Raw genomic sequence first — 121,896 nt, forward strand, 5'->3', positions numbered from 1 at the left:
CTTGAGCGTGGCTCTGGGTATGCAGTACCCTTCTGATGGAAAGGCTATGGCTTTTTAAATGCCCATAAACACCCTATTAGCTTTTTGTCTTCCTGCCTTCCTTTTTCCCTCCTTTGCCCTGCCTTTCTTCTCCCCTCCCCTCTCCTTCCCTCCCCCTCTCTCTCTTTTGCAAAGAACACATCTGCCCAACATTCAAGCTCCTCAGAGAGAGGTACATTTTATTAAGGTATGTCCTCCAAAGAAAGTGACTTCCCCCATAACTTCTGCAATGACTAAGTTCTCCTGGTTCCACCACCTATCCATAGCGATACCCGGGAGCACTTTTACTTTGGAATTCTTTGAAGGCAACCTACTGATCGGAGAGGAACATCTATGCCCTTAAATCAGGGATTTTGCATGATATATAATTTCTTACATACTTCAGCATTTTTTTAAAGATGTGTTATTATACTTATAAGGGTCTAATAAAAGTTTGGCTCATAGCAGATGCTCTATTAATTGACCCAGTCATTTTCTCTCTAAAGAAATATTGAAAACCTTTAACCTATTTGCCCAAAAGACTCAGATGTCTTACATAATCAGTTGGATTTTTTCTTCATTGGAAATCCAGGTCCTGGCTATTCTTGTATTTTTGTACAGTTTGAAGACAAGGTTGGCAGTTTCTGGCATTCTCTGGCCTTTTAGTGATGGAGAGCCCCAGATCAGCAGTTGCTCAATGTCCATATTTTAAATAAACAGCATTCCCATCTGGTGTCAGTGTCTCAGGTTCTCATTACTGATTACCCAGAGGGAACGATCTTCCTGTGCGCTGACCCCAAAGCTTTATGTTGTTCTGGGATATGTTTTTGAAATCACTCCTGGATTCTACCTCTGGATTCTGTGTTTCTTATTAAGTTTTTAAATTTAACATTGTATAGAAATTTCCAAACATATAAGAAATGTAGAAGAGTTTAATATAACCTATGCCCATTAACCAGCTTCAACAATTATCAATATTTGGCCAATCGAGTTATATAACTATATATAAATTATATGTATTACATATAAAAAATTCTCCAATGGTTGTTTTCTGTAGTATTTTAAAGTAAATCTCAGATATTATGTAATTTCTCCCATAAAAAGTACAGCATGGGTATATGACTCATTAGTGCTTTAAAAAACATACCTAGCATGCCATCGGTGTATCTAATAAGCAATCATCTCGTAATATAATCTAATAGCTAGTCATTAGGAAGATGTTTCCAATTTCTTCAGAGTTATCCTTTTCTCTCCCTTACTTCCTTCCTTCTTTCCTTCCTTCTTTCCTTCCTTCCTTCCTTCTTTCCTTCCATATTTGATTTATTTAAATGAGGACCCAAACAAGATCCACATGTGACCCATAACTGTTATGGCTCTCACCTCTCTTTAACTTTGTAACCATTCCTTCCTTCATTTTATATTTGCTGTTACCTAAAAACAACAATAGTAACAAAACAGGGTCATTTGCAGAGTGACTCTCATGACTAATTTGGCTAATTGCTTCCTTTCAGTGTCATTTGATAAATTCTTTACCCCTTATGTCCTGGAACCTGCTGGTATGTGGAGAGGCTTGCTTAGATCAGGGACAAGAATACTTCATGGGGTGCTGGATAATGCCCCCGGTATCAGCTTTGCTCATTTTTAGTGAGATAAGATTGCTCCGTGGGTTCAGATATTCTCAGCTTGATTTATCCACTAATGAAGTTCTCATCAATCTTCACCTGTGCACTTTGATGGCTGTTAGTAAATGCTGCCTAGATCCATTATTTTATTAGAAGTTGCGAATGGTGATTTTCTAATTCTATCCTGCCTTCTTCATGTAGGAACTGGAGTCTTCTACAAAATAGGAAATTTGCCTAATTGAATATTTGGTTACCCTGAAACACAGATTTAATAGGAAAGCCAGGGGCCCCTGGGTGGCTCAGCCGGTTAAGGGTCTGCCTTCAGCGCTGGTCAGGATCCCAGAGTCCTGGGATCAAGCCCTGAATGGGGAATCCCTTTCAGCAGGGAGTCTGCTTCTCCCTCTGTCCCTCCCCACCGCTTGTGTGTGCTCTCTCTCTCTCAGATAAATAATAAATAAATACAATCTTAAAAAAATAAGAAAGCCAGGATACTTTATGAAGTTGTAGAATAATAATTTAGTGCCTTAGCAAAGTTGACCAAGGAAAATTATGACTTCATGGGTTTTACTTTATGTGATTCAATCTATTTAGTACCTATTTTTTGATGCTTAAATTGTCCCTTCTTTGGCCAGTAGGAGGCTATTCAAGCCGGTTTCTATCTATTGAGACCTGACCCTAGTTGTCTGGGATAGCTTCCATGTTTTCTAAGACACACACACACACACACACACACACACACACACATACACACACACACACACACACATTCCAGGCTCCTCTGGTGTATTTCCTGTTCTCGAACCTGGGCTTTCTTGTGGAGTGCTGGTTCCTTTCAGTAGCAAGTAACATCCAGACACCACACTCCAAATATTGAGGTACTCCTTGCTCCTAGGTCTCATTGCTTCTAGGCCCTTTCAGTGGAAGAATGTAAAAGAAGTATTTTTTTTTTAAGAAAAAGCTACAAATTCTGTCTGGTATTTCCAATTCAAATTGAATGTTAGAGTGATTTTTAAAACTTCTTCGACTTTACGCTCCTGAATCCTGAATTTTTCTCATACATTAAATAACTTGATTACTGATACACAGAATTACTTTTTTGCTTTATGATAATGTACCTATATTAAGGTTCACCAAATATAATTATTGAGTGTCTACACTGAAGACTCAGAAACGCATGGCACAGCCTCGGACCCTCAGGGGCCTCAGCACGTTGGTCATATCCATTTAGTACTATCAGCAACATTAAGAACCTGTCATTAGTGGGATGTCTGGGTGGCTCAGTGGGTTGAGCATCTGACTCTTGATTTCAGGTCATGATCTCAGGGTCATGAGATGGAGCCCCGGGTCAGACTGCACTGAGTGTGGAGCTTGCTTAAGATTCTCTCTCTCTCTCTCCCTCTGCCCTGCCCCCTGCTCACATGCACATGCATGCTCTCTCTCTAAAAAAAAAAAAAACCCTGTCATTAACATGGGACATCCTTATAAGAAGGGGAAATTTTGACAAAGAGACATGTGCAGAGGGAAGATGATATGAAGACACAGGGGGAAAGACATCTACAAGCTAAGGAATTCCTGAGGCTCCCAGAAGAGAGGCCCGGAACAAATTCTCCCTCAACACTCAGAAGGAACCAACTCTGCTGCCCTACTCAGACTTCTACAGCTGTGAGAAAATAAATTACTGCTTTTTAGCCCCCAATTTGTAGCACTGTGTCACGGCCACCCCCGGAAACTAATACATATCTCAGGAAACTAATACATATCTCGTTACTACCACTAACACAACATGGCCCCAAGTCAACTCATTATCTCCACTCTAAAAAGGACTCCTCTTCCTGCATTCTCTGACTTAAGCTCATCAGACACTCTCTATGCAGTCTCTCAGGTTAGACACCCAAACTCAACTCCTCTCTCCTTCAGCACCCACCTAACCAAATGCCGTGACCTTTCAACTTTACCTCCTAAACATGATGCATGTCTCTCTTCTTCTCTCCTTGTCACTATTGCTTGTAGGGTACCCTTCGAGCTCCCTCACATGGCAAACACGACCTTCATGTGCTGGTCACACCCACCTCCCATCTTCTGTGCTTTCCTAGCTGACCATGCGGGCAGGTCATTCCTTTCGGAATCCATCCTGTTTCTTGTCTCAGTGTTTTTGTATGTGCTGAGTTCCAGTGTGAGAAATCTTCCCGTAGGACAACCCATTTAGCTCAGGAATTCCTTGTGGAAGGAGATCCCTCCCTGGGCTCTTCCACTTGGAATCGGAACCGCTGGGGTGGTCTCCCCCAGTGGCCTGTATGTCCCCTGCTATTGTGCCTGGGGCAGTGGCCCGGCAGCCATTGTGTGTGTCCTACACGTTAGACTGAAGAATGTGACTGGGTCTAGTTTGCTCTCATGCCCCAAGGGCCTAGATTCTAGATGAGAGCAAGACCTCAGTCATTGTCTTCTCTGTCTCCTTGCCCTGGTTTTTCACTCAGAACCGTGCCCATCACATCACCTCAACATAAAATGACCTCAGGCTCTGCCGCCTATGTGGTAAGGATCACCACGGGAAGCAACCAAGGAAACAGCCCTGGCCCCCTGCACATGCTCTGACCCACTGATACCTACACATCACCATTTTACAAAAACACTGCTCCATTTCCCGTTTGGAGCTTTATATATGATTCAACCACTGAGGTACTAGTTGGATCCCAGAAGGAAAATATGGCAGACTCACAGTGGGTAATTTGAAGACAGTGTTGAAAGAGACAACTTACACAGGACTGGGAATGTGGCGCAGGCCAAAAAAGGCCTGAAAGGGGAAGAGAGAAGCCACCAGAATGTGTGGAGGGACCAGCAGCTGTGAACTGTAGGGGAGGAATCAGCCACCTGCAGATCCCACAGGGAGGGACTTCAGAGATAGATACTCTCTGTCCTCACTCTTAGGCCTCCGTTGAAAATCCAGCAGAAGCCAGTGGACAAGGCATTGTGGATGCAAACCGTGCAGGTCAGCCTCCTGGGGCCTAAACAGGATGAAGAGTGGAACACACAAGGGGAGGGGCATGTGGCCAATGTCCAGTCCAACAAATACAAATGAATATTCACTTTGACAGATAGGAAAAATCATCGTCCTACTGTGGTTACCACCCTCAATGAAGAGCTTCCAAACATTGTTTCCTGTTTTGAGATCCAGAAACTGTGAGTCTGGCCTATCGGCTCTGCTCCAGCAGTTCCTCCGAATCCACTGATAATTCTATGAAGACGACAACTTTGTTCTCAGCTATCACTTTATTGGAATTTTCATTCTTCTTACATTTTCCTCAAAAAGAAAGCTTAGTAACATAAAGAACTGATCTCAGATTCGAAAAGAACCAGGCAAATGAAATTCTTTCTGTTGGTATTTTCATCACCAAAGGCTTCTCATTTGTGAAGGAAGGTGCCCGGGGACTCTCCATCATATCAAGGTGGAATAACTAAGGGAAAAAAAAGTGACAGAGAATTAAAAATTTAAGTAGTGCTTCTCTGGTTAAATCCACAGATGAAATCACTATCCTTTACCTTCATAAATGAGTGAGTTTCCTCTCCTTTGCCCAGTCCTGGACAACTGCTTCTCCAAATATAAGGTAGAAGATCAGTCCTAGTAGGTTAATGGCAAACAACAACAAGAAGACATTTCTCCACCCAAATTCAGGATCCTGAGGACACAAAACCTCAAGTAAATATTACCCCTTTCATCCTTGTCTCTATAAGGCCATTTTATAGTTTGCTAGTGGGTTTCCATTGCAGAAATTCATTCCCCGCGAGCAGCTTGGTAGTTGGATAGAAATAATACGTTCAAAGTGCATTTGGAATAGTCTTAATAAATGGGATTTAGGGACCTTTACAATTAACTTACAGAACTGCACTTGTCACTGTTTACCAAAGTGCCATACGTTGTCTCTTTTGTGCAAATCATGACAACATCAAACACGCTGAGTGTTTTCTTCTTGCGTTGCCATGGCATGGTGGCAACATTGCAGGCTTTGGAGCTAGACACGTCTAAAAAGGAAGAATTCTGATTCTATATGCTCTTAGTGGAAAGACCTATTCTATCAGATTTTCAGCTTAATCATCAGGAAGTGATCCTCATAAATGGTGTGAGAATCAATAATTAAATGAGATTCCCGCATACAACACACCCATAATCATGCCTGCATGTGTCACACACTGCGGCACATCTGTTTTAATTATCCCTCCGCGTGGGGATGGTTGTGCAAATGAAAACTCCAGAGGGTTGCAGAAGACATGGCAAGTTGCACATAGGCATGGAATCCTCACCTCACGACATCCGTATGGCTGTGATTTCAGTTTTGAAGACTGAAAGAAATTGTTCTGCATTTTTCTTTGCCAGGTTGATCTTCATGACAAAGCTGACCCACAATTTAATTGTATTTTCTAAAAGGCGAATACCATCTTTATGCTAGTACCTTTAGATTTGGCAGAGCATTGTAAGAGTCTGTGACAAGAAAGTAAGAGTCTGTGGCAAGAAAACCCTACCTGATTGAGGAGAAACCCATTGACAGTGGGTGCGAGGATTGCTGCGACGTATGCGAATCCCCTTGTGGCTCCCATGAGAAAACTGGAATGTCTGTGGGTGACAGGGATGTTCCAGGCTAGATCCAGAGAGGCTTCACAGTGTCCTTCAGCCTTGCTCTTCTAGTTACATCAAAAAGGACTTGCACTGTATATGTTTAATGAGAGGCACTGAGACAAATCAAAAATACCCCTCCCCCCACGTGCCTGAAAAAATGGCCACAGGATCAACTGCGGTCCTTGCCTGCGATTTACTACTTCCCAAAGTCTGGGGCTCCCAGAAAGCTTCGTGCTAACTCTTTTTCAGAACACGTGAGTATAAGAGCGGAGATTACCGTCCTACCTTGGAGCAATATCTAAGGCATTGATATAGATCCCTGACTGACATATGGCGCAGAGTCCACACGAGAGCGTTAGGAGGGTCATTGTCGTGACGTAGCTGGGGGTGAGGTAGGGCAGAACCACAAGGAGTGCTGAAGATGGGAAATTTCCTAGGGAATGTGGGATACATTAAACAATGAGATACATCTTTGGCTGTTGTATGCTTTGTGAATCATCCAACCCTCAAGCCCTGCTCTTACCTAGAAATGTGGCAGTTTTCCTCACAGTAATAAGCCTAAAATTCTTGGTCAGGAGGAAATCTGCCATTTGACCTCCCAGGATACCAAAGACCCAGGCGATGATAAAGGGAAGGGCAGACAGGAACCCATTCTGAGGGGAAGAAAAATTGAGTAAACCATCATAATAGGGGCAGTGAGCCCACACCTTTTGTTGATAAACCATTGATCATCATACTGACAATCCTGAGATCTCACAGTCTGAAGAAAGTCAGTAGCCTCTTCTAACATGTCCTCAGAAAAGCTACTGGCATTAGTGTTAAATACTAGATTATTTCGTGGTGGGTGGTAAAGGATAAACTTTTCTGGAAGGAATGACTTGTGAAGACAAAGTGATTGGTGGGTCGTGCATACTGGAGAGAGGCAAGGAAGGAAATGCACTCACATCTCTCATGTTAACGTTGAACACAGAGCTGATGTAAGTTGGTGTGTACACGATCTGTGTGACTGTTAGCCACTGATGGCCAAAGCCGCAGACACACATGGACCAAATCGGCAGTGACCTGAGCATGGCTGTGATGGGAAGAGGCTGCTTACAAGGGCTGACCTGAACACAAATGTACTGATTAGAACAGTGAGATCTGAGACGTGCTCACGCATGCACCTTAGGCACCCCGAGGAATCCAGAGGCTGACACAAGATCTCTGGAGATAGTTGGAGTCCTTACCTGTATCTGGTGGGCCAAGGAGGATATGATATAGTCTTTTTCTGTGACGTTTATCCATGGGTGAGAGACAGGGTCATCATAAACCAGAACAAACCAGAGAAGGCAGTAGACACAGCCGATGCCTCCTGCCAGGGGGGATAAAATTGGGAACTGAGCGTGGTTCTGCTTTCTGTGTGAATTTTTTTCCTGTCAGGACATTTGCCAGTATAGGTCCTGCGAAAAGCCCTTGCTCATAATATCCCCCTTTCCATTTCTCAAAAAAATTCACATGAATAGCACAGCTTTCTAGAACCCTCTTTTTTTTTTTTTTTTACATCTCTTGATTATTTATGCGAATGGAAATCACAGACCCTAGGGATGGCAGAAAACTTGGTAATTCAACCTCTTTAATATTACCAAAGGAAAACTATTTAACACTTTTGACACCAAATGTGTGGGTTTTTCACACTAAGAAATTCTCCAATTCTCGATACACACCAGCTTGGCTCCATTTTGACGCTAACTACTGGTAGCACAGACCCCACAGGGTGAGGGCTCAGTCTCATAAGAATGTCCCCCTTCAGATACCAGTCACAAGCAGTGGGGCCCCACATCACCCACACTTCTGACTTGACTACACAGCTGGGGGTTCCTACAAGCCCCCTCCCGGTTTTGATAATTAATTGGAACAAAGTCAGGTCAAAAAGTCAGCGAAACGTTTACTTATGCTTACCAGTTTGTTATAAAGGATATTATACAGGATAGAGATGAGCAGGCAGATTAAGAGATACACACAGAGCAAGGTCCGGATGGTTCTGAGCACAGGAGGGTCTGTCCCTGTGGAGCCGGGATGAGTCACCCTCCCAGCACATGGATGTGTTCACCAATCTGAAAGGTCTCAGAACCCCATAGTTTAGGGACCTTTATGGAGGCTACAAAACGTAGGCATAATCGAGTATTAACTCATCGTGCAGCCTCCTTCCCTCCTGGAGGCTGGAGCGTGGGGCTGGAGGTTCCAAGCTTCGAATCAGTGTTTGTTCTTTCTGGTGACCAGTCCCTGTCTTAAAGCTATCCAGGGGACCACCGAGAGTTGCCTCATTAGAACAGAAGACGCTTGTATCGTTCAGAAAATTGCAAGGGTTTTAGGAGCTCTGTGCCCGAGACTGGGGGCAGAGACCACACACATTTCTTGTGGCGTCCCATGAACCATTGTAAGAGGTGTACAGAGGTATCTCCTTGTTCTTACTTGCATTTCCCTAATGATGAAGGATGTCGAGCACTTTGCCCTGTGTTTATTTTCCCTCTCTCTCTCTTCCTTGGTGGGAAGTGTCTTGGTCCACTTTTAAATCATTTTTTTTGTTTGTTTTCTTATTGAGTTTTGAAAATTATTTACACATTCTAAATAAAAGTCCTTATTATATGTGTGTTTTCCAAGTATTTTCATAACGTCTAATAAAGGCAAGTTTTTCACTTTAATGACAGCCAGTCTATCAGTTTGTAATTTTATGGATCAAGCTTTTGGTGTCCTGTCTAAGAAATCTTTGCCTAGCTAAAGAAGAAGGATTTTCTCATGTTTTCTTCTAGAAGGATCCTGACTTTCGATTTTAAAATTAGGTTCAGGATTTAGTTTGAGTTCCTTTTTTTTTTTAAGATTTATTTATTTGAGAGAGCAAGTGAGCATAAACGGGGGGACGAGCAGAGGGAGAGGGAGGGAGAGAATCCCAAACAGACTCCCTGCTGAGCACAGACCCTGACGCTGGTGATCTGACAACCCTCAGATCTTGACCCAAGCCAAAACCAAGAGGTGGACACCTATTTGGGCCCCCCAGGTGCCCCTGAGTTCCTCTTTGTATAGGGTACAAGATAATGGACCAAAGGCCGTTGTTGCTGGTTTTGGTTTTTTGTTTTGTTTTGCTTTTTGGTTTGGTTTGGTTTTGCACAGGAATATCCAATTTTTGAGCACCATCTGTTAAAAAGCCTATCCTTTTTCCATTGAATTCCCATTGCATCTTTGTCGAAAATCAGTTTACCTTTTGTGTGTGAGTCTGTTTAGAACTGTATTCTGCTCCACTGATCTATTTTCTATCTATATACTAATACTACAGGGTCTTGATGACATAATCTCATGTCTTGACATCAGGCGGTGTCAGTGCTCCAACTTTGCAAGTCATTTGCAAAATAGCTTGGCTATTCTAGAATCTTTATTTTCATGAGAATTAGGTGTGAGTGCATAGGTCTTTCACATCTTTTTTCCCATTTATCCTTATGTTACATATTTGTTGATGCTACTGAAGATGGTACTGCTCTCTTTAATTTAAATGTCTGATTCTTTCAACTTTGGTATGTCTAAAAATGTCCTTATTTTGCCTCTGAATTTTTTTTCCTGCCTCCAGAGTTCTATGTTGACAGATTCTTTCTTCCTTGCAGGACTTGAAAGATGTTTTGCTGCCTTCCTCCTTGCTTCAGGCAGGAAGGCTGGACCCCTTCCTTGACTCTGTTCCTCTGTATGTAACCCGGTTTTTAGCTCTGGCTGCTTTTAAGATTCTATATCACTGGCTTTGAGCCATCTGATTACCGTGTAACTTGGTGTCATTTTCTTCACGTTTCTTGTGCTTGAGGCCCATGGACCTTCTTGGGTCTGTGAGTTTGTAGTTTTCATTGACTTAGGCAACGCTTCACCCGTGATTTCCTCAAAGACTTCTTCTGTTCTCCCTTACCTTACTCCTCTTCTCTGAGCTCACTGCTCTGTCCTCATGGTCTCGTTCACTCTTACTCTTCTTCTCAGGGCAGTCCGCTCTGGATGAGTTATACTGCTATTTTTCGGTACCCTAATCTGTCCTTAATTCCATCCATATATTATAGTTTTCATGTCTGGAAGTCAGATTTGGGTCTTTTTTAAAAAAGATTTTTCCATGTCTCCAACTAACTTCTGAACAAATAGACTTAGGTTATAGCACAATTGGAATAGCTGTCTGTTTTAATGCCCTTGTCTGCTAATTCTTAATATTTGTGTCCGTTCTGGGTTGGTTTTCATTGATTTTTTTTTTTTTAAATTCTTCTTTTGGATTGTGTTTCCCTGCTTTTTTTTTTTTTCTCCCCATGCCTGGTAATGTATGATTGGAACCAGACCTTGTGAATTATACCTAGTTGGGTGCTGAATATTTTTGTCTTCCTATGCATTATTTTTGAGCTTTTGTCCGGGATATGGTTAAATTACATAAAGACAGTTTGATCTTTTAGGTCTTATGTCATCATTTATCAGAGGGACGCACTGTAGCACTTCCTCCCGAGCGAATGATTTCTCACTACCGAGGAAAGTCGATGGTGAGTATTCTGCCCCATGGCCCCTGAACTCTTAAATGTTTTCAGTCTGTCTTGTGGCAAGAGGCACCATCTCTTATTCTCTGTAAGTATTGGATATTGTCCTTGAATCTTTCCCAGTGATTTTTTCCTCCTCTGGGCTCAGATGATGTCTTCACACATGAGACAGTGTCTGATGAGTGTCCTGATGAGTGCTCCGCTGTGGATCAAGGGGGGGACCCTGCAGATAACCGGGTTTCCTGTTCCCTCTTTTCTGCCTCACACTCTCCTCTCTCCGAGCTCTTAGCTTTGTCTCCTTGACTCTGTTTCTGCGGAGCTCCCTTTCCCTGCGTGCTGCCTTAAACCCCACCCCTCACATTGATCCTCACTGTCTGCACCCCGTTCGTGTTCAATGTTTTCTCTCCTTAGGAAGCTTGCACCTCACCCGGGTCCCCGCACGGAGGCACTTAATCTGAGACACAACCCACAGCAGAGGCTGCGCGTCTTTCCTTCCTGTCTCACGAACCACCGCTCTGCAAGCCTGTCACCTGAGGCCTGCAACGGAAGCAGAGCACCCCCAACCACGTCGTGCTAATAATGTTTTATGGCGGGTTAGTAACATCACCGCCTGATACTTGGAAGAAACCCTGGGGATGGGGAGACTGTAGCTTACCCAAGATATAGAAGGCAAAAGGCCACCCAAGGGTTTGGCAGATGATGCCACCCAGGAGGATGATGAAGAAGGTTCCCAGCATCATTCCTGCAAAGAGACAGAGAGTAAGCTGCAGGGCTCTGGACCGCCACTGGAGAGACACCGACAGAACGACGGATGACATGGTAGCAGCATCACCAACCATAACGAGACAGGCATATTAGAATACATGAACTTCTGATGTATCACTCCACGTATTCTCCTGAGGATCCATTTCTCTGGCAGTTCCCTAATAACATTGCAGACGACAGCCATGCTTCTGCCTTTCATCCTATTTTGATTTTTAACTACACAAGTCATGTGACATATGCTTATTGTAAGAGTAAAGGACCAGTAAATGAACCAAAGTTCCCCTCATGTGTCCCCCCAACCCATTCCCACCCTGGTCTCTAATGTTAACCAGTTCCCATTATGTGGTCTAGAGTCGAATGCCTTTCCTCTCTGCAAACGTATATAATATATATTGACACACACATTCACCTCTTTGTAAAGGCATTTGTGGCCCATGCAGGCAGAAAGCTACATTTGTCTGGGAAAGTACCAAAAACACTATTTTAATTTCCCTGGCCTCACAGAGTATTCTCATACATGGTAGGGCACACTTCCTTTTTACAACTTTTTCAAAACAAGGCTGTTATTTCTGAACATAAGCATAATTTATTTCGGTACAATAGAATAACAGGAGTGGCCTTGCTTGATCACTTTGTGAATTTTTCATTTTGACAGATGCTGTCAAAGTATCTTGCAAAAAGGCTGTACCGAACTAAATGGCCAAAAATACTGTTTTTTTTTTTTTCCTCACCTCCTTGAGAACACTGGACATCTTCAACGTTTCTAAAAAGTCTTCCAAATAGGAATGAAAAGAGTTATCTCATTATTTTCTATTTAAGGTGAAGTTGAATATCTTTTCCTATGTTTATAATTGTTATTTCTTCTGTGGACAGGGAAAGGCAGCATTTGAAAGGAGGCTGCCTGACTTCAGGGCACAATAGATGAAGAGGGGAATCAGTACCTTGTCCACCACAAAGCCCACCAAATCCTCACATTCCCCCCTGAGGCCTCTGCCTTTCCTCCAGTTACAGCAGGGGACAGGTTCCTGCATCCCTCCAAGACCAGGTCCCTCCAGTCGCCTGGACCCGTCTCCTCCAGTCTGGCCAGGCCCAGGCTACTGTGCGGATGCACCCCCATGCCTGTACCCTCACTTAATTCCTCAGCTCTCGGTTCTCACCCATCCACATACACAAACTTATCTTCCTTCATACAGCCTGGGCTCAAAACCAAACAAAACTTTCCACCTCTTCAGAACTCCCTCCGTGTATTTAGACAGCTTTCTGTCCCTTTTGTGTCTCTGCTCCCGGCCCTTGCACTGTTGTCAAGGCCTTTCGGGACCCCTGGCTTGCTGAATCCACAATCGTTTTATCCGGGCCAGCAGCAGGTGGCTCTGTTGACTGGTCACTTCAGTCTGAATGTTGTCCAAGGGCCCCTGGAAGGCCTCCCAGTCCCTGCTGCCTGTCCTCCTCTGTCTGAGGCCCAGAGATTGGAGGGCCATGGGGCTATTTCCTTGGGCTTCTCTGGGTGATCACATTCAATCGAAGACTTTGAATACCATCTGCATCCCAAGAGATTTTGGTATGTCTCGTTCTCTGTCATATTTCTGCTGCATTCCATGCATTCCAGACTGTAATTTGATCTCCACCCATAGTTCATAGCTAACACTTGATTTATATATACTGTAAATTAATGCCCAAATCTATCACCTGTCTATGCAATTTGTACCATGTATGTATGTGTATGTGTATACCTCAAGTGTGTGTTTTTCTTTTCTGACCTTTATTAAAGTGGTATCACCCTGGCTGTTCTCTTTAGGACATTGCAAGGTGTATCTTAAATGTGTTAATTTACCCCATTTTGCATCTTACATCTCACTCTGTGCTTTAGAGTAGTGTAACTGGACAAACGTAGCACCTCATTTGGCCCCTGAACCTATCTGTACCACAACCATTGGGATAGCTTGCCAGGTAGTGTCCTTGGAGCTAACATTGCATCAGGGTGATTTTCCACCATGATACACACGCTTTGTTCATTCAACGCTTATATTTCTAACACTTAGCCATGTTGCTGTATGCAATTACAGGGGTTTTATTTTTTCATATTCACGGCAGTATGATGTTGCATCATCTTCAGACTGCGTGTGTGCATATGTGTATGTGTGTGTGTTTCTATCACCTCAAATATGAGCTGCCAGTTCTGTTTTATCTGCTTAGTCTTCTTCCCTAAAGTGACTACAGAGTTTCCTGCCTATAGATTTGTCTTTGTGGTTCCCTGCAGAGGAAGATGGAGTATGTTTTGTCCTAGAGGCTGGCAGGACCTGGACCCTTCCACTTTTGGGTGTTTTTCTGGAAGTTTTCCTTCAGTCTCACGGGTTGAGTCATCCTGTTCACCAGTGCAGTCTGCTGAGAATCCCCAGAATCACCAGAAATGGCCATTTCTATAAGAACTAGTGAGGCAAGGGAGTAGGCTCAGCCCACTCCACCTGCAGATGGGTTCCTCCAATGGCTTCTTGTTGGCCACACAGAGCGCCATTGGTTTTGTGTTCTCTGAACTAGAAAAGCTTTCTAGAGGTCAGTAAAGACTACCTGTTTGGGGACCCTAAGGTATTTCCCTAACACCAAGAACAAGGAAGCCTCTGGATCTTGCTCCTAGCCAGTCAGTTGCCCTATTCCAGTAGCTCTTATGCCTATATGACAGAAAATGAGAGAGAAGGGAGCTGCCACTTCTATAAGGTCACTGTCTTCCTTCCAAGATTTTAAACTTTTCCTCCATGCTTTCCGTCTCCTGATTCTTGTATTGTATTCTGGGATAATCTCTCAACTTATTTGTCCAATTTGCTAATTTGTTGGTCATCTCCCTTCATTTAGGTATTCAGACCATTCATTGCAGTTAAAAATATTAGCAATTATATTATTTTATTAACAATTATTTGATAGCAATCTATTTTCAAAGTTACTTTTTCCCATTTTTTAAAAAGATTTTATTTATTTATTTGAGAGAGAGAGAGAATGAGAGAGAGAGAGCACGAGAGGGAAGAGGGTCAGAGGGAGAAGCAGACTCCCTGCTGAGCAGGGAGCCCGATGCGGAACTCGATCCCGGGACTCCAGGATCATGACCTGAGCCGAAGGCAGTCGCTCAACCAACTGAGCCACCCAGGCGCCCTATTTTTTCACATTTTTAATCGAAGCATAGTTGACATATGTTAGTTTCAGGTGTACAGTATAGTGATTTGGCAACGATACACATGGCAAAATACCACAGTAAGTGTAGTAACCATCTATCACCATACAATCATATTATTGACTCTATTCCTTATGCTGCGCTTCTCATTCCCATGATTATTTATTTTATAACTGAAAGTTTGTATCTCTTAATCCCCTTCACCTATTTGACCGGCCCTCCTACCTCCACCTCCACCTCCAGCAACCACTAGTTTGTTCTCTATATTTATGAGTCTGTCTCTCTTTCCTGTTGTTATTTGTTTGGTTGGTTGGTTGCTTGGTTTTTTAGATTCCACATATAAGGGAAATCACATGGTAATTGTCTTTCTCTGTCTGACTTGCATCACTTAGCATAATAAAGCTCTAGGTCCATCCATGTTGCTGCAAATGGCAAGATTTCATTCTTTTTTTATGACCAAGTAATATTCCATGATGTCTATACCACATCTTCTTCAGCCATCCACCTATCGATGGACACTTGGACTGCTTCCATATCTTTTGCTATTGTAAAGATTGCTACAGCAAAGATATGAATGCAAGTATCTTTTGTATGAGTGGTTTTCATTTTCCTCAGGTAAATACCCAGAAGGGAAATGACTGGATTGTATTTTTAGTTTTAGTTTTAGTTTTTTGAGGAATCTCCATACTGTTTTCCACGGTTGCTGCACCAATTTACATTCCCACTAATAGGGCACAACGATTCTCCTTTCTCCACAACCTCACCACCACTTATTACTTCTTGCCTTTTTTTTTTTTAAAGATTTTATTTATTTATTTGACAGAGACACAGTGAGAGAGGAAACACATGTGGGGGAGTGGGAGAGGGAGAAGCAGGCTTCCCGCCGAGCAGGGAGCCCGACAAGGGGCTCTATCCCAGGACCCTGAGATCATGTCCAGAGCCAAAGGCACGTGCTTAATTACTGAGCCACCCAGGCGCCCCATACTTCTTGCCTTTTTGATACTAGCCATTCTGACAGGTTTTTTTTTTTTCTTTTTAAATAAATGTTATTATAAATATTCCCTGGGATCTCTTGCACGTTGTTAATAATGTAAAATTTTCTTTTAATTTCTTCCTCATTTGGGTTCATCTTTACAGTTTTTGAGTTTCGTCTCTCTCTTTTGTGCTCTTCGTTTCTTTCAAATGTTTGAGGATTTGAGGGTGGGGGTTCGATCCTTATTTATACTTAGAAGCTCCATTAGTCAGCTGTGATAACTGATGTGAATTTCCTTTGTCCAAATTGGCGGACTATTCCCCTAACAGTGAATAAAAGCTCTGGTGACAGAAAATAATCCTCCACGGTTGTAAAGGGTTCTATGGGGTGTATGAGGTCAGTCAATGTGTGTGTGTGTGTGTGTGTGTGTGTGTGTGTGTGTGGCTTGTTTTCTGGACTGAAGAGTCGCCGGCTCTCTTGGTATCCAAAAGTTAGCTGGAGAGTTACCCTTCTTTTCTTACCCCGCACCTCCTTCATCAATTTCATGTTTGTTAGCCTTATTCTTTCTGTTTTTCATTCTTCCCCTATATAATGTAGACTTCTTTCTTCAGAATATTCATTCCAGATGCACTGTCTAAGCAAATCATGATCAGAAAGCAGTTCTCAGAACAACTAAGAGAAATCCTAAAGAAGATTAAGTTGGATGCATACCTTACACATAGAATTCTAAAATAGACTCCAATATATCAGAAATTTAACTATAAAAAATGAAATCATGCAAATTCAAGAAAAAACACAGGTGGATGCCTTTATAACATTTCCATCTATGATTCAAAATCTAGGAGCCATAGAAGAAAAGAATGATCAATTTAACTACACAGAAATATATTTTTTTCAGAAAAGGAAAATCATTATAAGCAAAGTCATGTTACAAATGACAACTTGGGGGAAAACAACCGAAAGTCATGTCACAAAGGATCCATCACCCTCATTGATAAATACTTGGTCAACATTGAGGAGAAGACAAAGTAACATTCAATAGAAAAATTATCAAATAACCCAGTGTGAGAATGTTATGTTGTAATGTACTCATTTCAGCTATGTGTTTTTACCTGATAAGCCAATGGAGCAGAGTCGACTTCGTTCATGTGGAGGACCCCATCTCTCCCAAAGCGCATACTGACCCCCAAATGTTGATCCCTGAAATCAAAATAGTTAGAGCTCTTGACGTGTGGTACCATATAGAAATTCCTATCCAGCCCCTATTTGCAAAATATCTGGATACCTGTATTAGGCTCTGGACTATTCGAGTTGCAATGAGGCAAACTAGTCCGAGCTCAGCCGCCAGGGGGGTGAGGATGCTGAGGAGTGAGGATGCAAACAACGAAACACCAACCACTCTCTTCGTGCCTACTCTTCCAGCCAGGTACCCACTGAGGGCCAGTGTCAGCATCATGCCATAGTTGGCAGAACTAAAGATGATGCCCTGAATTTGAGGGCTCCAGTCGTACACGGGGGCCTTAAGGAAACCGAGAATGCTGTGGTTAGCCATTTGCAAGAAGGTGCTAACATAACTGAAAACACCTCTTTCGATCTTTCACTTGCTTTCAAATCACTATTTTCCCCAATAAAACTTTTTAACATAGAGGCTCTAAAAAAATACACATCCAAACAAACAAACCACAAAAACAAGAGCACAGCTTAAATCTTGCATCGCTTACCCCTGCGGGAAGACTGTCTGGGGCATTATTCAGGCCACCAAATGAGTCACCAGGCAGCCCCTCGGCAGAGCCATTAAACTGGAGCTGATGGTCCGTGCTGTTGACCATGGCTACCATAGTGATGTTCATGACAACACACTGTGCCATCGCTATGAGGTTGCAGATATGTATGATAAAGGCTATCCCATAGCGAGTGGAACAGAAGCTTGGACCTGGAAATATTATAACATGACATCAGTGCTTTTCCTTATGAAGCCATCGTTTGTTTCTCACAGGCTGTAATACAGAAAGGTACCTCAGGCCACCACCCGATGGTTTCAGGGGCACTGTACTAGCTTTGGGAAAGGACGATACTAAAGGAGGAAATCACTGAGTTGAACCAAAGCTGTTTTAATTTATTTTTATTTAAAACTTTTTTTTTTTAATTTGAGAGAGAAAGTGAGAGAGAGAGAGAGCACAAGCTAGGGGATGGGCAGAGAAGCAGATTCCCCGCTGAGCAGGGAGCCTGCTGTGCGACCCGATCCCAGGACCCTGGGATCATGACCTGAGCCGAAGGCAGACGCTTAACTGACTGAGCCACCCAGGGGTCCCCAAAGGTGTTTTTATACCACAACTATATAGACACTGACTTGCTCTGAGCCATCTGTCCATCCTATAATTCCGTCTCTCCCATTCCTGGGTTACTGTATTCTATAGTTGATGAAATTACTCAGAAGTAAATACATATATAGAAAATATACATTTTATATACATATAAATAAAAATATGTATATGTACATATTTACGTTCTGTAATTTAAATAAATTATATGATATATATGTACTATATTATAAATTACATATATAAAACATATTTTTTTAAATTCTGAAAGAGTTGTTCCTTAGTGTAGATGATTATTCTTCTCACATGTCTTCAGGCATTGAGGACAAGCTTTCATTTGAAGTTTAAAATTAAGGGGTGCCTGGGTGGCTCAGTTGGTTAAGTGTCCCATTCTTGATTTCGGCTCAGGTCATGATCTTGGGGTTGTGGGGTCAGAATCAATGCTCAGTGGGGAATCTGCTTGAGATTCTCTCTCTCTCCCTCTGCCCCCCGATTCTCCTGCACACCCCCCTCTCTTTTTTTCTCAAATAAATAAATAAATCTTTAAAAAAAAAAGATTCTCTCTCTCCCCTGCCCCTCCCACCCCACTCATAAGCTCTCACTCTCTCTCTAAATAAAATAAAATAAAGTTTGAAATTAAGCCCCTGGAAATATTTTCTCAGGGAAATTGACAACCACAAACTATGAAAAAATATAGCAAAAAAAAAAAAAGAGTGGAAAAAGAAATGAGCACAGCATTCAAATCTGGTTTTGTATTTCTAGGAAAGATGGCTACTGCCAGGAAGAAGCTATTGCAATAATGCAGAAGACAAGAGGAACGTTGGATGGGGGTGGTAGCAGTACAAGAGCGAAAATGTAATCAGATCCCAGATATCCCCAGGGGAAGTCACACTAAATCAAGGTTTCAGTTTTATAGACCAGTGAGGGAAAAGCACTGGAGAGGTTCTTATTCTAAGAACTAGAAGACTGGCTCACTGAGGAAGGGAGTTCTATGGCAAGAGCAGTTTTGAAGGGAGTAGGGATGATCAAGAACTTATTATTGGACCAACAGAGATCCCTTTTAGGTACCCAAGGGAAGGTGTTGAGAACGTTGTTGGATACACAGCTCTAGAGTTTAGAAGAGATGTAGAGGTTGAGGTATAAGACTGGGCATTAGTAACCTACACATGGTACTTGAAGCCATGATATTTGGGAAAAGAGAACACAGAGAGAAGAGAAACAATGACTGACTCTGGGGCTCTCTACTGTTTAAAGAGGCCAAATAAGTGGGTACAACCAGCGAAGGAAACTGAAAAGGAATGGTCAGTGGGTTTGGAAGAAAACCAGGAGGGTGTGGTATCCTGGAAGCCAAGGGATAAAGGGCTTCAGGGAGGAGGGAGTCAGCAGGTGCGTCAAATGGTCCTGGTAGCTCATCTAACATAGTGACTGAGGATTAATTCACTTAATCCTCACACCAATCCTTTGAGGAAGCCACTACTACTATCCCCATTTATAGATGTGCCTATGCTTGACATAGGTACAGACAGACCAGCTAACAGTGTACGTCAGGTGTCTATGCTCTTCACCATTGTACCACAAGCATATGATGGCTTTTATTTTGTCCTAGATGACTCCATGGGAACGCCTTTGCTGTAAACCAAGTGCACCCATCTGTGGGGTTTGTATGGCTATATGGTGTGGAATAGGAGGTCGAGACCCTGTGTCTTCAGGAAGTCCTCAAAACTTCAAGGAAGGAGATGCCTTGAGATAACAAAAGAGCCTTCCTCACAAAGCCATGTTTTCCCTTTAAGTGGACACAAGACTTTGTAGTGAATGGGGGGAGGGGCAGAATTTGGAAGAATGAAAAGCTCAAATATAATATTTTTATAAAGGTTTTCCTTCCTGATTCCGGGCCAAGTAGTGACTTCTATGTCAATCAAATCAACTAATAATTTATGAGTTCTTGTGGTCTCTGATTTCTCCAAGTTGTCTTGGGGTCCTAGAGACCAAAGGCTACTGAAAAGTAGCTACTGAAAAGAGGCTAATGGCCCACGAATGAGTCGGTTGAACATCTGCCCTATTAGATCGCTGAAAGATTAACTAGAAGATATATTTAAAAGGTTTAGCCTGATGCTTGCTGGCTATTAAGTATACCTTGTTAGTACATGTGTGCTTAAAGATGATTTCTGTCCCGTGTCCATTCTGAATGGATAGTTCCAGCCATGTCCACCTAATAGGTTGGTGCTAATGTCATGCTGCCTGTGAATTATTTTCAAGGATTACCCTTAGCTACATGACAATGTATGAGTTTGTGTGTGTGTGTGAGAGAGTGTGTGCAAATTAATAAATGTCTTGGAGTTATGGTATTTAACCACTGGAAGAGAGTACTGATACCATGAAATCATGAACTTTTGAAACTGGAAGGTTATGTCAAAGAATTCAACATTACTCTAATCAGTGTCAAGGAGACTTGTTTTTTAACTTGATGTGACAAACAGATCCTAAGGTGACTCCAGTGGTACTCACCTCATGGTATTCACAAATTTGTGTAATCCCCTCCACTTGAATGGGGTCAAGACTTAGGAGTTGCTTCTAGCCAGCAAAAGTGAGGGGATGCACTTTCATGATTATATTACATTATATAAGACTCCATCTTAGCAAACTGAAGCTAGATCCTTTTCTCATGGGGTTGATAAAGTAAGCAGAAAGTTGGAGAAGCCCACATGGTAAGAAACTACCACCCCTAGGACAAGAGAGTGGCCTCTAGCCAAAATCCTGCCCAAACCGGGGCCTTCAGCTGTATAGCTATAAGGAGATGAATTCTCCTAACAACCTGAATGAGCTTAGAAGTGGGATCTTCCCCAGTCTAGCCTCCAGTAGAGAAGGCAACCTGGCCAACTGCTTGATTGCAGCTCTGTGAGATGTGGAGAAGAACCAACTAAATCAATGCATGTCTTAAACTCTGACCCACAGAATCTATAACACAGTAAATGTGTGCCATTTTAGGCCCATTAAGTTTGCAGTAGTATGTTTGCAGGAATAGAGAATGAATACAGTTGGCAAAAAATAATAAAGATGAGTTATATGTATTAATAGACTACACGAGAGGTTTTTTTGGAAGGGAGGGCAAGCATTGAAAGATATTTGCATTTGCAGCAATGAAATTTGTCACGAGAGTAAAATAAGACATCAATAAGCAAAAAAAATCTAAGGAACAATAGAAAAACATGCAAAGAAATCATACAGTGAGTAAAGGACACTGTGGCAATTGATGGAGGAAAGCTAAATTATATAATAAGTGAATGTGAGATAACTGGTTAAATATATGGAAAAATAAAGTTGGAACAACATCCCATATTGTAAATCAAAATGAAGTCTAGATATAATACAGTAGCTGTGCATTTTGTCAAATTAAAGATGCCACTGATTTTAATACGTGTCATTTTTTGTTCTGCTAAAAATCAATTGATCAACGAATCAAAAAATCAAACTTAACAGATTTAAAACTGAATGCCTGAGCTCCCCTCCCCAGCTTGTTCTACCCAGATTGTTTCTCAACTCAGTGGATGGAAATCCCAACCTTCCAGATACTTTGCAATTATCCTTGATTTCTTTGTTTCACACCTTAGATCCAATCTATCTGGAACATACTGTTGTCTTTACACTGAAAATATGTATAGAATTAAACCCCTTCTCACCAAGGCCATTGCTATCTTTTGGTTTAGAGCTGCTTCCAGGGGGTTCTAGCTACCAACATCCCTTGCTTGGATTTTTGCAATAACCTTTAACTTGACTTCCTGCTTCCAATCTATTTTCAATACAGCAATTGGAGTGTTCTAGTCATGCCATAAATTAGATCACCTCCTCTTCCACTCAAAATCTCCTATGTGGCTGCACTTTTATTCAGATGAAAAATTAAGGTCTCTGTAGTAGCCAATGGAAATGAAATAATTATGCCCTTTGCCTCAAAATTTTAATTTCTTAGGAATAAACACTGAAGAAATAAATATCTTAACTGTAAACAAGTGTTATGTTAAAGAATGTTTATATATATAATACATGTATTTCAAATATGTATAATATAAAATAGCTAAGTAGCAAATACATATATTTTATATATGTATAAAACATATATGTAAAATGGCTAAGTAGCAAAACAAAAATCCATAACTTAAATATCCAACCACAAGAAGATTTTTCAGGTAAATAATGCTTTATCTATTGGACATATTGGAATAATAATAATACACATCCTTTAAGAAGAATGATTGAGTATTATAAAGCAATATGGAAAAGTATGTGTGGTCAAATTAAAATTTTCTGACTTTACCTAATTAACCAAAACAATTATATTTACAATATATTACATGCAATGACAAGCAGAATACACAATACTAGGTGTATACAAATTTGGTGGCAATGATCAAAAGAATTTAAATGCATATGGACCAAGATCAGAAGATAATCATCAAAAATATAAGACTTGTTTTTTATTTTATTTATATATTTATTTTATGTATTTATTTTTTTGGTGGGCAGCAAAGCAAGGTTTATTGAGCAATAGCAAAGTGATAGTACACAGCTCCCGAGGAGGGAGGAGACCCGAGAGGGTCGCCCAAAAGACTTGTTCTTTAGTACAGTGGTATTTATTTCCTTCGTATATTTGAAAAATATGCATCAATATTACCTGATTTTAAAAGAGAATTAAACAACTTACAAGGTATGGATTCATTTTTTTTGTATTATGACACTGCACATAAAGAACCCACCATAAAATCCTAAAACCAAGTAGTCACGCTTGAGTTTACCTTGCTTGGGAACGAGCTTCTCATCCACTTGCGGATCTTGGGAGCACTTTCTCTTCCCAGCTGTGGTACTCGACTCTGCCATTGTGTTCTTTCCCCCTGATGTTTTTCACCTATTAGGGCAATATGCAACCCACAGGTGTCAGCCAAGAGAAAGAGACTCCTTTGAAACATATACACAGTGGGCAACAAGCCAACCAAAGCCAGGCCTCTCCATCAGGGTTGGGTATAGGGAGGGTCGTTATTCCCTCTTGGCTCACTATAGCAAGTGCACCGCGCTTAGGGTGTGGAGCTATTACTAGAATCTAGAGCCGCTCACTGGGAGCCCGTGTAAGAGCGCTGGCTTCGGAGCTAGGCATTGCCAAGTTCAAATCCAGGCTCATGACTTATCTGATGTGCCAAATGCCACCAGGAGCAAAATTGTGAGTTTCGGTTTCTTGTCCATTATTAATAATGATAACCAGCACCACAACTACAGCAGCACCTGCATCAAGGATGACAAGCATTCAACAGACTGCCCATGACTGGCACTCAGCAAGTGGTCCTCACATGGTTTATTGTCATCGTTGTTGGAGCCCCCACCCACGTGGGTCACCTGTGGGTCAGAAGAGCTGTGCTCTTCTGGAATCCTCTACCGCACCCGAGAACCCGGCTTCTAGTGCCGCTGATGATTCCCATACTGCTTCCCCATTTGACCCACTGAGAGCGTTGCTCTTCGTATGTCACTCATACTCGGGGACCATATTTGCATGATATGACGATACCATGTTAATCCCATATTATTTCTGGCCACAGATGATGAAGTATCTACAAAGTTCTGGAAATAACTAACATGGAGATCTTGACACTAGTAGTTTGGGGTCCTTACAATTTGGACCCATGACTGCCTCAAATGAACAACGTTTCTGTCGTAAACAGGATCTATTTGGTTTGAAGTTATAAATGTCTTCTTATTTAATTAACAGGTAGTTGGGATTGTGAAGTTGGCTTTAACTGACCCACAGCATGAAAAATTGAAACCATATATAAAATATGGTTTCAATTTTTTCCCACAGAAGGGAAAAATGGAGATAAAACTGGATGATCAAAATGTCCTTCCTTAGCAATTGGGTCTGAGATCAAAAATAATGCCCACATGTTTGAATATACCCCATTTTAGCCACCACGAATGGAGGCTTAAGACTCTGAGTCCTCTCAGCTTTTAAGATGGATCATGTTCTTAGTTTCCCCTTCCTTAGGCTATTTGACGAGGGCCATGTGACATCTGACAGTTGTCTCAACAAGAAATTCAGTAATTTCTGGATGAGGGTGGTCAGTTTTTTTTTTTTTTTTTTTTTTTTTTTGTAGAAGCACTTACACGGAGGTCTTAAAAAGAAAAATAAGACAACCAAATAGACATCTTCAGGAATGTTAATTTATATAGGGAAAAATTATATAAATAGATGAAGGCATGGCAGAACCTGAATTGAGATAGGAAAACAAGAGAACCCAAGAGACGAGTACAGTGTAAGGCAGTGGGGTACTACAGTCAGCTCACCTGGGCCCAGAAAAGCAGACAGTTACATTTTTAGGAATTTTGCAAACTGGTTGTTGAAAACAGCCATTACTGGCAATTAAATTACATAAATTCAAAATTAAATACATTATACTTTTAAAAGATGAGACATGTTTACAGCTCACGACTTTGTAATTATTTCGCTGCATCTTCCTATCAGGTACACTCTTGAGAACATTCATGACTCCTGCATCTATATGGTGGGAATACGATATAAAGGCATGTTGCTGCATATTTCTTCCTAACTCTGAATTCAGTGATGTCATGTTGGTAGCTTGAAATTGGCCACAATTGGAGATTACACACACACACACACACACACACACACACACACACACACACACACACAAAGGCAAATGCTACAGATTTGGGCTTGGTTTGTTGATTTCCTGGACTTAAGAAATTTATTAAATAATATTATGTTAGAGCTAGACCCATTATTGAGGAGGTGAATGATATTTTTGCTTAACTAATTATTAATCAAAAATTTACTTGTAGTCTGATTTTGTGGCACTATGGTTGGTGATAGAATTATAAAAATTCAGAGTGAATTCTGCAAGAAATAGAAAATCACACTGAAGTTAGAGATGTAACTGGAATACAGGGTAAGTATTTTAACTTGAAACATGTTATTTTAAAAATGCTATAGAGATATTAGTATCAGGAGGATTATGTTAATCCTCCAGTGATATTATGAGTTTTATTAACATGAAGTTAAATTGGACAATTTATGCATTTTGTAGATAGTAATGTAGACTCAATCCTTGCAACTATATAAAAAGCTAAACAATGGAGAAAAGGGAACCCTCCTACACTGTTGGTGGGAATGCAAGCTGGTGCAGCCACTCTGGGAAACAGTGTGGAGGTTCCGCAAGATGTTAAAAATAGAGCTACCCTGCAACCCAGCAATTGCACTACTGGGTATTTACCCCAAAGATACAAATGCAATAATCCTAAGGAGCACCTGCACCCCATTGTTCATAGCAGCAATATTTCACAAAAAAGCAAAAACATAGAGCAATTCCGGAGTGATCTAGAGATTGAGGTTATTTTATTCTCTGCTTTTATGCCTGGACCACCTAGCAGCTGGCCTCTTATGATGGAGAGCAATTTCCTGTCAACAGGGCTTGATGCTAAATTCCACTGGATGAAAATGTTATGGGATGTCCTATTCCTGGTTTACCACAGCTTTGCCTATTCTTGAGCGTGTGCCTCTGGGACCTTTCTATCATGGCAGGACTGGGTTCTTCAACTCTCCCGCTCTGAGTCTATTCATCCAGGATGACAGCCCCGGTGAACCCTCTCTATTCCATGGAGGGTATTTGTCCATTTTCAAGTTACTTTCAAGACATGCACCCATGAAATAGAATCTCAGAATTTATTAACAGTGTGCTCAGAATATCAGCTTTCACAGAAGCAGGAACTTAAATAATAACTCGGGTAAAGTAATCTCAAGTACTTTCAGCCTTCTACTATCTCTATTCTAGGCAACTAGGACATGCCTTGTCCTGGAAACCTGAATGCCCAGTCCTAGCAGATGTGACCATATCTATGATCATTCTCCCAGGAGACTTTACAGGCATTTGCTTACACAGCTAAGCAGGTGGTTGGGCACAGGCAGTGAATAGGAATCCATATAAGGGAAAGTTCTGCAAGCATCTGGCTGCCAAGGAAGCATGTAAACAAGCAATTTTCCAGTAAAGCTTGGTGACCTCAAAAAGGTTTTGTGGCGGGATCCCCAGCAGCGGGGGTGCAATGGTATAACACAGTCACACCCTGGCTAGCCTTCAAGGCCTAGGGCTGTACAAAAGAAACAACTTACAGTTGTCACACATATATCAATGTGTCATCTATGTTTTGTATGTTATATATGTTTTGTGTGTATATATATATGTACGTGTATATATACATATATGTGTATATATGAAAATTTTAAAAAGATTTTATTTATTTATATGAGAGAGAGAGAACTCATATGCACAAGAGTGGGGGGAGGGACAGAGGGAGAGAGACAAGCAGACTCGCCGCTGAGCAGGGAGCCCGATGTGGGACTAGATCCCAGGACCCTGGGATCATGACCTGAGCCGAAGGCAGACGCCTGACCGACTGAGCCACCTAGGCACCCCTATATGCAATATTTTTAACAGCAACCTTGATTTTCTACTACTGCCCAGAAAACTGCTGGTTCCCCGGGTCAGAGACTGTATATGGCACCCTGAGATGTTTCTGCTTCGAAGCAGTGTTCATAGGGAATCACACTGAAGGTCAGCTTCCTGCAGACCATTAGGTTTAAAGGCTGTGGGTGTCCTGCTCACAGCATTCTACTTACACCATCTGTGAGGTCACAAGTATCATCAAAAAGCCGCAGCTCCTACATTCCTGCCTTGTGGCCTCTCCCTGGTTAACTCTCTCAACTGCCCTCAGCCCACCCACCATCCTCTGCTGACCCTAGTGACCCTATTGCCCCATCTCTACATTTCCCCTTCCATCCCCAGCCATCCTGGTTTGGTTAGCTTTCCCTCATATCCTTGCTTCATGACTCAGTGTTCCTCTAGATGCTGTCTTGGACCAGAGCCACCCGCAGCCCTGTCTGTGTCAAAGTCCTGGACCCTACTTGATGTAGGAGGGAAATCAAGGGGGCGAACTTGATTTCAAAAGGCTGGAGTCCTTCAGGCCCCAGGAATTGCCTGTTGCCACCGTGAGCCTGTCCAGGAGAAAAGCCTACTATTGACTTCTTGGCGGCAGCGAATCTTTGTGTAAGGGATGGAGATGTGGTTGCCCATTTTTTCTTTTCTGAAGTATTTCTTTGCAACCACCCTACAACTCTTCCTGTGTGTCCGGCTGGCTGTTGTATAGCGAGTTATCCAGCCGCTGTTGATGACTACTGTACATCAACCCTAGGTGGAGATGTTGACCCTCTTTGTCCAGGTCAGCCAGTTGGTAAATAAAAGAGCTGATACTCGTTGACGAGCCCCAGAATTTAATCGCCTAAATTCAGCTTTCAAACACCTCACGAGAGTGCCTGTTTCTTGGAAATGTCTTGCACAGTTGACATTTTACGCATGTTTATGGGTGATCAGACACACAACTTCAGCTCCCTGCTCATACCTCTCTTCCCCCGGCCTGGTTAAGAAAATAGGGGTGTTCACGTTTTCACTCACCTTTTTAAAAAATCAGTATGAGAAAACCTGGGACTTGGGGAGTATATCAAAATTGTCCGTTGTTACACAGAAAGGACCCTTAGAGTTTGCATATCAACACCGGGATAAGTGACTTACCGACTTAGTGTCTGAGGGAGGACTTCTACTGAGCACCTGCTCCTTCTTCACGCTCTGGCCCTTCACCTGCTGGCAGGCCGCGGAGGATTCTTTGCTACCCTGGGGCTGGGATTGCTAATCATTAACGAGATTCATCAAACTAGAAATTGAAGGAAAAGTGCTTCTTGTCAAGCAGCCTCTGAGGAAGTTTCCAGAAATGTGTGCCTTGAGAACCTGGAGTCTAAGCCCCTCTGCAGCTCTGCCTCCTTCTCAGCTGATGTGAGCGTCTCGAGGCTCCTCAAAACCTGAGGCATGTCCTCTAGTTCAGACATCCGCACGCGGTTCTTGCTTTGTTTCGTGGTATCTTTTTATCTGTTTCTGAAAAGGTGAAAGAAAGAGAGTATAATTAAATGTTAAATGCAAAAGTCGAATACCTTTTTTCTTCTTTGTGTTTTTCTCCCCTTGATAAATTTTTTCTTTGAAATACATGAGATATAGTATTACAGATAAACTTGGACCTCACTTTTGCGTTCTCTGGTCCTGTTTTGTGCGCATACGCACGCATGCGCGCTTTTGCACGCGCGCGCGCGCACACACACACACACACACCCGTAACAAAAACATTTCACGTAGATTAGTGAGGTTTCTCCATATTCTTTGATTTTTACTATCTATAGGTGTGTTCCTAAGCTATATAAAATAATGCTTTCTCTTATTTCTACATTTGTATACCTGCTGTCATGCAGTATGGACTTTTCTGTCACTCACTTTGGACAATAAACAGCATGAATTTGGGACACACACATGGGCACCGTGGAGGCCAATCCCTTTCAATTTCTTTTGCTTGACTTGTTTTCATCTCTACCCTCATGTGGTTGAAAACGTCCTCGCTGCTCTCCAAGCTTTTTCGGAGTTCTGCTTATCCTCATCTCAGGGACGAGGCAACGCTTTCAGATTCCCAGCTTTATGTAGCTAGTTCCTTTCCAGCTCCCTGCATGCTCAGCGCCTGCACACCTTTCTCTATGAGAATATTCGAGTCAGTCTCCCGCCCTGGAAAATTAAACCTGGTTCTGCGCTCCTGGGAACCCTCCTTGCTTCAAGTCCTGCTCATCACCTTGACTTAAGTTCCTTCTTAGTTTATGGCCCCCGAGGAGATCTCCTTGGGATTTTGAGTTTGACTCTTTATACCTACTTGAACTGTATTGTGGGGGAGTAAACCACCACCCAGCACCCTGGTGGAGGAGTGGGAGCCTGGCAGAGTCCATCCCTGAGCTCAAGAATTCAGAAGGAGGAGCCCGGGTCTCAGGAATTCAGAGCTACTGTCTTCCAGGCATTCATTCTATGTCATTCTCACGCTTTTCTCAGGTAAGTTTTATTATAGTCTTTATAAGATAAGAAGAGAAAAGAAAAATGGATTTGTCCACTTGCGCTTTGGGAATTTAAGCACCGACAATCTCAGTTCATTATGCAGGGGGAAGGGATGACAATTTCGCCTTCTTGTGTAAAAGATTTTTCCCTGAGTCATTTTTGAGGGACTCTGGACCCTGAGATAAATGAGTAACAACTTCCGAATTCAAGTATCCCGTGAAATATTACTAACCCCGAATCAGTAGCCAAGTCAGAAAATGTGGCTTTGGTTTTGTGATTTAATTTTTAACTTCATTTTAAAATGCCCCTGGGTTGTTTGTTCTTCCATTCTATGAACTGGACTCAGTAGAAATATATTCATGTTGTCGTTGTGTGGGAAAAATCCACTAATGTCTATAATTAATTTTTAAAAACTTGAATATAGGTTGAAATAGTTCCTTGACTGAGATTGTAATGTCCACCTTTTTTAAATGTGTGTTTTCCTTTTGAAAAATGTTAGTTTTTAAATTACTTTGTTTTCGTCATGTGAATTATTGGAGAAGATAAAGGGCAGGTTTCTCCTTTGATCAGGTTCAAATTATCCTGAGTTGTTTTCCTAAGACTGTAAACAACAGTCATTAATAATTAGTCACATGACAATGCAGCATGGTGTTGGCTCTTATTCTAGGTAATATTTCAGAGGACTCCAGTGTACCATCCTATCATGAGCATAGAAAGCCTGTTGTTTCTAGTCTAGGAGGCCGGGAGGGGCCCCAGCAGAGGAAATACCCCTTCTGTGCACACTCAGTGACTCAGGTGATGGAGAAGCTGCTGTCAAGCTCACACACCGGATGAGCTTGAATCCTGGAACAAAAGACTTTACTAAATAGTAATGGTTATTCTTTGGAGCTTGGCTGCTTTTTCAAACATACTTTTTTTTTTAAGGTTTTATTCAGTTATTTGAGAGAGAGAGCACGCGTGAGCAAGGGGGCAGGGGTGGAGGGAAAGAAAGAAGCGGACTCCCCCCTGAGCAGGGAAACTGACATGGGACTCGATCCCAGGACCCTGAGATCGTGACCTGAGCTGAAGGCAGATGCTTAACCATCTGAGCCACCCAGGCGCCCCTCAAGCATACTTTAAACCATGAACCCACATGCTGTATTGTTACGTCTACTTAGAACCTTACGTCTTCATCATCGTTCCAGCAAATCCTTTTCTGTCCCAAACTCCTGTTTTGCCTCACTGTCCCTATAGCAGATGGGGTCATCAAGCTCACAGTGGGACCTCATTTCTATGAGTTTGTCTTCTTTTTTTTTTTGCCTTTTTAAGAGAATTTTATTTGAGTGGTTCTTACAAAGGTTGTTGCAATATGAAAGTCATTTGTTTGATAGAAATATCAAGCTGTCTTGTCAAACACACTGAAGTAACCCAAAAATATATTTCAGAGCTCACAGAGCTTAAAAAGAGCAAAGATTATATGCAACCAGACAAAACCTATTTCTGCATTTCCTATTTCTTGCTCAGACTGCTTTGCTTACCAGACTGTCACTAAACATCTTGAGGAAATGCAAGGATCATTTTGTTTGGAATCTTAGACACACCAGAACACATAATATTTACAAAGAAACTTTTACAGATACATTAATTGAAAAGATACTATCCAGAAATGTAATCTTGAAAACTCCTTTTCTTGCCAATTGATCACGATGCAAGATGAGATGTTAATCAAACAGCCCTTTAGCTGTCTTGAATTTCCATACACTAAATGTGTACTCCAGAATCTGCTAAACCATTAGCCAAGTATCAACATTAGTGAAACGTGAAATGTAACTGCTGTGTAAAAAGTTAGGCTTCTGAAACATTAAAAACATAATTACATCCCTGTCTGCCTTTTTACATTAAGCACATTTGTTCCCCCCAGAGCTATTCCTATAGATCCTTAATGTAAATTTCTACATGTACATTTAAAAGGCAGAACAAGAGAACAGCTTTGTATACAGTGGGATTTGCTAGTTAGGGATAATGAGCACACTGCATTCCTGTTAACAGTTTTAGTTTTTCAAGGTAACAGGAATTGTATACAAATGACAGTAGACCCTTGCCTCTTTATTTTTATCTAAATAAAAGATAACTCAAGATGAATTCTCAAGAAAGAAAAAAAGCTATGTACATAAGAGACTATATCTTCCTTCATCGTCTACTTGGAACCAGTAGTTGTGTTGCTGTCATAGAATCAGGGAAGAGGTTGTGGTAAGTTGGAAGAGGTACATATGCTGCTGTTATCATTTTACCAGCAAAACACCTGCCATGCAATGCATTGACAGCAGCAATGGCTGCAGCAATTGATGGGCACTTCACATACACATTGCCCTGAGCTGAATTTTTGTCAACATAAATATGAATAATTCCTCCATGTTTATTACATTCTTCAATCACATCATCCTTAATCTCTGTATCCCATCCAACTTCTTCTTCTGTTTGAGGGTTAAACATGTTAGAAAGTTGGAAACACTGTGTTGCAAGAGGCTGAACAGAGGCAGCTGCAGCTAAAGCCGAAGCTTCAGTCTGTTGAGAAAGTCTTGTTTGCAGATCTATGACAAAAGAGAATTCTGCCACAGCACCAAATGCCAAAGAGCCACTCATTTGTAGAGCCTGCTGTGCTGCTGGTGGAATCTGCAAACCTGTACCTTCTGCAAGTCTTGCCATTAACTGGAGACGACCAGTTGTTCCCAAGTCAATTCCAGTCCTTTCCAGTTCATCACTGTCCAAAAATGAGCTAGCACTGGAAGCATCAGTACATTCAGTAACATGACCAACTTTCATTGGTCTTCCTGCTAACTCAAATCCATTAAGTTGTTCCAAAGCCTTCTTGGCACATTCTGAGTCAGAAAACGTAATAAATCCATATCCCGTAGATCGGCCTGTTTCACTATCCATCATGAGTTGGATACTTTCAATCCTTCCAAAAGGCTCAAAGATTCCCCGAAGCGTATCTTCAGTTATGTTAAAGTGTAATGAGCCCACATAAAGCCTCATGGGTCCAGCACTTCCCTTTTGTAGATTGTTTGCCATTGCTGCAGCTCTGTTTTTTTCTGCCTGTGAAGCTTGTACTATGATTGGCACTCCTAAAACACGTTGGCCAGTTAATCCTATTGCTAGAGGCACTGAGCTAACATCAACAAATTCCACATATGCAATTCCTTTGGAACGTCTTGAATTTCTATCAGAAATCATTCTCACATCTCGAACCTTTCCTACTGTAGAAAAAAACTCTTCCAAATCCCTTGGCCGAATTCTTGCTGCCAGCTGCATGCAGAAAACTGTCCTTGCATCTCTTTCCTCAGGAGTTAGATTATCAATAGGTTCCCTCACGGGGCTCTTGTCTTTTCTGAATGGATTTTTGCTTCGAGAGCGTCGTCTGCTTAATTTGATGCTATGAGGCAACCCAATCTTTCCTCGGATGGCACTGTTAAATTTTGGTCCGGAGTAAGGACTTCTGTAGCAGCCTCTGAATCTGCGATCTCGACTTCTTGAGCGGCTCCGTCTCCTTTCTTTGCTCCTACTTCGCTTCCTTTCACGGCTTTTGCTCTTTTTCCTTTCTCTATCTCTACTTCGTTTCCGTTCCTTACTTTTGCTTCTTTTTCGTTCATGACTACGACTCCTGCTCTTGCTTTTTTTCCTCCTTCTGGAATCTTGAAACCCACACTCCAATCACAAGGAGATGTAGAGCTTTCCAAGGAGGCAGAAACTTTGTTAAGACATTCAGAAGCACGATCCTCTTCATAAAAGCCCAGACAAAAATTTAAGCAAGCAGTATTCTTCTCTATAACAAAATGCAACTTGAAAGAACATTAACTAAAGAAGGGTTATCAAAATCCACACTAATAGTCAAATCCTGTTACAACTTAAAAGGGACTTTCCAAAGTCTTTAGTGGCAGTGGAATTTTGTACTGAACATCATTGAAGTAAATGGTCCACTGGGCTGGGCCTTTGGACTTTTTGGTTATATGGCCTCTGCCGTAAAGGTGTTTTGCTATAACTGGATTTGACCTCTTCCATATAAGAAGATCTAAAATTTAAATGCAAAGTACTTTTTTGCTACGGTCTTCATGGCCGTTAGCACTGCTCAACTTGTTCTCATCCTTATGATTGACAGTTCACACTGGAATCAAAGGCGAACTCGTGCGAGTAGAGGTGAGATATCGTTAGGCAAGTCTTCTTGTAAGGAGCCTCAAGCATTGCTTCAATATCAGTATCGTCTGCCATTCTCTCTAAACGTCTGTGCGGGCTTTCGGGCCCCTGGGGTGCTTGTATTCGGAAAGAGGGGGGCTGCTGCTGCTGCCGCCGTTGCTACTGTTAAGCCGCTAGGCCCAGGCCGAGGTTCCGCCCAGCCCGAATTTCGGGCTCCGAGGGCGGATAGGCCTGAGCGAATCTAAAAGAAACAATGGGATTAGAGGAGCCCGCGCGGAAGTTCAGGACGGCGGCTTCTGCAGCTCGGGATCCACCCCTGCGGCAGCTTCAGCAAGCTCTCTGAAAATCTATGAGTTTGTCTCCTATCAGCTGAGCAGCATGATGTCTCTGTCAGCTATACAACGCATTCAATTACGTGTTGGATTGCTACCCTGCACATACTCCTTGCCTTTGCCTTAGACATGGCTTGCTGCCAGTCTACTTTCCAGCTTCAGTGGCTCCTATTTTAGCAAACTCCAGTACCGGGAGTACGGGGCTAAAAGTGCAAAATCAAAACCCTTTGAGGATAGCATCCATAGAAAAAAAAATACAAGTGTGACAAATATAATTTTCAGGAGAAGATATGGAAGAAAATTAGGAATGCTAATGAGATGACGTGTTATGTGCTTCCAGATCGGATAGTAAACAAAAGAAAGTGGCTATTTGTTTTGTATCGTAGCTATCAAGTAAGACAGTGTCACACTGAGTTTTTTCCAGGCACCTTTACTGGTTGCCTGGGACTTGGAACAAATGTATTTTACCTGTTGATGCTCACTTATCTGGAGATCATTGAAAGAAGCAGGAGTAAATCATACAACTAAACAAAACCACGCAGCTTACTTTGCATATAATAGAAAACCAATAAATGAAAGTCAGTTGCCATCATTGTTATTATTATTATTCACACCTCTGAGCTGTCATGTAATGATATTCATAACTGAAGCTATTAAAAATCTAACTTATCCAAAATAATCAAATATAATTAAATTAAAAAAGTTAGAGGTAGTAATCCATGTCAAGGAAACAGCTTGACAAGATTACTATGTGCAATTCAACAAAATGAAAAGGAAAAGCGTTCCTGGGAAACTGAGAATAAAACTAAATTCAAATTAAATTCAAATCAAAGAGTATCTATAAAACCTGCAACAAACATTCCACTCAAAGGTGAACCCCCTGTTAAAATTCGGTACATAAAAGAGGTGCTGGCTACTCATCTCTTCCCCATGTTGGAAGGCGCAACCAATACAATAACACAAGAAAGAAACGTGAAATGATTGGAAAAGAAGTAAAACTATAATTGTTGATAGGTGATATGATTGTCTACGTGGCAAAACTAAAATTCTATTCATAAATTATTATAATTCATAAGTGTTCAGCAAGTTTGACAGCTATAAAAGGGACATTTAAAGTTAGATTGGAATTTTTAGTTACCAGCTTGAAACAAAAAAATGATCTTATAAAAAGAGCTATAATTCATAACAACAATAAAAGTACATAGTAGCAACACAAGGAAATAAGGCCTAGGAATAAATCTAACAAAAATATGGCACATCTTTATGTAGAAAATTGCAAAACTTTTTTGCAAGGTATTAAATTAGAAATAAATACTAAATATAGAGACATAACATTTTCATGGACAGTAACATTCAGAATTGTAAAAATCTCAGGTTTCCCCAGATAACCCATAGGTTTAACACAATTCCAATTAGTATTCCAACATGATTTTCCATAGAACTTGCTAGCTGAATGTATTTTCAAATAAAGGTAATGGTTGTCTCTTCCTTTCCAATTCTTATTCTACTCCACCCTCACCCCCTTTTCAGTGACTCCTTTGGATGGGGTCACTTATTTAACACTAAATATGTACTGGGCACCATTTTGAACGCTTTACATACAATAGCATTTTTACTGCTCACTCACAGCAAACCCCTATGGAAGGTACTGTTACTATGCCCATTTTACAGAGAGGTTAAGTAACTTGCTGGTAAAATATAGAATTGTGAATCCAATCACCCAAGGAGTCTTGGAATATTTGTCATTTCTAAGAAAACTTTGTTTTTCATGCATCTGATTCTTGTTGTAAGAATGTTTATCACATTCTGGAGGGATGGGTGAAATAGTGATGGGGATTAAAGAGTACATTTCTCATGATGAGCAATGATAATGTATAGAATTGCTGAACATTGTTGAATATCATACACCTGAAACTAATAAAACTGTATGTCAACTATTAAAAATTAATAAAAAAAGAATGTTATTCACCAAATATTTCTGTTGTTATTCATTTATCTAATTTAAATATTTATACTAATACTCGCGTATTTGGGGAGGACACTAGTTTTTCCATTAACTTTGCTGCTCTATCTTTAAGGATGTTGAATTGTACTTGCTTAATAATTTTTGTTGATGGTGTTGAGTTACCAGATCGAAGAATATATTTCCACAACCTAAGTGTGAATTACTACTTACGTGTGGGTTGACGGGGTTCCTCATTCCTGGAGGCCGCCTTGGGAGAGGAAGGTAAAGATTGGATGTGCCCCTGGGCCTGGTGTGTGACATATGGGTGTTTCGAATCTTATCTGAAACATTTTTGTGTCTCAGTGACCATGTCAGTCATTTAAAGTATAGCCAGGTTTCAAATCTTGGAGAAAAATGCAAAGGGTAATTTCCCTCTATCTTCTTTTTCTTTTGTTCCTTTGCCCTCTGCTACCTTTATGAAGATGAGGAGTTTGCCTCAGGCTTGACTTGGCTTCTTTCAGGTTCCAAAATTTATATTAAAGCTTTCGATGTGGTTCAATCCCTTTTGATCTTTCCCTCTCCCGCTCAGATACTCACTTCTTTTCTCAGTGCTGAATCAGGATGAGGAGCAAGATCATTGAACACCTCTTGTTGCTACAAAAGAGGATTAGGGGCCAAACTCATTTACTGGCCATTGCAGCCAAGGTTAAGTTTTGATTGTATTCAATTAGTTGTGGCCCCTAGTCATCAGACACTTGTGATTCGAAGTGACAGGAATCCAACCGAAATGGTTTTAGAAGAAAAGAAGAAGAGAAGGTGAAGATTGAGCTAGGCCACAGACAGTAGGGAGGTTGCAGCAGGAACAAACACAGTTCTGAACACCACGGACTGTTCAAATCCGTCCCAAATCTCTCCAAACCAAACACAATGAAACAAAACACATTAAACTCATTTTTACTGTCTTCTTACATTTCCACTTCATTTTCTTAATCTTCTCCGAGAGGCAACAGAAATGTCTGTTCTGGAGCCTCACTCTTCATATCCATAAAAAGAAAGAAAAAGCAGCTGTGGTCAAGCTCCAGGTCTGGGAAATCCCAAGAAAGAGTTGGATTTGCTCAGCACAGGAGACTGCCCCCATTTGACCCAAAATGTCGAGTACTCTGATTGGCTCTTCCCATCATCCCAAGATTGTTCAATGTCACCACTCTCTGGTAAAATCAATTTAATGCCTCATGAACAGCATGTTTGGCTGGTTTTTTTAAAAATAACAAAATAGGATAAAATAGAATGGAATGAGCCAGAGTGCATCCTACTTAGTAGGAGTAAAGATTGTTTTGTGAAATTTTGATTCTGAAACACGTACCTATATCTCCAGAATGAACCTGTATATTAGTACTGCATCACAGTGTAAAAATGTATATTACATACCGTAGGTCGAAAGGGTTGAAAATTTCTTTCTATGACACACATTTTATAAGTCTTAATTTTTATTATAGTGCCTCTGCTTTATTAAATCTCCCAGATTTAATGTTTTTGTATGGCATTTCAAAAAAGGACAGCCTGGAGTAGATCTTGAAAGTTCTCATCACAAGAAAAAAAATTTGGGGGGTGACTTTCTATGAAGACAGATGGTAACTAGACTTACTGTGATGATTACTTCACAATGTATATAAATATTGAACCATTATGTTGTACACCTTAAACCAATATAATGTTATATGTCAAGTACACTTTAATAAAAAAAATCCATGAAGTCATTAAAATTCAATTTATTTATATAAAAATAATAAAAGTTTTAAAACAACAACAAAAAAAGGCCAGCCTAAAAAGTTATTGTTTAACAAGGGCATCTGTGTGGCTCGGTCAGTTAAGCATTGGACTCATGACTTCAGCTCGGGTCATGATCTCAGGGTCGTGAGATCGAGCCCCGCATCAGGCTCTGCACTGGGCATGGAGCCTGCTTAAGATTCTCTCTCTCCCTCTGCCCTCCCTGCTCGTGCTCTCTCTCTAATAAATAAATAAGATAAAATAAAATAAAAATAATTGCTTAACCACATACATACATCATTTTACTGCACTTCACAGATACTGCATTTTTTACAACAAGAAGGTTTGTGGCGACCCTGCATGGAACGAGTCTATCACTGCCATTTTTCCAACAGCATTTGCTCACTTGGTGTCTGTCACATTTTAATAATTTTTGCAATATTTCAAAATTTCTCGTTATACATATCCATTATGGTGATCTGTGATCAGCGATTACTGCTCACTGAAAGCGCAGATGATGCTTAGCATTATTTACCAATAGAGTATTTTTTAAATTAAGGTATGTACATTGTATTTTTAGACATAATGTTGTACACCTCATAGACTACAGTATAGTGTAAATACAAATTTTTTGTGCACTGGGAAAACAAAAAATTAATTTGACTCCCTTTATTGCGATATTCACTTTATTATGGTGGTCTCAAACTGAAGCCGCAATACCTCCAAAGTGTGCCTGTAATTGTTTTTCATTACTCTAAGGATTAATGGCAAGATATACCCATTTCTCCCCCTGGACTCCAGATTTGCTCTCCTCCAGATCGGGATGTTGAAGCAGGTACATTAGCATCTTGTCCAAGGCCATGTGCATCATCAGTTCCTTTTGCAATGGGTCTTTGAGTGGATCACTGGTGCACCTCCCACCTGGCATATCACCACAGGTGAGTGCCATCACCTCCAGGCCATTCAAAAGGCCATACACTTCCTATGGCCTGGAGAGCTGGCCAAGCAGGCTGTCTGAGGGCACCAACACGAGCTGCAAATGAGTTCCTTTTACCAGAACTTGAATATCATAAACCAAAGACACTTTTAAGAGCCTTCTTAGTTTTTACTTCTTCTTTTTTTTTAATTTTTTTATTGTTATGTTAATCACCATATATTACATCATTAGTTTTTGATGTAGTGTTCCATGATTCATTGTTTGTGCATAACACCCAGTGCTCCACGCAGAACGTGCCCTCTTTAATACCCATCACGAGGCTAACCCATCCCCCTACCCTCCTCCCCTGAGCCTTCTTAGTTTTTAAAATTAAAGTTCTAGTTAATGCTTTTTTTGCTAATAATTCATTGGTTTTGATTTACCCAGTCAGCTAGTAAATGAACACAATTTTTTTCTTAGCTTTAACACCTTTCCTTATGAGTAAATAGGCTTTTTGCAGTTTTTTGTTTCCAAGGTTGTATAGTAAGTACTATGCGCATGGGCTCTGATGTACCACTGACGAAATGATGGTCTCTGTCCTTTCCTTTCTGGCTAGAGGCTTTAAATATCATTTTGTGCCATGTTTACAGCTTTTCTTCAATGTTTAAATACCATTGTCGTAATGTTTTCAATCTTTTATCTCGGTTTAAGCTGTTTCCTAATATGCTAGTCCAACTATACATTTTTCAAAATTTTCCAATTTACTGAGGTTTTCACTCGGTCCTGGAGACATTGGGGCCTTGGCCCAGGTCTCATGTTTTCCAAGGTCATTCTCCTCCAGGTCAAAGAGTTCTTGCTCAATCTAAGGGGGGCCCAGTCTCTGCCAACAGTTGATTGTGGGAGGTGGATGGATATGTGATCCAAACGAGGCCCGCGGCATTCCTCATGCACTTCCATTAAGGGGGTCAGTCTCTCTCAATCATTTTTCAAAGCGCTCTTGGTAGCGGCCACACTCAGCTACTAGTGTGTAACTTTCTGGTTGCCTTTTGCTTCCTGGATGGTTCATGCCAAGTATTAATACTATCCAATCAGAGTGAATTTCAAGTAGCTCATTTACATGTAGTCATTCTTTGCTTTCATCCAAACAGAGGTCGGGTTGCACCAATACCTCGTTTGAATACAACAACTGTAAATAGATCCCACTTGGTATCAAATGTCATCATTCTCTTTACTCAAAGTAGTAGGAGGCTGGATTTATGATGCCTGGGTCTTTATTTAAGGATTTCAGTATCTCTATAAATGACTCCAAGAGAGATTTTTTTTGTTATCTCTAAAAAGGACTCTAAGAAAACTTTCACCAAAACTCAGAAGATTTGCAGGAGAGATGTTCTAAAGACAAATAATTGTCCATCTAGTTTCATAACATCTTGAAACAGATGTAGTCCAACATGGGCATTTCATCTAATGCCATTGTGTATTGCAAACTATTTTGTCAGAGGTATCTTCAAGCACACAGTAAGGGATGCTTCCCACCTGGCTCATTATAACAGGTGTTGGACCAATTGTCTGTGTGCCTGCTTCTGCCTGTGGAATTGACTAAGCAAGCTCTATCTGAGGACATCAAGACCATTACCAAGTACCCCAGCACTGCACAAATGAGCTGCTGTTAAGAGGACTTGAACAACTTAAAACAAAGTTTCTTTTCAACATTTTCAGTTCATAGCTATCAATATGTTTGTATTTCAACATTTTCAGAGCCATCGACATTTTCAGTTCATAGCTATCAATATGTTCGTATTTCTTTTTTTAAGATTTTATTTATTTGTTTGAGAAAGAGAGAGAGATAGTGAGCAAGAGTACTGAGCGGGGAAGAGAGGGAGAAGCAAGCTCCCCGTGAGCAGGGAGCCCGATGTGGGGCTCAATCCCAGGACCCTGGGACCATGACCTGAGCCGAAGGCAGATGCTTAAGTGACTGAGCCACCCAGGTGCCCTGTGTTTGTATTTCTAATACAAATATCTTTGATGTTACCTCTTTGTGGACTGTCCAGGGTCCTGTGAAGTTGACAGATTTAGTAAAACTTTTATCCTTTCTACTTTTTTTCAAAAAGACTTTTACTTATTCATTAGTTTATTTTTAAGGTAATCTCTACACCCAGCATGAGGCTCAAACTCACAACCCCTGAGATCGGGTCAGATGTTCTACCGACTGAGATAGCCTATCTTTTCTACTTTAAAATGTCTATTATCCTACCTGGTGTAAAATTAACTTATCTAGGTGTAAATTATAATAAGGGATTTTTCCATCATATCTTCTCACCACTTTTCTATGTAGGGATATTATTAATATTTGTATTGTCATAATGTATTTGACTGCTTTGCTGAATTCTGTCATTTCTGTCTGTCAGGTTTTCCTCTAGAATTTTCCAAGTAGCAGGGTTTCAAGCAGTCAGGTGGTCTCTAAGCAGAATCACAGTGGTCCTGCCAGGCACGCACACCACATTTTCATATATTTGGTCAGGAGGAAGACAATAAGCTCGAGTGGATTTAAACAGCTCGTTGCTGATACAGATACCAGAAGCAAGATCAACATGGTGTCACCTTCCTGGTTTCCTAGTGTCACAGGCTGACAGGGACCTGGAAGGGCCAGATGACAAAGGACACAAGTGTGGTGGGTTGGTCTGTCATTGAAGAGCCAACTGAACTGTGGCTGAGCAGTTGTATAGCCTGCATCTATACCCAAAATGTAGAGAGAGAAAGTCCTATGCTTCCCTGGGAGCCGAGAGGCAGGTGACAAGAAACTGCCTCACAGAAGCCTCCCCCAATATAGGTAACTTCCATGTAGACAGTGGAGGCAGGGGGTGATGAGAAATGGCCTGAAGCAGTTCCTCATGAATGCCTCTTGGCATGTTCCAGGGAGTACTACTGGGCACTCAGCCGAGACCGGTCAGAGTGCAGCTGAGCCCTGCCTGAGTCCCACCTGTGTGGCCCACATGAGAATGTACTGAGTCACCAGGGTGCCAACAGAAGAGTCACTCTTCTACACCAACTATGGGATTATTTTGCCTTATTGTTTTCAGTAGTTAAACTTCTTCTCAAAATACATTGTCCAGAAGACATACAAATGACTAACAGACACATGAAAAAATGTTCCACATCACTCATCATCAGGTAAATACAAACCAAAACCACAATGAGATACCACCTCACACCAGTCAGAATGGCTAAAATTAACAGGTCAGGAGACAACAAATGTTGGCAAGGATGTGGAGAAAGGGGATCCCTCTTAAACTGTTGGTGGGAATGCAAGCTGGTGCAGCCACTCTGGAAAACAGTATGGAGGTCCCTCAAGATGCTAAAAATAGAACTACCCTATGACCCAGCAATTGCACTACTAGGTATTTACCCCAAAGATACAGACATAGTGAAAAGAAGAGGCACATGTACCCCAATGTTCATAGCAGCAATATCCACAATAGCCAAACTGTAGAAGGAGCCGAGATGTCCTTCAACAGATGAATGGATAAAGAAGATGTGGTCCATATATACAACGGAATATTACTCAGCCATCAGAAAGGGTGAATACCTACCGTTTGCAACAACATGGATGGAACTGGAGGGGATTATGCTAAATGAAATAGGTCAATTGGAGAAAGACAATTATCATATGGTTTCACTCATACGTGGAACATAAGGAATAGCACAGAGGACCACAGGGGAGGGAGGGAAAACCGAATGGGAAGAAATCAGAGAGGGAGACGGACCATGAGAGACTCTGGACTCCAGAACCAACCTAGGGTTACAGAAGGGAGGGGGGTGGTGGAAATGGGGTAACCGGGTGATGGGTATTAAGGAGGGCGTGTGTGGTGATGAGCACTGGGTGTTACACGCAACTAATGAACTGTTGAACACTACATCAAAAACTAATGATGTACTATATGCTGGCTAATCGAGCATGATAATAAATAAATAAATAAATAATTAAAAAATGCATTGTCTAATAGCCAGATACAATGATTAAAAAAATAGTAATAATAGTGGATTTGAGTTTCTCAAGTATAATACACAGACTTTTTGACATATGTTACTAACAGACTTTAATTAAAATTAAATATAAAATATTAGCAACTACCCACTTAGCAACTACTAAATGACATGTGATTCTTTTCTTCTTTAATCAGTATCATGAAATACATTTATGATTTTAACCATCAGCAGCAAGAGGAGACAAACCGATGGAATAATACCATGAAGTTGCTTTTGAAAAAGGCAAAAACACTTTGTTCTGAAAAGAGGCAAAACTCTTCTCAATCTAGAATTCTATACACAGCTAAACTATAATTTAAGGATGCAGGTGAGATAAAGACCTTTTCAAAGGCTGCAATTTTGATGACTCAAGGAAGGATGTTTAGCTTAATGTATAGTAAGAGAAAACAGCAAGACTATTTTCACCATTCAGATTTCAGAAATCTAAAAGTCTGATAACACACTGTTGGTAAGGATGTAGGGAAATAAGGAGGGCCTTCGAAGTAGTAGTCATGATCAATTTTAGAAAAATAGTAGGAAAATATGGAAGCCTTGAAGAGCAAATCACCCATTTCATGTCCTCGGCTGGCTTCATAGCCACAGAGGCGAATATTGGAGAGCTATGCCCATAAAAATGAAATTAGGAATGCTCTGTTGTGTCTCCAAGCTCCTTAACAAGGCTAGCCCTGTGGGTCTTTAACCGTAAACTTGTCTTTTAATTTTTTTTATGTTATTTCGACAAAGAGCAAAAACCCATCCTTTCACTGGATTTTAAGCTTCCTCTCTACCTCTCCCTAATTCTCCGAGTAACCTCCCATGACAGAGCGAGATTAAGAACAAAGTCAATCTCATCATAAGGAGGAGGAGGGTCAGGATTGCAGGCCAAGATCACTTCACTGGCTCTTGTGCTGGGGCTGATTTTCATGGTGTCAGGTGAAAGGTTGGAGCTCCTATGTCAGGCATATGTGGATGCACCATGCAGAAAGCCATGTTGGACCAGCTTCAGGACAAGAAGCAGCTGGGGTGGAAGAGCAGATGGGACAGAAAGGACAATGGGTGAATGAGCACAGCCCCACAGACCACATGCCTGGAAGGCAGGATTTGTACCCCACTGGTTCCCCTTTCCTCTCACAGCTCTTTGCCTCTATCCCGCCCTCTCCGTCACTCTCCTTTCCCTCTCCTCTCTCCCTCCTCCTCTCTCTTCCTCCCCCCAACAACCCCAGGCTCCCATTTCTACTGTTTTCTTACAAATCACTTTCCTTCTCTTAGTCTCCAAGTGGGAAAAACCCTTTGCCTGGCAGTCTGGAACCTTACCCTTGCATCTTCACCATAAGACAAGAAAAGGTGTTCCGTCCAGGCTCCAGATCAGAGGGTCTCATGAAGAACTCTTACTGGCCCAGCTCCAGCTGCATCCCCAACTCTTGGACCTAATACCAGGGCTGTGGCTCTGGTAGAGCTCTCCCATTAGCTGAGCCTGTCTGATATGTGCCTGTGATCACCTGTAGGGTTCTGGTTAGCTGTCACCATAGATCCAGAGTAGAGTGAAGAATGATTCTTGACACACCAGTGAAATCAATTTGCATGGCTATGAAGAACCTTCTTGAAAGATGAAATATAATAGGATAGACCAAGGCTTTATTCAATAGAATTGAAAATCGCAGAATATATCTCATGTAATAAAGGTAACTGTTTTATAAATATTTTTGTTTTGGGGTGCCTGGGTGGGGCAGTTGGTTAAGCTTCCAACTCTTGATTTCGGCTCAGGTCATGATCTCAGAGCGGTGAGATAGAGCCCCGCGTGGGGCTCATTTTGGAGTCTGCTTAAGATTCTCTCTCTCTCCTTCTGCCCTTTCTCCCCACACTCTCTCTCTCTGAAAAATAAATAAATAAATCCTTAAAAAAGAAATATTTTTTTCAGTTACATTTGTGTTTATGAGTATAATTTGATGGAAATAAAATACCATATATCTTACTGTGTGATATTGTCAGAAAAGTTTTAAAAAGTCCTCTGCTGCACATAATTTTTATATTTCATTTAGGTTAATAGTTTCCCATGTTTAATGCACTTATAACATATTCTTCACAGTAAATGGTGCCATTTTTTATTTACTCTTTCAAAAACGTTATGTTATCAAATGATTGCTCGGTCACATAACTTCTTTGCTTTTATTGCGTGCATTGGTGTAATGCGTATATTTACCAGTTTCTCCATCTGTTTTTAAATTTTAAACTTTGTTTTCATTTTGTTCCTTACCAAATTCATTTGTGTCTATATGCCCATTTCTACATTCTGTCTCTTTATTCTACCATCTACCTCAATTTATTTTGTGATTAAAGAAAGGGAAAAAATAATACACTTTTCTCATCAATGGCTCACACCTGTTCTCTGAGAAATTTAGCTTCAAGACCTTTAGTTTGACACGACTGCAATAGAGATAGCCTAAATCACAAAAATGTTTCAAAATTGGTCTTTTGTTTATTTGTCTTCTTGGAATATGTCTAAACAAGCATGTTTCTCTCCTGTACTGCAGTTTTTATGAAATTCTGGGTGTACTTAAGAGGCTGCATTGAAAGAATATTTAATTGATTCTTAGTCACACATTGTATCACTTTTATTATTTCTGAAATCCATAGGCAACTTAAAATTGGTAATGTTTTAGAACTTCCTTTGACTGTTAGTAGACCCGAAATAGTCACATTATCTATATTTTTTCCAGCTTTGAGATATAATTGACATGCAACATTGTGCAAGTTTAAGGTGCACAACATGATGATTGGAGATATATATATATATATATATAGTGAAATTATTACCACAATAAGATTAGCTAACATATTCATCACCTCACATAATTACCATTTTGTGTGTGTGTGGTAAGAACATTTAAGATCTACTCTCTTAGAGACTTCAAGTATGTACAACAGTATTGTGTGTTTGTTTGGGTTTTTTTTAAGATTTTATTTATTCATTTGTCAGAGAGAGCGAGCCCGAGCAGGGGGAGCAGCAAAGGGAGAGGGAGAAGCAGACTCCCCGCTGAGCAGGGAGCCCAATGTGGGGCTCAGGATCTGAGCCGAGGGCAGACGCTTGACCGACTGAGCCACACAGGCATCCCAAGTATTGTTCACTATAGTCACCATGCTGTGCATTATATCTCCAGAACTTATTCATCTCATAATTGAGAGTTTTTAACCCTTTGACCAATGTCTTCTTTCTCCCACACCCCCGGCCTCTGGCAACCACCAATCCACTCTCTTTCTATGAATTTGTTTTTTTAAGATTCCACATATAAGTGAGATTATACAGTTCTTGTCTTTTTGGATAAATCTCAGTTGTACATGATCAATATCCTATAATTGTCACCTCTACGTGGCTTGCAAATATGTGTAATTTTCCAGATATAAATTATACTTCAACAAAAATTATTTTATTTTATTTTTTTTTAAGATTTTATTTATTTATTCATGAGAGAGAAGCAGAGGGAGAAGCAGGCTCTCAAGGAGCAGGGAGCCCGATGCGGGACTCGATCCCAGGACTCTGGGGTCATGACCTGAGCCGAAGGCAGACGCTTAAACATCTGAGCCACCCAGGCGTCCAAAAATTATTTTAAATGAGATAATTGCTACTAACTCTCCTCTAAGGACTTGTCAGCTCTAAAATTCAGAATTCTTCAGTACTGAATATTACATATTTTGAAACAAAAACTCCATTGTAAATATAATTTATTATTTGAACATGTAACACATTCATACGGTTTGAAATTCAAACCTACAAAAGCAGATAATAGAAAGCAAGCAAACAAAATGAAAGCAAACAAATTTTGCTTAGTCATGTTCTCCAGTCCTTCGTTTCCTTCTTGAAAAAACCAGAGTAATGTCTTCTTGTAATTTTCAGAGACAATTAAAAGTATTTTTTTTCTTTTTAACAGAAAGGATGGCAAGCTATCTCTTTTTCAGTAAATTAATATATATGTATTTTTTTTCTTTTTATTGCTATTTCAAATAAATTTGGGAAACAGAAAAAACTGCCCAAGATTCATCATCCTAACATACCGAAAATTGTTAATTATATGTATTTTCCTTGTTGGCTTTTTTACCCCACTTGTTTTTTTATTTGGCTGGAAATCACAATGCAGAAAAAATTTAAGGCAAGTACAAAACTTAGAGAGCACCAGGGATTCTTGAACTCTTCATAGTTGGTCACCATTCAAAATGTCGTTATCCCACAACCATTTGGTGTCAGGCTATTTGTTAAGAACTGAGAAGAACAATATGGCTGCCACCCTCCAGGAGATTACCTTCAGACAGAACAAATGAAGGTGGAGAACTTTGAAATAAGCTGTAACAAGACTATCTAGGGTAACTGATTTGCCTGGCATCCTGGGCTGGGGCTGGCGGCGGTGGGGGATGTTGCTAAGAGTTTTCCAGGTGGGAAAGCACATGCAATGGGAAATAAATAGGAGAAACTGGCTGGCTTGGGAATCAGGGAGTATATACTGTGACTAGTGGAGAGTCCTGGGGTTTGATGCCTACAAAGAACTAAGGTTTTTGGGGGCTTCTGGACCCGTGAGATGATGGCCAGCGAGGAAGATAGAAGTCTAGGGAAAGGAGGCTAGTCGGAAGCCAAGAAGACATGGGGAGAGGGAAGGAGAGCTGCAGTATCTCAGGGTGTAGGTGGCAATGCTGAAATCAGAGTATCAAGAGGCCAGTGGCAGATGCTATGAAACCCTTCCATGGGGCAATGGGGCGATGACCCTGGAATTGCTGAGTCAGCAGCACTGACATATTCAGTGCCAAATTATATAATGGAAAACAAATCAAATATTGCTGGAGAAAAGCCCAGACCCAAAGAAGAGAGTTTTTGATAGTAACGCAGACAAGAGAACCCTCTCACCTTACTAGGGTGCCAAGGTCCCTTCTGTGCCCCAGGAACTCTGGAGAGCTGGCTATGGTGGATCCAGGCATAGAGACTATTCATCTCCCAGTGCAGTCAGACAACTGCCCACTGAGAGCAGTCCCTTCCAAATGTGACTGCTGTTTAGTTAGGGCTCTCGATAAGCTGATCAACTGGGGACTTAATTGATTTTAGGACAGAAATGGAGCAATCTGCAAGGTAAGTGGGGGTTAGCCTCAGGCCGCCTCCCAGATACTCCTCTCGTGCATACCTGGAGAGTGTGCCTGCTCTGGTTACTTGGTGCCCCATTGTGTTTTGGAAGCTTTTAACTAATCAGTCTGATTAGCCTTTATTTGAAGTCAAATGCCAAATAATAACCTTCTGTCTTGTAAGTGGAACCATTTTAACTAAAGCATGGTTTAGCCTTGAATCAAATCTTCTCCTAGTTGTTTGCTATTCTTCTATAAGTTCCCTTAAAACACTGGGCACACATTAAGAAGGCTCTCACCACCCTGCATGAAAAGCTATTAACTTCAATAATGGTGTCAAATTATGTGTTTCTCAAAATCACGGCTAGCTTCCATTTCTGAAAAGCACCATTTCGCATCTTCCAAGATTTCCTGATCGTTAAGATCCAACCAAACTGCCTGTATTCTAAATCTTACTACATGATATCTTTTCTGTCTCTGTTGCCTCATTATATATGAGGGTAAATAATGCTCCCTCGCCACTGGGTGGGTTGTGAGAATTAACTGGCCTATAATAAGCATGCCATAAATGTTGGCTATATTATATTATCATTTTTATTATTCATCTTCTCTTCATACATGCTGGTTCTTTTGCCTGGAACATACTCACTATTTTTCTTTATAGAGTAATGCTTTCTAACTTTCAGAGCTCAGCTCAAGCAATGTCACTTTCTTGATGAGGTCTTTGATGACCATGTGGTGTTCCCCCAATCTTTTCTGTCCCTCTACACTGCATTCCCAGTGCTCATCCTAATTGTAATACGGGATTGATGATGGCATTTACCATTTAACATCTGCCCAAGTGCTCTTCCTCCAAAGCCCATTCCCCTGTTTCTCTTCCCCTCTCTAGGACTTTACCCAAATGTCTCCTTTTCAGTGAGTCCTCCTTCCCTGCTTAAGTTTTCTTCTTAATGTCTATTACCCCCACGCAATATGTAGTTTACTTACTGACTGCCTTTCTCCCTTTCTTTGGACGGGGACTGTATCTGTTTTTCACTACCCTAGCCTGAGTAGGCTTAAAGCAGGCATGGGATGTATATATCTTTGGAATGCGGGTATGAGTCCCCATTTAGGATGTCGACTTCTGTGGCGAGGACAACACTGGTTATCACTTGTCACTGGGCCTCCGGCACCTCACTCAGAGACACACAGAAATTGCTCAAAGCACACATAAATGAAGAACAAAAAAGATAATCCCATCCAGAGGCCAGGCTACAAGACAACCCATCTTTTTCTGAGAGGACATGGAGAGCATCAACCTGAAGATGAAAGGCTAGTCTTGAGAAGGAACTATTAAATTACTGTTGAAAATATTCATAAAGATTGATAATAATTGACTTTGAAGAAACATCTGAATAGTGATGATATCTGTATCAGAGGAAGAGTTTCTCAATTTCATTGTTTCTTACTTACAAATAATTTTCTAGGTCACTAATCTGAACCTCTTTGACACATTTTAGTTCTTCCCTATATCTGTGTTGTGAAGCCAAAGACCCATTTACATCCAGCCTTGGAGTGGCAACATCTACATGTACCACACAATGAGATGGCTTAACAGTCATTCCTCAGGATTGCTTCCAAGAACCCCAACAAAATTTATAGCTCCAAATGCCAAATTGGCTTTTTCAAGCTCCTGGGTGATAACAGGGTTGTAAGTAAGGATATTGTACACCAGTTTCAATGATGTTCAGCCTCTCTGCTTCACTGGAGACTTCTATGTCTATGGCACCCAATTTCTCTGCTGGGTTCCCAGGAGCTGGGGGGTAGAAGTGGAGTTGGGTCCTTGGACCATCGGGAATGATTCACCCTTAAAACTAGGGGGCACTTTCTGGAACGGAAGAGTCACATATCAACAGGGAGAGACTACTCCCCTGCTTTCAGAAAAGTAACTAGACATGACCACTTGGAAAGTGGTTTCAACACAAATGGGAAGCCGTTATATTCTGGATGGATATGTCCATGCAATCAGCAACCTCTGCATACTCACTAACATGAATTAGTCATTACATAAACTGACATCACTTAGGGCAGAGCTCAGGTCCTAAGAATTGTAGTGGCATCCAGAGCAGCATGGGGCAGTTCTGAAGGAGAAACGATCCTCACTTTATTTTGGCAAACAGCTGTCTCAGATAGAACTGGTTCTCTTCCACAATAATTAAAAAGGAAACAAAATAGATTTCATATAAACCTATTCCCAAGATTTCTTACCCCTTCTTTCTAGTGTTGAAGCTTTATTTTGGGGAATTATCTCTTTCCCATTGTGTGAGAACACATTGTGATGGTGAATCATGGTGTTTTGACCTCCCTCTGGAAGCTGAAGGGGTCAGTTGAGACTTTGCCCCTCAGATCCTCAGGCTCTGTTAAAGCCAAAAAACCAGCACTTGACCTAAATTCCACCAATTAAATTCTCTCCTGAGACCTTAAATACTGAGGAGAGGGACTGGAGAATGGAGAATTTAGAAGTCAACACCATTTATTTCAGCAGGGGAGCAAACTGCTGTAGCTACCTTTCTTTGGGTTTCACTTTGATCCCTGGAGTAGCCCCATTTCGGTTTCTTTGAATAAATCCATGGTGGCATAAATGATCCAGTTGGTTTCTGTAACTACAACCCCAAATCCTCAGGAACACAGACTTTTTTAAAAAAATTCTCAACGTGAAAAAGGAAATCAATACCATGGACTTCAGAGAATGGACACATTTTTCTTGAGATTTTCTCAAAGGAGGAAGAGTAAATTCCTAAAACTTTGGGAAAGGACTCAAAACAAATAAATATTCTATGAAGCAAGTTATAAAAATCAGAATATGACATTGCACTGAGAGGAAAAGGGGGTGGGTTCTATGAAAGAGAGACTCTAGTTAATAACGCTATGGAAATTTTTAAAGAAAACCAGGAATAGTAAGCATCAGAATGGATACTGCTTAAAAATAGACCTTTTATAGAGAGAAACAGGCTTCAAACTCTTTTGATTGTGTACCGCATAAAAGAATTTTGGAAACTTTAGCTACCTCCTTGAACATTTTTAACTTGACATCTAACACTTTTCATCAAAAATATAAATGAGTTGTTTTATAAATAAAAGAAAACATTAAACATTTTATAAGATGAAATAAGAGGAGAAATGATTACAATTAGAGTAAACATTTCATGACATGATTTGATTTTAATAGAGGTTTGAACCACATTATTGTAAAATTCATACCCAATCTAGAAGTAACCACATAATTTTTTATCTGAGAATTTTATCAAATATATCTTGAAACTGGGAAAATATCCCAGCTTCACTTCAAAGAACTGGTTCCCTAACCTTCCTTGTTGCTCTGAATTCAGAACGTTCCAGCCCTGGTCAACCTTCACCTATAATAAAAACACACACAACAGGCCAGGAAAGGCAGGAAAACCAAGAGCTAGGTGAATGTATTAATCATTAACAGGTAATCCCCAACCTGGTACTTGGAATTATCCCTTTGTTGATAAGCCGGAGGTATTTACTCTAAACATTGGCTCACAAAAAGGTGTGCATGCCTTTCTTTTTTTTTAAAAATGGGAAGAGGAATAATGTGGACGTCAGCATATTTTCAGGCAATTTTAAGAAATAATTTGGAACTTATGGAAGTTGGAGAAGAGCTTGGGATATGTGTCGGTGTGCTTCCACCAGGGAGAAAGCAAAGTAAAAGATTCAAGGATGAAGTCAGCAGAAACTGGAAGATTGGTAACAAGGTTCTAGCATACAGATAAATAGATGAGGGATTCTTAACAAATAGAGAAGAATCATTAATTAAAAAAAAAATTGAAGGAAATTCCAAGACCACTAGCCGAAAAGCAAATTACTCATAATATTCAAGGCAACATCAAATTGAAAGTGATTCACACCTTGGACTTCTTGGTGAAAAGTATCGAGTTTCAGGGAAAAGAGAGAACCCTATCACACCTACCTACATACACCTGTCCTACAAAAATTAGTTGGCTGACCAGCCTTCCTTATTGCATTAGATACCAGAAGAGACTCGCAGGAAGTCAATACTGATTGGAAATTTTTGTGAAACAAAACTTTTCCTGGCTAACTTAATATTTTAATGTATTTAGGCTCCATAATGATAGTGTGGCATATTAAGAAAGAAATTCTCTGCTGTTCTGGAATTCAGAGGATTACCCAAGTACTTTCCAAAATACTCTCCATTGGAATATTTTGAGGAGAAGAAGAAGGGGGAAGAGGGAAAGTCAGTGGCCAGAACTCGGTTAAGAAAAAAGTGAGAGGTGCCCAGGACGTGACAATGAAGGGATGCTCACTCTCCTGGGTCAGTTCTGTGCTTGCCCAAGCCTGAGAAAGAATGTCTCCTTAAGTTTTGGGCACCTGGCCTGCCTCACCCTAGGGGGGACCTTGAATTACATCCAAATCACAGTGACAATTGCGATACTTAACAGAATATAATTCTGGTATGGAAAGGACTTAATGCAACCCTAATACATTAACTGCCACAAGTTAGAACACAAATTCAGAGAACAGTAATGAAACCAAGGGGACTGTATTTGGGTGCGATGTCCGGGTGTCTCAGAGACTAGTTTCCTCATGCATATACGGTAGGAGTCAACAGATGTTGTTTTACTCCATGAGTTATTCCCTTAAGAAATAAATGAATTATTTAAATAAATAAATTAATTAAGAAAACAATGAATTTGGGGGCTCAACACAGCAAAATGTAATCTTCCTACAAAGGCGGACTTAGAGGAGAAGTCCTTGGAGGCTTAAGTTCTCTCCATGATTAAATAAAGGTAAATGAAAATAAATGAGCTAAGTATTCAAAACAAAATTTATGAGAAGTAAAACTGAAGGAAATAGGAAGTAAGACTGATAAAAGATAAAGCCAACAGATTCTAAAATAAAAAGACCACTATCTTTGGGGTGCCTGGGTGTCTCAGTCAATTAAGTGTCCCACCCTTGATTTTGGCTCAGGTCACGATCTCAGGGTCATGAGATTGAGCTGCATATCAGGCTCCGCACTCAGAGGGAAGTCTGCTTGAGCTTCTCTCTCTCCCTCTCCCTCTGCCCCTCTCCTCCCTAAATAATAAATAAAGAAATCTTAAAAAAAAAAGACAACTATCTTTAAAATAAATAAATCACTAAGTTGTCTAATGAAGAAGCAGAAAGAAAGCACCCACGCCTCATGTCAGAAACCTAAAGAAGCTCACACCTCAGATACAGAAAAAAATGAATATATTATTAAAAAGATTATTTGATAAAACATTTCAATATCTTGCAAATATGTTTTCAATTATGTATAAAATGAATGATCCTCCAAGATAACATAAATTGTCGAAACTGATGGAAGAATACATAGAACCCCTTCACAAGCCCATAACCATGAAGGAAATTGAGAAAGTTATCCAAAGAGTCTCCTCACAATAGCTATGCGCCTCCATAGTTTTACAAACAATGCTTTCAAGCCCTCAGATAATAAAAGCAATAATACAATTTCCATTCTATTTTTTTTCCAGATTATTGGGCGCTAAAGAGTTTCTCATTCTTTTCTTGAAATCAGCATAAGCTTCATATCCAGACATGACACGTGTGCATTCAGAGCCAATGTCATAAATCAATAGGACAGCCATGTTCTAAATAAACTATTTAGTGAGTCAAACCTGATGGTGTCAAAAGAATACTCAAGGTACAGTTTGCTCAACATGAAGAAATATATTCATATAATTCATACTATTTAAGTCAAAAGAGAAAAAGCAGCTCATATCATTGTTAGATAGATGTCGATAAACGATTTGAAAAAGTGAATTAATTCGCATGACTTAATGTTAGAAAAAGCTCTTTAGGGAAGGCGGTTGGCTAGAGATGCTTAGGATCAACTCACAGCTGCACCTATTCTGAAGCCCCTGGGAACCATAAATGTAACCCTTCTTCAAACCATTAGGTGGGGAACAGTAACTACAGAGTCCCTGACCCAGAGATGTTGTCTGCCAGGAATCAATCGTAGCAGCTGCTCCAAAACCCTGGACATACAGGACCATTGCTCTTACCTTCGAGGCCACGGATGCTTCCAAGGACATGCGTGGGAAGCCTGAGCTCATACATGTTGCTGTTTAGGAATCTGGACTGTGATCCAAAAGCTGACAGCGTCGATTGTTCGGCTGCCTTCCCTTCTGCTCTGATGCTGGAGGGTCCCGTGGAGGAGGAGGAGGGGGGCAGCCAGGAAGAACGTGAAAGGGGCTCCTTCCTACCTGCTCCATTGATCAGACCTAAGCCCAAGACAGAAAGAGGCTTTGAGATGAATGAAGCATTGGATTTAAGTAAATGTTTTACTTTTTACCTACATAAATGTACACTTTCCACAGAGTGAAAGCACCATGTGACTAGCACCCAAGTCACAGGAGATGCCAGCGCCCAGAAGCCTCCATTACATTCCTCATCTGGCCACTGCTACCACCTCCACCCGAGGCGAAGCCCTAACTTGATTTTTAAGAGGATAAACTAGTTTTGTCTGTTTTGAAAACCTTTACTTGTGTTTGAAAGAAGATACTGTTCGTCTTTTTTCACTCAATACCGCATCTATGAGATCCATCCTTGCTGAGGTGTCCTCACTCGCCTTGCTTTGTGAATAGACCATTATTGATTTGCTCATTCTTCTCTTGACAGACAATGGGGTCGTTTCCCGTTGGGCTACTCCGAACATTGTTGCCCATCTTGCTCTGAATGTGTAGGGACGTTTCTAAGTGAAGTGTCTGTCACTGGAATGCCTACATTTGGCTTTAGGGGACGTTGCCAAGCAGCTTCCAGAGGTTCTAACTGGCACTCCTGCGCAGTGGGCGAGAGTATAAGTTGCTCCACACCCTTGCCAATCTTTGTTTCCAACTTCTCTCACTTTCTCTGTCCATTCTGTTGAAGTGCGTGGTGCTATCTCGCAGTGGTTTCGATTTTCATTTCTCTAATGTCTAGTGAAGTTGACCACCTTTTATATCTTTAGGTCACTTAGAATTTCTCTTTCATGAAGTCTCCGTTCGAGACATTGGCCCATGTTTCTGTTGGGTTGTCTGCTGTTTTTTATTCTTTTTTTCCTGTATTTAATCTGCCCATCCATTTTATGACTCTTCTCTTTTTCTCTTCTTTTCGTTTTCTACAAACTCCCCTTCTTCTCTATATTGTAAATACCCAGAGGACAGAGCCAGAGTGTTCTCATCTTAACATCATCCTCAGAGCCTGGCCATCTGTTTTCTTTGAAACACCCGCTCAGAAATACCTGTTGATGTGCGTTATGAGATTCTTTTCCATCCCTGTGGTTCTGTGGGGCTTTTAAAGATGGCAAGAATTTCTCTTCTAGAACAGTTGTGGCAAAACCAGCGTCAGCTCTGTGTATGAGCTCTCACAGCCTAGAGGATGTGTTTTAAGACGTAGGAACCACAATTAATTCCTGTTGGAGACAGTGGTGACAATCCTAGTCCTGGGAAAATAGGAAGAAGCTCAAACGATCTTTTTCAAGCCCGAAAAAGGAACTTCTATGGTATGTGAAGTCATTCTATGTTTTCTTCCGTCTTGTTATACCATCAGTATTCTTCTCCTTATAAATCCTCATTTCATTTGGATCATCTGTTGCCTCCCTTCAATTTTCATTACATGGTCCAAACTATCTCCTTGTACCTTCTGGAAGTGCCCAGCTTGCCTCCCCTTGAGCTTTCAATTCTGTCTTTTCTTTCTCTGGGTTTCTAGTTAACCACATTCATTTAACTCTCTGCCTGGTCATTTCCTGGTCATTAATTCCCTGGAATCTAGCTAAGGATAAGTAGATATCTGTTTCAGCTGACAGAAATAATCCTCATCTAAATAATTTGAAAATGGTCTATTTTAATTTTAGCATGTAAATTTTAATTGAATTTAGCCACATAAATAAACATCCATGTTTCACACAATGTATACAAATAATAAAAAAGTTAATTCTGTGGATTACAGCCTTAAATTTCTGTTCCATGCTGAGCTCTATAACGCATGACTACGGTTCCTAACAGGTCTTCTCTGTGTCCATAATCACCCCCATGAAGGTACTTATCAGTGATTATTTTCACATAGATTTTTATTCATCCAGTACTTTCCAAAGAGGAAACTTCAAAGGCAACAGGAATTGGCGTTTCCAGTGTGTCCGGCAGCTGTCGACCCTGGCTGCATGCTAGACACCCTGCTGCATGTCTAACAACCTGTGGCACCCGGGCTCTCCCTCAGACCAGTTCATTCAGAGTCTCTGCGGGCAGCCCCATCATCCGTGTGGTTTAGAGACTTCCCAGGAAATCCAACACGCAGCCAGAGTTGAGAACCGCTGAGCCTATGGCCAAGAATATGAAGAATGATGACACATAAAAAACGTTGCAAAAGTTAACGGTCAGCACTGCGTTTCAGTTTGCAATTCAATATCCTCAGAGGCGGGTGAGGGTCTTCTCTTTGGCCCAGTCCTGGATTTCTACTTGTCCAAATGTGATGTAAAAAAACATGCCAAACATGTTGACGGCAGCGGACAGGAAAAAGACATTCCTCCATCCAGACACAGAATCCTGGAAGCAGAAAACACAGAACTATCAGTCTCACGGCTCCTTCCCCACCAGCTCTAGAAATCCTCCATTTTGTGTATTGCAATATTGATCTCAAAGTATAGCAGGAGTGAGCTGCAATAGCCACTTAACATCTTAACTTATCAAAGAAAGTTTTATGAAATTGTTGGAGACAGAATGACTCTAAAATGAACAGTGGGTTCTGGGTCGAGATGGATTTTTCTTTTTTCTTAAAGATTTTATTTATTTATTTGAGAGAGAGAATGAGAAAGAGAGAAAGCATGAGAGGGTCAGAGGGAGAAGCCTGCGATGTGGATTCAATCCCGGGACTCCAGAATCATGGCCTGAGCTGAAGGCAGTTGCTTAACCAACTGAGCCACCCAAGCGCTCAAGATGGATTTTTCTTTAAACCAAAATGAATTAACCTACACTAACGTCTTTCTAGAAATCTGGATCTCAACATTCACAAAAATATCACATTACTCATTTAGAATTATGCCTAAAGTGACATTTTTAAGCTTTTATCCTTGTGTTCTCTCTGTTTAGTTGTTTTTGGTTGTTGACATCAGTGCCAACACCCCTTAGATGGGCGTCTCAATATAACGTGATTCGTATTTAGCTGGAATGACCCTCCTCACCCAGCCCTGGTAAGTCATAGTTCATTTGTGGCTTTAGAATCACAGCAGATTCCTAGCGATTTGGTTGAAAATGAACCTGGAAACTAGATCACATAGAGATGTGTTAAAAATAAACAAAACTTTTTTGTAAGCTGGGGTCCTGGGTGGCTCAGTTGGTTAAGCGTCCAACTCTTGATTTCAGCTCAGGTTGTGATCTCAGGGTTGTGAGATGGAACCCCGTGTTGGGCTCTGGGCTGGGCATTGAGCCTGCATAAGATTCTCTCCCTCTCCCTCTTCCCCGGACCTCCCTCCCCCACCCCGTTCTCTCTCTCTCTCAAAAAAATAAAAAATAAAACTTTTTTATAAGTTGACTCTTGTCATTCTGCCATCCCAGCCTGGCTCTGCTTTTTCTTCTGTCTTCCCAGCCCACACTTCACACGGAGCGAGCCTTGTGGCGCATGCTCACAGCCATGCTCTTGTCGCCATGACCTCACCTCCCTTTATTTAAATTGGCCTTGGGACCCTTTATGCTTCCATATTGTAATTGTTTCTAATTAGAATGAATCTGAACAGACTCTTCATAATCTTTCCCTTCTGCTCCTCTGTATCTCTTACCATTCCTTGACATGTATCATTCACTCTGGTTCTAACCCAGAACCGTTTCATGCTTTTTTTCCTCTAGGAGCTCATTGGTGCTGTTTTTCTCTACCTGAACTGCTCATTTTCATCCATCCAACATCCATTCATTTTTAGAAGTTCAGCTTATATTTTTCTTTCCCTGGGGAATCTGACCTAATAGACTGTCATTTCAAGTCCCCCGTGACTAGGGGGACTGAGTAGACATCCACGCTTGCGGTCTCTGTCAGACCACGCCGTCCTGGAGAGCAGAGGCCCCGCCACGAGTCCCTGGGCCTAGAGCAATACCTGCCACTTGCAGACGTTCAAGAAACTGGCCAACCTGACTGATAAGGAATCCGGTGGCCGTGGAGGAGATGATTCCTGCGATGAGCCCAAATCCCCTTGAGATTCCCATGAGGAAGCTTGCATACCTGTGGGCCGAAGATTTTACAGATGATTTTATGTAGAAAGCTATCTGGGGCTTTTCAGCAACTCAAACTTTAATGCAGTTCAATTCTAATAGCAAAGTCATTTTGCCCAATGCAGTGTTTCGTTTACCTAAAGACATTAGGGGTAATGCCTGTTTGCCAACCCTGAAATCACCTCTCTGCCAAGTCAACAACCAGGGGCCACTTCAGTCTCTGGGGAGCCCAAGATCCACCTGCCACCCCCATCCCAAGGCCGCTCAGCAAGACAGGCAGTGTATGCAGGGCCCAGGACCGCAGACTCCAAACAAACTGCCTGGGGCCAAAGCCTGGCTCTGCCTTTGTGTGACCTCAGGCCTGTCACTTCACCTTGGTGTGACTCAGTCCTCTACCCTTTAGAGTGAGGATAACAATCGGACCTACCTCATGCAGTTGTGAGGATTAGATGTGTTGATAATCGCCTATCAAGTAGGATTTGGCTCATGGCAATTGCATACATATGTGGGAGCTGATATTATCAACACTCTGGAAGCTTTTCCAAAACACATGTGTGTGGGCCCTTTCCCAGAGCATACAGTTCCGTCTCTGGTGGGGAGGCCTGGAAAACTTTTCATCTAAATGATTCCTGGCCGAGATTGGGAACTTTTATTCTTAAAATGCCATAATAGGTCATGGCCACGTACTGACGTTTCTAGTTATTTGTCATTATTGTACTACCATTTTGTGCATGTCGTAACATGAAAGAGTTGCAAGAAAAAGGCTGAGGCCTAACACCTCCGAAAGGGCCTGGGTGAGGGGAACAAATGGGGAAAGGTCTTACCTGGGGGCGACATCTAAGGTGTTGATGATGAACCCCGAATCACACAGGTTGCTGGTCCCAGGAATGAGTATCAGCAAAATAATGGTTGTCACATAACTAGAAGCCACGAAGGGCAAGGCCACGGCACATAGCGATGGAAGGAGGAGCCCTGGGCAATGAGACGCAGCATCAGGCCCCCTCTCAGACCAGGTGTGGGAAAAGGGATTAATTAACCAAGCCCAAGCACCTATCCTTACCTAGAGATGAGAAGAGTTTTCGTACAGTGATTAATCTGAGAAGGTTCCTGGACAGAAGGAAATCTGCCAACTGGCCTCCTAGAATCGTACAGCTCGAAGCAGCAATGAAGGGCAGGGAGGACAGAACCCCACTCTGCAGGAAGGAAACATGTACAGTGAGTGCAGATGTGCAGATGGCCCCAATGTTTATCAGTTCCACAGGCAACTGTTAGCCACCCCCGGATATTCTGAGTGGTTTTTAGGAAGTTAAAAGTTCTTCTTTTCCACAGAAGAAGACCACTGCCTCAGGTAAGAGGGCCAGTTACAAGGGATTACACTGGTCTCCAGAGAAAAATGCTATTAATCTCTAAGAGACACTGAAGAATCGGCTGGTGTGGCGATGTTGTTCAGTGGTTGAGGACTCAGCTCTTGCAGCTGCTGGGCCACTCAGTGGTTGTGCAATCCAAGGCACATCAGCTGACCTCACATGTCCCCAGGTCCATGCCTGGACAATAGGAATCATTACATGCCTTTCTCAAGGTCACTGTGAAGGTTAAATGAGTGGTTATGTGCAAGGCCAGAGTGCAGTAGGCATCGTGGAACTATTTCTCCTTATCGCCATTATTGTTTCCATAGAAGTACCGGAAGGATACTCACATCTCTGATGTTCACGTGGAGCACAGAGCTGATGTACGTCGGCAGGTATGTTATGATTATGGTGCATAACCAGAAATGGCTGAAAAACCCCGTGAAAATGGCCCAAAGTGGTAGGCATCTGACCATAGCCTTTATGGGGACAGATCGTCTAGGAGAACTGGACTGAAAGGAAATATCTAATCAGCATGGGGTTAGAACAGGCCTGAGGTTGCCTCTCCCATGGGCCCCTCCCCTGCCATAGAGGCCTCCGCATGGTCCACAGGTGGAAGGGATGCACTGTACCTGTTGAGCCAGTGAGGCCACGATGTAGTCCTTTTCCCGGACGCTTATGCATGGGTGATGCATGGGGTCATCGTAAATCACCATGAACCACAGGAGACAGCAGACACAGCCAATGCTACCTGGGAAGCCGGGACCCCATTAATTTTTGGGTAGATTTCTCTGCTGGGGGAAGGGAGTTTCCTCTGATGTGGTCCACATCCCCCTCAAAACACACCTATCAATTCATGGTTATTCCACCATAAGGAACTAAACTTGCCTGCTTCTTTATTTCAATTATTTTATAAATCTCCGTTTTTTAAAAAAGATTTATTTGTTTATTTGAGTGAGAGAGAGAGAAAGAGAGAGAGCATGAGCAGGAGGGGCAGAGGGAGAGGGAGAGAGAATCTCAAGTGGACTCCTTGCTAAGCACAGAGCCCAATGTGGGGTTCGATCCCAGGACCCTGAGATCATGACCTGAGCCAAAACCAAGAGTCAGACACTTAACGGACTGCACCACCCAGGTGCCTCTACAAATCTCCTTTTAAAAGCTCTCCAGATACCAACTCTCAAATTTAGACTGCTATTTGTCAATGTCAGAGCACTTTGGAGAGAACATGAGCATGAATGTACCATTGCATAGCTGGTTAATTACTCTTAGGACTCCAGTGGTTTACAGTGTTATCTGTCATTAACAGCAATTTCTTATTACACACATTATTGTCTTATTTTGGAAGATCTGAGTAGTCAGGATTGGAGAACATAGGAGTCATACACACATGAAACGACCTGCCCGAAAATCAGTGTGGCAAAGCAAAATTTCCAGCACATTTGCAAAAGACAGTGTTATTTGTATTCAAACAATATGTTCATTACGAATTTCCAGAAGAAATATTTCTTGACAATACCTGATTAACACGTGTGGACCAAAGATGACCTGGGATTAACATCATTAATGAGAGAGCCATACAAGCCAGAATCATATTGAATGACATCATTTGGTTATAACAATAGAACAGAAATGTGTCTCATTGCTGAGATCTGTCATTTGAAGAAGGCTAAAGACTGCATCTGATGTGATAAGTCCTGGAAGTTTCCCTAGGGAAGGATGCATTTTTTTTTTTAAGTAGGCTCCACAACCAGCATGGAGCCCAGTGTGGGGCTCAAACTCATGACCATGAGATCAAGACCTGAGCCAAGAACAAGAGTCAGACAATTAACCAACTTGGAAGGGTGCATTTAAATGAGCTTTGCAAGATTTGCCTGGTAGAGCATAGGTCAAGGGCATCTTGGCAGAAATAATAACTACAATAAAATATGAAGACATGTTTAAAGTGTATCCCACCAAACTTTGGTGACCCTGACATTTTAACCACAAGGCAACTAGACCTGGCATTTCAGATGTGGTGGTGGAGATTCTACAGAAGATGCCTGGGGTGGGAGGGGAATGCTGCATTCCCAGTTCTTCAGACGTCAACACCACACAGAGAGTCGTCTCCTAGATTGGAGGGAGGAAGCTACCAATCTTCAATGTTCTCTCTCACATGGAAATGGGTGACAGGTAATGTGGGCATCCAACCAAACGGCTGGCAAACAGAGGGCTTGTGATTCAGGAGAAAACGACTCACCAAAGATGTAGAAGATAAAAGGCCAGCCCAAGGCCTGTGAGATTAGGCCCCCCACGCAGAGGATGATGAAGGACCCAAACGCTGCCCCTGAAGAGAAGACGGACAAAAAAGGCACGTTATGAAAACAGCAAAGGGCTGAGACTGAGTGGCCTCCCTGGACATTGTCCCAACAGAGAGGAGGCAGACGTAGAATTACGGAGTGAGGAGAGCCTTTCTTCCTGTTCACAGATCTCCCCTAGTAACATCATGTGAAGTACTTAGAATTGATAAATAAGAATGGTATGCCTCCTGACATTTCAAGAGCTCCTTAACACCAGTGAGCCCAGTACAAATCCCTTAGTTTGTCATAGAAACTCTCTGCAATCATAGCCCACCAGTATTTCCTTAGAATCAGAGTTGCATTCTGGCAGGGTGCAATATGAGGTTGAGGACAAGAAAGAAAAGTCTTACACAGATTAATAAGATACAGTCTCTGACCTCAAGGAGCCTTCAGTCCAGCTGGAGAGAAAAGCATGAGCAAAATTCACGATTACAAATATAATATAGTGTAGACTTTGGAGTGGGAGCATATTTAACAGAGATCCACAATAAGAAATGCATTTTACATGGCGACACTATACATACACAAAGACATACACATGCATAAAACTCAAACAAAAGTTTCATGAATCAATACGTAGACTCACCATGTGTAATGCACTCCAACATTTTCTATTCTATTCTATTTTGTTTTTAAATACTGGTTTTGACCCACTACATTAATTTTATGACCCCTGTATGGGTCCCAATCTGCACTTTGGGGGAACAAAAGGTTGTAGAATACAACTACAGTAATCGACTACAGTATGCTCTGGTTGTGTACAAGCGGCGAGTGTTGAAGCTGACAATGAGGCTTACAACTTGTTTACATGAGCTAAGCAGTGAAATGGACGGATCTTGGGTAAAAGAAGCTAGGAGTAGAGAACCTTCCAGGAAAATGGGCAAGGAGAGTAGAGCCAGAAAGAAGTTAAGTACAGATTGTAGGTGGTGTGATGTGAGCCTTGCTTACAGAGGGATACTGAGTGGAAAAGCAGATTCGGACCATATAGCAGCCGATCTTTGTATCCGCGCAATAAGGAGATCGTTTTTATCTGCAGTCATGGAGGAAAGCACTGAAGTCCAAGCAAGTGAGCAAAGATGCCTCATCTGTGCTTTGAGGAGATAACTTGGCTTTGATGGGAAGAGAAGTCTGCAGGGAACAAAGCTGGAGAGAGAGGACTAGCAGAGAGTGATGTGGTTTTGGAATACAGGTGAGGTTCGGTGGGGTGAGGTCTGGAGCCGACGACCAACAAAGAATTCTTGAGACGCCTTTGGGGCAAAATGGTGTTTTATTAAAGCGCAGGGACAGGACCCGTGGGCAGAAAGAGCGGCTGCCCCGGGGTTGTGAGCTGTGGCTGATTATATACTGTGGGGTTGGGGGAGGTAAGGAAAATGGAGGTTTCAAAAGGATTTTCAGACGCTAAAGAGGACCTACAAAGATACTGGAGGCCTTGCCATTGTCGTTAAGGTTGTTTTTCCTCCTCTAGCAAGGCATTAACATTGAGATAGTTGGGGGCTTCCTGGAAGAATATCACACGTATCCCACCCAGGAGTGGGAGTTGCGGGCTGTCAGCTTGTGCTTTGTCCTCCGCTAGCCTTCTGCTCCCTCATCAAGAGCATTTAAAGATAGAGAAGACAGGACAACTGCAATGGAAGGAGCCAGAATGCAGGAGGGTTGCTTTGGAGTGAAAACCATCTGTAGGATGCAGCTGTACATTGGAGCTGGGAGTGAGAGGCTTGAGGGAACCTCACTTCTATTCTGCAAGTATACACTTCCAGGGCTACCAGTTAGGGCAAATGGCAGTGATCAAATCATTTAAGTCCTTGGTGTGATCTGCTCACATGCCCTGGAGAGGCAGGTGGCCGGGCGACTGAGAGTGCGCTCTGGGGCCAAACTGCCTAGGCTCAGATCTCAGCTCTGTCACAGGCTGGCTATTGGTATTTGAGCAATTTACTTGATTTCTGCGTATGTTAATTCCCTCCTTTATAAAATGAGAGTTTAAAAATTGTTAATTATCAGAGAGTTGCTGTGAAGATTAGCTCAGAATAGCAAAGAGCTCAGAAATCACGGGGGCTCTTTAAACTCAACTTTCCAGCCTGATTTCTCTCCTTACCACTGTGAAATCTTAATTCTCATGTGTATATCTTTGCTAAAATAGTGTTTATACACCATGGGTAAGTATTATATAAGCTTACTTGATCTTTTTTTTTTAAAGACTTTATTTATTTGAGAGAGAGAGAGTGCAAGCGTGAGGGGGAGAGGGGCAGAGAGAAGGGGAGAAGCAGACTCCCCACTGAGCAGAGAGCCCTTCAGGGGACTCCATCCCAGGACCCTAAGATCATGACCTGAGCTGAAGGCAGACGCTTAACCGTCTCAGCCACCCAGGTGCCCCTAAGTTTACTTGATCTTTTTGCATTTATGCCCATTTAAGTTACAGACATTTTCTGACAATGCTTTGCTGACTATCCTAGCTCACAGTGGCCTCTTGCTTCGGAGCCTTAGTGGCTTTACGGCACTGACGTATCTTTCTTTCTCTCACAGATGTTATGTGACTGTCTCACATTGTCACATTTCTGGGTAACACCTTCTCCCTCTCCCCCCCAAAACATCCCATGCAGAGAAGGGAAGATGCGTCGTCGGGGGCGAAGCCGATTACAAAGCTGTCACCCATATGCACATCCTTACCTGAGCCCGCGATGCTGGTGAGCTTGCTCCGTTCAAGTGGGGGAGCCCACTTGGCCCAAATTGTAAACTGACCTGTCCATGCCATTCCCTGAAAGGAAAATCATTAAGACCTTTGATCTCCAGTAGAATTAGGGCACCTGTATCCCACTCAGAATGAGAAAGTAGCTGGATACCTGGGCCATGCCCTGGATTGTCCGAATCACAATAACCAAAATCACTCCGAAGTCAGCAGCCAACGGCATAAAGAGGGTGAGAAGAGAGGAGATCAGCAGACCAGCACCAAGCATCTGCTTTGCTCCAAATATCCCTGCTAAATATCCACTTGGGATCAGAGTCACTATTATCCCATAGCTGATGGAGCTAAAGATGATACCCTGAGTCTCTGGGCTCCATTCATATACAGAGGCCTGGTGGGGGGTGGAGGGGAAGAAAGAAAATTATTTGCTAAGAAGTTCTGTTATGAAAGTCTACTTTAAAACCAGTGCTGCTTAGGGTGGGTGGGATTCTAGTATAAAAATCCACTTTTCTGGGTTTTGTTTTTTGTTTTTTGTTTTTGTTTTTTTAAAAGATCTTATTTATTTTCTATAAATTTTTTTTTACTTAAGTTCAACTTAATTAACAAATTGTGTGTTGTTAGTTTCAGAGATAATTTAGTGATTCATCGGTTGTATTTTTTACAGAACAGATATCCCACCTCTTCCAAACAAACAACCAATTGTACCCCTAATCTGCTCCTTTCAGAGGGGGAGTAAAAACAAAAGAAATGAAGAAGGAAAGAGATAAAGAAATGAATACAAGATAGGAAAATATTAAATGAAAAAAGGCCATTGAGAGATATTTCATCTGGGAAAGAGCTTCCTTTAACTATTTGCTTCTGAGAAAAGTTAGGGGACATGTTGACTCTCATTTCAAAAATTAAAAAAACACAACTTTACTGACCTCTCATCAAAATTAGTCCTTAAAATCAAGTTTAGGAATTATGGTCTGCCTTGGCAGAGATGACTTCCTAAAACACATATTGCATATTAATAAGATCACATTCTTCTCATGATGTAAGCCAATAAATAGTTTTTGGTAACCCACTAGATATGTGGCATCATGCTATAAATTGAAGTAAAGAAGCAAAAATACATATATATATATAATATGAATTATTTTTATCCATTTATAATAATTATAAATAATGCAAGATATATGATTCAGGTGAGAATTCAAGTTTGAGGATAAACATCAGTAAAATAGGGACTTTGAGAAAAGTGAAGAACAATTTGCAAAGATCCCAGGAAGGAAGCAATACTTGAACCATCCTTTGAAGAATGACGATGATTTGCACAAAGAGAAATAGGAAAATTCATTTTTATTGAAGAGCAAAAGTGAACTTATAGCATTTGAAATGATACCAGATGAAGAGAAACTAACCAGGGCTCTGATTTACTCAGAGCCTGGGCCACTGATAGCAAATCTGAGTGTGCTGAGAGGTGGGGCCAGATTTTGGAGGAGCAAGCACATCAAGAGAGAAGTTTGGCAACTTGAAGGCATCCTGGAATCTTGAGCATGAGAATGTGAATGTGTAGGATGAATAATGGAGAAAAGACTGGAGGCAGAGAGGTTATTATAAATAAGCTGGGCCCAAGATAATAAAATCATGAAATAGGGCGACAAGGGCAACATTAGGAATGTACAGTAAATGATAGTTTAAAGAAAAATTTAAAGATAAGGTGTAATCATGATTCTCATACAATATTGTGATAAAGATTTTATTTAACTCATTGATTAATAAGGGAATTGGTAAGATATTACAACTGGTCCAAAGAGAATTCAAAGACCCATAAGTAGGAAGTAATATTGAATTAGATTTTAAATATATGGCAAAATTGGCTTATTCAACTGAGTGGCAAGTGAGGAGAGTATCAGTTGGTTTTCCACAGGACAAAATTCATTTGCAGAGCTATGGGCAAAAATCCCGTGCATTACTATTTGTTATATAGAACTTACAGAGTCGCAGAATGGCCCCAAGACAGGAAAGGTACAGAGATCTACATAGAATCTGGCAGAAGGATGTGCTCTGTGCCAAGTTTTTCATGGAAGACACCTAGTATTCTGTTTCTTTGTGGAAGTTTTCACAATTTTTTCTGTAGTCCCCCCCACCTTATAATCATAACAATCTCAATGAAGGATTATTTTTATCACAGAGGTAAGAAATATCTCAAAAACAGAATTCCAGTCTTTTTTCAGTTGGTCATTGAAAATTCATGCTGCTATGCTTCACAGAATCAAGATCCTTCCTTTCAAACTGGGTTTTCCCTCTCAACAAAGAACATAGTTCTCCATGATACTTACCCCTGTATTAAATTCCTTCATGGATCTGCTGGGGTTGTTGAGGGTGTCTGCAAGAGGTCCTTCTGTGGAGGCATTGGGCAGACCATGCTGCTGAGTGCTGTTCACCATGGCAATGATTGCAATGCTCAGACTCACACGCTGGGTTATCATGGTGAAGTTTGAGAAGTGCATGATGAGAGCCAGTCCATAGCGTAAGGAACAGAACTCTGGACCTAGAGGACAATATGGAAGTACACAATGAACATCCTGACTGAGGCCACCACCTTTCCACGTATCCCATGGCTAAATCTGAAAAAAACATCAGAGACCTCACTCAGCCCCACTGCTTTTTTTTTTTCACTGAAATAACCACGGCTACATACAATGTTCCTTTGCCATATTCTTTCGTTGGCTAGAAGAGAATCAATCTGGGATCTTACAGTCAAGTAAAGCAAATATGGCCATTTTTTCCAGAGGTATGGGAAGCAGATGGTAACTATAGGAAAACCTAAGTGAAGGCATTTAGGTCACACTGTCCCAAAATAAATTGAATGAGGGAGGTGGTGGCAGAGCCAGTAACAAAACCCAAGTCACCCAGCTGCAAGTCAGAAGTCCTGTCTGTTCTGCATATTCATTCACCATAAAGCTTGGAAGTTTATACTTAGAGAACTGTTGTTGAAGGAAGCTAACCAAACCTCCAAGGATTCTATTTGAAATATTTGAGAGAGAGTGTGTGTAAATGAGCACATCCACTGATTCTTTAGTCTGATGTTCACTTGGAAACATTTTTGTTGTGTGTCTGTAGACCTGACTGCATATACATTCAGCTTTTAAAAAACTAATGTGGAGAACCATTTTTACTGAGTTTGTAGGTGATATAGTGCTGGATGAGAATTTCATATGTTACAAGAACAACACATTTTCTTTAAAGATTTATTTATTTATTTATTTATTTATTTATTTATTTATTTATTTGAGAGAGAAAGGGCAGAGGGAGAAGGAGAGAGAATCCTCGAGCAGACTCCCTGCTGAGCATGGAGCCCGACATGGGGCTCAATCTCAGGACCTTGAGCTGAAATCAAGAATCAGCCACTTAACCAACTGAGCCACTCAGGTGTCTCCAAGAAGAACACGTTTTTTGAAAAGTCCCCACAAAGTGGAACAAGGGACCGATATTGCAAGGGTTCCCAAGTGAATGATGGATTCGATTTTTTTCTGTGAATTTGGAGAACTAGAACTAAAGAGAAATAAAGAGAGGACCTGTGAACAAGCAGATAAAAATATAATGAAAGAGATCATTTTTAATGGCCAAATAGGCTCTGTAATAGGATTATTTGCCTGCAAAAGAGTTATTCCCATGCTACTGGAGGATTCCAAGCTCTGGGAAATAGCCAGCCACTTGGCAATAACACTATAAAAGAATTCATACATAGGTTGTTTAAAATGACTTTTTCAAGACTTATTCCATTCCTTATGTCCAGTATTTATTGGTCATTTGGCTTGATTTCTAATAAGTAACTCAGTCGGGCTCCCTAAAGAAAAAAACAACAGGTAACAGGATGAGGGGCTGGAGTTAGTACAATGTTCTGTTGAGTCTTTGAGTCTTTATAATGGGTGATAAGATTAAAAAAAAATTAGGAGGAGAAAGCAAGGAAAACAACAATGCTGGAGATGAGTGCCCACTCTTCCATAAAGTGCCTGCAAACCAGAGGGGAGGGTTTACCTTTCTTGGTGGAAGACTTCTTGTCCATTTGGCTTCTTTGGGAAATAGCAGCACAGTCTGTGAACTTTCCCTCTGCTCCGAATCTCTTTCACCACGACTGGGTTTTATCTATGGGATGGACAACAGTCCAAAACAAGACACACAAATAACTTTTCATGTGAATGTGGCCTTCTCTCAGCATCAAAGTTTTGATCCGACACAGCTATGCGATTTACATTTTGCAGTACACTCTTGTTAAGCTAACGGAGGACTCGGTTTTTATAAGAAAATCAGGCTGTGTGACTTAGAACTGGTTGTTTAAATGCTGCAACTATCCCTTCCTTCATCTGTTCAGTAAGAATCAGCTGCTTTCTGAGTGCTGCCCCAAGAATTTCATGAGAAACTTGCAAACCACGGAGAACTGCGCAAAGGCGAGGAGTACCGTGGCTGGAGGTGGACCAGAGGACAGGAACGTTAAATAAGCTCAGGAGCTGGCAAGAAAGTTCCAGAATACCCTTGCTCTCCTTATGACTGTGCTTCTGTTCCTTCTGCACAACCAGAACAATGCTGCACTGGGTCTTCTCTGAACAAGAAGGATGACATTGCATAACACTTAGGTACACTACATTTGAGGCTCAGAAATGTTTATTGCTGTCTTTGTTACACACAAATTGGACACTTTATTGGACTGAAAAGTTCTTCAGACCATCTGTAAAATCACACTGAGTGGGGCTTTCTACTACAATTACAAATAAACCCGTTTTTTGACAGGAAAAGAGAATTCATGATCCCCAAGTGGACATGTTTAATTCGATATTTGTATACTGGCCGAACCCTCTTTGCGGATACGTACACTTCTTTTAGGAACAATCCTTATCCTCAGAATACTGTCAGTTTTGCAGCTGTCCCTAAGCTGAAGCCTCCGTGACTTTATAAATACATGTATCATGCTTATATTTCATCACCCAGAACTTTGCCTTCTTTCTGCACATCAATTTAACAAGAATTATCTGCACCCTTAGGGACATTCATATTCCATGACTTTAGGATAGAGGCTCATAAGGAATGATAAGATAAAAAGTTTTGTCCAAAAAATTCTTTGCAGGATTAGTTATTACAGCATAATATTGGAGACAAATTAACCTAACCAAAAGGTTTTTAGTGAGTCAACTTTAATAGATTCTTATGATGGACTTTCTTAAAATAATGTCCCCAAGATGTTGACGAATGTGAGGGAAATGTGGGTACCCTGGAGTACAAAGCAGTGGCCATGCCGGTGTTGATTCCTGCACGTGCGCAGAAAAAGAAAAAGATTCACACAAGTACCAGCCGGGGCTAATTCTGGGTTATAGAACACGGTGCTCACGTTATTCTTTACAATTTTCCAGATCCACCTAGTGATTTTTTTTTTTTTTTTTTTACAAATCACAGATACTCATTTTATACCCGAAGGAAGCTAATTGAAAGAACAGTAATTAGGCTTCATTAGCATAGACTGGATAGCCTTCTGCTTGCCAAAGTTTCTAGAATTCTAAGAATAAGATCTCCCCCTCGAAGTTTTGAAATTTTCTCATTTGTTTACCCTGACCTAAATAGATGCCCAGTGCCTAAACCAGACAAGGTCAGCACCAGGAAACATGTTGGCTTTTGTCCCGCTGTGGAAGGCTTTCGAGTCTTGCTAACATCTGGATGGTCTCAGAAGCCCAGTTCAGTGCTTTTCACTCAGATCCTGAGTGCTGCCCCAAGAATTTCATGAGAAACTTGCAAACCACGTTTGAAGCACAATGCAAAGGACATCTCGTTTACCTGGAGTTTGGACCACTTTCTAGCTGATTTCCCTTGTTAGGTAAATTCCCAAGACCTGCCTGAAGGGAACTTCCTTGCTGTATATGTGACTACTGATATCCATACTCCACTGAAAGCTTTCCCACCAACCTCACCAATCAGTCTGAACTCTAGAGCTGAAAGACACTCCAGAGATCCTCTGGCCCAACTGTTCATTTTGCTGGTAAGAAAATCGGTGTGCAGGACGTCTGAGAGGTTGACTCCCAGTCACACCGTTTACAGAGCCAGCACCAGCTCTCCCAATGGCCAGACTGTTGCTTATCCTATCTGTAAATACAATTCCCCTTTATGTTCCTATTTTAAGCTCAGCTTAGAACCCAATAGGGTAGCTTCATTTTGAGGTATTCTACAGAAGAATTCATATGGCTTTAAATGGTTTTAGACATTTATTCCAGAAGGAAATTTGATGATGAAAATACTTTCAAGTGGAGCTTTGAATATTGAAGAAAAGAAAAATGACTAGTTTTTCTTGCTTTTTGTTTGTTTGTTTGTTTGCTAGTGGAATTATATCACAAACCTGTCACTTCAGCTGTCTTCCTTCCACTTGTTGCCATCCCTACCTTAGTCTTCATGATTTCACATACTGTTTTGAATTTTGTCTCAATAGTTGATTTCACTTGTTAATTTCCTATTTCCTCTGCATGGGACAAAGAGAGAAATTGGGCAGACATCCCAAACTACTCTACACTAGGGTCTCTCAGTAATGTAATAATGAAAACTACTTTCCCAAAATAATCACAGAAGCATATGAAATGCCGGGGTCTGAGCCTTGTCATGACTGGAATGCACTCAGAGACAGTGGGTTGAGTCAGTCCAGTTGTAAACAGGTTAAGGACCTTCCCATTCAGCAGTGACACTTCTAAAAACTAGTGAGTCCTAGCACAAAAGCTGTAAGTGTATATAGAAAAATTGAATAGACAGTAAATGAAAGTTCTTCCTTTTAAAAATAATTTGATGATACAGTATAGAGTTGTAGTTGATATAAAATTAATAATGTCGACAATATGGTTTATGCAGAAACAAAAGAGCAGGCTTTTTTCCTATTTGTCTCAGTCTGGAATGCACTATTTTGTTAGAGTAGTCTTTTTATTGCTCTTAAATTTCCCCTAACCCTCAGTCTGTCTTGCATCATCTCTGTTAGTCGAGTCCCCCAGTTTACTCAGAGTAAATGTTACATGTGGTTGAAGAGTATGAACCTGTAGTTCAAAGGGTATCCAGGGACCAAGCTCTTCTGTGCCATTTACAATCTGGGTAAACCAGTGCATTTTTCATAAGCTACCAGAGCTTTAATTGAACAGGAAATAGAAAAAAAAAGAGGTAATATAGGGATGATATTACTTCACGGGACAGTTGTGAGTGGGGAAAAACAAGGTACGAGGCATGCCTTCTAAAAGTAAAGTATGCATTGTAAACTGTTACTAATAATCAACACTCACAAGATTGGCACTCGGGCCCTCTCAGGTTAATAAGTACAGATTTAGAGCAAATAAAATACATTTCTCTGGAAGTGCTTTTGACTGATTGTTAAATTGGTTTTAAACATGTCCTTTTAAAAGAAGTTTCTTCTGAACTAGAATCCACGAGATGGGGGAAGAAGGGATGCATCTTGCTACAGACATCAGAGAACATGCGAAGAAGCAATGTTTTCCGTGTTAGTAAAACTTAGGCCCCTTTTTATCACCTGCCTACCTTTCTGAAAGATTGGTAGTGCTGAAAAAAAACTCGTTATTCCAATAGGTCCTTTAAGTCATGCTGTCAATACTTACGTATTAAACATGAAAAAAGAAAGAAAAGTGTATCAAGCACCAATAGTGGGTGATGCTAGAAAGCAGAGTAAGGCCCAGATCAAGGGCACTTGGGTCACTGCCTTGGGGGACTCACAGCTCAGCTCACCAGGAGATCCACAGGAGCGCCTGTGCTCCTTCCTTCCAAGTGACAACCTCAGGCTTGTCTTTCAGGTCAGTACGAGCCCAACTGTGCTTTGGACCAGGGACCTTCTCTGGCAGATTGGGAGAAGGTACCTTCCCTGAGTTTGCACCTAGGGCTTCCTGCCATAGCACCAAAATTATCATCTCCCTGGGCACCTTTCCTGAGCTGTCTGATGAGGGCAACTAACTAGGTGAGCTCGACAAGCATACAAGTGTTCTTGCCTTTAATCTTATTCACAACTTCATATTCTCCTTTTCTTGAGAGACAATCTCAAATATACATAGAAATCTGAAAAGACTCATTTGCCACAATCCCCAAGCCCAAACCTGGTTAGTTCTGATCCAGTATTTTAACCCACAGTGAAACCCATCCAACTCATCGAGGTGTCACAGCTAATACGGAATCCTCAGAGAATTGCCCAGTGTCCATTGGCCCTGGTGGCCTCTCAAGCCTTGTTCAATTGAATCGATTGAATCGATTGCATGCTTTAGAAAGTCTCTTCTTCATTCTGGAAACAGAAACCATTCCCAGGTGGGAATCCTTAGGCTGCTGTTAACGGTTTTCCTCTGACTTCCCTCAAACTGTTCCCTCCCTTTAATGGATCTTTGATTGATTAGTAATTATCCTCTGACCCAAAAAGAAGAAAAGCACTTACCTTCACCATTAAACCAGTATTTTAAGCCCTAGACTATAAGGCTCCCTGAAGAAGTTTCTATCCTTTCCTCCCTTTCAAATAATTCCACAGAGTTTCACAAGGATAAGTAATGAGCCACGTGGCAGTCAGACAGCATCAGGTCTGGCCCTACATCCTCAGAGCAGAACACCTGAGTCTGACTCTGCTGCTTAATTTTTAACTTCATTTTCAAGTTCTCACTGATAAAATGAGTATCTCAAAAGGTGACATCATGTTTTTCTGCTTTGAACTGTGCATACAACCAAAAAAGTCAACAAGCATTTTTCCTGAAAGGAAGGTGGCATGGTTTGGATGAAAGAACAAGGCTCCTGGGATTGGAGAGATGAGGTGAACCCCACCTTCACTTCCTAGTGTTTTCTGTGGCCTTGGACAAGTCACTTAACCTCTGTGAATTTCATTGGTAAAGCAAGGGTTATAACACCCAACTCATGGGGTTATTATGCAAATTAAATGAAATACTTATGCTAACTGGTAGTCAGTCTTCAATAAATGAGATGTTTCCACTAAGGGATTCTGCTAAGTCATCTAGACTTTCCTTAAGCTTTTGGTGCCCACATTCTAACAAACTTTGGCTAATCCGATATCCTTTCACGAAGCTACCGTGTGTTGGGGAACATCATCAAAAACATGTGGCCACCAACTGACCCATGAGCTAGGCTTGGGCACTCAGAGGTTCCTCAGCCTCTCCTCTGTCCCGGGAATGTGGGTCCCACCTGCCTTTCCTGTTCCCAGAGGCTGCTCCAAGGACATAACCTTGAGATGGTGCTGTGGTGTTGAGAACACTGGTAGGATATGTGACTGAGCACAGTTAGGGCCTCTTTATAAATTTCTGAGATTTGGAGGGTGGGTGCAGAGACCCATTGCTGTCACCCATGATAAGGGTCATGCCCTCTGCTATTATTAAAATGGCCACCTGCAGACCTGGAGTGGCTGCCTCTGTCTTCAGTCTCTCTCTGTCCTTGGAGTACGGGGGCCAGCTTCCGATTACACTCAAGTTGCTTCCAAGAGGGTGGCAAAACAACACCCTGTACCCTTCCTTCCTGTTTCTTATCTGAGCCTTTCATACTCCAATCTCTACTTGACTCCTGATTCTTGGATTATGTCTTATTTATGAAATTTATTTTTTGGTCTGTGGTTGCTACTGGATATTTCCAGCTTGATTCTTAACCCTTGTAAAATGAGGTGGGGGCCCGCCCTCTCTCACTTTATTAGCGTGGAACTGCCTTCAAGGAGTTTCCCTGTGGGGTGGGTCTCACCATACTCCCACAAAGAGCCTACTGGAGCCAACACCTCAGTTTAGCTACTTTGTTTCTTTATATTAGCTTCCTGTCATTGCTGTAATAAATTAACACAAACTTAGTGACTTAAAACAACACATATTTACTCTTGCAGTTCTGGGGGTCAAAAGTCCAAAATGGGTTTCACTGGGCCAAAAATCAAGGGGTCTACAGGGCCGCACTCTCCCTGGAGGCTCTAGGGGAGAATCCATTTCCTTACCTCTTCCAGCTTTTAGAGGTCACCAGCTTTCCTTGGCTCACAGCCCCTTCCTACATCTTTAAAGGCAGCAGTAAGACATCTTTAAATCTTTCTCTCTAACTCTGACCCTCCTGCCTCCCTCTTTATAAGGACCCTTGAAATTATATTGGGCTCACTTGGAAAATCCAGGAGAGTCTTCCCATCTCGAACTCCCTAACGTAATCACACATGGAATGTGCCCTTTGCCACACAAACTAACGTATTCACAGGCTCCAGGGACCAGGATGTAGAAGTCTTTGAGTGGCATTACTCAACCCACTTTTAAGTCACGGAGGAGTAGCAGGGAGAATTGAAATGACACTTCCTTCCTTCCTTTAATGAAAATTCTGGTTATTGACTTATTGTAAAGTCATCGAGTACCTGATCAGCCAACGAGAATGGTTAAAAAGAAGACATATGAGGATTTTTTTTTTTTTTGCCCAGTCTGCCCCAAAGACAGTGTGACATTTTCTAATTTGCTTGAAGGCACAGCATGACTTGGCAGTAGTCCTGGTAGGAAAAGTAGCCAAGGGGGGCCTGGGGGGTTCAGTCGGTTGGTTAAGCATCTGCCTTCGGCTCAGGTCATGATCCCGGGGTCCTGGGATCAAGCCCTGCGTCAGGCTCCCTGCTCAGCAGGGAGTCTGCTTCTCTCTCTCCCTCTGCGCCCACCCCCCCCCACCACTTGTGCTTTCTCCCTCTCTTTCAAATAAATAAATAAAATCTTAAAAAAAAAAAAGAAAAGAAAAAGTAGCCAAAAGCCAGATTCCCCCCAAATAGGAGTAAATATACTAAAGGAAAATCCACGGTGTCCAATGCCAAAAGTAAGATTCAAACTATATTCTTCAAGCTGCGTATTTTCTTTAAATAGTGTAATCGTATAGTTGAGTTTTGTAAGCTCCCTGAAGGGATCCCCTGTGTTTTGAAAATCGCTATATTCACAGCTCCTGGCACAGTATCTGGCCTATAGTGTGTGTTCATTAAACATTAATTTTACTGGGTGGATGGATTCTTGAGTCACACTCAACAACAAGAATCAAGATTTCTGTAGCTGGTCCGAGCCCTTCACCTTCCATCACGATCTTCACATAACAAAGTGTTGTTAAATCAACTCTGGGAGCTACATACTAAAAGAATGAGTATCTGTAACTTATGTATAAATATCAAGAGTAATGTAGCAGAAAAGCTCAGAGGTCCTTAGAAAGTTAGGTCTTTCTGGCCTGGCATTAGCTGTTTCCAATCAGAGGAGTTTCATGCCACACTCTTTTTTGAGAATTTACTATGTTCCAGATGTGGTGTTAGCTTCTGAGAACACCGATTTGTTTAAGACCTGACCCATGACTCCACAGAGGTCAGAGTCCACTGAGTGAGACTATACACAGACAACTGGGGTGAAAAGTGAAGAAAACAAACAAGACATGCATGAACGGAGATACCAGGAAAGAGCAGCTGAGGACCCTGCCAACACAAGGGTGTCGGGGGAAGGCTTCCAGGAGGAGGCATGGCTGTGGTCAGTCTTCACAGGTGGTGTGGGTGAGTCAATGACATAGGGGAAGGATCTTCCGGAAAGAGCAAAGGCACAGAGGCGTTGTGTGGGGAATTGCAATCCTTCAACACGACCAGGGATTAAAGTACAAAGGCACGAAGGGGATTTGGAGAACTGACTGCAAACATGGGAAAGATTTTTCCTTTTAATCAATTGCTTTCCCCAGTAGTAGAAATAACTGGCCAGGAAATGAAATAGAAAGGCGTTTTTAATGTTTTCTAACAAGAAAAATGGCAAAATTTTTCAGAATCTGTTTGAACAAGAAAAGCATGACTCCAAGAAAGAAAACAATAAAATTTTATTAAAGGACATAAAACAAGACCTTGCTAAGTGGAACTATGTACTATATTGCTGGGTGGGAGCACTTAATAGCATAAAAATGTTGATCCTCTTAGAATTACTAAATATATTCCGTGAAAATCCAATTCAAAAAAAGGTTAGCATCTGCCTTCGGCTCAGGTCATGATCCCAGGTTCTGGGATGGAGCCCCGCATCAGGCTCCCTGCACAGCGGGGAACCTGCTTCTATCTCTCACTCTGCCTGCCGCTCCCCCTGCTTGTGTGCTCGCACACTTGTGCACTCTCTCTCTCACTCTCTCTCTGTTAAATAATTAATAAAATCTTAAAAAAAAAAAAAGGAAAACTGGGAGGGCAAACTGGAAAGAGCCTAAAAGCCCATCAATGGGAGACTAACTGAACAGATTGCGATACATCTTTATACCAAAAAAAGTGAGCAACAGTTTAAAAGAATGAGTTGCATCTGTACTTTTTGACTTGGATGCTTTTGTATAATGTCATAGAATTTAAGTGAATAAAGCAGATGCAGAGTACATAGAAAGGGACCCCTATTTTTTTCTAAATATTTACACACGAAAACCCAGTATCTATGTATCTTTGTATGAGATTCTATGAGTCAGACCTGGCTGTTAACTTTGGTTACCTGGTGTGGGTAACTAATGAGTTGGTAAAAGAAACTATAAAACTACACAAAAAGGTGACTACAAAAAATCAGCATTTATAGCCCACGCCTGTAGAATTGTGTGTGTGTATATGTGCATAAATACACGTGTATGTATTTGTCTATGTGTGTGTGTATATACTGGTACAGGCATGTGTGTCTACGCACACATGAACACATAGGGGCATAGATGGAAAGAGAGCGAGAGAGTCACAAACAGTCTAAGATAATTAGCTCTGTGGAAAGGGGTATGCCTGACTTTCTTACTTAGGTTTTTCCTATACTGTTTAAAGTTTTATACAAAGACCGTTTATTTACTCTGTAATCAGAAAAAGAAAAAGCCCATTTTGATTTTAGAAACACCCAAAGCACCCAGATCATACACTCCAAGTCAGGGAATAGTGGGAAATCTGGGGGAGAAGTCAACAAGACCAGGTCACAAAGGCTTTTTATGTAATATTTAGGAGTATGGATTTTATCTTGTGGTTCCTGTGCTTCCTCAACACAAAGCTATGCAGACACAGAAATAGGAATGCACGGGCAGTGTAGCCAATGAAAATGGTTAAAAAGAAGACAAATGGGGACTTTTTTTTTTTTTTTTTGCCTAGTCTGCCCAGAAGAAGGCAGGAAAAACACAAAACATTTCTCTGAAGTGCCAGTTTTATGCAATACTTTGAGGAACATGTTCATTTATTTTTATTCATTTGTTTTTTAAAAAGATTTTATTTATTTATTTGACAGAGAGAGAGAGAGAGAGCACAAGCAAGGGGAGCAGCTGAGGGAGAGGGAGAAGCAGACTCCCCATTGAACAAGGAGCCCGATGATGTGGGACTTAATCCCAGGACCCTGGGATCATGAGCTGAGCCGAAGGCAGACGCTTAACCGACTGAGCCACCCAGGCACCTCTTCCTATTTGTTTTAAACAATTTTGGTCAAATGTAAAATTTGCATGAATTCTAAAAGGAAAAATATAGAGACTTGAAAAGGATCCATGCCAGGCTTTCTTGTGTTACACACCCAGATCCACTCTGTGGTTAGATATCACCTAGTGGGAAAAAAAAAAAAAGTGACTGGGAATGATTAAAATGTTTTAAGCCAGTGTGGGGCATGATCAGGTTTATACTTTTAGGAAATTTCGTCTGGTGGTTATGTCTGATGAATGAGACCATGTACATCCCTAAATGAAAAGTACTATTAAGTGAGAAACTCAAAGTGGGGGTAACAGAATGAAACCAGACTTTTGTTTCCAAGCAGGGAGCAGATGCAGATAAGCAGTGATGAGGACAAACAAGGGCTGAACCACGGGAGCTTCACATTATGTCATTCCACGTCATTTCCTTAAGTGAACATCATAGAACTTACTCCAATTCTGGCTGCAAAATGACACTGAAGTGGAAAGAAGTTGATAAATAGAGAGGGCTCCAGATCAAGGTCCTCAAGGATTTGGGCAGTTGCCAACATTGGCCTCAAGTCCACAAAGAAGATATCCCCAGGGGTTCTCCAAGTAAGTAAAGATGAATTATTTCTGTAAGGCCATAGGCCTTTGGTTGGGGCCTCGACCTTGGATGTGGTGTGCACCATATGGAAAAGACTGATTTTACCTTGTTGTCCCAGGTGAAAAGGAGGCTATGGAACCTCTTTCTTACCTTTTCCCTAGACCTGCAACCTAATCACAGCCTTTCAGTCCTAAGTCCCCAGATGGCAAGAAGAGACAAAGAGGGACCAACCCAGGGGCACCAAGAAAAGGGTAGCTTTTGCTAGAATTTTAAGATAAAGAGAGACTCTTAAAAGCTACCATGGAAAGCTAACATATTATCTATGAAAGGAACAACTTTTTATCCAAACAGCAGATAGGACAGCGGAGGAACGCCTCAATAATAAAGTAGAATACAGCAAAAGAGAGGCGTAAATCACCTGTATTTGTCCTGCTCAGGATTTGTAGTGTACTTATGATTTGAGAAATCCATGTCCTTGATTCCAAAAAATTCTCAACTACTATCTCTCCGAATACTTTGTTCTGCTCTTCTGGATCGACCTATTATATGTGTACAGAATCCTTTGTCTACTTTCTTAACTGCATTTTCATGTTTTTCTTGTCTTTCTGTTCTGTTCAGCATTCTGAGCAAATGCCTCAAAATTTTCTTCCACTGCCATAAGGCAGCACATCTGAAATTTAACATGCATATGAATTACCTGGGGAATTTACAAAAGTGTTAAGCATCTCAGTGGTCTGGGGTGGACCTGAAGTTTCACATTTCTATGAAGCTTCCAGAACAATGCTGATCCTGAAGCTATTAGTCCACTGATATTTTGTGCAGAAATGCTCTTATTCTCTCTTCCACTATATTTTGTCTATAATTCAGTCCAGGAATAATATTTAGTCTAAGATTTATTTCAGCAATAAGGTTTCTTCTTTTAAGGCCAATGTTTTTTCTAGTATTTCTAAAATTTTAGAATAGTCCATTTTTCTTATCCAATTTTGACCTATTTCAGTTTCATAATTTCCTGGTGTTTTTATCATTTATTTCTTTGAGCATTCTAAACATAGTTATCTTTGTCTGTCTTTAAAATTATTTTCATCTGGAATAAATTCGCTTGTCATTTGTTGAGTTTGATCCCTGTCTTTGGGGTTCATGTTACTTCATGAATGTTGAAATTTTGGTGTGCAAACCAAATTTCAGTGTTTTTACTTGTCTGACTCTGACTCTGTCTCCTCCTTCTCTCTCTCCTTCGGGGCTTACCTTGTACTGTCTAGGATTTTTTGTGTTGCTTTCACCTGCATTTTAAGGTTCGCATTCCAGAACCATGCCAGGTCTTATCCTAGCATTCGAGGTCTCCCGCCTTGCAATGATACTCTGGCCATCACAAATCTGGTCTCTGATCCTGTAGGCAGCTTGACTGAGATGCTAGCTGCCAGCCTTAGTTTGTATTTGCCTCCCTACCTCTTCAGGACTACATCTTGCTAAGGCCCAGAGCCCTGGACATATGCGACCACAGACTGGTCTGCAGCCTCCTTCATGATGTGATAGACAGACTCAAAGATGCCTCCACGATCCCTCTCTCTTCATGTCCATGTCTGTGTTCACGTCCTTGAGTATGGATGTGACCTGTGATTTGTTTCTAACCAATGGAATATGACAAAGGTGATGGGATGTCATTTCCACGATTATATTGTATTATGTTATATTAGCCTCTGTCTTTAACAGGTTTGCCTCTCTGTCTCTCCTTTGCAGGTTCTGAGGAAACCAGTGATTGTATTTAGGAACTCCCATATGGGAAGACACTGTAGGCAACCTCTACCAAGAAATTTAAACTTTCAGTTCTGCAGCTGTAAGAAACTAGATTTTGGTAACAACCTGAGTGAGCTTGGAAGTGGCTATTTCCCCCAGTTGTGCTTTCGATGAGACCTCAGAGTCAGTCAATGTCTAGATTGCAGTCAGGTGAGACCTTGAAGCAGAGAACCCAGCTAAGCCATGCCTCAATTTTGGATTTACAGATGCTGAATAAAAATAAGTATGCATTGTTTTAAGCCTGTAGGACAATTTTGAAAAGCTCTAACATTTGGGTCATCAGAGCCTCGGAAGTACAGGAGAAATAGTACAGAGTGGGGAAAAAAAATATTTGAACTGATATTGACTGAAAACATCTCAAATGCATTGAAAGACATAAGTGTACAGGGTCAAGATAATCAGAAAACTCCCAACAGGATAAAACAAAACAAAACAAAAAATCCATGATAAGGATGGATTGGAAGTACAACAGGCTGGTCTGGAAGTTCTCCTCTCAGTTGCAGAAAGAGAAAAAGATAAAAAAAATAAGCAAGCAAGCAAACAAACAAACAAACAAAAACAAATAAACAAGCCATCACAACACAAAGCCATTGGGGTAGAGAGAGATGTAGACCAGACCAAGGGAGTGATAGTGAGATTTGATATACAGAGGGGTGTGTGTGAGAGACAGAGACAGAAAGACAGAGCCCTAGTCCCGAAGGGAAGAACCAAGCAGCCTATCTCCTCCTTAGGATCCCTTCATCTCACAGCCTAGAAGGCACAGGGTCCCTACTGAACCTGGGCCCTGGTGATATGGGTCAAATGTCAATGGGACTTGTGGTTTTTAAAAATTTATTTTGAAATAATTTCAAACTTACAGAAAAATTGCAAGACGAATACAAAGATATCTCCTATACCCTTTACCTAGGTTCACCAATTGTTAATATCATGCCACATTCGCTTTCTCTCCACCCATGGATCTATTTGTAGATCTGCGTCTCTCCCTCTATATAATTGCTGAAGCATTTGAGGTGAAGTTGCAGATACCGTCCTCTATCCTTAAATATTTCGTCTCTAAATTTGAATTTCACTAACTGTCTTAATGATGTCTCTCCTAACGATCCCGCCTACCCCCAACCTGGGATCACACATTGCATTTAGTTGTGGTGTTTCTTTAGTCTCTTTTAATCTGAAACTCTTCCTCAGCCTCTTCATCTTTCATGACAATGAGTTCTTAAAGGGTAGAGGCTAGGTGTTTTGTAGATTCATTGAACTTTTAAACCCCCTGCAAAGTGCCCTTGGGGTCCAAAAATGTCTTGGCAGCAATGTTCAAAACAGGTGGAAGGTCTTAGGAGCCAGAGAAAAGGATCTGATCCAAGGGCTGATGGCCTTCTCATCCCTGCACTGCTATATCAGGCAAAGAGCTATGGACGTGGCAGCACCCCCATGACCCTGAATGGTGTCGAGGATCGTGAGGAGTCTTAGGGGTAAGAGACTCTTGGAAAGGGAGACTGGTCTGAGATTGAATTTAGCTGTACTAGGAGTCAGGGGTGGGTTTTAGTCCATCTCAGGGTAGAATCCACCTCAGGGCAGGTTCTGTATGTAGGTAACAGGTCCCTGCGACCTGAACTTAGGCTGTCTGGGCCCCTTCAAAAGGAGAGGATTTGGTGGGGAAGGGGAGATCCTAGCTTGGGCTGAGCAAACCAAGCAGATTCATTCTTCACCTTCCCCCAGCATCCCAGCTCAGTGGTGGTTATGAATTTTCCTTTTCCATGTAAACATCCTATAAAGGAAATGTGCAGGGAGTGGGGAGGAAGGAGATATGAGTTCTGCTAGTTGCCTCACTATGTTGGTCCCAGATTTATTTGAAACCAATCCTCCTCATGGACTCCATGCTCTTGGTTCTGGAACTTCACTGTATTCACATAACATGGAATACTTTTAATGACTCTTGACCTTTTCATATAGAGTCTTTCTGAATTCCTGGCCCCCTTCTTCCCCTGGTGAACTTTCCCTTCTCCTTCAGAATGTAACTCAGAGGTTATCAACTCTGCAGAAGTATCCAGATTCTGCCAGGACTTGCATGCTTCTTTATTTTTTTTCCCCAGCTTGTTATAGCATGTAGGATATAAATTTTTTTGTTACATGTTTTAGCTTTCTGGAAACTTTTATAGGAAACAAAGTATCTCTAATATAATTGGTATGTCCCCAGGGTTCAGCCTAGTGTCTGCCATAGAAAAGCTATTCAATAAATGCTTATTGTGTGAATAAAAACATTTAAAAATGACTGGATGTAAATGCTACTGTTAGCCATTTGAAGTCATCTATAAGAACAGATTAAATTTACAATCGTTTTTAATATTGATCAAAGAAGTAGTCATGCTTTCTTAAAGGCAAAACCATATGGACATAAGACACCAAAAATGCAAGAGTGCCATCTATTGATCAACATGTAAGCGAAGAGGTCACCAAGGTGCCATGTAAAATACATGGTTTCAATAATGTGCCTCTTATGTAGTTTATATAAAATGTGAAAGAAAGATGGAAACAAAATTAAGAGATGTTGCTGTGGTATTTTCCTGGAAAATATTTTCTCCTAATAATTCATGCAAAATGCAATAATTTTATTTTTTTTGTAAAGATAATTTAAAATGCCATAACAGTATATCAAGAAAAAATATATTTAATTTTAAATTATTAAAAGCTTTTTCCACCTCTGCCCTTCCCCCTAGATTAAGAATGAAACTAGGATGCCAATTCTCACAACTTATGTTCAATATTGTCTGGGAAATGCCAGCCAGGGTAGCATGGGAAGAAAAGTAAAGGTTAATGTTAAATGTTAATGGTCTAAATACTCTAATTAAAAAGCAAAGATTGGGTGCCTGGGTGGCTCAGTTGGTTAAGCGACTGCTTTCGGCTCAGGTCATGATCCTGGAGTCCCGGGATCGAGTCCCGCATCGGGCTCCCTGCTCTGCGGGGAGTCCGCTTCTCCCTCTGACCCTCTTCCCTCTCGTACTCTCTATCTCTCATTCTCTCTCTCTCAAATAAATAAATAAAATCTTTAAAAAAAAAAAAAAGCAAAGATTGCTAGAATCCATTAAAAAATGGAAGAACTAAACATGTTTGCTAGAAGAGAAACATCTGAGATATAAAAAAACAGGTAAGTTTAAAATAAATGCATAGAAAAAATGTACTATATAAACAGTAAGCATAAAAAGACTGGAGTGTCTATATTAATAACAGATAGAGTTGAAGACAGAGAGTATTTCTGGAGATAGAGTGATATTTTGTATTGGTAAAAGAGTCAGTTCTTCAGGATGATATAACAATCATAAATGTGTATAAGCTTAACAACAGAGTTCCAGGATACATGGAGTAAAAAATGGAAAGAATTAAAAGGAAAATAAACAATTCTACAATCACAGTTGGAGATTTTAATGCCCTTCTTTCAGTAATGATGGAATAACTAGATAAAATATCAGTAAAGACATAGGAGATCTGAAAAACCCTATCAATCACTGGAATGAATTGATACTTATAAAACATTATACTGAATATCTGCACCCACTTTCTTTTCAAGGACACATGGTTTTATTCATGATAGACCACATTCTGGGCCATAATACAAGTTAATAAACTTAAAGGGATTTACTCTTTTTTAAAGATTTATTTATTTATTTGAGAGAGACAGAGAGAGAAAGGAGAAAGCACAAGCAGGAGGGGCAGGGAGAGGAAGAGAGAATCTTAGGCCGACTCCTCACCGAGGGTGGAGCCTGATGTGGGGCTCAATCTCACAACCCTGAGATCAGGACCTAACCCAAAACCAAGAGTCAGTTGCTTAAAATAGAGCACTGTAAGAGGGATCAGAAATGGAGAGGGGTGCATTTATAAATAAGTGGTCAGAGTAAGCCTCGTTGAGAAGGGATACCTGAAGTTGAGGGAAGGCACCCTGGGGTTCCGTGAAGGACAACCATTCCCCAAAGAGGCCACACTCAGAATGCATGCCTTTTAAAGGAGACCACAGTGACCCAGACTCACAGGGTTGAGTTTAGCCTCACTTATTGGAGGAGATGCATTTCCCCATGGGGCAGCTCCTATGGGTCTCTCTCTCGGCCCATATTTGGGGGGCATATCTCTGAAGGCCCATCTGCATTCCGCCTCTCTTCTAACCCTGCGGCTCTCTGCCTGACTCGTCCCTCCTTCATGCAACAGGCAAGAGGCGCAAGGTGGGGCAAGCTGTCAAGACAGACTCTGTCACGAGCCTGTAGCTTTTCTCTTGCTGTTATTTGTAGTAGCGGCAGTTTTCTTTTTGCTGTCCATTGGCTTCCTTTTCCTGATCCTTTGACAGGACAAGTTTGGGATGAGCTCTGCCTGGGTCCGGATCACATCCATGACAGTGAAAGTCATGGGGATCTGCAAGCATGCGTCATCGGATCAGGGATTCGGGGCCTCGCTCTTCGTCTTCTGTCTGCGTGCTCGTTGCCTCAGCAGCAGCTGTGTCCCGTGCGGGGCGCGGGGCCTGCCACCACCGACGCGCCAGCCGGGCACGAGGAGCCACTGGGGGGCAGAACAGCCGGAGTCTCTGTGGGCGGCCCAGAGAGCACAGCGCGTAAGAGAGACCCCTGTCTGGGAAGGGAAGAGAGGAACGTGTCCCACAGTTTGGGGCCGGCAGGACCTTGGCTGGGCGAGGACAGCCCCATAGCCTGTCCTCCATTGTGCAGGCGCCGTGACGGCCCCAGCTGAGGCCACTCTCGGCTGGGCCATCGCGGGCTCCGCTCTGCAGTCCTGGGCCGCTGCCTCTGGCCGTGGAGAAGTGACGGATTTGAATCCTTCGAGGGCCGCCGAGGGCGGAAAGGAGACACAGCGGGGGGCAGGGAAGTGGGGCTGGCGTGGGCAGACTGGGGGACACCCACAACCCTGCTCCTGCCACCTTCTCCCCACGCCCTTCAGCAGGAAGAGAAGTGCACGCGACCCAAAACAGCACAACACAAACATCAGCACCGAAGGCTACGGATCCCAAAGGGGTTAGTGGCAAAAGTAGAAAAATCTTGAATCTCTGCGGGTTTTCTGATTTGAGATCCTCTGTGCTAAGGTCACAAATGGTTGACGGGGTTATTCATTTGTCCCATCTCTTTATTGCTGTCAAAGAAGGGTATTTCATCCGCCCTCTTCCCTTCCCTCAGAGGTGCTGAGCGCAAAGCTGGCGACTCCTCCCCAGGGCCTGGCGGGCGCCCCCTCCCCGCGACCGGACCGGCGCCTCCTCCCCGGGACCTGACCGACGCTCCTGACCTGACGCGCGCCTCCGCCCCGGGACCTGACGCGCGCCTCCGCCCCGGGACCTGACGCGCGCCTCCTCCGCGGGACCTGACGCGCGCCTCCTCCGCGGGACCTGACGCGCGCCTCCTCCCCGGGACCTGACGCGCGCCTCCTCCGCGGGACCTGACGGGCGCCTCCTCCGCGGGACCTGACGCGCGCCTCCGCCCCGGGACCTGACGCGCGCCTCCTCCGCGGGACCTGACGCGCTCCTCCTCCCCGGGACCTGACGCGCGCCTCCTCCGCGGGACCTGACGGGCGCCTCCTCCGCGGGACCTGACGCGCGCCTCCGCCCCGGGACCTGACGCGCGCCTCCGCCCCGGGACCTGACGCGCGCCTCCTCCCCGGGACCTGACGGGCGCCTCCTCCCCGGGACCTGACGCGCGCCTCCTCAGACCTCCTTCCGGGCCCTCGAGGCCCGCCTCTCACAGCAGTTTCGCTTCTGAGTTTGAGGCCGGCGACCCGCTCGGCGGGGCCTCGGGAGGCGGCGGCAAGCGTGTGGCGGTTGGCGGTGGGCGAGGGTGGTGGGCACGGGTGGGTGGCGGAGGGCCGAGACGCACGCGTGTGCGCGGGGGAGTGTGTGAGGGGCTTCTGTGTGCGGAGCGCTCGCCGCCGGAACCCTGCCGACCGTCGGGGCTGCTGTTGGGCTTCCTCCGCCCGCGGAGTCCCCGCCGGGCCCGGGAGGGGAGCGCCCGGTGTGTGCCCGCCGAGAAGGCACCTGCCAGGGAAGAGAGGTCTCCAGAGGAAATCCTCGGTGACTGCGAGGTGACTGCGAGAGACGTTATCGGATGCTAGTAGCCCATCTCGCAACTTGAGCCGAAGCCCTGTTTTTAGGTCTGGCGCTGTCAGCGGGGCAAAGGAGAGGTCACTCTCTGAGCTGCTTCTCGCACCTCCGCGCCCCTGCCCGCCAAGGCGCAGGGGCGGGGGAGTGGGGGACAGGGCGAGGTCCCCCAAGCAGCTGCCGGCCGCAGTGGGCGCCTCTGGTCGGGCCTCCCTCCCTGTCACGGGTCGTCGGGTCCCCTCGCGGCTGGAGGCCAGGAGGCCCCGCCGGGGGGACGCCCCCCTCCCGGGCGCGGCCTGCCTCCTGCTTCCGCGCGCTCCTGGCTTCTGCGAACCGCCAGGGCTCCCGTTACCCCGAGAGCCGCGCCCTGGCCTGGAGGAGAGCCGGTCCCCTCCCTCACTCTGCGGGAGCGCTGTTCCCGGGGACAGCCCTTCTTTTCCCAGCTCTTTCCAGATCTTTCTCCCGGGTCTGAGAGGACGACGGCAAAGACGCATTGGTTCTTCTGGTTGCCTTATTTACTTTCGTTATCATCCCGGTTGGGGCTCCGTTGAGACTTTATTAACCTGGTGCCCTTTGTTCCCTGTGCGCTGGGAGTGGGGGCAGAGAGAGCCGGCAGTGGGGTTCCAGTAGAGTGGAATTTGATGATCTCAGGGGAATCCTTCAGCGGCCACCCAATTACTTCAGGGTTGCCGCCCGCCGTGAAGAAGCAGTTCTGGTACTAAGGATTCTTGATGTTTATTAGAGCAGGAAAGAGTTTCACGCTCCCTTACTGAGTCCTCTCTTGCTACAGCTTTGGTGAGGAAGCCCTCCTTGTTCTCTATCGCTGTCAGTGCTTGGTCTGAGAAGACTTTCTGCAACCAGGGAGTGTTACATATGGGTGCTCCTGGAGCCACCAGTGACTGCAGCTATTAAGCAACTGAAATATGGCTAGTGGGATTGAGAAACAGAATTTTATTTTATTTTAATTAATTTAAATAGAAGTGGCCACATGTGATCATCACCACCATTTTCCACAACGCAGCCTCATTTTATGTGCCATCTCAGTCCCAATCCATTTCAGTGGCAGCCGGGGCAGTGCGGGGCACGGAGGCTCAGGTGAGGTGTATTCCCATACCTTTGGATTTTCATCTCTGCCTCTAGCTCCCATAGTGGAACTGTCAGGAAAAGCCATGGCCTCAGCCAGCAAGATGAAGGAGGAAGCCACGTGTGCCATCTGCCTGTCCCTAATGTCTGAGCCGATGAGCATCAGCTGTGGACACAGCTACTGCAAACTGTGCATCGTCAGCTTCCTTGAGAAGCAGGAAACATCGGTAAATATGGTCGCCTGTCCCCACTGCCGGGCTCCATTTCATTTGACCAGCCTCCGGCCCAACAAGCAGCTGGGAAGTCTCATTGAAGTCATCAAGGAGATGGAGCATGAGATGTCGTGTGAGGAACACGGAGAGCACCTCCACCTATTCTGCGAAGACGAGAGCCAGCTCATCTGCTGGCGCTGTGAGCGGTCACCACAGCACAAAGGGCACCACACGGCTCTCATCGAGGACGTATGCCAAGACTACAAGGTGAGCATATGGGTTGGAGGGCTTTGGCGAGTACCGCTCCCGTGCTGCTCCTTGGGGACTGAGGTTATTTAGCCTATAACCTGAGAAAAGGATCCTGAAATCCTTGTCTGTCATCATGTCACCCTTCATGTCATGTCTTTCATGATACGAGAAATAGTTTATTATGGGTCCTCATTGAGTCAAGTCCCGACTGTCCATCCCGACCTTCAACAGGATGGTCACACTCTTGTTCCTCTCCATTCTTGCTATGATGAACATCTCCCTGCTCCAGAATGCAATGTGCTCAAACCCAGACCTGCATGTTTTATTGCTTCGCACCATGTATATAATTTTAGAAACCATAACGTGCAAGACCATATGATACACTCTGAAAACACAGGGACAAAGATATACCACCTTTTAGGTATCCTGTAGTCTAGTGGGGAAGACAAATCAGCAAAAGAGACTGCCTGGCATCAACTGGTTGGGGTGATGAGGAGGGACACCAAGGGGTGGGGAGTGGTATCTGAGGAGTCTTCTCAGAAGTGACTCCTGAAGAACATGTCACAGTTAACCATAGATACAGGCATGGAGAAAAGAGGGGGCATTCCAGACAGAGGAGACCATATGTGCAAGGGCATAGCCAGGGCGGGGGATGCAGGGAAAGGCAGGTGATGGCCTGGGAAGGGAGGTTTGGCCCAGAACCGTGGTATCAACTCAGAGTCGAAATCCTAGCCCAGAGTAGTACTGGCCACGGGGGGGGGGGGCGGGGGGAGGGTTATTTGCAGATTGAAGGATCAGGTTGACATTGAAAAGGGCATTCTGGCCTTGAAAGTAAAAGGAGTATCAAGGAGTAAAATTCAGCTTATTCCTGTGAGAAGGGGGAAAGGGGCAGTTTCACGCAAGATTCAGGAAGGGGAGCTAAAGGATTTGAAAATGATTGTTCATGGAGGATGAAGTGGAGGGAGAGGTTTGGGGCAAGTCCTGTTTCTCACTCAGAAGCAGTAAAGGAAGGCTGGCCATTGCTGTAGGGAATGAAGAAAGGGCACAGTCCTGCCACCTTACTCTCTCTCTCCTGCCTAGATTTGAGAAAAATGTCCCCAGTGCGGGGCTCCTTATTCCCGGCTCAGGCCCTGGGGTAGCGGATGAAGTTGGAATCACAGCTCGGTTCAGCCAGTCAGAACCATCTATTAGTGGGAACCAGTTATAGCACCTTGGGCAAGTCATTTAACCCCTTCCTAAGCCTCAGTTTCTGCTGCACAGAAATGATGTTAAAAATCCTACCGATTGCTCAGTGCTGCCAAGGGAATCAAATATGTGATTGCACATACAGCCCTCAGTGTGCTTCCCAAACTACTAGAAATGACTCAGTGTATATTCAGTGTTATTCTAATAGTCTTGGAGGGCTGGGGTTCCCCTTACATGCCTAATGAAGAGTTACTAATTGAGTAGACTTTATTCACCCAATTTTTCCTTCAGGAAAAGCTTCAGAACGCTGTGACAAATTTGAGGCAACTAGAAGAGGAATGTATGAAACTGAAGGTGTTCACAACAAAGCAAATAAGCGAATGGAATGTAAGAATTTGTGTTTATTGATCTCAAGCTCTTTTCCATCCTAGAATGTAGGCATAGAGGATGGTTGGCAAAACACAATGATAATTTATTTTTACTAAACCAGACCAAATGAAACCAGATGAAACCCCAAAAAGAAACCATTGTTTGTTTTTATGCCCCTAGTTGTCTACATCTGTGAGAATTTATCTCCAATCCCTTCAACTTTTCAGTAGTAATTGGCTAGGATTCCTGATGCCTTAGTAGAAGCAGAATTGGTATGTCTATTTAGGTTAGAGCCATCCTTGACTAGGTTTCAAATTTTAAACCCCTCAAAGTACCTTCCTGGTTTGAAGGCCTCAACTTTATTATTTGGCACGCTTACCACAGTGCAGGCTGTGGCTTTCAGCCTCACAGGTTCAGAAATCAATCTTTGTGAACATTAAGGAAACAGAATCACTCCACGTTGAGATTCATATTGCTCAAGCCCATGAGGCTTGTATTTGATTTATAAGGAGGGTCGTAAGTACTGCAAGAACCTATACACATAAACTGCAGACTAAGTGTCTCTAAGATGATCCCCACTGGCTGACTAGCTCCCCATGATCAGAGATGCATTCCCTTTTGGAAATATTTATGTAATCCATCAACTTGTAGCCAAATCCCTCAGGCTGGTGGACCATTTTGCTTCTCTCAGGGGTCTCTTCCATCCTCTGCCCTGATCCTTTGTTTGTGGATGTTAAACTCTCCAAGGACGCTCTTACTTCCCTACTAGCCTGGTTGTCTTACAGTCCAGTCTGAGTGATGTTTATTACAAGCTTTTGCTTCAAGAAATTTCCTCAGGCTCAGAAATACCTCCTTATGACCCAATAAAAACTCAGGTTTTTTTTTTTTTTTTTCTCTGTAACTGGGAAAGTGTTTGACCTCAGCCTTAGTTCCACAACTAAATTATCTGGCACTACTGCCCCTCCTTCCCCCTGCATCTTGGCTGAAGAAGAAGGAAATAAATCAGGTGACTGTAGAGAATCATGACAACTGTCCTCTCCCACATCTGAGTGCTTGCCTCCTAGGCATGACTCTGCGGCAGGGAATTTATGACTTTCTTCCAGCTCTGATGACTCAGTAACGGAGAAAACTTTTTTCTGTGATGTTAAAATACACATAACATAAAATTTACCATTTTAGTCATTTGTAAATGTACAGTTCATTGGCATTAAGTACTTTCTCATTGTTGTACAACTATCACCACACATCTATTAGTGGGAGCTAATAGTGGAAACTAATCTCCAGAACTTTTTCATCATCCCAAAATGAACTCTGTACCTATTAAACACTAACTCCCTATTCCTTTCTCCTCTCAACTTCTGGTAACCACTATTCTACTTTCTGTCTCTATGAATTTGACTAGCATAGATACCCCATATAAGTGGAATCATATAATATTTGTCCTTCTGTTTCTGGCTTAATTCACTTAGCATAATGTCTCCAAGATTTATCCACATCATAGCATACGTCAGACTTTCATTCCTTTTGAAGTCTTAATAGTATTCCTTTATCTATATGTGACATTTTATCAATTCATTCATCAATGGACATTTGGCTTGTTTCTACCTTCTGAGCATACTTTCTTGACTCTAGGAGAAGACAGACATTCAGAAACAAAAAATCCAGTCTGACTTTAAGGATCTTCAGAGATTCCTACAAGAAGAGGAGAAGTCTCATCTGTGGAGACTGGAGAAAGAGAAAGAGCAGACTCTAAAGAGACTGAGAGATGATGAGGCCACTCTGGAACAGAAGAGCCAAGAACTCAAGAGTCACATCCTGGAACTAGAGGAGAAATGTCAGGGCTCAGCCCAGAAGTTGCTGCAGGTGGGGCTGTGCACTCGGGGGGAAGGAACTCTTGAGCTATTAAGAGAAGAAGAAGGGTGAGGGAACATGGGCAGATTGGTGAGGCCTGCCTGCCTCACTCAAAAGTGGCACATTGGTACGGGGAATTTAAAAAAATGTTTCTTTTAGATATACCTCAGTATGGCGTGGCCTTTACTAGTCTGTAGTGAATCACAAAAATCTGTTCATGTGAATCTGAAAAATGTAGCCCTTCTGGTGGATATGGTGGGGTCCTTGGCTAAATGGAATCATGGGGTAACTTTTGCTACCACTTGCCTCTTTCCGTGTGCACAGAACCCTGACTGTGAAACTGCCTCCTGAAATACTCCACCAGGTGACTGGTGGGTAATAAAGTAGGGCAGCCAACCTGAGTGACAGTCTTTTCCCTAATTTGCTTGTACAGCCCTCCACAGCTCTTATGGGGCCTTCTTTCAGCTATATGAAAGATCCAGCCCATTAAGATAAAGCATGCCTGGAGCTATTAATTCGAGTTCCCACTAACAGGACTCGAGGTTACACTGTAAGTGTGAGACCATAGCATGACTGCCCCACCACCATGGTATACCTGATACCACCATCTTAGCGGGCCATTCTAAGAGGCTATGTGTGAATTCACCACTCAGGAACCTAGTGATAGGTGGTCTTTCATATGGGCTCACTCTGAAAGGAATTAGGTCCCTGAAAGCAAGTCTTGGCAGAGGAAGCATGGGCAAAGCTCCTAGGCCTCTTCCCTAAGCGTCCCACAGGCTGTGACTGCAGACACCACAGCTTCCCACAGATCTCGGCAAGAAAGACAACAGACTCAGAGGTTGAGAAACATCCTGCTGACTATCCCAGGGCGCTGGGCTGGGAATCGTTCCGTCTGAGTATCCATCAATATCTAAGGCTAGGGTCACTCTCTTAACTTCTTTGGAAGGCGCATTTGTAGAGAACAGAGCCCCATGTGCCTCCACTTACTTTTTGTCTTTGTTTCTCTGTAGGATGTGAAAGACACTTTGCGCAGGTAAGTCCTATATGACTGCACGAGGGAAGGGGTGTGGGTATATAAAGCTGAATGGAATGTATCACTGAAGAAGTCCTTGGCCTCTGCTTATTCCAGGAGTTGGGCTGTGACGTTGGAAAGACCAGAGGCCCACTCTTTGGAGCTTGATACTGTGTGCAGTGTTTCTGAGCTTTATTTTGATGTGAAGAAAATGTTAAGGAGCTATCAAGGTATGTGAAGAATCCCTAAATGCTATGGATGGAAGGGACCTCAAGTCGAAACCATGTTCACCACCTGTCCCCGGGCGGGCTCGTAGCCGGAGAGGTCATTTAGTGATTTTCAGTGGAGCTGTCTTGCCCCCCCTTGTTAGCATGCTCTAGTGCTTAGACAAGGACATAGCATACTGGTTATCTGTGCAGACCCTTCACATTCCTGATCCCCCATATATTAGCTGTGTCACCCCAGGCAAATAACCTCCTCAGTTTCCACAGCTGAAAAATGAAGATATGAACAATTCCCATTTCATTGGGTTGCCATGAAAAGTAAGTGTGTCAACATGTGTAAAGTGCTTAGTGCAGTGTCTGGGACATAGTGTTTGTGGTTAATATTTTAATCAACTTTCAGAGCAATATAAGGAAGATCAGTGAGTATTATGGACTTTGATTCAAATGGTTTCAGGACCTTGACCCAGACAACACAGATGGTAAATATTTAGAACCATAATGAAAACTGAATTTTACCAATTCCAAAGCCTGAACTTCCTGCTTCATTGATTCTCTTAATCAGTGCTTTCTATATTTCTGCAATCTGTTATTTATAATTACAAAATTTAAAAAGCTCTGAAGACTGAAAGTTTTTTAAAACTTGTTTGGCTACAAAATCAAACCTAACCTAAAATGATTTGGTGACTGTATTATCTCTTCCAGTAAACAAATTTAGCAGCTTTAAATAATACACACATATTATCTCATAAGTTTTGTGGGTCAGAAATCTGGGCACAGCTTAGTTGGTCCTTTGCTTAGGGTCTCACAAAGCTGCATATTAAGGTGTTGGCCAGGCTGGGTTCTTGTCTGGAGACTAGACTAGGGAAGAGTTCTCTTCTAAGCTCACTCAGGTTGTTGGCAGAATTCATTTCTTTATGATTATAGGGCATAGGGCCCTAGCTTTTTGTAAGCTGTTGGCTGGAGGCTGCCCTCAGCTTCTAGAAGGCACCCCTCAACCTCTTACACATGGGCTTCTCAACATGGCCAATTACTTCTTCAAAGTGAGCTCAGGAGAGTGTCTCTAGAGCATGTCTTTTAGAAAGATGGAGTGTCCCATATAATGAAATATAATATTAGGAGCCACATCTCATCATTTTTGCCATATTCTGTTGGTCAGAGGTAATTCCCAGGTCCTGCCCACACTCAATTGGAAGGAATTGCATAAGAGCATGAACACCAGAAGGCAGGGACTATGGAAGACCAAACAGAATCTAACAATACATTAAAAAAAAATCATTTGCCATGATCAAGTGGGATTTATTCCTGGGAGGCAAGGGTGGTTCAATATTGGCAAATCAACAATGTGGTACATCACAACAACAAGAGAAAGGATAAAAACCATATGATCATTTCAATAGATGCAGAAAAGGCATTTGACAAATTATAACATCAATTCATGATAAAAACCCTCAACAAAGTAGGTTTAGAGGGAACATATCTCAACACAATAAAGGCCATATATGAAAAACCCACCACTAACGTACTACTCAATGGTGAAAAACAGAACTTTAGCCCTAAGGTCAGGAACAAGAGAAGGATGTGCACTCTCACCACTGTTACTCAACACAGTACTGGAAGTCCTTGCCACAGCAGTCAGACAAGAGAAATAAATAAAAGGCATACAAATTGATAAGGAAGAAGTAAGACTTTCACTATTTGTAGATGACATGATACCTTATATAAAACCCCAAAGACACCACCAAAAAACTACTAGAACCACTAGAACTAAATTTAGTGAAGGTGCAGGATACAAAATCAATATACAGAAATCTGTTGCGTTTCTCTACACTAATAATGAAGCAGCAGAAAGAGAAATTAGCGAAACAATCCCATTTACAATTGCACCAAAAGTAATAAAATACCTAGGAATAAACTTAACCAAGGAGGTGAAAAACCTGTACTCTGAAAACTATAAAACACCGATGAAAGAAATTAAAGACAATACTAACAAATGGAAAGATATTCCAGGCTCCTGGATTGGAAGACCAAACATTGTTAAAATGTCTTACACTACCCAAAACAATTTACAGATTTAATGCAATCCTTAATCAAAATACCAACTGCATTTTTCACAGCAGTAGAACAACAATGACAAAAAATTCTGAATCCAAACCCATTTGGCCCCAGGGGGTTCCGATAAGGATTATGAACCTGTATTTGTTTTCCCCTCAAGTTAACAACAACAAACAACAATAAGAAAAATTACAAAACAAAACAACTCTGTATTTGATCCTATAAAGATTCAGGAAAGGAAAAAATTGGACTCCATGCAAATCACATCCAGATTTAACTGAGCAGATTTGTCTATTCTTGGCTTTTACGGAAGGATTACAACATTGTGCAAGTCCATCTCTTTCTAAAATGGGCTCATCTTTTAACTAGATCATTTATCATATTTATCATATTATTAAAACTTTTCTTCTTTCAAAAGTAATACAAATAGGGCGCCTGGGTGGCTTAGTTGGTTAAGCGACTGCCTTCGGCTCAGGTCATGATCCTGGAGTCCCGGTATCGAGTCCCGCATCGGGCTTCCTGCTCAGCAGGGAGTCTGCTTCTCCCTCTGACCCTCTTCCCTCTCGTGCTTTCTATCTCTCATTCTCTCTCTCTCTCAAATAAATAAATAAAATCTTTTAAAAAAAAGTAATACAAATAAATTATAATCAGTCAAACAATATAGATAGATATGAAGAAATATTCAAGGTTTCTCCCGCCCCTCTCCAATCCTACTTCTGTAGGTAACAATATCTATGTCTTTCTCTGTTTTTTTTTTAACAAACATTTAATATATAGAATGTCACTCGTTGCTTTTTAAAGCTAATAGTCCATAAGTACATCATAATTATACATAACCATACCCCTACCTTTAGAGCTTCAGGCTGCTTCCAGCACTTGGGTATCACAACACTGCTGCAAATAACTGCCTGGGCCACGCAAACTTCCATCCTTGTGTTTTCATACCTGCAGGACACATACCTCGCACTGGGGCTGCTGGGCTTGTTGTTAATCTTAATGCATATTACGTGTGGCAACATACAGTCTCACCAGCACCAAGAAAAGCAACTTACATATGCCAATCACTCTTTTCATGACAGATGAGAAAAGCTACACACGTGTTTGTTACCTGTTTCATACCACAGTCCTCTCTGTAGGAAGCATTTTTCACTTTATAGATGAGGAAACTAAGACACAGAGAGGCAGCCAATAAGTGGTAACTCCGTATCTCTCAGAACACACTCTCTTAATCAATCACTCTGCAGTGTGGCAAAAAAATGAATACGTTGTGGTTTTGAATCCATTGTTTTGTGGAGCGGGCATTGAAGTTTATGTATAGTTGGTTTTGTTTGTTGCTGGTGCACACCATGCTACTGTGAATACTTTTCCATGTGTCGTTGTGTTCTGTGGATGGTTTCCTCTGAGACTATACCTTGAATTGAAAATGCTGCCGTGAAGGAATGCACATCTTAATTTGACTAAATACCGCAGATCTTGAAATTGTATCAGTTTATATCCTGCCGACAACATAAGAGCTCCCACCATTCCGCATCTCCCTGAGTCTTTGCTTATAATTTATAATTTTTGACAATCTGATGGATCTGAAATGGTACCTAATTGTGGACTTAATTTGTGCTCTTTGATTTTACTAGCAAGGTTGAGCCCCTTGTTAAGTCCATTAGCCTTTTAGTCTTCTGTGATTTATCCATGATTTGCTCTGATTTAAGCATTTTTCTATTGGGTTCTTTCTCTTATTGACTCATGGGAGTTTATTATAGCTAATATCTCTGGTAATGTATGGCATTTTACATTTTCATTCTATCTTTTGATATATAGGGTTTCAAGACACATTTTCCTTCAAAGTCTATGACTCTTGTTTCCAAGGAGCTCCGCCATCATCAATGGGCATTGAATTTATCCATGAGTTAGTTGTATTAATTGATAGGATCATGCAGTTTCTCTCCTCTAATCTGTTAATGTGGTGATTATGATAATTTTCTAATGTTAAACCATAGTTGCAGTCTCAGAAGAAGCTAAATTTTGATGTATATACAATATATATAATATAGGTTTGATAGCCAAATATTAATTTGTCATGAAGATCATTATTATGCTGTACTTACGTTGCTAGATAAAGGTTAGTTGCATAGAGCAGTTAAACAAATAGTCCATTGAGCAAACAGGAATCCTGACATTTGAAAAGTAAAGAAGGTTTAGCTGATACCTATACTCTGATAGCATGATGACTATGATAGAGTGAAGATGGGGACAGTTGCTGGGTGTGTCAGGAGAGGCTGCTTCCTGCTTACACATCAGACCTCCTCACATAAAAGTGAGTCATATGTTTTCCTGGTAAGTATGCCTCTGCAAACACCTTCCTTCCCCATTACTATGACTAATACTCTATCAGCTCTGTTGATGACAACATTGTATGTTGGCTCCTCACCTTGACTCCTTGACTGTTTGTCTAGTTGGTAATAAAAACATCCCAGTCTTTTCATACAATTATACACACAAACAGAATATTATATATCTAATAATATATACTAAAACATTTGATATATAATATAGAGAGATTATTTTTTTATTATGTTATGTTAGTCACCATACCGTACATCATTAGTTTTTGATGTAGTGTTCCATGATTCACTGAATGAGTTTTACTAAGAACTATTTTTCTAGAAAGTTATTCATGTTGTTGATATTTTCAACTTTATTAGCAACATAAAGTTTATCATAAATTCTCTTAATTTTTAATTTCTATATTCATTCCAATTTTGACTTTTTTTTTCCTCTGTTGATAGATTTTTTGGGGGGTATGTCTATTGTATTAGTCTTTTCATGAAAGCTACTGTTGGCTTTTCCCTCTCCATTGCAGTCTTACTTTCTTTCATTTCATTGGTTTAGTATTTAAACTTTAGTTTCCTTTTTTAAAAAAAAAATTCTCTTTGGGTTTCTCTGTTCTTTTCTTTTTAAGATTATTTATTTATTTATTTAGAGAGCACATGATCAGGGGGAGGGGCAGAGGGAGAGGAAGAGAGAGCATCTCAAGCAGACTCCCCACTGAGCTCAGAGACCCATGTGGAGCTCTGTCTCATGACCCTGAGATCCTGACCTGAACCTAAACCAAGAGTTGGACACTCAACTAACTGAGCCACCCAAGAGCTCCATTCTCTGTTCTTTTTCTATTTTAAGCTGGATAGTTAGCTTCTTAATTTCCAGCTTTTTTCTCTTTCTAAAATAAGCACTTAAAGGCTATAAATTTTCCCAAAAATTCCACCTTAGCTTCATTGTATAATTTTTTATATGTAGCATTTATTATTGCTCAAGTCTGTATGTCATCATATTATGATTTAGAAACACTGACATTTCCTAATATTGAGAAGATTTTTTTATTGATCTTTTTAATTGGTTTCTAACCTAATTGTATCGAGGTGAGAGAACATGATCTATGCAATATAGGTTCATTGCAATTTGTTCAGACTTGCTTTCTGACTAGTCTACTCAATTAGTACATATTCCATCTATAGTGCAAAAAAGTGTGTATTGTCTATTTCTTAGTTGCTGAACTTTACATATATTTATTAGACTGGGCTTGTTGGGTTGTTCAAATCTTCCATATCTTCCCTTTTTTGCCTGCTTGATCTATCAATTATGGGGAAAAAAGAATGTTAAAATATCTCATGATGATTGTAGAGTTGTCATTTTCTTCTTGTAATTCTGTAATTTTTACTTTGTATATTTTGAGACTATAGTATCAGTGCATGCTTGTTTGGAATTAGGATCTCTTCCTAGTGAATTATATATTTTTTTTAATTAGGTAACCCTTTTCGTCCTTGGTAATACTTTGCCTTAATATCATTTGATATGAGTATATAACTGTAACACCTATATATTATCCATCCTTTAACTCTAAACCTTTCTATGTCTTTTTGTTGTATGTGTCACTTATAAGCAATATGAGGTAGAATTTTTTTTAATCCAATTTGATATCTTCTCCTTCAAGTGGTATTGCCAGCCTATAAGCATTTTAATTTCTTAACTTGGGTTTTCCTGAATCACTAAGATAATAAAAATTGAACCCCAAACTTTTTGAGTCAGGCTCATGATAAGAACCGATTGGATAGCATTTAATAAAGGGGTTATCTACAAAGATGAGCAGTGAAGCAGCCAGGGCTGGGAATAGGTAGGGAGCCGTCACCTCCCTGGGACCTCAGTAGCAGGTGGAGGAACTGTAGGAGAGTATGACCAGAGGCAGGGGAAGACAGACCTTCCAAGTGATAGGCGGTGGGGAGGGACTTGGGGTACTAAATACTCTGAACTCTGCTTCTTTTTGCCCTATGGTCTCCTCCAGTACTTCCCATTGGCTTTGGAGAGGATAGTAACTATGTCAACTCTGGTTAGTTCTGGTCCTTGGCTCCTGTGAGTGACTAAGATATTAGTATTACTACCACTTATTGGGCACTTACCATATTCCAGGAATTTTACTGAGTACTGAGCATACATTAACTCATTCAATGCTCCCACTATTCTTTGTGACGGATATGATAATTTCTACTTCATATGTAACAAAACTGAGTCTTGGAGAATGACTTGCCTAAGCTCTCACGGCTAGTAAGAGACGATGCTTGGGTTTGAGCACGGGCTGGTTTTATTTAAATTAAACTGTGCTCTTGGCAACAAAAAAATGTGTCTTATCTATTTATTTACTTACTTTTTTTTCAGTCAGTGTGACTCTGGATCCAGATACAGCTCATCGTGAGCTAATTCTGTCTGAGGATCGGAGACAAGTGACTCGTGGATGCCTCCAGGATAATCTGGACAACTCTTCTAAGAGATTTAGGATCTTACCCTGTATTCTGGGCTGTGAAGGCTTCACTTCAGGAAGACATTACTTTGAGGTGGATGTGGGAGAAGGAACTGGGTGGGACTTAGGAGTCTGTCTGGACAATGTTCAGAGGGACGTTGGTCTGACACAGAAGCCTCAGTCTGGGTTCTGGGCCATTAGACTATGCAAAAAGAAAGGCTACTTAGCACTTACCTCTCCCGTAACTTCCCTTTATCTGAGGGAGCAGCCCCTGGTTGTGGGGATTTTTCTGGACTGTGATACCGGAGTTGTATCCTTCTACAACATGACCACTGGATCCCACATCTTTACCTTCCCAGAGGCCTCCTTCTCTGATACTGTCCGGCCCTATTTCCGGGTTTATCAACATTCTCCTTTGTTCTTGCCTCCCCCAGACCAGTAAGGAAAGAAGTAAAATCTCATTCTTGGTTTAACTAGCATAGAAAATATAATGTCAGTCCTGTGAGGGCAGAAATTTGGTCTGTTTTCTTCACTTCTTGTGCTCAGAACAGTGCTGGGCTTTTAGTGGCTACTTAGTAATTCTGCTTTGAATGAATGGATAGAACAACTGCAAAAATACCACAGATGGTCAGCCTGAGCTGGGGAAAGCCAGATAATAGCAATGATCATGCATTGTCTTCCAGATCCCCCCCTCAGTGGATTCAGAGCTTTGATTTCCAAGAGTCTTTGGGTGACCTGCAGGGTGACCCAGAGGTCAGGAGGTCTGAGTTCTCCCAGTTTGTTTGATGCCATAGGAACTCATGGGTGGGGGATGAGGCAAAGCTGCAATTGTCTCTGCCAACTGCAAGAAGGAGCAGGAGAACCAACATAGTGACTCTTCTAACCACTGACATTTGATTATTCATCTGAGCCATAGCCCTGGATGATGCAGTGAGTGCAGATGCCTTCCAGACCTAGTGAGCTCTGCCTGGGCAATAACACGTAAAGTATGAAAGAAGAGCTAAAATTGGCTTACAGTGATATGTTTCAAATGGGAAGGAGATTCAGAATAAAAACAAATTTTCTTGCGGGACTCAGTACTGGAAAAGAAGTTGATATGTTCCAGACTGTGCTAAGCCAGCTATCTTGAAATAGCTAAAGATCTCAGCAAATGGTTACCACTGGCATGATTGTTGGCAGACTTTGTTATGATTCTTGTATGGTCAAAGAGACCTTAGCTATACCTGGGTCTATTTTGAAGAAAACATTCCATGTCAAACCTAAATTATCATGGCTGAGTTGACTAATGGCAAGATCATAGTGAAGTCAGCCAAGCCACAAACAACATAGATGATGCAGGTGTGATGCCTGGGGCTTGAGATCCTAGGGATGGTAGAAGTGTGGCTAAAAGGGAGCTGGCAAATTTGGGGAGATGCCATACCAGCAGTGGACTCTGGATTTCCGGGACTTTCTACATTTTCTGGACTGTCTACATGGGAGAGACATGAACTTGCTTCAGCCACTATCATGTTGGGTCTTCTAGTCAATGGAACTTAATCTAATCTACCAGGGCACAGTGAGTTGCTGTTCCTTTAAAAAAAAAAAAAAAAAAGTAGCCATAAAATCATCTACTCTTTACATGTTTTGTTTCCATGTATTTAATTGGAATTCTGTAACTTTCTGAATTTCATTTGTATGTATGAGTTTGTTTAGATTTTCATTCCCCTTCTTGGGTCAGTCAGGTCATTCAATTTCTTTTAAAAAGCAGTTTATCAAAGTTTTCAAATGTATTTGCACATAATTCTTCAAATTACTCTCAAAACTATTATTTCCTGTATATGCTCTTTCAGGTTTCCATTTTATTTCCTGTTTTCTTTTTTAAAAACCTTTATTAGAGTAGCTAATGCTTTGTTTAATATAGTAGCATTTCTTCCTGGTAAGAACTAGCAAAACGTATTTTTTGTTCTCTAACTTGCCTGAACCCCATCAGTTTCTCATTTTATCTTTATTATCCTTATTGTTTCCAAAGGTTAATTTTGTTAATTAAAGAAAAAAAATTTTTTTAGTTGAATGTTTATCATCATTCTTTCTTGTTCAGCAATCTGAGTGTTTAAGGGTATAGACTTTTCTCTGAGCAGGGTACTCAGTTCTAGGCCCGGTCAACATTAGGAGGCCACTCCTCCCTGGGCAAGACCACATTCCAAGCTGTAGGATGGAGAAAGGGACACAGAAGTAGAACAAAGGGCCTGCAGCTAACAGCTAATTTTTATGTAGCTTCCGAAAACCTACCATACGGCTTCCTACTTGCACTGCATTAGCCAGAACCAGTGGGCAGAGGCTGTGTGCGGTACCCTGTATGTATTTAGCCAGAAAAGAAGAGGGCCCCCCGGTACCCCTTCCTCAGACCTTCTAGACGACCTCTCCCACTGCAGTTGCTTGCAAGGTCAGGTATGTGTGGTCTGTGGCGCTGCACCAGAGGACCGGAGACCGAGCACCGCAGGAAGGAGAGGACAGCAGCTGAGGGAGCTGGAGGCATGAAAATGATCAACCGACCCAGAGTCTGTGCTGGGGTAAAACCCAACCTCCTCACCATGGCCTAGAAGGCAAATTCTGGCCTCACAGGCCTTGCCTTCTGGATTAATAATTACTTTTCCTACCTCTGACCTTCCACAAATAATGGTCTTCTCTTTGGTCCCAGACAGGGCCAAGGTTGTTTTGGCCCAAGGGCTTTTGAGCATGCTGTGTTCTAGGTTCAGAACGGCCTTTTCATGGCTGCTTTTCCTGACGCTGGGTGAGCTGATTCCAATCGCCCACTGTGCAGACAAGAATTGGGGGGCAGTTCACATCCCAGGAGGGAAACTTCAATCAAAGAGGGAATGGGGTGGATGGATAAAGTCTCCAACCCAAATGACCTGCAGAGGAACAATTCTGGGACGACTTCTACATGTTGCCTCAAAGGACATCCAGTGAAATGGAACCCAAGTGCTCACAGCGGTAATCAAGCCAGGAATGCATCTGCCACTGCCTTTTCCACCTTCCCTGCCTCATGTCCGTGTTCCAGCATGCCTGCATTCTGGGGTTCCATTCTAGTAACCACCTGCACCCACTTCCAGGTCTGAGCTCAACTTTTTAGAGCAAGCACCACCACCTCCCTCTCTCTTGTCCTCTTTCTATAAATAAATACAGAAATGGATATAGATATCAAATGATTAAATTCACAGACATTTATTGTGGAATACTGTAAAATATAGTAAATTATACTCCCAGTTCTAAGGAACAAACACTCCTACTATGGTGGTAAATCACCTTCCCCATATGTATGTTACATCTTGCATGTTTTTCTCAGCGGGAACTCTTCCCCATGGCATTAAAAATTATCTTAATATGTGGTTTTAAATGACTGTAGCAATCTCCTAATCACTCACATATACATTTGGGTTGTTTCTTGCAATTATAAGTAACGTTCAAATGAACATCATTGTATGTAATTAGGTCTTCAGCTCTCCTGTTTTTCCTCAGGGTGGGTTGCCGCAGTCACAGTATATGAACGTTTGGTTAAAAGACTATTAATATATTCTTGCCCCCTCTCCTTCCTCTTCCCCCACTTCCTCTATCCCCTCTTCTGTTCCTATAGCTCTGGCTGTCATTGGCTAACCCCTCTAGGAGCTGGGAGCCTTGGGGGGGCTTTGATTACATGGGAACTATGGACAGGAGGTCAGATGGGAGAACCTTGCCCAGATGGGCGTGAAGAATGTTGTAGTTTGGAGGTGAAAACATCACTGAAGCAGAGATCACTCATTAATACGCACTTCTGTTTCCTCAATTAAGAAAGGGATGGATACAGAATTTTAAAAACTAGGGGGCTGAAGGGGCAGGGGACAAGAAGCTGGACACATCTGGGATTTTACTTCAGAAGCAACACTTGCTTCTCCTGAAGGACGGACAGAGCTGTCACTGTTGTAGAAGACTAATTCAAGGCCATCCACTGAATGCGTGTCAATTTCTGCATCAAACCGCCCCAAAACTTTGTTGCTTCAGGCTGCTATCAGTCATCACACTCACAATGCTCTAGGTCAGCTGGAGGTTCTTGTGGTCAGGGTTGTATGTGGCTGAACCCGGTTGTGCCTTCTCTTGTGTCTGCAGCACCTGGAGAATCAGCTGGTACTAGGTGATCTGGCACAGCCTCACCCCTAAGTCTGGGGGCTGGCAGGCTGTTGCCTGGAGGGCCTCCTCCCGCTAGCAGGCGAGCTTAGCCTCTTTCACATGGTTGTTTCAGGGCTATGAGAGAACCAACCAAAAGGGGAACAAGTTGCAAAGCACCTGGCTCTTTTGAAGCCTCTGCTTAGGTTACATTTGTTAAATCACTTGGCCAAGCCCAGATCCAAGCGATACAGAGATACATTCCACTTCTTGATGGGAGAAGCTGCAAAATCACAAAAGCAAAAGGGTACAAACCGAAAGAGGATGAGATGAATTCAGGGCAATTTTTGCAATCTATCATTAGAAACTTATTGCTTAAAGTCTCTACATCTCAACTAAGGGAGGAATAGAGATTCAGAGACACTCTGAGTCTTTGGCCCGTAGCAGATTCAGTCCCAGTCTCTCCCCAGAGACAAGGTCTACTGGAGTCTTGGCAACACCAGTAATTCCACTCTTTGCCCACACAGCCTCAGACCCTGGAACTCTGAGAACTGGTCCTCACACCCACCTCTCTTAGCCCTGCCCCTCACGCTTTTCTATGTGGATAGAGGCTTCTGTGATTATAACCAACCACCTGGACCTGCATATACAGGCACCGGCTTAAGAATGTGGTTTGTGAGACTCGTGTTGTGTGAATAACCTTGGGAACCTGGTTTCTTAAAATATATGATCTGGGCTCCAGGTCAGAACTGGCCCTTCTGTTCCTCACACCAAGAGCTACAAATCTTGTCTCACATCGCCTCCTGCTCCAAGCAGGGCTGGCCCCCCAAGGTGGAATCCGGGAGGGGTGGCAGACAGAGAGCCCAGGCTCCTTGAAAATACAGAAACACGAGAACATAGAAATGCAGCTCGCTCCAAACTACACGTAGGTGAACAAATGTTTAACTTCAAACCCTGTTATTTGCCCTATGAATATGGTCTTTATGGGGATGGTCAGTTGGAAGTCTCAGCTGCGGGGAGGATGCTCTGCCCAGGGCTCCCAATCAGAACTCCAGCCTGGCTGTTTCCACGGGCCTTCCCCAGCTAATGAGGTTGGATGTTTTAAGTATCCTATTTGATGTAACTTTGCCTTATTCTCATTTATTGCCTAGTGTAGATTCCTTTCCTCTTCTGTTTCTATAATAATAATAATAATGTTTTCTCTCCTTTTTGAAACCAAAACGCGGCTGTTGTGAATCTTTTGTTCGGAACACATGCCCACCCATAACACCAGCCTGAAGTGGAGTTTGCACTTGGTTCTCTGGGACTCCCAGGGAAGGAAAAGAATTACCAGCAGATGGAATTGGAAATGCAGGAAACTCCTCAGGCCCTTCACCCCAAATTATCTTCTTCACCAGGAGGAATAAGGAAGACAGAGATTGTTGTTCAGGAAGGTGTTTGATTAGCATGTTAATGAGCATGTGGCCAAGAGAATCTGCTCCACTCCTTGAACTTATACGAATTTCTCTGGACAAGTAGATACGATCCCACCTGTCCTGTTCTAGGAATCGGGTGTCTCATCACTCCAGCCCAGAGGGAGGGCCTGCAGTCTTCAGAGCTCATTCTCCTTCCCACCTACCTTGCATCTAGCCACCTGACCCTGTCTTTCTCCAATGCCTAATCTCTCTAAGGACGGGACTGTTTTTGTTTTATATCTTGGTGCCAATCCTAAGTGCCTGCTTTAGTTTGTTGGACACCTGGATCCATTAAAGATAGTAAGTGAAGTATAAAAACGTTCACCTTTCTATGGTACAGCCAGATCTATGTCTGATTTCTGATTTTGATTTACAAGTGGGTGACACCAGCCTTCTGGGCTCTGTTTCCTCAAGGGTAATACTGGGGCAATAATCCCAGGCTCGGGTACAAAAGCACTAGGTATGTAACACAGTAATTAGGCCTTTTCTGTTAACTGATGTAACAATTGCAAAGCACTTCAATATACATGACCTGCTAAAGGGGACTTCTTGGGCCGCCATCATGTAATCTTTGTGGGATCCTGGGTAACTCAATCCCTTCTCTGGGCCTCCATCACTCCAGGAAAATACTAACCCAATTTTAGCGATGACAAAGAAAAACATTCACTACTGTGTGGTCCTCGACCCAGATCAGTGGTTCTTAACTTTTGCAGCCCACTGTGGTTATCTGCAGAGCTTTTAGGTAACACACCGAAGCCGGCCTGCCCTAGACAAATTAAAAGGGGAATGTGAGCGAGGGGAGCCCAGGCGGAAGGTTTACATCTTGAGCTTCTGCAGTGACACTGAAGGGACCTCTCCCCCGGAGGTGTCACTTCTTTGGCCTTACCGAGGTCCCCCCCCTCCCCATGAGCCTCAAGGAGGACTGAGCACCCGCTTCTCTCCTGAGGCGCGTCCTGGGGGCGTTCAAGGCCCCCCCCACCACCGGAGCCTCTCCTCTGGGTCACCGGCAGCGCGGAGGCGCCCGATGGGTGTGTGCCCCGAACGCGGGCACTGCCTGTAGAACCCCGCCTTCCACGCCGGGGATCATCTGCGCAGACTCCACGTCCGACGGGAATTGGGGGGCGGGGGAGGGAGACCTCGCGAGACCGGATCCGGCGCCAGCGTCCACGGAGCAGCGCCCGCCCCTCCGAGCGCCCGCCCCGGCGCCGGGGAGCGCCCGGCGTCTCCGGCCGCAGGAGCCCCGCCCCCAGTGCCGGCCCCGCCCACTCCAGCCTCCAGGAGCCGCGCATGCGCCGCCGCCCGGGCTCGTGTTCGGGCGTCTCGGGTGCGTTGCTGCGGTATTTCTCGTTTCCTCTGCTGATCGTGGTGGACTCGTCAGGGGGTGAAGATGGAGACCCCACGTCTGAGTCGGGCAGGAAGGAAAGAGGCGAGTCGCGTAGATGCCCCCGCAGGGCGGGTGGTCCGGGAACCAACGACCCCTACTCGCCTTGAGCTTGTGGTCTGTAGCCACTGGGCTTTCCTCAGAGAGGCTTCAAATGGAGAAGCACAAAAAAATAATGTAATGGAAACCTGCATATCCAACCCCCAGATCTTTAAAAGTTAACATTTGACTGTGTTTTTTCCAGATTGTGTTGAGAGAAGTAAAAGGGAACGAGCTGAAGGCAGAACTCACCGCCTATCCCTCTGAGAGTGAGCAGTGCTGCTGAAGATGGGGTGTCGTCACCCAGGACCCCCTTTTTTAATTAAAAATATTAAAGGTGCTTTCCGAAATACTAGATGCAGTACGATATCATTTAAATGAATTTTTAAGGACGGGCAAAATAGCATCAAGTGCTGTCTTGGTGCACTGCCCATTTATGGCTAACCTTTTGTCACTTGGCATTTTTCCCCCGCGGGGTATTGATTTTGGTTATCTAGGTAGATAACCTGAAGTGGAGTCCACTCCATTGAAAGAATACATCATAATTAATTCCTTTGTTCCTGTTGGTGATATTGGTGGAGAGCTGGCCGACTCTGACGCTGTGATCTCCTGCTGTTTCTAAGACCCTTCTGTGCTGCTTTGTTTCTAACTTACCTGAATCCTAACGACTGCAGGGCACCTCTGTGCAACGTGTGCGTCCTTTTTCAGCCTCCCAGTGAAAGACTCCCAAGTTACAGCAGTTACGAAGTGCTGCCAGATACTCCTCCCAGCGGCTTCAGCACCTAGAATCCTGCATCAGTGCGTGAGAGTTTTTATGTCCCACGAACTCGTCTGTGCTTGCTTTTATCTAGCTTTCTAATTTGTGCCAGGCAAATAGGGAGTAAAGTGACCTCTCATTGTTTTATTTGACCATTTTGGGAACACTTGAGCTGTAATTATCTTTAAATGATTGTTAGCATTGCAATTTTCTCATCTGTACACTGCCAGATGATACCCTTTGTCAATTTTTTCTATCAAGTCAGTTACATTTTTTGTTGATTTTTCAGATGTTGATAGAGTTTAGCTATTAATCTTTTGTTGGTTTCTGATATTTCACGTATCTCCTCGCAAACATGGTAACTTTGTCATAGATCCTTAATTGAACAGAAAACCTTAATTCTAACGTAATCAAAATTATTAATTTAATTATGACTTGCGCCTATGGGATTTACTTCAAGTTCTCTTTTATTTACTTATGTACTTACAAACTTTAGAGTTTACCTTACACCCTTAGCCATTTAATTCATTTGGTTTCCACCCTTGTAGGTGATGGAGGGTTGGGATCCAGTTTAATTTTTGTCATTCAGTGAGCTAGTTTTCAGGACACCATCTACAAACGATCTGTTCTTTCCCCATGGACATGCTCTGCCTCGTTTTCATATGTTCAATCCCTGTATCCACCCATGTCAGTCTCTGAGCTCTTGAATGTCTTCCAGTGTCTTATTTTTTCCTGTCTTGCCAACAGTGCTGCACCTTACATTCTAGTACACATGTCTGTGCATATGTACAAGAATTTTTCTAGGGTGTATGCCAAGAAGGAAAATTGTTGAGTTAGGGATGCACACTTTCGGATGGACTCCAGACTGTCAAGTTAGTGTCCTTTTTTTTTCCTACATTGCTGCCACTGAGGGTTTGAAATGGTATCTCACTGTTGTTTGAATTTGCATCTCCTTGCAAGTCATTTTGTAGTTTCCTCTCTTGCCAGTCTTCTGTTCAGTATTCTTCTGGGTTGTTTTCCCAAATGATTGATATTTAAGAGGTCTTTATGAGGGGCGCCTGGGGGGCTCAGTCGGTTAAGCGTCTGCCTTCAGCTCAGGTCATGATCCCGGGGTCCCGGGATCGAGCCCCACGTCGGGCTCCCTGCTCAGCGGGGAGCCTGCTTCTCCCTCTGACCCTCTTCCCTCTCGTGCTCTCTCTCTCTCAAAAAATAAAATCTTAAAAAGAGGTCTTTATGAATTTTGGATTCTAATTCTTAGTGATGTAACAAATGGTGTCTGCAGGTATATTGTTTGTACCTTAATTGTGATTAGAATGGATTTTGTTATGTAGAAAATGTTAATTTTGGATTGTTCAAGTTGAATACTCTATTCCTTAATCATTTTTGGTTTTGTATCTGACTTAAGGAATTCTGCCCTGCCCTGAGGTCATAAATAGTCTCATTTTCTTCTAAAATTTTAAAAGATTTTCTTTCCTAGTCTATTTCTTTACTAGATCCGGAACTTTTCGTGAGGGGTAGAACTACAATTTTCTTTTAATTCTGTATGCGACCCAGTTACTCAGCCTGAGTTGTCAGCCTTTCTCCACCAACTTTTAGCAGTGCTGCTCCTGTATGATCTGCTTTGGCACTGTCTCCAGGCTTTCTCTTTTATTGTACTGATTTCCTCATTTATTTCTGAATCAGGGCTCTCTTCTATTGGGGAAATAAAATAGTTCTGCCAACAGAAGACCCGTCTGGGTCCTCATAACCACACTATCATCAGGGAAGGCCAGTGTGGTGTAGTTCAGGATTCAGCTAGTGGAATGTTTATACCCCAGTTGTTCAACTACTTAGCAGGAGCCCAGTATGTGTGTGTTTGGTGGGGAGAGGGAGAGCGTGAAGGGAGAATCCTAATCTCCAGATCTTCCCACTCACTTGCCCTAGTATGTGGACTCTTATCATTAAGTGTTGATGTTTAAATCAGTATCTTCCTTAGAATTTAAAGTGTCACTAAAGGCTTAACATATAACATGTTTATATCCCCATAGGAGTGAGTTTATCTGATAGCTTTTTAATGATAGATAAGCCAGGACCTTTTGAAACAACCGGAATGATGAAATATGGAGGGTTTGAGTGGCCGCTTTTGAAACTATAGACTAAAATAAAATTTAGAGCTTGTTTTTAATTTTAATTAATCATGCCATTATTTCTCCTCTTTAATTTCCAGATATATTTATGAGTTGATTATAGTATTTTTCAGTTTTTACTGTGCTTAATTATCCGGATGATAATTGTCACCTGCCCCCATTCCAGACAATAATATACTGAATAAAAAATCAGTTTTATTGAGGAATAATTTACACACAACAAAATGCACTTGTATTCATTGTATGATGTAATGAATTTTGTATATCCATGTAGTGACCATCATAATCAAGATACAGAACATTTCCATCAACCTAGATAGTTTCCCTGTGCCCCAGACCCAGGCCCTGGGCCCTAGCCAGCCACTGATCTGCTATCTGTTATTATACCTTAGTTTCCCCATTCCTTGGATTTCATATGACTGGGATTTATATTATGTATTCGTGTATCTGGTTTATTTTTCTCAAAATGTTTTTGGGATTCATCCATGTCCTTGTATGTACTCCACTTTGTTCCCTTTCATTGCTGTCTTTCATTATAAGGATACATGACATTTTGTTTATCCATTCACCTGTAGATGGGCTTTTGGGTTGTTCCCGATTTATGGCATTGTGAATAAATCTGAGAGGGACATTTGTATACAAGTCATGGTGTGGACATGTTTTCATTTCTCTTGGATGGAATTGCTGGGCTGTATAAGTGTTTGTTTAATTTTATGAGAAACAGCCAAACTCTTTTTTCCAGCGTGGTGATAACATTGTCCACCTCCTTCCACAGTGGGTGAGAAGACTGGTTCCTCTAGACCCTTGGCTAACACCAGGTCAAGGTTTTTAATTTTAGGCATTTTATTAGGTGTGAAGTGGTATCTCATTGTGGTTTTGATTTGCATTTCCGTAATAACTAATAATGTGTAGCATCTTTTCATGAACTTGCCATTTGTACATCTTTTGTGACATGTCTGTTGAAAACTTACTTTTTTTTTTTTTTTTGCTTGTTTGTCTTATTATTATTCAGTTGTAAAGTTCTTTATATTTTCTGGGTACAAGTCCTTTGTCAGATATATGTATTATAAATATCTGTGGTTTCTTTTCTCATTGTCTTATCTGTTTTTTGAAGGACAGAGTTTTTACTTTTGGTGAGCTAATTTGTCATTTATCATTTATGGTTCATGGTTTTTGTGTATTTTTAAATAAATCTTTGCCTGTCCTGAGGTATTGAAAATTATCTGTGATTTTAGTTTTTATAGTCAAAGTCTGTGATCCATTTGGAGTTAATTTTTGTGAAAGGCTTGAAGTTCTTTTTTTGCCCCATGGAGGATATCTAGTTGTTGGAGAACCATTTGTTGAAAAGATTGTCCTTTCCCTTTTGACTAGCTAGCTTTGGCATGTTTCTCAAAAAAAAAATTTTTTTTTAAGATTTTATTTATTTATTTGACAGAGAGAGACATAGCAAGAGGAGGAACACAAGCAGGGGGAGTAGGAGAGGGAGAAGCAGGCTTCCCGCGGAGCAGGGAGCCCGATGTGGGACTCGATCCCAGGACCCTGGGACCATGACCTGAGCCGAAGGCAGACGCTTAATGACTGAGCCACCCAGGCGCCTGCTTTTTTCTCAAAATTAACTGACCATAGATATACTCTGTTCTGTTCCATTGATCTTTCTGTCTATCCTTATATCAGTACATACTGACATACAGTCTTGATTACTACAGTTTTTTAATGAAGTCTTAAAATTAGATAGTAATAAGTCCTTGGACTTTTTTTTTCTATTTTGAAAGATTGATTTGGCTCTCTTTAGCCCTTCACATTTCACATTTCATGTAAATTTAGAATGAGATTGCCAGTTTGACCCCCCCCCCAAAAGTTCCAGTTGTATTTTTTCATTGGGATTCTATTAAAGCTATTATATCAATTAGGAGAAATTTGACCTCTTGACAGGTTTTTGGGTTTTTTTGTTTTTTTTTAATTCAAGTTAGTTAACATATAGTATATTATTAGTTTCAGGGGTAGAGTTTAGTGATTCATCAGTTGCATATAACACCCAGAGATCATTACATCAAGTGCCCTCCTTAAACCCCATTCCCCCACCCAAACCTCAGTTATTCCCGCCGGCAACCCTTAGATGGTTCCCTATAGTTAAGAGTCTCCTATGGTTTCCCTCTCTCTCTGTTCTTATTTTGTTTTTCCTTCCCTTTCTCTGTGCTCATCTGTTTTGTTTTTTAAATTCCACAGATGAGTGAAATCATACGGTATTTATCTTTCTCTGACTGACTTATTTCACTTAGCCTAATATACTCTAGTTCCATCCAGGTCATTGCAAATGGCAGGATTTCATTCTTTTTGTTATCTGGGTAATATTCCGATTTATATATATACCACATCTTTATCCATTCATCAGTCGATGGGCATCTGGGCTATTTCCATATTTTGGCTATTGTGGATAATGCTGCTATAAACATTGGGGTGCATGTGCCCCTTCAAATAACTATTTTTTTATCCTTTGGGTAAATATCTAGTAGTGCAATTCGTAGGTCGTAGGATAGTTCTATTTTTAACTTCTTGAGGAACCTCCGTACTGTTTTCCAGAGTGGCTGCACCAGCTTGCATTCCCACCAACAATCTAAAAGGGTTCCTCTTTCTCTGCATCCTCACCAACATCTGTTGTTTCCTGACCTGTTAATTTTAGCCATTCTGACTGGTGTGAGGTGGTATCTCATTGTGGTTTTGATTTGTACTTCCCTGATGCTGAGTGATATCGAACATTTTTTCATGTGTCTGTTGGCCATTTGTATGCCTTTTTTGGAGAAATGTCTGTTCATGTCTTCTGCCCATTTCTTACCTGGGTTTTTTATTTCTTGAGTGTTGAGTTTGAGAAGTTCTTTATAGATTTTGAATACTAGCCCTTTATCTGATACGGTGTTTGCAAATACCTTCTCCCGTTCTGTAGGTTGCCTTTTAGTTTTGTTGACTGTTTCCTTTGCTGTGCAAATGCTTTTTATCCTGATGAAGTCCCAGTAGTTCATTTTTGCTTTTGTTTCCCTTGCCTCTGGAGACGTGTTTAGCAAGAAGTTACTGTGGCCGAGGTCAGAGAGGTGGCTGCCTGTGTTCTCATCCAGGATTTTGATGGATTTCTGTCTCACATTTAGGTCTTCCATCCATTTTGAATTTATTTTTGTGTATGGTGCAAGAAAGTGGTTCAGTTTCATTCTTCTTCTTCTTTTCCCAGCACCATTTGTTGAAGAGATTGTCTTTTTTCCACTGGATATTCTTTCCTGCCTTGTCGAAGATTAGTTGGCCATAGAGTTGAGAGCCCATTTCTGGGTTCTTTATTCTGTTTCATTGATCCATGTGTCTGTTTTTGTGCCAGTACCATACTGTCTTGATGATCACAGCTTTGTAATAGAGCTGGAAGTCCAGAATTGTGATGCCTTTGGCTTTGGTTTTCTTTTTCAATGTTACTTTGGCTATTTGGGGTCTTTTCTGGTTCTGTATAAATTTTAAAATTGTTTCTTCCAGCTCTGTGAAAAATGCTGGTGTTATTTTGATAGGGATTGCATTGAATGTGTAGATTGCTCTGGGTAGCATAGACATTGTAACAATATTTGTTCTTCCAATCCATGAGCATGGAACATTTTTCCATTTCTTTGTGTCTTCCTCAATTTCTTTCATGAGTGTTCTATAGTTTTCTGAGTACAGATCCTTTGCCTCTTTGATTAGGTTTATTCCTAGGTATCTTGTGGTTTTTGATGCAGTTGTAAATGGGATCAGTTCCTTGAATTTCTCTTTATGCTCTGTCATTGTTGGTTTATAGAAGTGCAACAGACTTTTGTGCATTGATTTTTATATCCTGCAACTTTGCTGAATTCCTGTATCAGTTCTGGCAATTTTTTTTGGTGGAGTTTTTCAGGTTTTCTACATAGAGTATCATGTCATCTGTGTAGAGGGAAAGTTTGAGTTCTTTTTTGCTGATTTGGATGCCTTTTATTTCTTTTTGTTGTCTGATTGCTGAGACTAGGACTTTCAGTAGTATGTTGCACAACAGTGGTAAGAGTGGACATCCCTGTTGTGCTCCTGACCTTAGGGGAAAAGCTCTCAGTTTTTCCCCATTGAGGATGATATTAGCTGTGGGTCTTTCGTATGTCCTTAATGATGTTGAGTTATGTTCCCTCTATCCCTACTTTGTTGAGGGTTTTTATCAAGAAACGGTGCTGAATTTTGTCAAAAGCTTTTTCTGCATTTATTGAGAGGATCATATGGCTCTTACCCTTTTCTTTTATTAATGTGGAGTATCATGTTGATTGATTTGCAGATATTGAACCACACTTGCAGCCCAGGAATAAATCCGACTTGGTCATGGTGAATAATCCTTTTCTTGTACTGTTGGATCTGACTAGTTAGTATCTTGCTGAGAATTTTTGCATTCATGTTCATCAGGGATATTGGTCTGTAATTCTCCTTTTTAGTGGGGTCCTTGTCTGGTTTTGGGATCAAGGTAATGCTGGCCTCATAGAATGAATTTGGAAGTTTTCCTTCCATTTCTATTTTTTAGAACAGTTTCAAAAGAATAGGTATTAATTATTCTTTAAGTGTTTGGTAGAATTTCCCCTGGGAAGCCATCCGGCCCCGGACTCTTGTTTGTTGGGAGATTTTTGATTACTGATTCAATTTCTTTGGTGGTTATGGGTCTGTTCAGATTTTCTCTTTCTTCCTGTTTCAGTTTTGGTAGATTATATGTTTCCAGGAATGCATCCATTTCTTCCAGATTGCCTAATTTGTTGGCATATAATTGCTCATTATATTCTGTCATAATTGTATTTCTTCAGTGTTGGCTGTGATCTCTCCTCTTTCATTCATGATTTTATTTGGGTCCTTTCTTTTTTCTTTTTGATAAGTTTGGCTAGGGATTTATCAATCTTGTTAATTCTTTCAAAGAACCAGCTCCTAGTTTTGGTGATCAGTTCTACTGGGTTTTTTTATTTCTATATCATTGATTTCTGCTCTAATCTTTATTACTTCCCTTGTACTGGATTTAGGCTTTATTTGCTGTTCTTCCTCCAGGTCCTTTAAGTGTAAGGTTAGGTTGTGTATTTGAGACTTTTCTTACTTTTTGAGGAAGGCCTGGATTGCTGTATACTTCCCTCTTAGAACTGCCCTTGCTGTGTCCCAAAGGTTTTGAACTGTCATGTTTTCATTTTCATTTGCTTCCATATATTTTTTTAATTCTTTAATTTACTGGTTGACCCATTCATTCTTTAGTAGAATGTTTTTTAACGTCTGTGTATTTGTGGTCCTTCCACATTTTTTCTTGTGGTCGATACCAAGTTTGATAGCATTGTGGTCTGAAAATATGCATGGTATGATCTCAATCTTTGTACTGGTTGTGTCCTGATTTGTGACCCAGTATGTGATCTATTCTGGAGAATGTTCCATGTGCACTCAAAAAGAATTTGTATTCTGCTGCTTTAGGATGAAATGCTCTGGATATATCTGTGAAGTCCATCTGGTCCAGTGTGTCATTCGAAACCCTTGTTTTCTTGTTGATCTTCTGCTTAGATGAACTGTCCATTGCTGTGAGTGGTGTGTTAAAGTCCCCAACAATTTTTTTTAAAGGTTTTATTTGAGAGAGAATGAGTGTGAGCAGATGGAGGGGTAGAGGGACAGAGAGAGAGAAAATCTCAAGCAGACTCCTCAGTGAGCATGAAACAGGATGCCAGGATTGATCTTACGACCCTGAAATCATGACCTGAGCCAAAATGAAAAGTTGGATGCTCACCAGACAGCCACCCAGATGCCCTTGAAGTCCCCTACTATTTTGTATTATTATCAATGAGTTTCCTTAGGTTAGTTATTAATTGATTTATATATTTGGCTCCTCCCAAGTTAGGGGCATAAATGTTTACAATTGTTAGATCTTCTTGTTGGGTAGACCCTTTAATGAGGACATTGTGCCCTTCCTCATCTCTTTTTGCAGTTTTTGTTTTTAAAATCTAGTTTGTCTGATATAAGTATGGCTACTCCAGCTTTCTTTTGATGTCCATTAACATGATAAATGGTTCTCCACCCCCTTACTTTCAGTCTGGGGGTGTCTTTGGGTCTAAAATGAGTCTCCTGTAAGCAGCATATCTATGGGTCTTGTTTTTTTATCCATTCTGATACCCTATGTCTTTTGATTGGAGCATTTAGTCCATTTGCATTCTGAGTAATTATTGAAAGATATGAATTTAGTGCCATTATATTACCTATAAAGTCGCTGTTCCTATAGATTGTCTCTGTTTCATTCTAGTCTTTGTTACTTTTGGGCTCTTTCTCCATTCAAAGGATCACCTATATTTCTCACGTGGCTGGTTTAGTGTTCATGAACACCTTTAGTTTTGGTTTGTCTTGGAAACTCTATCTCTCCCTCTATTCTGCATGACAGCGTGCTGGATAAAGTATTCTTGGCTGCATATTTTTCCCATTTGGCACCTTGAATATATCATGCCAGTCCTTTCTAGCCTGCCTAGTCTCTGTGGACAGGTCTGCTGCCAGTCCAGTGTGTCTGCCCTTGTAGGTTATGGACCTCTCGTCCCGAGCTGCTTTCAGAATTCTCTCTTTACCTTAGTATTTTGCGATCTTCACTATGATATGTCATGCTGTTCACCTGTTTTTGTTGATTCTGAAGGGAGTTCTCTTGCCTCTTGGACTTGAATGCCTGTTTCCTTCCCTAGATTAGGGAAGTTCTCAGCTATAATTTGTTCAAATAAACCTTCTACCCTCTTTTCCCCTACTCTTCTTCTGGGACTCCTATGATATGGATATTATTTCACTTTATGGAATTGCTGAGTTCCTAAAAGTCTCCCTTCATGATCTAATAGTTTTCTTTCCCTCTTCTTTTCAGCTTTCTTATTTTCCATAATTTTATCTTCTATATCACTGATTCACTCCCCTGCTTCGTCCATCCTCATCTTTATGGCCTCCATTTGGGACTGCATCTCGGTTAAGACATTTTTAAATTTCAGCCTGACTAGATTCTAGTTCTTTTATCTCTATAGTAAGGGATTCTCTAGTGTCTTCTATGCTTTTTTCAAGCCCGGCTAGTACCCTTATAATCGTTGTAAATTATTCTAGTTCAGACATCTTACTTATATCAATATTGATTAAATCGCTGGCAGTGAGTGCTACCTCTTATTCTTTCTTTTAGGGTGAATTTCTCCATCTTGTCATTTTGTCCAGAAAAGAGGAAAGAAAAAGATAAAACAAAAAACCCAACAATAACAACAACAACACAAAAAAAACAAACCTAGATCCTGGGTGTGTTTTGGTATGCTTGTTGAAAGAAACGAGATCCCAAAATAAGAAAGAAAGAAGAAGGAAGGGAGGAAGGAAGGGAGGGAGGAAGGAAGGAAGGAAGGAAGGAAGGAAAGTATATGTATATAAATAAAATACAATGAAAGGAAACAAAAATATATATATAAAGACAATAATTTAAAAAAAGAACTGAGAAAAATAGGAAAATAAATGAAAAAAATTAAAACAAAATTTTTTGAGAGCGAGCCAGGAAGAGTCGGAGGGAGAGGGAGGGAGTTGGAGGGAGAGGGAGGGAGTTAATCTCAAACAGGCTCCATGCCCAGTGCAGAGCCTGATATGGGGCATGATCTCATGATCCTGAGATCATGACCTGAGCCGAAATTAAGAGTTAGGGGCTCAACCGACAGAGCCACCCAGGTGTCTTGACAGTTGTAAGCTTTCCCATCCATGAATACAGTATGCCTCTCCCATTTATTTAGGTCTTAGTAAATTGACTTCAGAGGAGCATAAGGGAACTTTTTGGAGTGATGGGAATAGTCTCTGTCTTGGTTAGGGTGGGAGTAACATGGGAACATACAATTGTCAGACCTCACCAAGCTGTACATTTAGATTCTGTGTAGTTGACTGTATATAAGGGACTGCAGGGAAGTTTGTCTAAGAAGTAGTAACAAAAATTACCTCAGTTATTATATTTCTTTCACTGACATGATTCTTAATCAGAATCATTTGACTTGCACGTTATTTTAACAGTTCGTTTGATGCTGAAGGTGATGCATTGGTTTGTTCCTGTCTTAATTATGTAACACCAGCCCAGTCCAGGGATAGATGCTGGCCCCAGTGACATGACAGGAAGGGGAAATGGGCCAGGCATAGTGATAGTCAGGAAAGCGTCTGTGTCAGAGACAATTACATGTTTACTACAGTCTCTTTCCTCTTTTCCCTGGACTCGAGGTCAGACTCCCAGTAAGGCCTACCGGTCAGTGTGTACAGTCAAGGGACTGAGCTCTGGTTTGTAGAAGGTGAGCAAAAGTGATGTGTGCCCTTCCAGACTTGACCCGTAACCACCAACCACTTCACAGTACTCCATGCCCTTTTCCTCTTGAGACTCCTGATTAGAGACCAACTGCAGGGCATTGTTGGGAGCCATAACCTGAAGGTGGATGAGCCACAGGACAGAAGGATCCTTGTCTCCCAGATGCCACCGGAGAGCGGTCACCCCACTGGACTTGGAGAGAAGTCTCCAATAGCCTCCTTTCAGCCCCAGTTGTAGTCTGCTTCTTTGATTCTCTCGGCACTCAGTGTTCTCTGGGGGAAATTCTAGATTCTCATATCTTATTCCTTCTTAATAGGGAAACGGCCTTTACGTACGTACATGTGAGGCAGAGCGGATCAGGACAACAGAGCAGGCTGAAAACAGTAAGACTCCATAGGAAAAGGAAGGCCTTGCAGAAGACTAGAGCTGTCAGGCAGAGAGTCGGGCAGCTGAGGGAGATGGGCACCAGAGTCAGGATGGGTCCTCGGGCGTGCCAGCACCCACCAGAGCCTGGCAGAGCTATTTAAAGAAATTGAGAAAAAGCTCTACCTACCACAGGCACAGAGGATCGGGCTGAGGATGATGGGTAAATCAGGGGCTAACATCTCCATTGTATCGATGAAGAAATTAAGTTTTATAGAGATTAAAATATTTGTCTTTGAATCTAGTACAGTACTTAGTTCATAGTAGATGCACAGTAAATATTTGTTGAATGAATGATTTACTAGTCTGACTCTTTTAATGTTGAAGCCTTCTACAGGGATTGAGAACTTATCTATTTGGTGGTGTATAGAGGGGTATGGCGCTGGTACCCAGGATGGACACACTGTGTTTGGATACAGTATTTGAAAAAAAAAAATTTTTTTTTAAAGATTTTATTTATTTATTTGACAGAGAGATACACAGCGAGAGAGGGAACACAAGCAGGGGGAATGGGAGAGGGAGAAGCAAGCTTCCCGCTGAGCAGGGAGCCTGATGCGGGGCTCGATCCCAGGACCCTGGGACCATGACCTGAGCTGAAGGCAGACACTTAATGACTGAGCCACCCAGGCGCCCCGGTATTTGAAAAATTTGAATGTTAGTGTGCTCCCTGCTTTGCCCTAGGCCCTATCATGCCTGATTGCCTTATAACTCACCCAGTTTCCACGTTGATGTCACCCATCTGTCTCCTGTGGGCTGGCTCGTGTGGAATCGCTTCTTCCACTTTCCCATTCATAAGTCACCTTCTAGAAGGAGCTCATTCCTCACCTGTTGTTTTGCCTTCTCCCATCTCTTTCCTGCCATCGCCTTCCCATCCTTTCTCTCCCCTTCGCGGCCCACATATGTCCTCTGGATTTTCTCATGCTTTTTAATGTTATAAGCAGAAATTCTTAGACCATGACGCCTAATATGATGAGCTAGGAAACCTAAGCATCAAACGGAGTCGAATCAGGTGTACCATCTACAAGTCTGTGTTACGCGGATTTAAATATTCAAATAAATATTTACTTAAATAAATAAATATTGTACTGTGTGGTTAGTAGGCAAATGAGCAGTGTTTATAATTTATATTTAACGCAACCTCTATCAAACTGTCCTATTTTATAGTTAACTCTGCTTTTATTCGTTGCAGTTAACTACCTGGGCATCGAATCATTTTATCGTATTGTTTTCTTGTCTGCTGAATGAGGAGTTAGAAGGCGTCATGTCTGTTCTGAACAAAAGATTTACAGCAGCTGTACTCTCAGTTTCAAAGTGGAAAAACCCCTTTATCGATATTATAAAAATATAGTAGAAATGGAAAGAAGAAAAGGGAAATCTGCACGTAGATGAGAGCAATAGGAGGCAATAAATGAGAATAAGGCAAAGCTGCATCCGCCCGGGTGCTTACCACATCCAGCCTCATCAGCTGGGGAAGCCCCATGGAGACGGCCAGGCTGGAGTCCCGGCTGGGAGCCCCGGGCAGAGCGTCCTCCCCTCGGCTGAGACTTGCCACTGACCGTCCCCATAAGGGCCACATTCAGAGGGGGAATAACAGGGTCTGCAGTCAAACATTTGTTCGCCTACGTGCAGTTCGGAGCAAGCTGCGTTTCCGTGTTCTCGTGTTTCTGTATTTTCAAGGAGCCCGGGCTCCTGTGTGTCTGCCTCCCCTCGGGGATTCCGTCCTGGGGGGCCAGCCCCGCTTGGAGCAGGAGGGGACGTGAGACAAGATGTGTAGCTCTTGGTGTGAGGAACAGAAGGGCCCGTTCTGACCTGGAGGCCAGCCCACGTCCACTAACCAGGCTCCCACACAGATTGAGTCTCACACACGAGTCCTGAGCCCGCTGTGCAGGTCGGGGTGGTGGGGCCTGCGGGACGAATCCCAGGAACCTCCATGCATACAGTGCAGTGTGTGAGGAGCTCTCGGGGACATGCCCAGGGCTCCGTGCATGAGTGCTATGTGGACAGGTACAACCCAGAGCAAGGGGAGTGGGGGGACCATGGCGTAGGGCCGGGTACAGGTTGCCTGGTGCCGACCAGGCAAAGTTCTCCCGGAAACAACTGTAAGAGCAGCTTCAGAACCTCCGTCCCCGGAGGCCACCGGAACCACTTTCCCTGGAAGTCCTCAGAGCACATCGTCTGGTGGAGCTGGACATCCTCCCCCTGTTCCTTTCTGGTCACTGTCCAAACTGTCGCCTTCTGACAGCCCTCCCCACAGTCGGCTTGGTTCCTCCTCCTGTGGGGCCCCAGGTGCTGAGGATCGCGCCCTTTACCAGACACACCCCCACGGGGCCTGTGGGGACCGGGGTGCGGGAGGGAAACTCCCTCTGCCTGACTGTGCCCCAGCCTCCATGCATTTGGACCTCCGCCAGAATCTTGCTTCTTGAGGAGGCGGCTCCCGGCGCTGTGGCCGGGGTCTGCGGTCAGTCCTCCCCCTGTTGCTCACACTGGCTGTGACGGACTCCCCCCGCTCCTGTTTCTGTTTGGCCACTGGATCAGATGTACTTTGACCACAGGACCTTTGCCTTACTTACGGAGAAAACCAAAACCAGTGGTAGGAACTCCACCAACATGGAATCCGATATATTTACCCTTCTATCCTGCTGGAATATGGGAGACGGTGGTGAGACTTGTATCTGAACCGATGGGAGCGTTTTGTTTGTTTTAGAAACTGGAAGACAGAATCACCAGCTTCCTAAGCTTTCTGAGTTCTGCTGGAATGTGAGCTGTCAGCCTAGCTATTGCCTTTGTGAGTTGTGTAATAATCCAAACAGTATCTCATAAACCTTCAACTCCGTTGAAACCTAAATGTGTCATATTTGATAATGAGCAAAAATTACATTTATGACATAGGAGTCCCTTATATTTTCTTTGGATAACAGTAAAGTATAAAGGAAAAATGCGTTTGCTTGGGAATTTTTAATATTTGGCCTAGCACATCTAGCCAACAGAGAAATCTGATTAAATGTTAGTTCTATTAAAGTAAGAACAGGCAGTTTGGAAAAAAAGAGGGGGTTTGCTTTGCTCTTGTTTTTTTTAATACTTGTATAAAATAATACTTGTATATAATAAAACAAGTTTGAGGGGAGCATTTTATTTCTAATAACCATTTTAAAATTATATGGTAATCTAAGTCGTATGTAGCTAATGCCTTCATAAATTAGGAAATTCTGATACAATCAATACAGTAATATGATGAAAACTTCACAAATGTCCATAACCATACATATTTTAAGGAACCAATTCTAAAGGAGCTAGTATCAGGAATATTGTAAAATAATTAGGGCAGCCAAAATATTCTGTTTTTCCTCCTGACAAAGCAGATGAGTGACTCTAAGTTTAATCAGACCAACAAGTTTGAGGAATTGTGCAACAGAATCAGTGATTATTATGAACACACGGTAATCTAACAGAAATGTTTGGTTAAGTGAAACAAAAGTGAGGATGTACTATGACGATGGAAAATATACTCAGCTTGATAAAAAAAATTATAAAAATTAGAATAATGTAAAAAAGTAAATATAGTTCTTCATTTTGTCCTGAATTTGATTTTTTTTTTTAAGTGGGTGTCCTTTTTTCTAAACACTTAGGAACAGGGAACATGAGGATGGTCAGAAGCCGCCCACGCAGCGTGCTCTGGTTTCTGGCCAGCCTGCCTGCAGCTCGAGGCTTCCCTCTGGTGGGCAAGTGTGGGAACGCACCGAAAAGTCATCATCCCGTGTTTTCTTCCCTCCTTGCTCCAGGTGAGTACTTCCCTTTGGGTTTCTGTGCTTTGCCCTCTTGAAGCCCAGCACGTTAACGTTTTTGTATCACCCCTGTCTCACCTCCAGTCTAGAAGAATCAGCTTATTGTCCCTAAGAAGGGTCCCTGAAGCTGCAGAAAGTCTTACTTTTAAAAACATGCCTGGTGTGCATCCTAGCGTGGGTTGTAGGTGTTGTGGGGGCTGTTGGGGAGGCCTCTGGAATATCAGTGGAGGTGTCGGATGAGAGGCAAAATGGGCTGGAGGAAGGGGAGTGACGATGTCGGGGGAAACTGCTGGAAGCTCAGAGGATGGAGATGGAGCAGCATGTACTGAAGATGCACAAACAGGTTTTAATCGATCCTGTACCGCGTAACAATGGGCTCCTGCAGGCAGTGACAGTCTCTTTCCTTAGGAGAGTTTCCCTCTTCTTACATTATGAGTTTAGCAGCAATTCTGCAGGGAATACTAGACTCCACAGCCTGGAGGAGTGATCTGCCCTTGCAGCTGCAGGCAGGCTCTGTGCTCAGTGGTGTGGCCCCCAAGGCAAGGCCATGAAGAGCTTAGATTACTGATAAGCAGGAATATGAAAACATCGTGAAATTTCAGGAGGAACACGGGTGGCTCCTTTTTGAGGCATATATTGGCCAGTGGCCTGGTTCTTAGACTGTCAGGAGGGGAGGAGCGAGCCCTGAGATCCCAGTGAGACCAACATCCCCCCCCCCCCCCCGTTCCAAAGCGAGGAGCATGCTCTCTAATGGGGCAGTGGGGTTTCCAGCTTCAGGACTCTCGACCCCCCAGTTTCTTCCTTCAGTTGAAAAATTCAAGA

At 42.1% G+C, this 121,896-nt stretch overlaps 3 protein-coding genes, 1 long non-coding RNA gene and 1 pseudogene across 8 annotated transcripts; 2 read left to right on the forward strand and 3 right to left on the reverse strand.

Moving 5' to 3' along the window:
* Positions 1-5,179: 5,179 nt before the first annotated feature.
* Positions 5,180-22,860, reverse strand: SLC17A3 (solute carrier family 17 member 3). Its single transcript, XM_028107347.2, has 11 exons — positions 22,779-22,860; positions 17,392-17,603; positions 16,956-17,189; positions 16,783-16,870; positions 11,428-11,514; positions 7,476-7,600; positions 7,194-7,355; positions 6,773-6,902; positions 6,535-6,682; positions 6,156-6,246; positions 5,180-5,314 (listed from the first exon to the last, which is right to left on the reverse strand). Exons 1-11 carry the CDS (start codon positions 22,858-22,860, stop codon positions 5,180-5,182), a joined length of 1,494 nt encoding a protein of 497 aa, XP_027963148.1.
* Positions 22,861-31,019: 8,159 nt separating this feature from the next.
* On the reverse strand, positions 31,020-32,626 carry LOC114212622 (RNA-binding protein 39 pseudogene; annotated as a pseudogene).
* A 23,029-nt stretch (positions 32,627-55,655) lies between these two features.
* Positions 55,656-67,859, reverse strand: SLC17A2 (solute carrier family 17 member 2). 2 transcript variants are annotated; one of them, XM_088024144.1, is made up of 12 exons: positions 67,832-67,859; positions 66,130-66,341; positions 64,793-64,795; positions 63,963-64,196; positions 63,790-63,877; positions 61,026-61,112; positions 59,422-59,540; positions 59,140-59,301; positions 58,504-58,636; positions 58,268-58,415; positions 57,363-57,453; positions 55,656-55,790 (listed from the first exon to the last, which is right to left on the reverse strand). In XM_088024144.1, the coding sequence occupies exons 1-12, from the start codon at positions 67,857-67,859 to the stop codon at positions 55,656-55,658; spliced, it is 1,440 nt and encodes a 479-aa protein (XP_087880270.1). The 2 variants fall into 2 exon arrangements, with proteins under 2 accessions (XP_087880270.1, XP_027963314.2); XM_028107513.2 differs by lacking the exon at positions 64,793-64,795.
* Positions 67,860-85,249: 17,390 nt separating this feature from the next.
* TRIM38 (tripartite motif containing 38) lies at positions 85,250-102,041 on the forward strand. 4 transcript variants are annotated; one of them, XM_028107430.2, is made up of 7 exons: positions 85,250-85,386; positions 86,447-87,218; positions 88,677-88,772; positions 90,387-90,617; positions 91,616-91,638; positions 91,735-91,847; positions 98,598-102,041. In XM_028107430.2, the coding sequence occupies exons 2-7, from the start codon at positions 86,826-86,828 to the stop codon at positions 99,119-99,121; spliced, it is 1,380 nt and encodes a 459-aa protein (XP_027963231.1). In that variant the 5' UTR covers positions 85,250-85,386; positions 86,447-86,825; the 3' UTR covers positions 99,122-102,041. The 4 variants fall into 4 exon arrangements, with proteins under 4 accessions (XP_027963231.1, XP_027963233.1, XP_027963232.1 ...); XM_028107432.2 differs by having other exon boundaries at positions 86,797-87,218; XM_028107431.2 differs by lacking the exon at positions 85,250-85,386 and adding an exon at positions 85,401-85,640.
* Positions 102,042-105,556: 3,515 nt separating this feature from the next.
* LOC148164169 (uncharacterized) lies at positions 105,557-106,024 on the forward strand. Its single transcript, XR_015768404.1, has 2 exons — positions 105,557-105,678; positions 105,878-106,024. It is a non-coding gene; the product is annotated as an uncharacterized LOC148164169 (long non-coding RNA).
* Positions 106,025-121,896: the final 15,872 nt, after the last annotated feature.

Source organism: Eumetopias jubatus, unplaced genomic scaffold (genome assembly GCF_037043125.1).
Source record: "Eumetopias jubatus isolate StellerSeaLion01/CBP00866 unplaced genomic scaffold, mEumJub1_p1.0 scaffold_6, whole genome shotgun sequence".
Taxonomy (NCBI): domain Eukaryota; kingdom Metazoa; phylum Chordata; class Mammalia; order Carnivora; family Otariidae; genus Eumetopias; species Eumetopias jubatus.

Coding starts and splice junctions, on each gene's coding strand:
- SLC17A3 (XM_028107347.2), bottom strand. CDS start 22,860: ATGGCAGAGTCGAGTACCACAGCTGGGAAGAGAAAGTGCTCCCAAGAT. Junction 7,356..7,475: donor CCTTGGCCCACCAGATACAG/GTAAGGACTCCA, acceptor ATTTGTGTTCAG/GTCAGCCCTTGTAAGCAGCC. Junction 6,903..7,193: donor TCAACGTTAACATGAGAGAT/GTGAGTGCATTT, acceptor TCTTCCCCTCAG/AATGGGTTCCTGTCTGCCCT.
- SLC17A2 (XM_088024144.1), bottom strand. CDS start 67,859: ATGGACAAGAAGTCTTCCACCAAGAAAG. Junction 59,302..59,421: donor TGGCCTCACTGGCTCAACAG/GTACAGTGCATC, acceptor ATTTCCTTTCAG/TCCAGTTCTCCTAGACGATC. Junction 58,416..58,503: donor AAAACTCTTCTCATCTCTAG/GTAAGGATAGGT, acceptor CTCATTGCCCAG/GGCTCCTCCTTCCATCGCTA.
- TRIM38 (XM_028107430.2), top strand. CDS start 86,826: ATGGCCTCAGCCAGCAAGATGAAGGAGGAAGCCACGTGTGCCATCTGC. Junction 87,219..88,676: donor ACGTATGCCAAGACTACAAG/GTGAGCATATGG, acceptor TTTTTCCTTCAG/GAAAAGCTTCAGAACGCTGT. Junction 91,848..98,597: donor AATGTTAAGGAGCTATCAAG/GTATGTGAAGAA, acceptor CTTTTTTTTCAG/TCAGTGTGACTCTGGATCCA.